General features: G+C 44.5%; 3 protein-coding genes across 9 annotated transcripts in view; all 3 read left to right on the top strand.

Moving 5' to 3' along the window:
• Positions 1–9509, top strand: part of DHDDS (dehydrodolichyl diphosphate synthase subunit) — a 22350-nt gene extending 12841 nt beyond the window's left edge. The window contains exons 7-9 of one of the 2 annotated variants that reach the window (XM_035118610.2): positions 2659–2773; positions 6320–6427; positions 7381–9509. In XM_035118610.2, the coding sequence (XP_034974501.1) occupies positions 2659–2773; positions 6320–6427; positions 7381–7617 (460 nt within the window). In that variant the 3' untranslated portion in view covers positions 7618–9509. The remainder of the gene's footprint in view (positions 1–2658; positions 2774–6319; positions 6428–7380) is intronic. The other variant, XM_035118609.2, reaches the window with a different exon arrangement.
• Positions 9510–13188: 3679 nt separating this feature from the next.
• On the top strand, positions 13189–17885 carry HMGN2 (high mobility group nucleosomal binding domain 2). The gene is made up of 6 exons (XM_035118608.2): positions 13189–13507; positions 15766–15810; positions 16154–16183; positions 16373–16423; positions 16581–16676; positions 16996–17885. The coding sequence occupies exons 1-6, from the start codon at positions 13493–13495 to the stop codon at positions 17029–17031; spliced, it is 273 nt and encodes a 90-aa protein (XP_034974499.1). The 5' UTR covers positions 13189–13492; the 3' UTR covers positions 17032–17885.
• A 42102-nt stretch (positions 17886–59987) lies between these two features.
• Positions 59988–141602, top strand: RPS6KA1 (ribosomal protein S6 kinase A1). Of its 6 annotated transcripts, XM_035121090.2 has the most exons (23): positions 59989–60301; positions 78573–78623; positions 110888–110941; positions 116580–116696; positions 118777–118858; positions 119086–119166; positions 119623–119702; positions 122767–122873; positions 123754–123791; positions 123944–124086; positions 125352–125422; positions 126280–126368; positions 127293–127357; positions 128203–128305; positions 129146–129273; positions 129907–130032; positions 130447–130536; positions 131166–131324; positions 131612–131773; positions 133049–133125; positions 137107–137224; positions 138992–139129; positions 140488–141602. In XM_035121090.2, the coding sequence occupies exons 1-23, from the start codon at positions 60230–60232 to the stop codon at positions 140608–140610; spliced, it is 2274 nt and encodes a 757-aa protein (XP_034976981.2). In that variant the 5' UTR covers positions 59989–60229; the 3' UTR covers positions 140611–141602. The 6 variants fall into 6 exon arrangements, with proteins under 6 accessions (XP_060131765.1, XP_034976981.2, XP_034976983.2 ...); XM_060275782.1 differs by lacking the exon at positions 116580–116696 and having other exon boundaries at positions 59988–60301; XM_035121092.2 differs by lacking the exon at positions 78573–78623.
• Positions 141603–143749: the final 2147 nt, after the last annotated feature.

Here is a 143749-nt window from a genome sequence, read left to right as displayed (position 1 = left end):
ATCTTAAAGCACTAAGCAAACATTGGAGGGCATAAATATGCAAGGCTCTTGGAAATGCAAACAAAGCAGTCATGAAATCCGAAGCCTTGGCGGAAGGGCAAGCTGGCGGTCAGGACTTGAGTTGCAGGGTCTACCTGTGCCACTTAGGGAAAGGTAGGGGAAAGCAAAGCTCATGCTGCAGGAGGAAAGCTCATGCCAGCTACAGTTTTCCAGTCTGTTTGTACACAGCCATAATAATACTTTCGCAAGGCTAGCCTACATGGTGCCCTCCAGATGTTTCTGGACTTCAACTTCCATCAGTCCCTGTCAGCATGGCCAGTGGTCAGGGATAATAGGATTGTAGTCCAGCAGCATCACGTTGACTTACTCCTAGTGTCCTACACCTCTTCCTCGTCTACATTCTCCACTGCAACTGTCTGGGCCTTCCCACAGAAGTCCGATACCATTCTGAAACCCCTTAAATATTCTTAGATCTTGGGTGGTGGATCTTGGGGTCTCAAATTTCAGCGGTGCCCTGGGTGATGCCAAATTTCGGCACCCCTCCACCTCTCACACTCCATTCTGAATCATAGTTGCAGGGGCCTGAGGCCCCGCACCAGTGCGACCAAACCTCTTGAGAGAAGTCACGTGTACTAAAAATTAGAGTGCCACCTTTCCGTCTCAAATACCTGCCCATATAGTTTTTTTAAAACCAAGCAAAACTATTTGAAAAACAAAATAAACACATAGCAAGAAAATGCTACAACAAACAACATGAAACAGACCGTTGGGTACTCAATAGGAGGTTGCAAAGCAGTGCTGGTGACATGTCCCAGGCTGTGCCCCTCCTGAGCCATATATGTCTTGAGAGCTACTAAGAGGCCTGGAGGGGGCTGCGTTTGGCCCATCCTTTCTCTAAACAAAAACTGATTTTCAGCTATTCAAGCCTCAAATCCTCCTAAGAACACTCCTAGCAGCTTCCTAGAGCACATGGGGAACAGAATGGAACTTGGCAGCAGAGTTGCCTTGAGGCCGAGTGAAAGTCCCCCAGTGCTATTTTGTGGAAGTGGTCCTGCAGATAGGAGTGGAACTACCACAATACTGCACCTCTTGACTTCCATCTCACAGAGCCCCTTCAGGAGGATAGCATTGTGGACTGTATTGAAAGCTGCTGACTGATCAGTGTCACCTGGGAATGTCTTGCATTCTACACCCACCACCTGGGCCCAGTCACAAAACTACCATTTTGGGGGTTGGAGGACCATTGGGATGCAGTGGGGGCTTCTCCACATACAAAAGTATTCTGGTCACTGAGACCCATAGGAATTTTTACATCAGTGGATGCATGGAGCAGGACCACCTTAGCAATGGTGCCATTCTTTTGGAATTTGCTTCTCAAGAGGCTCACCACATGCCATCCTCCTGTGCTAGCCTTGTATTTAAGCACGAATCTGGTAGCCATAGGTGATAAGGATTTGCATGTAGGCAAGCACATGGAGTTCCATTTAGGCAAATGAGGACTGGGGAAGGAGGAAGAGCACCTCCACACCTGGCACAGAAACCCAAGAAACCAAATCAGGCTGAAAGAGGATGAGCATAATTCTCAACCCCTCTCTGCCAGCCCCCAGAAAGCTGGTGACACAATCTGCATGCTAGTTGCTATGTGCTAGTGACTCTTATTCACAAGGCTTTTCCATGCACTGAGATGCTTCTTTAGAACTTCCCTGTTCTTTCAAGTCTCTGGAGGGCATGAGGATCAAACACAAGTGGATTGATTTTAGTTTTATGCTCTTACAGATGTCATGGTCTTAAATGCTGGTACTCTTTGTATTGCCTTTTTGTGGTTGTGGTTGTAACTGTGTTGCATTTCTTCTTCACCTACTTGGTGCATTCTTCTCTAGTGGAAAAGTAGTATTGAGATGAAAAAAGAAAATAAGTGCCATAAACAAAGAATGGGGAAATAGGCATAGTGCTAGTATAGATTCAAGAGTTGTTGTTTTGTTTTGTTTTGAGTTTCTAATCTCCCTTGTACCCTTTAGAATCTGCCCCACACTTTAGAAACAATAATAAAATGAGTCTGATCGTATATGAAACATGTTTATCAAATGTATCTTGTGCCAGTTTGCTCCTTACCACCCAAAGCAAGTTCAAACAAAGTCCTCAGTGCTTTCAGAAAAATGCTTGGAATTTGTGTCTTGGGGAAGGCAGTTTCCTAAGTGGGTAGACCATGCTGCTCTCTGTGCCCTCCTTTTTTTCTTTAATGAGATTGGCACTCGGATGGAATAATTTAAAGTTAAGATCCAGAGGTACAGAAATAAGCACATGATGCAATCTTTCTAGTCTTCATGGGTAGGAACCTTACCACTGCCTCCTAGCCATGATGATGAGTATAGGCTACCTATACCAGTTGGAGGAGCGACAGCAGGTGAGGCTTGATACCCGCGTGTACCACTTACGGGTTTTGCCATAGGCATTGGATGGCTACAGTGTGTGAAGGAGGATGCTGGGATAAGTTGGCTTCTTCTTCTTCTTCTTCTTCTTCTTCTTCTTCTTCTTCTTCTTCTTCTTCTTCTTCTTCTTCTTCTTTGCCTGATCCAGATGGTCTTCATGGTCTATCTAATGTGCATTCCACTTTGTGGATAAACATTGCCTCCCTAATTTAAGTTTTGTGTCTCTTAGTGATGTATCTGAGTCGCTGATCGACAAGTGCCTGTATACCTGTAAATCTCCTCATCCAGACATCCTAATAAGGACTTCCGGAGAAGTCAGACTTAGCGATTTCATGCTCTGGCAGGTAACAGTGAACTGAAATTACCCATGAGGTTGGAAGAGTGAGATTCACCTCTCCTGCTCTGCTTGGTCTTGTTTAGAAATAATTTAGTACTTTGGCTCTGGAGATTTTGTTGTAAGGTTTTAGGAAAGATTTTGCGTTTCTGCTTCGGGATGGAATATAAATCTCTCTTCATTAAACCAATGGAATAAAAATACATTCGAAGATATGCAGTCCTGCATCATGTACTGGAATTCCAGTGTGAACAAAGGAGCTGTCAGATCAGGGCTAAATGTTGAGAGTCAATGTCAAGCTTTAAAAACAATAAAGCCACTCCTACGGGCTCCAAAAAAAATCTTGTTCAGATACAAAACTGATGTTGCATAAATGACTGGGTCATGCCTCAAAGAAAGTCTTCTGAAACAAAAATGTACTTAGTAGGCGCCTAGACAGCTTGATGCTGCTGACTGATTTCGGCTGGTAACTGATTCCAGGGAAATGGAACTGCAGAGCCAAAAGTCTGGTTTCTAGTGCAAGTTAAGGCATATGGTACTCTCAACACTATAGCATCTGAGAAGAGCAGTAGCTTGGTATGGCTATATTGGGCAAGGGTCTCCCTTCCAGATCCTAGTCTCAAGTTTTTTAGGCCTTAGAATGCTAAAATTAAAACCTTGAACTGTACCACTAGCTAGTGCAGCTCCCTCAGCAGAGGTGTTATATGGTGGCATCGTGACACCCAGGGCGGCAAACCGCTATGTACGCCGCACATGCGCTGTACATAGCGGTTTGCCAGCAGTGCTGATCCAGTGTGTACGGACAATGCTGGGATCCTCTGTTCATGGCTGTAGCCATGAACGAAGGATCCTCTGCAGCTGTAGTGGCGATGGAGGGATCCCACTGCTGTCCATATGGTGCTTGAGTAGCGCCGGCAGCAAACGATTATGTACAGCGCATGCATGCGATGCCACACATGCACTGTACATAGCGGTTTGCCGCCGGTGCCAGGATCCTCTGCTCGATGGCAGCTTGCACCGCCGTGAGCCCCCACAAGGGTGCCTTGTCACACACCCCAAACATGGCAACCGGGGCGCACCACCACCTCCCCATTGTGATGCTACTGTCAATAGAATACCTCAACAGCCAACCTAGTCCATAGCTGCCAAGTTTTCCCTTTTCTCACGAGGAAGCCTATTCAGCATAAGGGAAAATCCCTTTAAAAAAGGGATAACTTGGCAGCTATGCAACCTACCGGTAGCTGCTGCATTCTGCACTAGCTGCAGCTTCTGAGTTAAGCCAATATGCCATGGATATGCCTCTGAATATCTGTTACTGGGAGGTTTGTGGGCTTCCTGGTTGGCCACTGTCAGAACAAGATGCTAAGCTAGATGGACTTTTGGTCTGATCCAACAGAGCTCTTCTTACCATACTGTTAACATTACAGCAGGAGTGGCCAGCAGGAGTGGCCTATGGCCCTCCAGATGCCATTGAAGTCCAGCTCTCAACAGCCCCGCCTTGAGTGGTCAGTGGTCAAGGACAATGACACTATACCCCAGCAGTGTCTGGAGAGCTGCAGGTTAGCTGCCCCTGAATTACAGCTTTCCGTTTTATGCTAAAGCATGAATTATAAATGGGGAAATTTCCTTTCAGGATTCCCCCTTTGATTCCCATGTCCCGTTGCTAAGGGACCTCTTCACCCCATATAGAATTCTGGGAGTACCACATGCCCCACAGGTGCGCTTAGCCTGTACTAGAACCTGGGCTTTGAGTCTTGCAGCTACGGCCTTCTGGAATCAGTTACCAGCTGAGATTAAACAGGCAGCTATCATTTTGATATTTAGGAGGCTAGTGAATTGTGTAGGTTGAATGTGAAGCAAGTGCAGCTCTCGCCCTGCTTTGCAAATGCCAGGGTCATTCTACCTGCTGGTTTCCTGCAACATGATCCTTTTCCCAGCAGAAAAGGAGGGGGTGCCCTTTGCTACAAAAAGGACTGCAAGAAGCAGGCCTGCAAGAATCTGTGCTCTTTGGCCTGCATTAGAGTTGGCCAACCTTTTCAAGGCAAAGGGCCACGTGGACACGATGGCTGTCCAGGAGGTATGGCCAAAGTGGGAAAATATGCACAACAAGAACTGTAGTTCCTGAGCTGGCGTGGATGGTGAATGTTGGGCATCTAAGTCCAAAGCATGAGAAATAAAATCCCACTAGCAATCTGGATCATCCATCCCTCTGAATAAACAGTGTTATCCCCCACCCCCACCCCCCGCAATAGCTGAAGTCCATATGTTCTTCAACCATCCTGGTTGCAGTTAGCATCCATGCCAAAGGTGGTTTAGAGCAGCAAGCCTTCACGTTAACAGTCAGCCTGTTCAGTAAAGACAATTGTGCGGAAGCCTGTACAGATGATTTAATTATTTTAGATATTTCTTGATAAACTTGAGACTATTCAAAACCATTGTTATAAGTAAGTCATTGTTTTAAAATGGACCGAGTAAGTCATTGTTATAAAATGGATCAATTGAACTGGGGTAGGGGTGGCTTGGAGGGACACAAGCCATTTGGCATCACAATAGTACAGTGAGGGACCTACATGAGCTGTTGGGGTGGGGAGAGGAGAGGATTTTTTAATTTCTTTTTTATGGAGAAATTTGGAGGGAGCCACAAATAGTTTTGGGTATCACAGCAGAGAACCCACTGGAGTGTGTGTGTGTGTGTGTGTGTGTGTGTGTGTGTGTAAGCGAGAGATCTAGAAATGTATGTACAGTAGTACATTTAGAGTAGGCCACAGGTTGTCACCTCAGGCATACATCCTTAGAGCTCAATTCCCTTCTCCTACCCCCAACCTCCACCCAAAAAAACCCAAAAAACTTTTTAGAGGTGTAGTTGAACTGATCATGCTCCCTTCGATGCCAAAAGGATATTGAGGTGGAATGGCAATTGGTATTGGATGTGCACACTCGAGTCCTCACAACCTCAGTCCTTTCTTTCAGCAGCAGTGGGGCACTGGGGAGGACACTTTTCATGACTGCAAAGGTCATAGTGCAAAGCTAAGTAATAATAATAATAATAATAAATTTATTATTTATACCTCGTGGTTTCCCCAGCCACTCTGGACGGCTTCCAACAGAAAAATAAAATAATCAATTAAACATTAAAAGCCTCCCCAAACAGGGCTGCCTTCAGATGTCCTCTAAAAGTCTAGTAGTTATTTTTCTTTTTGACATCTGGTGGGAGGGCGTTCCACAGGGCGGGTGCCAATACCGACAAGGACCTCTGCCTGGTTCCCTGTAACTTGGCTTGGCTTCTCGCAGCGAGGGAACCGCCAGAAGGCCCTCGGCACCTCTCTGCCCTGTTTTCACATTCTTATAGTAGAATTTTGAGGTTACAGGATTCCAGCATGGTCCAAAGTATCTGCACATAACCCATGCAATCAATGAATAGGAATGTATGTAGTGTATGGATGAAAGGCCTTCTGTGGGTTTGTGCTAGAATAATTTCACTGGTAACATAGCTTGATTCTGTGGTGGTCTTCCCTCTGCAGGCTGCCTGTTAAACTCCATGTCTTTCTTTCTGCAGACGTCTCATACATGCTTGGTTTTCCAGTCTGTGTTGTGGCCAGATTACTCCTTCTGGAACTTGTGGGAGGCTGTCCTTCAGTTCCAAATGAACTACAATGCTTTGCAGGTAAGACCCGGAGGGCACAAATCTGAGGCAAATCTGGCAAACCCAGATTTGAGCAAAAATTCATTGCATCTAATGTCATTTATATATTCACAGGCTGAACACAAGATTTAGTAAATAAGAATAATATAATAATAGATCCCAATTTCTGGAGATCAAATTTTGAGTACAATTTGGTGAGGTCCTCCTAGTTTGTTTTATGGGTAGACTGTACAATTAGTTCAAAGCTGGTAAAAATAAGTTTCCTTATACCAAATTGGTTAAATATATGACATCATCATAAAAGGTAACTACCGGTAAGCCCAAATGTGCCTCTAGTGAAAATGGTATTAGGTGATCTAGAAACAGATGTAGACATTGGATGATGTTCGGTATTAGTCATATGCAGAACAGACCTATGGAAATGGTTCTAGTGGCTTTTCCATTGTGGGTAGATTTTAAAGTGGGGCAGATGTCTTCTTCTGTTTCAGTTAAATACTATTGAAAAATCAGAAGTGCAGAAATATTTGATAGTGACCAAATACACTGAATTTTTGCATGTAGCAAGACAAATGCATTGCCGTAGAACGGAATGCAGTTGCTTGGTGGGAGTGTGTATGGAAGAAAAATAATTTTAGGACAAGGTAGCAAACTGTAACTTTGAGAAGCACCAAGGATTGAGTGTTCCTTGTTTTGTTTTTTGGGAGCTGTTGCATGGTGGATGGAGAAGCATTTGCGAACCAAACAGAAGCAAATTTCTCCAGCATTTTTTGCTTCTCTATTCCAGGGAAGCCAGTGAGGTGCTTTCAAGATGTTAAGGCACACCACTCTCAGCAACCTTGACAAGTGGCCTTGCTGGCTGGGGCTGATGGGAGTTGTAGTCCCGCAAACATCTGGACAGCATCACATTGACTATCCCCCATCTACACTATTAGGCTTGCTTCATTTTCACCAACTCATATGCTATTTCTTTTCAGAAAGCCAGGGATTTGTACATGGAAGAAAGGAAGTGGCAGCAGATGGAAAATGACAAGATCTGCGTGCTGGAGAAACTGAAAGAAGAAGGTTCTGCATCCTGTACAGATGCGCAGAGACGGCGGACGCTCCTCCAGGAATGCAGAGCTAAACGGGAAGAGAGAATCCAGAGTTTTTTGCAAGCCCTGGAGAATAAGCAAATGGACCTCCTAGAAAAACTGAGTATGGCATCAGCATGACAAAAAGGAACTTGTAGGGCCAGGAGTCGGGTGCAGGAGAGGAAGGACATTAATCAAGTTACAAACAGTCCAGCTGCTGCCAGTGGTCTTCACTTGTTAATGGGAATGTAAAGTTTTGTTTCCCTGTGTGTTCTCAGTAGACATATACAAGACTTTACCACCTCTGTCTTTCTGCTTGTTATTCAAGCTTTGGTTGTGTCTGAAATAAGTTTATGCTTCCTAAATTCCATGTGGGTTTATAAACGTAACCAAACAAAGAGGTATTTGGTGTGGAATTGGTTAAATAAAGGACAACCTTGAGTAGATGTTCTTGGGAAGGCCTGTCCTTGTTTCACTCCCTCTTTCCAAACTGCAGTGCCTCAGCTAAACAAGTTTCCTTAAGCGTCTTCGAATTCTGAAAAGTTGCTTGCAGTGCAGGGAGAGGTGCAGTTGGGAAAAGTGGACAAGGACCCTGTTTGCATGCACACAGACAAATGGGTGTCTAGTTCTAGATGGGCTTTTTTGATGCCTAATTAGAAGACTGGCTGTCCCGTTAAATAAAAATAAAAATTCTCATCTCAACTTTCTGTGTGTGGCCAGAAACAATAGAATCACCCTAATTTGGTGAACCTGTGTACTTGTGAGGCTCTACAAGGAAACATACATTGCCTGCCCCAAAACTATTTTGGCATTAAGTGGTACATAAATTGGGAGAATGTTCTTTCTGCTTGGCTCTGTATGTGCTACAGAGCTTTGGACACTCCAGCTTGCTGGAGGTGTATCTAATACAGCAGGGTCCCCAAACTAAGGCCTGGTGTTTTTACATGAGTAGAATGTGTCCTTTTATTTAAAATGCATCTCTGGGTTATTTGTGGGGCATAGGAATTCGTTCATTTTTTTTTTCTTCAAAATATAGTCCAGTCCCCCACAAGGTCTGAGGGACAGTGGACTGCTGAAAAATTTTGCTGACCCCTGTAATACAGCATACTTTGCGCGCACTCTCTCTGGGTTTTTTTTTTAAGTGTTTTACTTTCAGATGGCACCAGAAAATGTCATTTTTAAAAAATAAAAAAACTTGCAGATTCAGCATGCTGGATACAGCTGTAAAGAGGCTGATTATGTCATCAAGCCATGAATAAAGCATTTTTTTGGGGGGGGGGAGACAGCTTATTTTAAAAATAAGCTGAAAATTATTAAAAGTTCCTATTCTAAAGCTTTGTGAATCCAAAGAAGAAATGTGCAGTTTAATTATCTTTTTAAAAAATGGTGAGGATGAGCCAATTTTCAGAAAACTGATATTGTAAATCATCAAACCACTTAAGAATTGTGTCCTATTTCAATGCAAGTAGCTAAGGATATATACAGAAATACAATAAATATTGGAACTTTGTTCTCATGCGGTGGCTTTACCTACTGTTGGAAGCTGAATCTTTATAGCTTTATAGCTTTTATGATGCCCGAAACAGCCGTTTTAAGAAAGGCCTTGAATTCTAAAGGGAATGTGTCTCCTGTTTCTTGAACAGGGCATGCACATAATCTCCCAGCCATGTGTTATCTTTTCAGAGGTGGGAAAGAATATTTATTAGTAAATGTTTCTTCTGCATTAAAAACTTACAATCAATAAGTTGAAAAACGTGAATGGTTTGTTCTGTGGGAAACAAGAGGTCCAACATCCTTAATGAAGGTGTTTCTTTGTCTACATGGTTTAGAAGTAGATGTAGGCACACCAGTCCAAACCGCCTCAGGGGTGGGCAACCTCCAGTGCATGGGTCAGTTTTGGTGCTTCAGGGAATCCAATTTGGTTTGTGATGCCATTTCCCCCAAAAATCACAACCACGTGTCCATCAGCTGATGGGCTTTTTTTAAATCCTGCTGGGTGTTACTTCACCAGTGCATTCCCTATGGGGAACATGCTTCCATAGCAGACTCCTGCAGGGAGCCTGACTGAATCCTGAGCAGGTGAGCACAGGGTTCAATCCTACTTGGTGCTTCAACACCACCATCCCATCTCATGGGTCAATTTTTGATAGGGAGTGGGACTGCCTACCAACATATCACTTGCATCATGATGACAGATGGATGGGTGATGCCCACTTACCTGCCAAAGGTTGGCCATTGGGGTGGGGGAGATAATGACCTGACATCTGAAGGCAGCCCTGTTTAGGGAAGGTTTTAATGTTTAATAAATTATTGTATTTTACTATTTCTGTTGGAAGCCGCCCAGAGTGGCTGGGGAAACCCAGCCAGATGGGCGGGGTGTAAATAATGAATTTTTATTTTATTTATTTATTTATTATCACTGGGTGTATACAGAACAGTTTGCATCAATGTAGTTACTGTGGCATCCTATGCTGGCAAGCATGCTAGCTGCCAGTTGCAGCTGTCATGGTCACACATCAAAACTAGATTACTGTTAATGTGCTGGGGGTGGGATGTTGTGTGTCTGAATCTTCTGAAACCTGATAGTACAGGATGCAGCAGCCAGACTACTGCACAGCGTTTTTGGAGCTTATGGCTCTTGATTTAAATAATTTGCACTGGCTCCTGATCTAATTTCAGGAGCAATTGAAAGTGCTGGACACTTGCCTTCATGGTTCTCAACTGTGTGGGACCAGTACAGTATACCTAAAATACAGTCTGCTCCCATATGATCCTTCCCAGTGACCAAAATATTTGGGTGTTTGGGAACTCCTTGGTGGAGCGTACTCAGTTCTGGCAGGCAAGCTTTTGGACTGGATGGTGGGACATTTTGCTGGATTCCGGGTTTTGTACTATCTGCTGCTTGCTTGTTCTGCACGCCCCACCCCCACCCAGCATACATTTGTGCTTTGTGGTTTTAATTCTTTGTATTTTTAAAGCTGCCTTGGGTGGCTCAAATTATGAATGAAAAAGACATTCAACCACCCTCTAGCAGATTTTCAGGGTGTCCAGTAGGTTTTCAGTGGAACTTGCTTCTGTGCTTAATGTCAATGATTTTAATCTGACTAAACAGGCTTATAGTACATGCTTGCCTGTTTAAATGGCTTGTAGATCACACTGAGAACAATTGGAATGAATGGCAGCTGTGTTGCAGTTATGTGGTTCATTGCACCTACTGTTAAGGGGTATTTCTGTTCCTGGAGAATGAGAGTAAGAGGCCAACTTGAGTTATTTTTAAGAGTGTGAAGTTGTTTAGCTCTACTGTAGTAACTGTTCATAGTGAAATATAACTAGAATCCTGATGGAACAAAAGCAAGTTGAAGATTGTTAGATTTGGCAACTGGCATATGAAAAGTTAAATCTTAAAAGTGCTTAGTGTAGTTACTAATATTGCACTTCCAACCTGTTTAAAATTCTAATCTAAAGCAAGGATGGGAAACCTTGAGTCTGGGTACAAAAGTGGCCCTCCATGACTGTTTGTCTGGCCTGGGCTCCTTCAATCTCATGCCCTTCCTAGAGTACTTTTTCCTGGTTAGAATGTGACCTTGAATTGTGATAATACATCTTGCTTGCCTGGTTGGAGGGAAGTACATACATTTTATGAATCTTTGCACCGCTGGAAGGAAGCTTAATGTACAAAAGTAAATCTCTCTCTTTGCTCCACCCACCCTTGTGTCTGGCCACCCATGCAGCCTTGGATGGTTGCCAACAAAGGAATTTTGCCCTAAGACTGAAAAAGATTCCCCATCCCTGAGCTCAGGAGCATATCTAGGAGTTTGTGAAGTTGGCCCTGCCAAGGGTGCAGGCCCAGGAGGGCACAAAAATCACACCTTTCCACTCTGGCTAGGAGCCCACCTGCCCGTCTACATGCTCCCCAGACGGTTGCTCTGCTGCTCTGGACAGTCATGGGGAAGCATGCAGGCTCCTCTGGGTGCCTTGGCAGGAGCACCTCCCAAGTGAAATGCAGTGAAGGATGTCATAAGAAGACAAGCTCTGCTGAATCAGGCCCAATGGTCCATGTAATCCAGCATCCTGTTCTCACAGTGCACGACCAGATGTCTGCTGGAAATCCAATTGGTGTTCTGCTGTGGAGGCAGAGCATAGAATCATAGAATCATAGAATCGTTGAGTTGAGCCATCATGGTTAGTAACCACTGATAGCCTCAACCCCCATGCATTTGTCTAATCCTCTTTTAAAGTCACCCAAGTTGGTAGCCATCACTACATCCTGTGAACATAGTTGTGTCTAGTTCAACATTCTGTTTCCCAAAGTAGCCCATAAGCAAGGTTCCACATACAGCCCCCTCAGCAATTGCCTAGTCAGTGGCATTCTGCCTCTGAACAAAGACGATAAGATCCTCCACCATTAGCAGTGCATGTGCAATTGAAGAATGTGTTCTAATGCTATATAAACTACATGAAATTATTCGTACGAGTGAAGACATCACTGCAACTCTCTCATTTAACTTCACCCTGAATGTAGCCTTTACCAGTTAATAGTGCAAGCTGTAATGATGTTGCATGGTGTGTCCATTGCAAGGCAAGTTATGTTAAGGGAGACACTATATATGATGACAGATCAAATGTGGGCAACATGCCTTATTCTGCAGGTATTCCATATCTGTCCCTGCCTCTTTCTAACTGCTGGGGTTTGGGGTGGGTATTGTACCAGCAGCAGGACAGAATGGTGCTGAAAAGGACAGCTCCTCACCTGGCCCCTGTCAAGAAAGCGTCTTCGGTAAAAGTGTCCCCGCGCCACAAGAATGCTTCCGTTCGCCCTCTTTCTCCCTTTGGAGAGTGGGAAGGCGAGGTGGCTGCTGCACCTGAGGCCCTTTGCTGCTCGCTCTTGAGGGAGACCCTGCCAGTTCGTAGTCAAGGTTGAAAAGGAAGAGGGCGCTGTGGGTTGCGTTCTGCCCTCCTCAGCTAGGCAATGACCGCACCTTCCTTTCCCTTCGAGCGCTAGAAGAGGCCACCATCTTCTTCTACCCAAGCTTCCACCCAGATTTCTTCTTCTTGTTGTTGTTATTGGCTTGGAGGGCCTGGAACAGGGGAAAGGCCTTTCTCGGAAACATTTTCCTCCTGCCTGCGCCTTCGCAGGAGAGGCGCGCCATGGCTTGTGCAGGTGCTCCAGGCAGGTCGGTCTTTCGCCCTCCTGCAGCGAGAGAGAGACACCGCACGGGCTTCTCAGCGGTAACTTTCGACCGCAAGCTTTATATACGCTTACCTGGGCGCAAGTCCAGTCACCGCGCCAGAGGAGTTGTGAAGATTACGCAGAGAGCTCCTTGTCAGCAAATTATTAAATTTTGCAGTGCATTTTTAAGACCTGAGAGATTAGTGTTTCTTTATTATTTTTAATGGAGGGTGGAGGCAGCAAGAGTGGTATAAGAATCTACGAAATGCATTTTCTTTCTTGCGTACATACGTAACGAAAAAGAGGTCCGGGTTATTATTTATTTTTTTAAAAAAAATCTATACGACGCCGAAGGTCGGTCTTCGTATTGCTGTTTATTGTTGTCATTAAAACAAATTCGCGCCGTGGTCGAAAGACCGAGCAACAGCTCTTGCAGGGAGGATTTACTAGTTGCGCGCGCGCCCCCTTAGCTCCTCGCCTCCCCTCGCAGCGCCCGCCCTGGCTGGCCCTTGCCACGTGATGCGCTCTGTCCAATAGGCGACCGGGGCGGTGGGGATCCGGCTGGAACCGGTTGGGCCGCGTCCGGCTCTATATAAAACTTTATAAACACCCGATTCAAATTAGTGGGGTCGTGAGCGACACGAGCGAACCCAACAAACGGAGCCCCCCTTTCTCTCTTTTCCTCTTCTGCTCTTCCTTACTGCGCGGCCTCTCTGCACCCCCTCCTTTTTTTTGTTTTTACAGGCGGTTGAGTTTCTCCCTTCCCTCCTACAGAGACCGCGCTTTAATATTTCCAACCCAGCCTCCTTTTTCTCTTTCTCTCCCCCTCTGTCACGCGCCGCCGACATGCCCAAGAGAAAGGTACGTGGCTGCGGCGAGGGAACCGAATGGCTCGGACGGGAGACGGGGAAGGAGGAAGTGGGGAAGAGACATGGTAGTTTGCAGAAGGAGCGGTGCTTATGCGGGGATGAGATTTAGATCAGCCGCCATTTTCTTTCCTTTCTCCTCCTCTTTCTCCCTCTCCCCCCACCCTCTCTGGTTCTCCTTTCCTTCCTCCACCACGAGCAGTTAACGGTTGTGAGGTAGGGGGAAGCGCGCGCGCGCGAGGCGGCTCGACGGTGCTTCTGAGGACTTAAAAGTGAGGAGGAGTGGGCGGAGCGGAGCGAGAACGACCGTTAACCGCCGCGCATTCTTGATCGCCGGGGGTAGGGAGGGGGGAGCTATAAGGAAGAGGAGAGAGCGAGAGAGATGGAGCGCGCGGGGGCGCGCGCACTCGAATGGGCGCGAGAATATTAATCATTGGCAGTTTCTCGCCCGCGCGCTCACTTATGTCCCCGCCAATAGGGAAGGGGCACGCACCCGCCAGCGGGTGGGCAGAGGAGTAAGATACAGAAGATAAGAGACTAAGCTTAACCGGAGCTAGCTGGCTGTTTTTTTTGGCGGGAGGGTGGTTGGCTGGAGAGAGGCACGTGCGTGGCTGGTTGTAGGTGTTTGGGCGCGCGCGTGCGCGCGCGTGCAAACATAAAGCGGGGTACGTTGGAAAAATGGGCGCGTGCGCGCACTCCCACTCGCGTTCTGTCATCCGCCTCCCCCCCCCTTCACAAATAAATAATAGTGGGGGTGCGCAGGCTTTTCTCCCCCGCCATCCCCCGCGCTTCCGAAAAGGCGGGAAGGCAAAAAAAGCGGTAGTTTTGAAAGCCCTGGGGGAGGGGAAAGATCAGCCCTATTGAGTCCTGGCGAGAGACTTGTCAGTTGTTTGCGCGGGGGATGGAGGTTTCCCCTGTCAGTGAAGATGTTGAAGAGGCCCCGCCTCCCGCCCTACATGCGCTCCTTAGCGAATCTTTCCCTCCCCCTTCCTTCTCTCTAAGGGTGAAAGTGACCATCTTAAGTGTTGGGAGGCGAAGGAGGGTTAGAGTTGCCCACACACGTACACGTTGTGGCTTGCTTCTCTGGAGCCCTTTACGTTGCCAAATCCACGTTTCACTTCAAGAGGCATTCGGGATTGGTTTCCCCAATTGTGTCTTGGGAGGAGGGGGTATGTTGGGCCCAGGGGAGTTCCTTGAGCTCTGAATCTAGGGATGATCCCTTAAGGCTTAAAGCAACAGAGAGTCGGTACAGCCTTAAATGTCGCACAGTTGAGTGGTTTCATAGGTCTGAAGAGGCACTAGGGGTAGGCAGGCAAGCAAGGTTCAAATTGCAAGATCAAAATTCCAGGAATAAGTGAGATCTTGGGTCTGTTACACAGACTCAATAGAGGTCATAGTGTTCTGAAATAAAAGGAGCCATTATGTTGCCTAGAGCTGCAGTGTTAGGGAATAAAGAATAATGCATCAAAATTAGGGGCATCTGGCAATGCTGTTATCCACACAACCCTCCCACAAACACATCTCTCATTGGGAGAACATATGGTCACTAAGGATGCAGAAGTGCATACAATGTAGCCATTTTTTAAAAAATGAGAAGATACTAGTAATAATTATATCAAATTTATTGAAATTTTAATTGTCAAAAACTATGGGAACTTGCATTGAGTAAAACTTGGTTCTGTAGGAACATAAATTGGAATATTGCAATAGTTGATGCTATATGGCTCCAGGGGAGCATCTTCTATGCCACATAATATTTTCTTTATGCAACAAGAAAAATTACTTGATTTTTCACAAGCAATTTATTGGTTTTCCGAGCCTAGGATTTAAAATGCCAACGTCTTGATTTAAAATATAAAAGCCATAGCTTAGTAGTAAAGCATCTGCCTTGCACACATAAGGTTCCAGGTTCAATCCATGCTTCTTCAGATAAGGCTGGGAAAGACTTGTCTGAAACCCTGGGAAGTGCTGCCAGTCAATGTTGACAATACTGAGCTAGATTGAGTAATGGTTTTATTCTATATATGGCAGCTTTCTGTACAGTATACAGGGAGAAAAAATAATATTAAGTAGTTGTGAGAACGTGTGCTAATTTAAAATTTGAGGGAAAAGGAATCTGACAAAGATGAGATTGTCAAATAATTTTCTTTATATATTTAAGTAACAGCTTATCCAAGTTTTTAAAACCTTCGAAGAAATTAGATTGTTGGCGTAGGGTTTCTTCAGCTGTTTCACTTTTTAAATTCCTTATAGGCTGAAGGAGATACCAAGGGTGACAAGGCCAAAGCAAAGGATGAGGTAAGAGCATTACTATATTTTTATGTTATAGACTAAACCTGAAATCCCAAATGTATTCACTTGCCACTAGACACCATTGAATTCAGTTGAGCTTACTTCTGAGTAGAGATGGTTAAGCTTGTACTGTAATTTGCAAATATTTATATGTATGTAGCTTTCTTACCACATTCTCATTTTAACCTTACCTGTCAGATGGAGATACGCTACTAGAAGTATGTTAGCTTTCTGATCTTGAAAATTGTATAGGTAGAATGTAATGTGTGTATTTGAATGCTGGATTGTAGGTCTATTCTAAAAGAAACAACTCATTATTCTAATGGTTAACTTTTCTTTTTTAAAACAGCCACAGCGGAGATCAGCAAGGTTATCTGCTGTAAGTATGCTGTGTGATGGAATGTCCTTTAGGGTTGTTAGCAGTAGTAACTTCTAAAGAACTACTGATAGTCAACTCATTGACACCCTGAAAGGGATTAAGTTGGCTGTTAAGGATGACATCATATACTAAAGTGAACAAATACCTTATTGTTTCAAAACTACTTTTGAATTGTTCTGTCTTTTCTAGAAACCTGCTCCTCCAAAGCCTGAACCTAAACCTAAAAAAACAGCTCCAAAGGTAAAATTCAAATTGTATGCAATTTGAGCTCGAATACATTTTTGTTCCCTGGTCTGAGATACTTATGTTCAAACAATTGCTTTAAATTGTGTGAAGTCCTTTATATCAGCAGATGTTTGTGGTTTGTGAACTATTAATTATTTCCATTGATTGGCAGAAGGCTGAGAAGGTACCTAAGGGGAAGAAGGGGAAAGCTGATGCAGGCAAGGATGGAAACAATCCTGCAGAAAATGGAGATGCCAAAACAGACCAGGTATAATAGCAATATAGTAGTTTATTTACTTTGCTAAACTCCTTTGTTAATTTGTTGTGGAATGATTGTGTATGAATGGAATAGTATGCTCCCAATTGTATATGAGATTGCATTTTTTAAAATTATGTAAGAAATATTTGTCTTTGTTCTTCTGTTCAAGTCTAACATCAATACTTTCTCATAATAGCTTGTATTGTGAAAATGGGTGTGTGTCTGTTTCATACAATTTACATAAGATTCATGCAGACATTGGCCTATATGGGTAGTAAGCTCGCATTAGCATAAAGAACTCTCTGACGGGACTGCCTTTGTCTTTCAGGCACAGAAAGCTGAAGGTGCTGGGGATGCCAAGTGAATTGTGTGAATTTTTGATAACTGTGTACTTCTGGTGACTGTACAGTTTGAAATACTATTTTTTATCAAGTTTTATAACAATGCAGAATTTTGTTTTACTTTTTTTTTAAAAGCTATGTTGTTAGCACACAGAACGCTTCGTTGTTGTGTTTTGGGGGAAGGAGAGGGGACAAATGCCATTGACTCTGTTACTTAGAACCTGGGCTTTTAAAAGCCCCCCAACAATTTTACAAGAGGTGGTCTACATGGACACAAGAAAGGGGGATTCCCTGATATTGTTCATCTTTGGTTTCTGAAATACTTGAGTGAACACTGAAGTTCCCAAAATGCTTGTGTCTGAGGAGAAAGTACATTTAAAACAGTACTTAGACTTCCTCTGTCTGTTCTTTCACATTGTCTTTTGCATTGCATTTACCACTCCTTTGAGTGTGGCATAGGGTCTTTTGATACTTGCTCTCATAAATCAGATTCGTACTCACAGTGTCAGGCAATCCAGACTTCTGGTGTCAAATACTATGGGGTGGGCCACATTTCTTATATTGTGAATCTTCAAATTAAGAATTCTACGGTTTTGTTTTCCTCTAAAAGTCAGGGTAGGCTTGTGAAAAGTTGTTAAACAACATACTAAATGTGAAAGTGTCCACCCTCACTCTAAACTTTCCCTGTTCCAAGTAAGAATTGAAGATTTCATTGGGTTTTATATAGTAACTTTACATTTTGGTAGTCCAAGAAGAAAGGGGAGTTGGAACTTGTTGTAAAACATTGCAGATTGTAGACCATGTCCTGCCTGAATACCATTGATTGATTGTTTTATGAAAAGTACCTTTAATAAAGCTGGATATTGTTTGGCTTGGACTGTTCTTTTTTTTCCTTTTTACTCTGTTCTCTGATTTCTAGTGCTTTTCTTTCAGGGTTACATTGGTGAGCTTAAATGTAAGTATATACGTTTCAAAATGACATTGCTGTCATAGAAACACACTAAGCATTGATCTACATGATCAGAAAAATCACATGGTTCAATTCTCTTGGGAATTTTCCAGTTATAAATGTAGGTGAAGGAATTGCATGACAAAATGCAAAAGTAGCATTTTGGAAAATTATTCTCCCCTCACCCCTGGTGCTATTTTGAATATTTTCTCATGCTTTTCCCCATCTGTTTTCTATAGTGGTATAATCTCAGAAGAGTTCTACCAGCCTTGTATTTAAGAATTACCCCTTAATACCCATAGGTGATAAGGAATTGCATGTGAGTAGACAGATGGAAGCTCACAGCTGCTGTAAAAGGGGGTGTTTTGCCTCTTCTCTGAGCCCCCAGTAGGCTTAGTAAACATTTTTCAAGGCTAGTAACTTTTGTGTGCTTCTTTCGCAATACTGAGTCGTACTGTGTGCCTTTTATCTTAATGTTTAAGGTTCTAGACCAGGCATCCCCAAACTGCGGCCCTCCAGATGTTTTGGCCTACAATTCCCATGATCCCTAGCTAACAGGACCAGTGGTCAGGGATGATGGGAATTGTAGTCCAAAACATCTGGAGGGCCGAAGTTTGGGGATGCCTGTTCTAGACACAGGTGGGGAACCTTTTTCAGCCCAATGGCCTTATTTCCTTGTGAACAAACTTCCAGGGACCAAATGCCAGTGGTAGACAGGCAAAAGAGGGATAAAACAGATTTGACTCTACCTTCAGATTAGGGTTGCCATACGTTCGGAATCTCTCAGACATATCCGGAATAGTGCAGTTGGCAGCAGTGTCCAGGCGGAAATCGACAAAAACGTCTGGAAAAATCCGGACGTATGGCAGCCCATGACGGCAGTGCCGTTTTTGTCAATTTTCCAGAAAAGCACAGTGGTACCTTGGGTTACAGATGCTTCAGGTTACAGACTCCGCTAACCCAGAAATAGTACCTCGGGTTAAGAACTTTGCTTCAGGATGAGAACAGAAATCGCGTGGTGGCAGCTGGAGGCCCCATTAGCTAAAGTGGTACCTCAGGTTAAAAACAGTTTCAGGTTAAGAACAGACCTCCAGAACAAATTAAGTTCTTAACCCGAGGTCCCACTGGAGCTCAGAAACAGCAAATTTTTGTGATTTTGCCAAGAAAGCTCAACAACCTTTCTGTCCAGATTTTCACTGTTTTAAATATGGCAACCCTACCTTTAGACAGGAGGCTACGTTAGAGGTTTCAGCATACATGCATAGCTCTGCATCCAAGTAAGCAAAGAAGCATTGTTACAGTTCAATACATTCCAGCCAGGCAAAACTACTCAAAAACAGTTGGTGAAGGGTGTGCCTTAGAGTTCTCTCTTGGAGGGCCCCATTCAGCTCTGAACCTGAGGCTCCACTCATTCTTTAGACTTTATCTGCTTAGGTAAATTACAGGATTTACCAGTAGTCATCTTGCCTTTATTGTTCATAAATAATAGTGATTGATTACATGTGACTCTTGGTGGCTACGGCAGTATGGAATGGAGTAGGAATTCATGGAGAAGTATAGGGTGGACAACTCCACTTGAATGCTTAACACAAGGTTGAATTGAAGGCCAAGAGTGGTATTACACAATGTGGTTTAGATCTGATCATGTTAAGTTAATCTTAGAATAACCAAAAGCAAACTTCAGGTAGGTAGCCGTGTTGGTCTGACGCAGTCGAAATAAATTTAAAAATTGTCCAGTAGCACCTTAGAGACCAACTAAGTTAGTTCTGGGTATAAGCTTTCGTGTGCATGCACACTTCATTTTTTTTTTCAAAAACAAAGTAACACCATAAAAAAGTGGAAGATTCAAAGGCTCTAGAACGGGTAGGCAACCTAAGGCCCGTGGGCCGGATGTGGCCCAATAGCCTTCTCAATCCGGCCCACAGATGGTCCAGGAATCCGTGTGTTTTTACATTAAAATGCATCTCTGGGTTATTTGTGGGGCCTGCCTGGTGTTTTTACATGAGTAGAATGTGTGCTTTTATTTAAAATGCATCTTTGGGTTATTTGTGGGACATAGGAATTTGTTCTCCCCCCCCCCCAAAAAAAAGAGTCCGGCCCACCACATGGTCTGAGGGACAGTGGACTGGCCCACGGCTGAAAAAGGTTGCTGACCCCTGAATACAGTGGGACTTTCTTTTTTGAAATATGGAATCAAATTGAATCCAGCAGGTTGAACAGAGTTCTGAGACTAAAGTTGGGTGAGACGAAACCTTCCAGTGCATCAGCTCTTTTACAGCACTTTCTATAAGTCCTCATAATGTTTTCGAAATTAGTAACTTAGCATGACCTTCCAAAAGCATATATGTGTAAATTTGCATAATTGGATTTTGTGACAGCAAAAAATAAAATAGGAAAATTAAAGAGTTTTGCAGATGCTTGCTGCTCCTTTCATTAGATTGCTCTTTCCTCATAAGCACACCACACCACTCCCAACTATTCTTTGCATACTATAATGCTCCTGCTATGAGCCTCTTCTCAGATGCATAAATTCAGCTCACAAGGAAACCAAAACTTGCCAATCACTACTAAGGCGGTACTAAATTTCCTTCAGGAAATGATACAAATCTCCAGGTCTAATGTGGGTTATTTGAAACAACTGTCATGTTGCCAATATCCCATTGTAGGGAAGGTGCTTGAGAAGGTGGTGCTGGCTAAGCTCTTATCTGTTCTTGTAGGAAAAGTTTAGACCCTTTCCAGTCTAGATTCAGGCCTGTTTGGGCGCCTGTACCAGCTTTGGTCATGCTGATGGATGGGGAAGGCAACCTTGTTAATTGTGGATCTCTGCAGCTTTTAATACTATTCACCATGGTATCCTGAGCAGCTCTGAGATAGGTCTTGGAAGCACAGTGTTGCAACCATTATCAGGCCTTTGCATTTTGAACTGGGAGTTTACAGGGTTCTGTCCCCAGTGGTGTTGAAACATTAGGTGGTGTCACTGGGGGATTGGAGTGGCATCAGTATGCTCTCTATACAAGCCAGGTGAAGCTATGCAGGTTCCGGACTCATGCCTGAATTTAGTGGTGTGCCAGTGAATCCCAAAAAGATTGAGGTCCTGTGAGTGGATAGTTTCCAGATCCAGAAATCAGGGCAATTGCTTGTTCTAGATGGGGTTGCACTCTGAATGAATGTAGTCCTTTATGGCCTTTGGCTGGTAGGTCAGTATGACAACTGGAAGACTACATTCTAAGTTCACACTCTGGGAAGAGAGTTTGCAAGCCTACACGTGTTAAAACAACTTTTGTTATAAATTATAGACAGAATCATTTCTCTAGTACATAATACCCTTTCAAGGCTATGTCCTTGTACTATGACTCAGCACTGCAGTCCTTTTCCCCAGTTGATTCCTGTATTATACCATGGTGTTGCCTGGCTGTTTCTGTGGAGCGATGTTTTCATGACACTCCTTGGTGTAGACTTCTGGATCCCCCTCCCACACATTCTATCCCTGTTTTCTTCCATATCCACATGCAGCACCTGATTACAGTCTCCCTTTAACCAGATGTACTCCAAAAAATTCATAATCGCACTTCTATCTCATTCTCCCTCTGTTTCTCCCCCCCCTCCTTAACTGCTTCAACTTTCACTTTCCCAACATCCCAAATCCCTTAGTAACAGTTGCCAAGACTGCCTATAACTGTCTCACACTTAACTATGTACATTCAACTTATTCCCAGTTTTCCCAGGTTAACTAGCCTTAGCAAATATATTCAATCTAAAACAGAAATGGTAAACTTGTCAACACAAACATGCATGCATAAAAATACATCTGCCACACCTACGTTACAGCTGTTCCTGAGCAGGAAAATCTTAGCCTGATGGCCCAACTTCTAGAAAGTATTGGTGTAATACCAGTTTTCAATCTGGTCTAGTAGCTATAGATACAAATTGCAACAGTCTCTTGTGGAATATGACCATAAGCACGTAATGCCTCTTCTGAAGTTAGTGCAGTAGCTGCCAATATACTACAAGGCCCACTTCAGGATATTTGTATTGAAAGCCCTATACAACTTGGACCTTGGAGACCTGAGAGGACAACTGCTTCTGTACAGACCTTCTCACTTATTAAGATTTACCAGGGAGGCCCTCTTAGCTGTAGCATCTCAAGCTGGGGCAAACTGAAGTAAAAATGAGAGAGCTTTCTTGGTAATGACACCCCAGCTCTCGAGCTCCCTGCTGAGTTTTGGCGTCCAATTGAAGATTGGCTTTTTTTTTCTGGGATATGCTAAAGTTTGGTGCCAGGATGGATTTACTGTACTGTTGCTGGTTGTAATTAATCTGCTTTTTATGTGAGTTCTATTGCTGTTTTAACAATTTGTAAATTTTAGTATATATATTTTTTGTCACTGATGATGTAAGTCATCTTGTGAAGGTAGATTCTCTGAAAGGTGGGATAAAAATCTATATCAATAAATAGATTTGCTGGCCAAGTTTGTAAAGTGCCCCTTTCTGTATCTGGCTGGTCAAGCTAATTAACATGAATATACAGTCTGAAGCGTAGGCTCAATTTATGCACACACTCTTAATGCAGTAATCAAATGATATATATTTTTTACTACATTGGGGGTTGTGGTAAAACATTTTTCTACATTGTGGTCTTTGATGTTCCACTCATCAAGTTTATCTGTCCCTGATAATTGATTTTTTACTTGAATAATGGAAGGTAAATATGTAGTTAATTCACCACTAGATGTTGGTGAATTCCCAACTCCTGTCAACCCCAGCCAGGTCAGAGATGGCAGAGGTTGTACTCTGGCAACATCTGGAGGTCAACATTAGTTTTATTTATTTAGCAATATGTATACAGTGGGACCCAGGTGGCGCTGTGGTTAAACCACTGAGCCTAGGGCTTGCTGATCAGAAGGTCGGCGGTTCGAATCCCTGTGACGGAGTGAGCTCCCGTTGCTCGGTCCCAGCTCCTGCCAACCTAGCAGTTCGAAAGCACGTCAAAATGCAAGTAGATAAATAGGAACCGCTACAGCGGGAAGGTAAACGGCGTTTCCATGTGCTGCTCTGGTTTGCCAGAAGTGGCTTTGTCATGCTGGCCACATGACCGGAAGCTATACGCCGGCTCCCTCGGCCAATAATGCGAGATGAGCGACTGGACCTAATGGTCAGGGGTCCCTTTACCTTTATGTATACAGTACAGTATACCATTTGATTGTAGTGGAACCTAAGCGGTTTAGAAGACATATTAAAATTATATTTCTCCTTTCTTAGTTAATATTCAGCAGAACTCAAAGATTGTAAGAGTTTACTCAGCTGAAAAGGATTGTGGTAAGTTTTGCCTTTGGTGATTAGTATTTTTATTTTACTTATCCTTTTAAAGGGAAATTGGACATACTGCTATCCACAAATGTGCTTGTAGAAACTTGTTGAGAGCTTCTGATTTCTGCATGACAGTGTGCCTGGTTGCAAGTCTTCAGAGCGTCAGTCATTTTCTTCATACTATAAAATCCCTTGCTTGCCCGTACCTCCCAGGTGTATATACCACTCTTTGGAGAGAGAAATAAGTTTGTATCTACTAGAACTCAACTATGGAATTTAGAAAAAGAAGCAATCAAAATTGAGACAATACATTGGGACTTCAATGCATGTTTATTTGGAAGTAAGTTCCATTGAACTCACGGCTTTTGAGTAGACTTGTCTAGAATTTGTAGCCTAACACCACCATCGTGAGTACATTGGTATTGTTTCCATTGAACACAATGAAATTTGCAAATATAGGATCTGACTGAAAGCAACTATTGTACTTTGGATTACCATAGATATGAATGTTCACATGGCGAAGAAGACTGTAGATTTCATTTTCAATGTTGTTGTTGTTGTTGTTTAGTCGTTTAGTCGTGTCCGACTCTTCGTGACCCCATGGACCATAGCACGCCAGGCACTCCTGTCTTGCACTGCCTCCCGCAATTTGGTCAAACTCATGTTCGTAGCTTCGAGAACACTGTCCAACCATCTTGTCCTCTGTCGTCCCCTTCTCCTAGTGCCCTCAATCTTTCCCAACATCAGGGTCTTTTCCAAGGATTCTTCTCTTCTCATGAGGTGGCCAAAGTATTGGAGCCTCAGCTTCACGATCTGTCCTTCCAGGGAGCACTCAGGGCTGATTTCCTTAAGAATGGATAGGTTTGATCTTCTTGCAGTCCATGGGACTCTCAAGAGTCTCCTCCAGCACCATAATTCAAAAGCATCAATTCTTCGGCGATCAGCCTTCTTTATGGTCCAGCTCTCACTTCCATACATCACTACTGGGAAAACCATAGCTTTAACTATACGGACCTTTGTCGGCAAGGTGATGTCTCTGCTTTTTAAGATGCTGTCTAGGTTTGTCATTGCTTTTCTCCCAAGAAGCAGGCGTCTTTTAATTTCGTGACTGCTGTCACCATCTGCAGTGATCAAGGAGCCCAAGAAAGTAAAATCTCTCACTGCCTCCATTTCTTCCCCTTCTATTTGCCAGGAGGTGATGGGACCAGTGGCCATGATCTTGGTTTTTTTGATGTTGAGCTTCAGACCATATTTTGCGCTCTCCTCTTTCACCCTCATTAAAAGGTTCTTTAATTCCTCCTCGCTTTCTGCCATCAAGGTTGTGTCATCTGCATATCTGAGGTTGTTGATATTTCTTCCGGCAATCTTAATTCCGGCTTGGGATTCATCTAGTCCAGCCTTTCGCATGATGAATTCTGCATATAAGTTAAATAAGCAGGGAGACAATATACAACCTTGTCGTACTCCTTTCCCAATTTTGAACCACTCAGTTGTTCCATATCCAGTTCTAACTGTAGCTTCTTGTCCCACATAGAGATTTCTCAGGAGACAGATGAGGTGATCAGGCACTCCCATTTCTTTAAGAACTTGCCATAGTTTGCTGTGGTCGACACAGTCAAAGGCTTTTGCATAGTCAATGAAGCAGAAGTAGACGTTTTTCTGGAACTCTCTAGCTTTCTCCATAATCCAGCGCATGTTTGCTATTTGGTCTCTGGTTCCTCTGCCCTTTCGAAATCCAGCTTGCACTTCTGGGAGTTCTCGGTCCACATACTGCCTAAGCCTGCCTTGTAGAATTTTAAGCATAACCTTGCTAGCGTGTGAAATGAGCGCAATTGTGCGGTAGTTGGAGCATTCTTTGGCACTGCCCTTCTTTGGAATTGGGATGTAGACTGATCTTCTCCAATCCTCTGGCCATTGCTGAGTTTTCCAAACTTGCTGGCATATTGGGTGTAGCACCTTAACAGCATCATCTTTTAAAATTTTAAATAGTTCAGCTGGAATATCATCACTTCCACTGGCCTTGTTATTAGCAGTGCTTTCTAAGGCCCATTTGACTTCACTCTCCAAGATGGCTGGCTCAAGGTCAGCAACCACACTACCTGGGGTGCTAAAGTGTAATAATGGTGCTAAAGTGTCTACTATAGACCTTGCATGTTCATGCAAACGTGAGCTTTTCATGTTCAAGTAATGGATGATTTGTGCCTTCTCTTCAAATTTTAGTGCAGGAAATTGTGGTTTTCAGTCTCATGATATTTGTGCATGACTGCAAAAAAAGCTTGATTAATGAAAAATATAAATCTTTTAAAGTGGCTGTACATCGCATAGCTTACCTTTACTATATTTTTAGTCCTTTTCTTCTAAGCATACTGTACTTTAGAATGTGTATTTGTACATTTGACTAATTTAGGCAGTTTTCCAAATTAAAACTAATTGTTCATAGAGGCTGAGGAGAGAGGATTCCTGTTTTAATCCAAATATAACAAGACTAATTGCAACAGTGTAGTGCAGGCATCCCCAAACTTCGGCCCTCCAGATGTTTTGGACTACAATTCCCATCTTCCCCAACCACTGGTCCTGTTAGCTAGGGATCATGGGAGTTGTAGGCCAAAACATCTGGAGGGCCGCAGTTTGGGGATGCCTGGTGTAGTGAAAGGGGCCATAGCTCAAGTACTATAGTACTGCAGAAGTACTTAGGGTCAATCCTTGGTATCTGATTAAAAATGAGCTGCTGACAGGTTATGGAAAAAATTCTGTCTAAGATCCTGGAAAGCTCCTGCTGGATCATAGACAATAGTGAGCTAGATAGGCAACAAGAGCTAGAGAGCCACAGGTTAGCTAACCTGATACCGATTTCCTGATAACTTGTATTTCTTTCCAATCCTTTTCCTTAAAAGTCAAACTTTGCACACTTTTAATCACATTTGGAGCCAAATAACTTCAGTCCTCCAGTTGTCCATTTCTGTTTCATATACAGGTGAAACTCGGAAAATTAGAATATCGTCGAAAAGTGCATTTATTTCCGTGATGCAACTTAAAAGGTGAAACCAATATATGAAATAGATGCATGACATGCAAAGCAAGATATGTCAAGCCTTTATTTGTTGTAATTGTAATTATTTGTCGTTAGGCAGGTCAATTATAAATGAAATGTAATAGTGATGTTTATTTTTGTATTATTGTAACTATTTGTTTTTTTGCTGTGGAATTTCCAAAAGAAAGCATTTGTAAAAATTAAAAGAAAAACAAAAAATAATAAGTTGCATTACTGAAATAAATGCACTTTTCGACAATACAGTGGTACATCTAATTATGAATTTAATGCATTCCGATCGCACATTAGTAAGTCGAAAAAAAATTGTAAGTTGAATCCCATAGGAATGCATTGGGAGAAAAAATTCATAAGTCGAAGCAACCCTATCTAAAAATTTGTAAGTAGAAAAAATCCTATATAAACCGCATCCAAGATGGCGGACGGAGCTCCATTCGTAAGTAGAAACATTCGTAAGTAGAGTTATTCGTAAGTAGAGGTACCACTGTATTCTAATTTTCTGAGTTTCACCTGTACTGTCCTAATACACTCTGAGATGCCTTTTAGGGGAGAAAATGCTTTTCATTGTTCCCAAAAAAGTAGATTCTCAAAACCTGTTGGTATAAATGTTTTGACGGGTGTTACAGTGGGTTTTATTCAGTGTTCAGCCATGCTCAGTGACTCAGAGTGGGCCCGATTGAATTAATCAGCACGGCTAACTTGGGTCTATTTAATTTCAATGGATCTACTCTGATTAGAACAGGGGTCCCCAGACTTACGGAGTGGCGGGCCGGTGCCCGCCGCGCCGACCGCGCGGTGGGCCGGACTGCAGGGGAGTGTGCGCGCAGCGGGCCGGAGGGCGGGGGAGTGCTCGCCCGTGCGCATGCGCACACGCACACGGGCGGAAAAAAAATCGGCGAAAATCGCTTGTGCGCATGCGTATGGGCCTCCCCCGACCCGGAAGTGCACCAGAAATGACCTCTTCCGGGTCGGGAGAGGCCCGTACGCATGCGCACAAAGGATTTTCGGCGATTTTTTGCCAATTTTTCAGATCGCCGCTGCGCCGCGCGCCGTGAGAGCGGGCGGCGGCAGCGGGCGGCGGGGGTCGTCGCGGGCCGGATTGGAAGGCCGATTGGGCCGCATCCGGCCCGGGGGCCGTAGTTTGGGGACCCCTGGATTAGAACTTCATTGGCTACAATCCAGTAGCTTTATCGTGTTAAAAATTGAATTATTCCTTGTAATGCCAATACAGTGGTATCTCGGTTTATGAACACAATTGGTTCCGGAAGTCTGTTCATAAACTGAAGCGTTCATAAACCGAAGCAAACTTTCCCATTGAAAGTAATGGAAAGTGAATTAATCCATTCCAGATGGGTCCACGGCGTTCGTAAACTGAAAATTCATAAACCGAGGTGTTCATAAACCGAGGTTCCACTGAAATTATCATTATTGGCAAAGTTTGGGGGTGTTTGATGACCAAAAAGAAATGGTATTTGTTTATGTATTTAATTGGTTCAATTCAGAAATTCCAATATGAAGCTATATCTGCTTTCCTCACACAAAAAGCATTTTTAAAAAGGTACAAGCTTATACGGTAGATGTGCATTGCAGTTGCCTATATATAAGTGATCCAATTCATGAAGTGTTAAATGTGGAAGTGGGTTGCCCAATTTTTTTCTTGTTTGATGGCAAACCCCACGAAGACATTTGATCCAGTGGAAGATACGCCTCGGAGTTTACTAATCTCCAGTCTTGAGAGAAGGGAAATCCTTGATTCCTACAGTAGATGCAAAAGATACAGAGTGATCCTTTTTCAGCTCAAGTGTTTGAGTCTGTCAATTTGTTTATCACTGCAGTGAGTAATTTCCCTTCACACATGCAATATTTGGTTATATTCCAGCACTTTGCATTTTAAAAGCGTCACAGGAAGCCCAGTTTAAGAGCTTTTGAAGATGTCAAGTAAATTGAACTTTCCCTTTGGAAATTCTCTCCTATGACTTGTTGCAGACTTGTGCACACTAGGAACAAAAGTGTTGTGTGTTTTTTTAAAAAGAGAAAAGTTTAAATTTCCTATATATTGGCATAATCTTGCAAAACTATTTAATTGCCCAACAGGGAGGAAGTATTCCCCTTTTCTCTCTCTCTTAAAGTAGAGCAATTGAAGTTAGTGTAACTTGTCTATTAACTTGCCTATTAATAAAAGTGGGATGTTACATATGGAGGAATTTGGCAATGGGTTATTGGCGCCTTCTCTCAAAATGAACTGGAACTGACACATTTTATGCATTTTTGGTCCAGTGAAATGGGGCAGAGTGTATTTTATTCCTATAACAACAACAACTCAAATGAATTCCCAGGTGTTGAATTATTTTATCCTATCACAAGCTAAGGGTCTGTTTTTGAATTCGATGAGTCTGGGCTCAAATTGCAGCTCTTAGGGGAATAATTGCTTTGTATGTTTCTATCTTAATTGCAATTACTTGCAATATGCTACCTCGAATAGCAGGAAGGTCCCTTGGGTAAACCCTTAAAAAGGCATGTAGGAAAAAAGAATGTCGAAAACATAAAAGCTCCATTAATGACAATTCCATAATCTAAAAAAACCTTATTATGATCTGTTGGGACCATTTTATTCAGTTTTAAAATATGCTGCTCTTCAACCAGAGTTAGGCAAATCTGTACATTTTGTTTGGGTTTACATTACTATCTTAAAGCAGAGCTAGTTTGCTCCCCCCCCCCATTTGAATCTAAGCTGGTTTAGCGGGGAATGCATCAAAATGTAGTCTTTTGCAAGGAATGTCAGGATAGATAAGGACTGTGGCTAATGTGTATACTGCTTCCCAAAGCAGCAGTGATAGCTCACTAGATGCATAGTAAACAGGAGTGTGTACACAGCCTCAGTTTCTCGTTTTCCAAATCTTAAGTTCAGTTCTCCACATTCCCATACCAGTTTGTGATTCAGAAAAATGTCCTAGAAATTCATCAGCATTTTAGTGTGAACTTCTCATATAAATTTGTGTATGCCATTATCTTAATATATACATTTTTGCAAAGCAAGGTTCCCTACTTTAAAGCATTTGTGTGTGTTATTTTCATTAATGTATGCCTTTTATGCACCCTGCATTTGCATTTTTATACTCATTGCTTCATTGGAGAACAACATTGCAAATTTTGAAGGCTGGTTGTGCTTTGATTTGCTCATGATCTTGGAAAGTGTGAATTAGGTAGATCCACCTTTAAATGCAAACTGAAATGATGTTCCCCCACAACCCTATTTTCAACCTTTACCTTATTAAGACCAGAATTCTGTGTGCTTAACTGGGAGTAGACCTTATTAAACTCGGTGGAACTTGCTTCTGAGTAGATAGCTTTAAGATTGCCCTGTAAAAATAACACTCTTTCCACAGCAACCGCACAAGATTCAGAAGAGCTGGTTTACACTTTATGCAACAAACATGTTTGGCAAAGCTACAGCAGTGTTGTGCTAGTGTTGCACCAGTATTTCCTGCTGTGAGGACACATTGTGCAAGAAAGACACACACCACCAAACACACAGTTGCTCCAGCTGCTGCACTGGACAGGCCACTGACAAAGAAAATATATTAAATGGCTTTTGCTTATCGAGAAAGCTCAACAATTAAACAAGTCGTTATTTTATTGCAGTGAAATCACATTGCAACTTTAAAAGAGATGGCTTCTTGTCATGTACCTAGTTTGAACTGCTGGAACTCTCTTTTAATAGAATAAAAACAGTTTGTTTCCACAATGAATTGATAGAGACTGCTTGAAATAGCCTAGGTTAAACATCTGCAGTGATGTAATCTATTCCACTGGAGTGGTGTCTTGAACCAAAGTTGGAGGCAAGATACAAACCATCAGACAAATCTCCACATTTAATGTCTACTGTAAACACAGTACTGCCTGGCTTTGGTCCACAAGGTCATTTTGCTCATGCATTTAGATAAGAACCATTTTGTTCTGCAGTTCAGTGTGTGCCAAAAAAATATGTTATTCATCTCACTGTCCACTGTGGGGAAATTTTACATAATTAATTACCTTATTATCATGTTAGGATGGTAAATATCCTGCAGGTGGGGATTAGGCTTGTAGGTGATGTTTATTTTAGCATTTATATTCCACCTTTCCTCTAAGAAGCTCAAAGTAGCATACCGGTACATAGTTCTTCGCTCCATGTTATCCTCACACCAGCCCTTAGAGGTAGGTTGAGTTGAGAGTGAGTGACGAGCCCAACATGTGTTATGAGTTTAATAGGCAATTCCCCTCTTTGCAGATAACAGGGCTCTTTCAGACTGGAAAGAAAAAGTGATCCCTTATCTCTTTCCCACTTCTGGAAACTTCCTACACGTGGTATATGCTACAGCAATAAGCCTCTCAGTTTTGGAGTTGGCAACCAGTCCCCAAGCTGTAATTCTTGATAGCGCAACAGAAGAGGTTTCAACCAGATGAGAAAGGAGGAAATTGTGTTCCTTTTCCATCTCCTGAATCCTGCCCTACTTTGAGCTCCAGCAGAGTGCTCCAAGCTCCTCTACCAAGTGGCCTGGAGCTCTGAACAAGAATACTGCTGTCCAAGGCTGGGGATTCTCACTGCAACATTTTATTGCAGTCCTCCCTTCTCATATCTAGCAGAAGGTTGGCGGTTTGAATCCCCATGACAGGGTGAGCTCCTGTTCGGTCCCAGCTCCTGCCCACCTAGCAGTTCAAAAGCACGTCAAAGTGCAAGTAGATAAATAGGTACAGCAGGAAGGTAAACAGCGTTTCCGTGTGCTGCTCTGGTTCGCCAGAAGCGGCTTAGTCATGCTGGCCTGTTCTTTACGGACTGTAAAGAACTCTAAAATAATATTTGCAAACTTAGAACACTTGGGTTCCATGACTGAATAATCCTTCTCACTCGCCATACATGTAATCAGGGATTGCTTTTAAAACCTACAGTCATACCTCGGTTTAAGTACACCTCGGTTTGAATACTTTCAGTTTAAGTACTCCGCAGACCCATCTGGAACGGATTAATCCACTTTCCATTACTTTCAATGGGAAAGTTCGCTTCAGGTTAAGTACGCTTCAGGTTAAGTACAGACTTCTGGAACCAATTGTGTACTTAAACCAGGTACCACTGTATTTAGTTTTCAGCAACAGTTGTGATGCAATTGTAGAAGAGGGCAGGGAATTTTCACTGTAAGCTTTGATCGTGTCCTATTGTGGTCTATAGGGGGTGTTTCACTCTTGACTTAAGTGGCTCTTATTTCGATCAGGTTTGTAACTCGAATATAAAATCTCCATTCACCAGAATACACACTCAATGTTGCAAATGCCACCCCTCCATTTTCACATAAATAATGGTAAGATAGTAACATATATGTCATCTGGTCGGCCACTGTGAGAAAAGGATGCTGAACTAGATGGGCCATTGGCTTGATCCAGCAGGCTCTTATAATCCTGCGAAAGGTCCTGCTGCTGAGAATTTACAGTTGCCTGAAATTTCTTCAACAGTGGAACTGGGGAATTGGGACTATCCTCTTTGATTGGGAGGAAATCTGTCAGGGATGCTTTAGTTGAGATTTCTGTATTGCGGGGGATTGGACTAGATGACCCTTGGGTTCTCTTCCAACTGTGATTCTATGGTGTGTGCCTGAAGGTTGTGTGAAAAGGCTCCTAGTCTAATCTTTTGCTAGCCTTTTTCTCTGAGGTCATATGCCTATTCTACCACGTGGTGGCGCCAGCAAACTATTAAACCAGTGGCTGAAACGAATCTGGAAGGAATCTGTGGGCTCTAGCACTGGAATTAAAAGACGGAGGCTTAAAATGCAACCATATTCTATAGAATTGTCCTTTTCTTTCCATTCCATACCCCAGACACTCGGTATTCTGTGCTCGCTGAGCATGCTCAGTCCTCACTGAGCTGCTTTTGGTCTCCTGACCCCATCCCCAGCTTTGGTTCTACCCCCCACCCAAAAATGCACTTCTACATCTGCAAACCTTGGGGTTCCTCCAAGCCTGTTCCTGACACCTTCCTCATGTGTGTGGATGGTACTGTTGTCTTTTGTGCGTGTGTATGTGAATGTACTATAGGTATGTGCATTTTTTTGACTTGCCTGGGGTGGGTGTGATGACTACAGGGATTATCAAGATGAATTCCTGCTCTTCAGATTTTACCACTACACCAGTGGTTATCTGTCTCTGAATTTCGGTGAAATATCAGAAGGCATAGAGAGGCATGCCGCCTCAGAATGTGTTGCCCAGACTTTGAGAACCAGTTCTGCTTTTTGCCTGGAGGAAGGTGTTGCTGTTGCCTCACCCTAATTAAATTACTGTGGTGGTGGAACAATTCAAGGCAATGAAATGGTTGTTAACTGAGCAAATGAGGCCTTAGTTCTATCTTTCCTGTTCAGAGCTGCCTAGATGGGTAGAAAACATAGTTTTCTTAGAAATGATGGGGAGGGGAAGAAGAGGAGGAAGAAGACATGGTTTATTTAGTTATGGTAGCTGAGGTTAGTGTGTAGAGGTAAGCAGAAGATCAGCTATTATGGCTCTAGGCTTGCCAGCATTGGGAATTCTGAACTTACCTAGTAGTCCCACAGGACTTTCTTTTAAAATGTGACCTACAAGGAGCTACTCTTTGATTTTAAGTTGTTTTGGGTTGCCCTGGGCAAGATAAAGTGATGGGCAAATTTAATAATAAAGTAAGTAAAAAGAACATCAGTTGGTGTTACTGTCAATGGACTGACACTAGGCAGGCATCCTACGGCATTCCTTTATTTTTATTTTAAATATGTATTATATTGGTTTTCAACAGTAACACCAGGAATACAACATAAAAATGAAAACAGCATATGGAATACATATTATTGGATTGTCTGTTACAAAAAGTAACAGTAAAGAACATACATAATCAGTTCACTGATTAATTAGTGTTCTACATGCGTTATAGTGGGTTGCAATAGCTGTGACTACAGCATTCCTTTAGAGTTAGTGACAAGGCTGGCTCTGATCTTCTTAACAGAGGAAACAAAATTCAAGGGGCCTGCAAACATTCTAGAGGATTGGTCTCAAAATTTAAGGTGACACCAACAAATTGGAGCAGAAACTAATATCAAGCATTGACAGTTAGAAAATACGCCTCTGTATCAGACAGGTTGGGCCTGGGGTGCCTAAGTTGCCTTGCTTCATGTTTGTGATGGGCCACAAGTGCTCACTGGTTTGTTGCCCCCACCTGGCCTGTTAAGCAAGCCCCAATTCACACCACCACACTTCCAGGCACCAACCAGGCAATGGCTCCTGAGGAGTCCAGGGAAGAGTAAATGAATGTGAAGGGTTGAGTATGCCCTCCCAGGTCCAACAGTTTCTGGATACTTAGCAGTGTTTTCTTTTTTTTTCATACAAGTGCTTCTCAGCAGCTGAGAGGACAAAGGCTGCAGTTATCTGCACAGTGTCATTAATTTACATGGCACTAGGAAAAAAGTTGCACAGAGGTCTCCCTCAAAGTGGATGCAAACCAAACTTTATATTTATTTATACGTGCATGCATATAATTTATGTACTGCTCACCATTTTAAAAATCTATTTGATTTGCAAGAAAGAATACAGTCATAGGATCCCAAGCTAAAATCTCCAGGATCCATAGTATCAAAATACAATAAATACTAAATTGCAGCACTTACTGGCACAATTCCCAAAAAAGTTTCAATACTCGTTTCAATAATGACTGTGTGGGAGAGAAGGTCAAGGGAAGGGAAAGAGACATGGGGGAAGCAAGACTGACAACAGAGACAAGCAAGCAAATGGCTTTTGAATGTGCAGGGTGTAAGTTTCATGTGGGGATTTTTAACTCGGCGTTGAAGCAAGAGAGAAAAGTGGCTCCAAAAAGGGAAAGTCTGTCAATTTCAGTTTCAATTTCTCCCATCTTAAATTATCCAAATGCCCACATCAGTTTGCGGTTTTTAAAAAATTAGTCTTAATGAAAATCATCAGCTTTTCAGTGTGAATTCCTCCTAATATACACATTTTTGCAAAGCATTTCTCCTAATATAATGTATTTTTGTATGTTGTTTTCACTCATATGCATTTTTATGCACACACCATCCCAGTACGTGCATTTTTGTACTCATCACTTGGCTGGAGAACTGCACTGCAAAATTAGGAGAAGTGTGAATTTTGAAGGTTGGCTGCATTTCAGGGCTTGTTCACACTTCTGCTTGTCCTGTGTCTATAAAGTGCTTTTCCACTTGACCTATGCTTTCTATGCATGGGTCCTAGCAGTTTTGCCTTTATCCCCTGCTTTCCCCCTGGAAAGACTGCTCTTTAGAGTAAAAGAAAAGGAGCAGCGGCGGCCAGCGGGGTAGGCTGGCCAGCGGCCCTGCTTCTAGGGGGGGGCAACTGCCCCCTCTGCCTACGCCCATGAGATCCAGCACTCCTCATCTGTATATTGCAGACAAATGGCACATTCATTTTCCTCCCCCTATATAGGTGATATACTCAAAACCAGTCATAGCCTACTGTGGATTGTTATTGTTAAACGTTTGGTGTTGGGACACCTTATAGGTGGAGTTGCATCTCTCCATCCTATTCAAACCATCTCATGGAAGAATGCAGACTAATCCTCTCTTACAGCATCATTTAAACATCTCTTTCCACCGTACTGACCTCATTTCTGCTGTCATTTTGCATCTGAACTGCCAAAAGTGGGGTTTTATTTATGTTTGCAGCATTTTGAAATAGGTAGGAAAGAATGCACAGACACCTGGAGGTGTGATAAATGATCTGGAAGCTGTAGCTCTTTTTAAGGGAATTGCAGGCGTCAAGTTTTGAGCAGTTTATTTTATCCCCACCCCACCTGCAAATCTACATCCTTTACGCAATTGCAGCATACATGTGGCTCCCCCAATCAACTAAATGCAATGTGATTAAAAGTGTAGCCAAACAAACACTCACATGGGAAAGTCAATGTCGAGTTCAATGAACTGTGTGAAATGTGGTGTAGCAGTGTTAAGGGTGCTGAGAGTTCTTAGGCAAACTCATTCCCCTCATAGAGCTACAATTTCCAGAGTTCCTTGGGGAGAGGGGTTGACTTTTAAACCACTCTAGATTGAAATGGTAGCTCTATGAAAGGAATATGTGCCGTTCTAACAACTCTCCGCACCATTAACAAACTATAGCTTGCAGCTTTATTCTGGGGAAGCTATGTCTGCTTGAAGTGGTGTGTAGAGCAGGTGGGGTTTATGACCTGGTGGTGAGTCAGTGTCAATCTGTAGTGTAGTGAAGAGGGAATGCACCTCCGAATTTTAATTATTTTTCTGGAGCAAGAGCATCCAATAACAGAGGGACCCAACTTCTTTTGCCAAGCAAATGAGACTCAGAGGAAGTCAGAGAATGAGGATAAGAAGCAGACACTGCATACACAAACCTGATCTTTCATTCCTTTTCTTTGTTGGGGTTCACACTTTAAGTAGGAACATTTCTTTGCAAGACTGTTTGTATTTTAATTGAAAGCTAAAGGCTGCAGTTGAGGTAGTTGAACATACTTTGGGTAAAGCTCACGATGTTTTACAAGTCGATCCTATGCAGTCTGAAATAAAAAGTGGTGACTGGTGCCCTTTGGGACTGGTGAGGCGGAAGACAGGATGGCCAGCAGTAGGTGGAGCCACAGCTAATGAGAGGCAAAGCCAATTACCGTAATTCTAGTTTTGTCACCATCCTTCTCCCTGCTGAGTTCTACAAGGGCAACACTGAGCCTAAGCTCACAGACCTTGCGCTCTGAACTGGATGTAAGAAAGAAGGCAGGAAGGTGGGGGCACAATGAAGTTGCTGGACAGAGCCGGATTACGAAATAGGCAGAGTAGGCCTTGGCTTACGGCCCCGTGACAATGGATCAAAATAAGATTGATTTGATCTTGAAATAGAATTGCAAGCAAGCTTTCTTAGTTCAATGCTATCCCACTAGAGCACACGCACAAGAAACCTCCAGATACAAAGTTTTCTGTGAATTAGATGCTGGTAGAATATTCACGAGTAGCCGAGTAGAAGCTTTGAGATAATTTGCAAGCCCCACCCCCACAAGATTTTGACCACCTGGGACCTCCACAGGGTTTAATTCAGCACAGTTGCTAGGGCAGTATCCTATCCAACCTAACAGGCCAGCCTCCCCTGGAAGTAAGCACACCTCAATGAGTTAAATGGAGCTTATTTGCATGCAGTAAAAAAAATGCATAGAATTGCAGTCATGCTGATCCTAATAAACTGGGTGTTATGCTATATACTGTGACTATATATATATACACACACACACACACACATACACATATACATATGCACACGCATGCATACCCCACACTCCAGCACCACTATGCTTCTGGTATCAATAATAGGTGGTAGGTCATGTGATCAGAGGCAGATATAGGGCAGGGCACACAGGGCACAGAGTCGAGGGGGCGTCTTCCTGCCTCCTTCCCAAATAGGATTGCCAGACTCAATAGAGGACAGGACTTCTGTGCCTTTAATTGCCCTGCTCTCTTTTGAGTCTGGAAACCTTAAAGAGAAACCAGCAGACCCTTTGCTTGGAAATTAAACAAAGGGTCTGCTGGTTTCTCTTTAAGGTTTCCAGACTCAAAAGAGAGCAGGGCAATTAAAGGCACAGAAGTCCTGTCCTCTATTGAGTCTGACAACCCTATTCCCAAAGCATAGTATGCTCTTGCTTCGGGAAGGAGGCATGAGGGCTCTGGCAGGGTCCTAGAGTCAGTGGTGGATCTTGGCATCTCAAATTTTAGTGGTTCCCTGTGTGATGCCAAAATCGGGCACCCCCCGCCTCTCACCTTCCACTGGATGTCATAGTTGCGGTGCCTGCTGCAGCGCCCCATGCATTCTGCGCCCGGTGCAACCGCCTTTGCTAGAGCCCTCCATAGCCCTTCCCAAAGCTGAACAAGCACCAACTAGGCTTTGGGAAGGAAGCAGGAGAACTGTAGGACCCTGCCAGAGCCTTACGTCTCCTTCCCAAAGTCTGCTTAGGCAGGGGGCGTCAAATTTTAGCCACACACATTACCAAATTCCACGCCTGATGGGATGTGGTGTGCCTTCTCTTTGTGTAGCAGTTGATAGTGGAGACACCCATTTAACAGTTATGTAGAAGCCAGGGATTTTTAGCACATTCATCATCTCTCACCCCTGCACCTTGCAATGGCAAGCTGCTTCAGCTAAAATTCCATCCTTCTTTGCCACTTTCAACATCAGGACTTGCCCTCCCATTAGGCAGAGCGTGGTGACTCCCGCACACAGCAGTTGCTGAGTGTGGCTGTGGCAGTCCCCTGCCTTTTTCTACCATTCCCCCACAATCTCCCCACCATTGCCACCATTTTAGGATAGAGCTGTGTGTGCTAAACAGTCCGTCCCACACATCCTAAACTTGAGCTGAAGGACGCTTTCCTGTTGCCAGGGTGGAAGCCAGTTCAATTGGCTTCTGAATGTGGACTGGAGCGGGGTGGGGGTGGGGGCGGTGTTTAGCCATCTTGGCCTCAGGTGGCCAAAACGTCTTGGCTGAGCCCTGATTAAAAGTGCAACAGCATTTGCACTTGCCACTCAGTGGCATTTTGTCACCATAGTAACAGAGGGTTGACCTAATTCATAAGAATGTGTGAAGCCACATTACACTGAAGCAGGTCATAATTTCATCAATGTACCTTCTTAACTGGAGAAGCCGGCGACTGGGACCTTCTGCTCTGCCTGTGAATTGAGTTGTGTGCGGTTGGTCTCTCCAAATTCTCCACCATAACTGTGGGCTGAGAAATTAGGGGACGGGGATCATTTCACTGAATTTCTTCCAAGGAAGGGGGAATTCTCCAACAGCTTCTCAAGGGCAGGGCTCACCATTGGCAGTGGCACAGACCTTATTCTTTTAAGGCTGCAGGTGGCAGCAGCCACCATGTTGGCAACCTGGACAACATTTTCTACTCTTCTCCATTCAACATTTTCTACTCTTCACCAGGCTACATACACACTATACATTCAAAGCACATCTCCCTCCCCCAAGAATTATGGGAATTGATTCTAGTTTACACCCTCGGCTATAATTCCCAGCACCCTTAACAAACTACAGTTCCCCAAATTATTGGGAAAGTGCTTTGAATGTAAGGGGTGTGTGCAGCCATAGTGTTGATTCAGGACACTGTATGTTGGGGAATGGTGACTGCCACAAAAAATGGTGAAGAATATAGGAGGGTGGGATCTGTGAAGTGCCCACCCAAAAGAAATATCAGAAATTTTGTCAGAAAAATGTCTTTTGAGAAATCTTGACCCAATTGGTTCAGCATTAATTTACCCCTTTCCTGAAACTGCCTTCACTGCATAAATTTTTGAGAGAGATGCCTGAAGGCACATTTTTATCCCATAAAAAATAAATTCCAGCCTAGATATTGCTTCCTGACTTGACCCCTGAGGTTAGAAAGAGCAGCATTTTATCAGCTTTGAACTTTCTCCTACCACTTCCACAACTACCTGTTTGTAGTGGGGAGGAAGAAAGAAGACATGGAGGGCTTAATAAAAACAGAGAGAAATGAAAAATGCTTTTTGTAAGCGAGTAGACAGTGTTCTCATTTTTCTTTATGGTGATGCACAAGAGACATATATGCTAACAGTGTTTCACAACAAAAATTTAGAAAGAAAGTGTTCTAAATATGTCTCTATCATTTCTATATCTAATATATGGGTCCTCCCAACACTATGATTCTATGATATTAATACAAATTTGCAAACCTATACAAATCCAAATAACAATGAATACAGTGGTACCTCGGTTTTAGAACAGCCCTGTTTATGAACTATTCAGTTTACAAACTCCGCAAAACTGGAAGTAGTGTCCCAGTCTGCGAACTTTACATCGGTCTAAGAATGGAAGCCGAACGGTGGCAGGGCACTGACGGCGGGAGGCCTCATTAGGGAAAGTGTGCCTCGATTTAAGAACGGTTTCGGTTTAAGAACGGATTTCTGGAATGGATTAAGTTTGTAAATCGAGGTATTATAAAACCACAACAATTATGGATCACGGGCAAGGTGTCCATTGCAATGATGAATCTTTCTTGAGTTATTTATTGGTAGCTTCAGATTTAATGATTCATGCTGGAATTTGACAAAGAACATTTCCCTAAAAAATCAGAAGCTATCAATGACTTGAAAAAGGCTCGTACATGAAATGGACTTTTTACCAATGATCTAGCCAGCACGCACCAGCTACGGTAGTTAGCATAACTTCTCCTGGTGGTGAAATGCTGTGTATTTGAGCATCTGTTTATGTTTTGCGCTTTGTATATCTGTGAACTCTGTTGATTTTAGAGGATGGCTGTCAAAGTTCAAGGCCTTGTGCTGTTCCTATGTTGCAGGCCTGTTTAGAAGTAGCAGCTTGGCAGCAGATTCTGGAACAAGACTTCTATTTCAGTGTATCTGAAGAAGTGTGCATGCACACGAAAGCTCGTACCAACATAAAAAACTTAGTTGGTCTTTAAGGTGCTGCTGGAAGGAATTTTTTTATTTTGTTGAAACAAGAGGGAGACTGTGTTATGCTGAATACCTTCAAAGCACATTGTTTCCCTCAAAAAAATCTGGGCCCTGTAGTTTACCCCCTCACAGTTACAATTCCCATAATCCCTTAACCAACTACAGTACCCAGAATTCCTTGAAGGAAAGAATGTGCTTCCAATATGTTTTAAAGGTATAATCAGGGCTTTTTTCCCAGCTGGAACTGGTCAGAACTGAGTTCTGGCACCTCTCAGGTAGGTGCCGTGGCCATTAATAGAGTTCATGGTAAGTTCCGGCACCCCTTTTCCTAGGGAAAAAAAAGCACTGGGTATAGTGTGTACACAAGCATATAGGAAGGGGAGGAGAATGAGAATGGCTTTTTAATATTTATAGAAGGTATCTGGGTCAGGTAAATTCATTTTGATTGGTCAGGGGACTAACAAACTGATTGGTTGGAGGGTCCAGTCAGTGAAGAAAGGGTAGCTAACTGCCTGTTGAGAGAAATGATGGCAGCTGGAAATGTTGGCTGAAGATGGAAGTGTGAGGCACAGGCCAGGAGAGGCTGAGGTGAGGGTGGGTAGCCTAGCCTTCAGTATTAAGCTCTTCTTCCTGGTGTGATAACTGTAGTTTTCTGGCAAATATCAGAGGAAGGGAGCCAGTGGCTGCGTTGTGCTATGAAGGTGACACAAATGTTTTGGTTAAATAAATAAAAAACCAGCTGAAGCATTTGGAAATTCAGCTGGAAGAAATTTGGGGTTAGAGGCAGACTATTCCCCATAGCTGGATGGGGTTGTGAGTGAATTTGCCTTGGTGTAAAAGCTACTTGCCCACCTAGCAGTTCAAAAGCACATCAAAGTGCAAGTAGATAAATAGGGACCGCTCCGGTGGGAAGGTAAACGGCATTTCCGTGCGCTGCTCTGGTTCGCCAGAAGCAGCTTTGTCATGCTGGCCACATGACCCGGAAGCTGTCTGCGGACAAACGCTGGCTCCCTCGGCCTATAGAGCGAGATGAGCACCACAACCCCAGAGTCGGACAGCTAGCGTCAGGTTCAGTGTCTCTGCCTTAGCATGGACCAACACCAGAGGGTCTAATAATTCACTCTCAGGGAGTACCTTCACAAAAAACCCTACATTTTATTTTATTTATTAAATTTAAATCCCGTTCTTCAACAGAACATGCCCTAGGCAGCTTTATTGATTCTATGCAGCCATAGGTTCCCGCAGTGAATTACAGGGAAGTGTTATTTTGGCAAGGGTTCTGAGAATTTGCCACCAGATATTCCCCTCCTCCTCTCTTTTGTAGAAGTATAATTCTCACTGACTTCCCTGGGGGGGAAAACAGCTGTCACAGAGGCAGTGTGGTGCAGTGGTTAGACTGCCTGGGACTGTTATGACTCAAATTCCAACCGGATTCAAGTCTCCTCAACCCACGCCACCAAACTCCCTCAGCAACCTTGGACCTTGGACATTCTCTCTCAGCCTAGCCAACCTCACAGTGTTGTTGAGAGAATAATTGGGGTGGGGAGAGGTAGAATCATGTCCGCTGCCTTGAAATCATTGGGAGAAAAGTTGCATAAAAAAGTAATAAATAAATTGGCTTGAACTGTAAATACAATCTGAGAACTAATTCATATACCATTGTTTTCTCCACCTCTCATCTTGTTTTTATTTTCTGTGTTTTTGTATGCGGATGAGATGATGTATCACTTTGTCTGAGCAGTGCATACGTCTCCATTACTATTTTATTTTTCCTTTGCTGGGTGTGAATGTCATACTTTGAAAGAGAACAGAAGCTCCAGATGTGAGATATTTTGGCCAGCGCCCTTGAACATCACATTTAATAGATTTTTCATTTTGTGATGGGTTTCTTTCCAACTTAAAAAAAAGAATGCATTTTATTTGCTGCTACATGTGATCACAGCTGCCCAAAATGCCACAGCCTTCTGAGGCAAGTCCGGGCAGCAACCCGAGTGTGGAAAATGCTTCACAGCAGCAGACACCCTGCAAAATTAATGCCTGGGGGATGGCAAGGCAGGGAGAATGTGGATCTCCACTTCCCCTGAAAGAGGTGGCCGCAAGCATCTGATGAGTCTTGCACTTCTCTTTAATGATCAGGAGGTCATTCAGTTAAAAATGCAGTTACATAAGAGAAAATGTATTCCGTAATAAGTAGCCCTACCATTAGATGGAGTGAAGTGGCTGCCTCAGGCAACAGATTTGGGATGTCACGAAAAAGCAGCAAATGGTTCTTGTGTGATTTCTGAATGAAATACCTAAAGAACATGACTAGCTTTGGGTACTGTTCACCTTGACTAAAGGTCATTTGCTGCTCTGCCTTGGACGGGAATCATTTTGAAACAAACCTAGGAGGGTGGAAGATAATTTCAGATTGGGGGAGGGTGAAGCATCTAAGTAAGGTTTAAAAGGCCTAGTTTTATTTACAGTATTTATAACCAAGGTTAAATCACAGGAAAAGGATAGCATTGTATTTTATGAGCTTCTGTTATGGTTACTATATTGCTTGTTATCAAAAGTAAAACAATGTTATCCACACAAGTCAGCTTCTTCTATATAAAGACATCTGTGCCTTTGGCACAAAGAGGTAGCACATAGGTCAACTCATTTAAACACATATTATTTAGTGTGTAGAACAGCCTTCCCCCAAATTGGTACCCTCCAGATGTCTTGAATTACAACTCCCATCAGCCCCAACTAGAACATTGCAGTTGTGGAGACCCAATCTGGATGGTGACCACATCACTGGAAGGTGCAATGTACCTTTTCCCAAATTGAAATCTCCCCTAGGGAGCTACAGTATTTGCAAAACATTACAAGGGTAAGCAGCAGCCTTGGAGGATGGAAAGTAATTTTAAAGAGGGAAACTGCGAAAGAAGGGATTTCATCCACACACATGCACCAATCCTGATCTCACCCAATAGGCTTCACTTTGCTCTGTCAATAAGGAGTAGAGATCAAATTCTGTGCTTGTGTCATACACCCATGATGATTGTATTTAGAATTAGTTTATTGATATTTTTCATATATCATCTAACAACATTACTCCTCCAACTTCCAGCCCAATGTATTCCCAACCAACCAAATGTAATAGACCCCACTTGATAATTTAAACATTTTGTTACAAGTGATTGACAGGGCTGAGTAGAATGTTGGACAGAGCTAGAGGAAGTGACTGGTATATTGTCATTTAGGAAAATGGCAAACTGACAGCTGGAGACAGGCAGGGGGGATGGGATTAGAAAGAGATGTCAGTAAATATGTAAACAGAGTAAGGATAGCAGCTAGGGATAGATGTAGTCTTTTTAGGATAAAACATTTAAACTTTGGAAAGTGTTATATTAGCAAAATAGAATTTGACATGTGGTCTGGGGGATTTCAAAAGCAGATATATGTATGAAGCAGATCCCATGTATGAAGTGACTAGCCTCAGTGCCTATACTTGCCTTCCACTGCCAGAGGCAGTATGCCTCTGAGTTGCTGAGAATTGCAAGTGAAGAAAGGGCTATTTCAGTCATGTTCTGCTTGTGGGCTTCCTATAGGCATCTGGATGACCACTGTGAGAACGGGACACTAGACTAAATGTCTGATCTAGTAGGGCTCTTCTTTTATTCTTAAGTGGGACTGGGTCCAAGTCAGATTTCCAAGGGAGATTTCCAAGGGAGATTCCTACTGCTCCAAATCAGTAGGTTGGTGGCAGCTGGTATCCAAGGAATGTTTGGACTTAATTGGATTGATGGAAGAGACTAATCTTAGGGACAACCTGGTGACAGAGCCTTTCAAAGGGTCCCAGGAACATCACAATGATATATCATAATTCCTATCAAACATCAAATTAGGTGCTGTGCATTCCTAACTTGATTTATTCCTTGTGTCTGCTTGCACATTCTACTAGTGCAGGGAGTAGGAAAAGACTGGAAACAGATGTCCCTTGGAATGCCCACATGTTCAAAGCCCAATCAAGTGGTACAATCATGAAGCAGCTTTTTAAAAAGGGTTAACCAGGCTCAAGAAACAATGTTCCTTCCAACCACATCCTGTCTGATCTTCCTACGTTGAGAATTCTCTACTTCAGCTCCATAAATCTGCTCGAAGGAGCTTTCACTTGTCATAGAAACTTGCAAAAATATGGCAACCGAGCCAGAGGTAATATATACCCACAAAGCAGAAAGAGACCCATCTCGCTTGAGAGCTTAGCCAATCAAATGAGAGGAGCCCAGGCAGTAGAGGTCATCTCTGCTGGTTGCCATGACTACAATCTCACCATCATCCTCCCCTCACCTCCCTACACCACAAATTTCCCGTTTCCTGGATGGAAAGAAATGAGCAATGAGGGTCTCGACTTATTTCCAAACATTGCAGAGTGCTTGACATTTCAAACAGGAAAAGAGGCTGCCTGTCTTTTCCTTGCACTAACTGAGCATGGTGGATGATGGCCAGCATATTTGAAATTCCAGCTGCACAGAACTCCAAACACTCTGGGTACCTCACCGTGGCCCCTTAGGACTGCAGACTTGCCTGCCCAATGCATTGCTTGAGCAAAGCAGATATGGTTTAAGGGTGATTCCCCCCCCCCAAATCTTCTCTTTTAATGCTCTTGGATCCAATCTATTCACTCGTAACTTTGCTTTAATATGTAGTCAGGTGCCACAGCCTGCTGTGATGCTGGCCTTGATCTCAGAGCCAGTCATGTCTGGGGCTGCTATACCACTTTCTGGGAACCAGGTTCCTGGTGCTAACTGATAACTGATTCAGAGCCCACAGAGCCTGAAGCTGGTGGTTCTGAGCCCATAGAACCTAGGCTATGTTAGCAGAGTCACTTAAAACAATGCCGGTAGAGTCCAGAGAGAAATGAACATGATAATGCTTTACTGGGTAAACTTAAGAAAACAGTACATGATATGAGGAGAAATAGAGAGGTTTTGTATTTCTTAATTCAGGGCTTGTTGGTAGTAGCATGATATTCAGCTAAACCAGGCATAGGCAAACTCGGCCCTCCAGATGTTTTGAGACTACAATTCCCATAATCCCTGACCACTGGTCCTGTTAGCTAGGGATGGTGGTAGTTGTAGGCCAAAAACATCTGGAGAGCCGAGTTTGCCTATGCCTGAGCTAAACATACAGGGGGGAAACTCCCTAAGAACTGCACAGCCAATTAGCACATTAGTTACCTCAGCAAGGATCATACCATTCAGACTGGTTGCTAGGCAACACCTCCACCAACTTCTCTTGATTGGCTGCCAACAGAATAAACCATTAGGTGAAGGGTTCCTACAGTTGTAATTCCATCAAACTGATGGTCTAGCACCCGGGCCAGGACACCCACAGAAGGGTCCCCTGGGCCTGACTCACCTGAGTGCTGCCCACACTGCCGCACCTGCAGAGCACCACAGCAAGTGCTCCGTCTGGATAGAAGATGACATCAAAGCAAATAAATACTAAAGCCAGGGGATTAGCCTTTTAAGATCCAGTTTTCAGGCCAGAGGGGTGGAGCTTGGGAAAGATGGACTGGGGGAAAGGGTTCATTAAGATTTACTTCAGCTCTAGCCTTTGTTGAAACAAATTTAATGAAAGCTTTATTTAGTGTTGCAGCCACCTTGGTTACCTGATAGGGATGGGTCAGTGCACAGCTTGGAGGGGTCCCTTACTACATGTTGTGGCTGCTAGGACCTCTCAAGCGAAGGAACTGGAGTCCTGGACATTTGCAAAATTGGGGTTTTGCTGGTGTGGTGGGGAGGCCAAGTCATTGAACTGGGCAGGGGGAGAGAAAAATGTGGCTAGAGAAAGAGAATAGGTTCCAAAAGTTAGACACAAAGAGAGCAGAAGGGCGAAGGAAGAAGGGAAACACTTGCAGGGCTAGGTGCAGGTGGAATGAGCAACTTGTACCGGTAGTAACATTAGATAAATTCCCCTCTGGCAGTTTGAACAACCTGCCCTCGGGAGCCTCCACCAGCACCTTATGGGAGGGGGAGTCAGGGGGAGGGGGAGGGGGAGACACCCAAGCCTGAAGCTTACTGTGCCTTGTTACTAGTCACCTGGAAGGTGATTCTCCAAACCAGTCTAAAGTCTGCTAATGGAAGAACTTGATGTTAGGTTGTATGTATCATTAATGCCTCTGTAAACAGTTTAAACTGCAGGCACCCCCAAACTGCGGCCCTCCAGATGTTTTGGCCTACAACTCCCATGATCCCTAGCTAACAGGACCAGTGGTCGGGGAAGATGGGAATTGTAGTCCAAAACATCTGGAGGGCCGAAGTTTGGGGGTGCCTGGTTTAAGGAGTACATTATTGTTGTTGTTTAGTCATTTAGTCGTGTCCGACTCTTCGTGACCCCATGGACCATAGCACGCCAGGCACTCCTGTCTTCCACTGCCTCCCGCAGTTTGGTCAAACTCATGTTCGTAGCTTCGAGAACACTGTCCAACCATCTCGTCCTCTGTCGTCCCCTTCTCCTAGTGCCCTCCATCTTTCCCAACATCAAGGTCTTTTCCAAGGATTCTTCTCTTCTCATGAGGTGGCCAAAGTATTGGAGCCTCAGCTTCACGATCTGTCCTTCCAGTGAGCACTCAGGGCTGATTTCCTTAAGAATGGATAGGTTTGATCTTCTTGCAGTCCATGGGACTCTCAAGAGTCTCCTCCAGCACCAAAATTCAAAAGCATCAATTCTTTGGCGATCAATCTTCTTTATGGTCCAGCTCTCACTTCCATACATCACTACTGGGAAAACCATAGCTTTAACTATACGGACCTTTGTAGGCAAGGTGATGTCTCTGCTTTTTAAGATGCTGTACATTAGTACCATGCTAACTCTTACTCAAGAGCAGAGGTGTCACAGAAAACTCTGACATCCAGGTCATCATAACAGTCCCTTAACCAAACCCCCAGGTAAAGGTAAAGGTAAAGGGACCCCTGACCATTAGGTCCAGTCATGACCGACTTTGGGGTTGCGTGCTCATCTCGCATTATTGGCCGAGGGAGCCGGCGTATAGCTTCCAGGTCATGTGGCCAGCATGACAAAGGCGCTTCTGGCAAACCAGAGCAGCACATGGAAAAGTTTACCTTCCTGCTGTAGTGGTTCCTATTTATCTACTTGGCTTTTGACGTGCTTTCGAAATGCTAGGTTGGCAGGAGCTGGGACCAAGCAACGGGAGCTCACCCCGTCACAGGGATTCGAACCGCCGACCTTCTGATCAGCAAGCCCTAGGCTCAGTGGTTTAACCACAGCGCCACCTGGGTCCCTAACCAAACCCCCAAGAATGGTCCAAAGATGCAAGCAGCTGCACTGATCCATTATATGCACACATCAAAGAGCAGAAGCAGCACATATCCAAATACCCAACTTTATTAAACAGCTGACAGTCACAGAATAGTAAACTGGCCTCATCTTCTGATGGCCTCTTTGTAACCCACTATGATGATTAAAACAGCAGCAGCAACCTGAAAGTCTCCTTGGGGTCTATTAATTACCCTGGTGCTCCAGCAGATGACGTCTTTGCTCCTGTTCTGAAAAAAGACCAGGAACTGCATTCTCCCTCTACTATACCACTGATCAGGAGCTGGGTGAGATAGGAGAGAGAGGCAAGAGAGCAAGAGTGGAGTTGTAAGTATTTATTTAGGCTAAACATTTGCCCTTCATATTCCTAAGTTGGTTTACAAAAATAATAATCAAACAATCAGAACATGTATGCGCCATTCAGTTGTGCAAAGGATTGGATGGGATCATCAGGAAGCTCCTGGAATGGTAAATAAAGTGAGGTTTTCATGCTCTGCTCCTAGCCAACCTGAACTAAGGGAGTGCCTCTGACCCCTCCCTCTTGTGCCTTTTTCATGTGATCCTGCCCAAGTGGTGAGATGTATTATCTGCAGTAGAAAGTTGTTGTTGTTTAGTCGTTTAGTCGTGTCCGACTCTTCGTGACCCCATGGACCATAGCACGCCAGGCACTCCTGTCTTGCACTGCCTCCCGCAGTTTGGTCAAACTCATGTTCGTAGCTTTGAGAACACTGTCCACCCATCTTGTCCTCTGTCGTCCCCTTCTCCTAGTGCCCTCAATCTTTCCCAACATCAGGGTCTTTTCCAAGGATTCTTCTCTTCTCATGAGGTGGCCAAAGTATTGGAGCCTCAGCTTCACGATCTGTCCTTCCAGGGAGCACTCAGGGCTGATTTCCTTAAGAATGGATAGGTTTGATCTTCTTGCAGTCCATGGGACTCTCAAGAGTCTCCTCCAGCACCATAATTCAAAAGCATCAATTCTTCGGCGATCAGCCTTCTTTATGGTCCAGCTCTCACTTCCATACATCACTACTGGGAAAACCATAGCTTTAACTATACGGACCTTTGTCGGCAAGGTGATGTCTCTGCTTTTTAAGATGCTGTCTAGGTTTGTCATTGCTTTTCTCCCAAGAAGCAGGCGTCTTTTAATTTCGTGACTGCTGTCACCATCTGCAGTGATCAAGGAGCCCAAGAAAGTAAAATCTCTCACTGCCTCCATTTCTTCCCCTTCTATTTGCCAGGAGGTGATGGGACCAGTGGCCATGATCTTGGTTTTTTTGATGTTGAGCTTCAGACCATATTTTGCGCTCTCCTCTTTCACCCTCATTAAAAGGTTCTTTAATTCCTCCTCGCTTTCTGCCATCAAGGTTGTGTCATCTGCATATCTGAGGTTGTTGATATTTCTTCCGGCAATCTTAATTCCGGCTTGGGATTCATCTAGTCCAGCCTTTCGCATGATGAATTCTGCATATAAGTTAAATAAGCAGGGAGACAATATACAACCTTGTCGTACTCCTTTCCCAATTTTGAACCAATCAGTTGTTCCATATCCAGTTCTAACTGTAGCTTCTTGTCCCACATAGAGATTTCTCAGGAGACAGATGAGGTGATCAGGCACTCCCATTTCTTTAAGAACTTGCCATAGTTTGCTGTGGTCGACACAGTCAAAGGCTTTTGCATAGTCAATGAAGCAGAAGTAGACGTTTTTCTGGAACTCTCTAGCTTTCTCCATAATCCAGCGCATGTTTGCTATTTGGTCTCTGGTTCCTCTGCCCTTTCGAAATCCAGCTTGCACTTCTGGGAGTTCTCGGTCCACATACTGCCTAAGCCTGCCTTGTAGAATTTTAAGCATGACCTTGCTAGCATGTGAAATGAGCGCAATTGTGCGGTAGTTGGAGCATTCTTTGGCACTGCCCTTCTTTGGAATTGGGACGTAGACTGATCTTCTCCAATCCTCTGGCCATTGCTGAGTTTTCCAAACTTGCTGGCATATTGGGTGTAGCACCTTAACAGCATCATCTTTTAAAATTTTAAATAGTTCAGCTGGAATATCATCACTTCCACTGGCTTTGTTATTAGCAGTGCTTTCTAAGGCCCATTTGACTTCACTCTCCAAGATGTCTGGCTCAAGGTCAGCAAACACACTACCTGGGGTGTACGAGACCTCCATATCTTTCTGGTATAATTCCTCTGTGTATTCTTGCCACCTCTTCTTGATGTCTTCTGCTTCTGTTAGGTCCTTGCCACTTTTGTCCTTGATTATGGTAATCTTTGTACGAAAGTATCCAGGGCCAAACATGAACAACACCTTAGCCCTGATACCTCTGTACTGCTCAAGGTAGTACAGCTCAATCTTTTCAAACCCAGGACCAGCTTTGGGATCCACTTTTAATTTTGTAACCACCCGTAGCCATCTTTTATGGAAGTTGTTTTATGCCAACATTCCAAAACCTGGTGCACTCCAGATATTTTGGATTACAACTCCCATCAACCTCAGCAAGTATCACCAATGACCAGGGATTTTGGGAGTTGCAGTCCAACAACATCTGGATGCTGTTGGGAATACAACTACCATAATCTCTGAACCTTGACAATGCTGGCTGGGAGTTGGAGTCCAACAACACTTGGTTTCCCATCCCTTGCCTTCCACTTTCAAATCATTTGCTGTGCAAGGCAAGTGCTTTCTGGGTTACAAATATGTTAGCACTAATTGGCAGAAAAGAAGAACTATTTATTTAGAAAATTCACATTTGCATTCTCATGATTCAGATAACCTTCTTGAGTTGATAGCTGCTATAAGAGTTTTCTGAGCCATGCCTTATCATGTTTTAAGAATGAGTAAGATTCCCTCTTTGATAAATATTTAACATATCAAAATGCTTTGGGAATAAAAACAATCCATGCAGTTGTTTGTTTGGCATTACATTTGGGGAGATCCATGTGTGGTCCAGAGGGTGGCGGTATACAAATAATAATAATAATAATAATAATAATAATAATAATAATAATATTTATACGCCGCCCATCTGGGCAGCTTATACAGTAGTGCATATTAAAACATATTAAAACATCAGACATTAAAAACTTTCTGTAACAGGGCTGGTCTTCAAAAAGTTGTGTAGTTCTTTATCTCATTGAAATCTGATGGGAGGGTGTTCCACAGGGAGGGTACCACTGCTGAGAAGGCCTTGTGCCTCACTTCTTGCAGTGAACTAACAGCTAGGAGACCCTCAAAGGAGACACTCCTTCAGGTCTGCTGTTTGGACAAGCTACCAATGATACGCAACCATGGATCAAACACAGCTGAAAACATTTCCCAGCACAGAAGAAACCACCACATCCCTTAAGAATTCTGTCTCTGAGTATGATTTTAAGCAAGAGATACAATAATGGACTTATGGAAAGGGAACAAACCTCCCTGAAATAACCATGTTGTAGTAGATTCTGGTGTAATAATTTCTGCAAGAAGCTGCACCATGGAATCTATGACAGGTCAAGAAATAAATTGGTGCTGTTTAAATCTGCAGCCTCAGGCTGCTGAATAGATTGCCTTAAGCTGGAGACATCACTGGGGATGTCATACTTCCTTTCTTTTTAAAACCAGGCACAACATTTTCCCACAAGGGTTTTTGCAGCTGGCTTTGTACAATTTATTCTTTTGCACAGGATTTGTACATCTGATAAATTATGTGATCCATGGCAATGTTTTTGGTACACGTGTACAGCCATGCCTGTGCCATAGAATTGGAAAATGAAAAAAAGAACCAGTTATTTGTTAGCAGGGGAGTATGTATATTAAGAGTCTGGGAACTATTCTCTCTGCATTTTGACAAATGAAGTTGTGGAATAACAACAAGGAATGTGCACAAAACCAGGAATAATTACACAAATTTGTAATTTTTCTCATTAAGCAACTCTTGAGTTTTCCCACAATTCAGAATATTTAGGCAGAACCATATGCCAGTACAGGAGTAGAAGTTGGTAGAAAGGGCCTGGGAAGTAAAGCTTCAACTTATGAGAGACTGAAGTCTTTTATAGAATTTCCTGGGAGTCTTTACCATTTGAACCTATGACGGAACTTTTGAGTAACCATGAATAGACTGTATGTGGAAGAACATGTAGTCTGCATAGATCCCTGGTATGACTCAGGAAAGGGCACTTTCATGTGTTCAGTTTAGGGGTTTCTTTTCCCAGTTCTTGGACCCATTTCCTCCCCAGGTTTTGGCATCTCTTGCTCTGCCCACTTTTGCTTCTGGTTCTGCTGATAAACTGATATTTTAAAAGTGATATATTACATGAAACACATTAAAAGAGTGTTATTCCACTTGTGTAAGCACCTTATTTGCTTGTCAAAGTGGTGTACCTATTTTCAGTGGTGAAGTGCCAAAGGCCTGTAAACAAGAACCCCATTGTTGGATGTCTTCCGGCATTAAATATTGCTTGCTGATAGCGTCAATCACATGCAGTGGGAATGCATTCTTGAATGTTTCAAAGGATTTCAGTAATTATTATCAGGGCTGGAAGATAAGCTAGGAAACTGACTCTGCCCTCCCCAGGAAGAGAGGCCATTTCTTCAGCATTGCCACTTAAATTTCTTAGACTCTCTCCTCTGATACCGAGACTGTGAATGTGAAACTTCATTTGCTTTAGAAACTTGTGGTTTGGGAAGTATAACTTGGTCAGGTTTTGCCATTTCAAAGCCAGCCTCACCAACTTTGCCTCCCTATTGTAAGAGCCAATCAATCTTCCCATTTCTCTAGGAATAAGAGTTGGGAATGCACAGAAATATCTGATCTGCATATATAATGCTGCCCTCTCATCCTCTCTGTCAGGCCCTTCGCTCCAGGCTCTGCTCTACTCCTTTACTGAATGTGTTTCCCTGGCTGGAATGTGTCCTTGAACTCTGATAATACTTGCCTGGATTGAGAGATGTTTGCAAATGGAATGTAGCCTGCTCCTGCACCTGGAGACAATCGGTCAGGTCGTGTATCCACAGCAGTGACTAGGGGAGGAATGACTGCTGGGAGAAGCAAAGAAAGAAGAATTGCCATGGTACACCTGCATGAGCACAACTGGACGCCTTCATTTGCCCCAGCTGCAACAAAACATGTCTCTCCTGTATCAGTCTCTATAGCTACAGCAGGCAATACAACTCCAATGGTTTGACTTTACCTCCAAAGGCATACTCCTCCATTGTCCCCTGAGACAGATGGATGCCAACAACAAAGCTTGCTCTACAAAGGTAATAGTCACATCTTTGTTCTGCCCACTTTTGCTCTCGTTCCTACCTATTCTTGGCTTTGGCCTCACCCACTACTGGCATGTGGTACCTGGAAAGTTGTTCATGAGGGAATGTGCCCCTTGGACTGAAAAGGGTTCTCTGCCTTTGCTTTAGAACAGGCTTCCTCAAACTCGGCCCTCCAAATGTTTTGAGACTACAATTCCCATCATCTCTGACCACTGGTCCTGCTAGCTAGGGATCATGGGAGTTGTAGGCCAAAAACATCTGGAGGGCCGAGTTTGAGGAAGCCTGCTTTAGAATGTGATGTATTGAGTACAAAAGGGGTAATCATGTGGGATATGTTAGGCATCTGTTTGGTCACTGTGAGAACTGGATGCTGGACTAGATGGGCTATTGGCTTGATTCAGCAGGCTGTTCTTATGTTCCTACATCTTTTGATGGCTATTAGTCACCAATTTTAAGCTCTCCGGGTACAAAAGAAGACAGGGCTCCTGCACCTTTAATAATTATGTAGAAGAGGGGATTATAGCAGGTGCTACTTGTCAGGCAAACACCACCTATTGAAATTCCCTTTTCTACACTATAATTAAAGGTGCATGAGCCCTATCCTCTTTTGCACCAGGCCATCACGTTCACCATGGCTAAACAGAGAACCTCTGCGATGAATACCAGTTGCTGAGGGAGTCAACATTTGGAGAGGACTACTGCTTTCCTGTCTAGGTGGTAGTATTCCTGGAAGCAATCTGGTGGGCCACTGCGAGTGGTATGATGCTGTACTTAAATTGACTTTTGGCATGATCCAGCAGGGCTCTTTGAACAGTGCTAACGTGTCTCATTCAGGATTTTCTGAATGGTGGAATATGTACAAGTAGGTAGGTTGCTTCTTCCTTCCTTTATAATCACACACATCATCACTACATCATGCAAGAGAAATGTCTTAAAATAAAAATGGGAGACTACATAAGAGGTGATTTCTCATCCATCCTCAATGAGGCCTTTACAGGGGTGATACACCACTGAAATCTACTCTTCTACACAGCTAATAAAGGTGCACAAACTCCTGTCCTCTTTTTCACTCTGCTTTATATGCTAGAGGAGTGGGAAATTGGAAGAGAACTGAAAAGCAGGAGATGAAATGATTGTTGTTAACTCACCACCATGAGTTTATCAACTGTCATTTTCACATCAACAATTTACAAGGCATTCACTCTTTGCATTTTTGTTTAAAGTCATACCATCCTGGAATTTCATTTACTTTGCTCCAGAGGCAGCAGCTGGTGTCACTTGTTGTTTTATTTTTTTAATTTCATTCATTGATGTCTCCAAGTGCCGTTCTTTCCTTTCTGTTCACATCAAAGGAGCAGACGTGCCTGTGAATGGCAGCACTGTTCCTGTTGTGTTCCCTCTCTTTTTTTTGTTAGTTATTGCTGTAGTTGGTTCATTTTAGTCTCCATGAAAAGCAAACACAAGCTCCTCTACAAGAGGTTCTTTGCATATCATCATTTCATTACAGGGAAGGTGCTACTGAAGAGGCACCCCCCCCCAGTAGCATTATTCCTCTTTTCTCTGCATGCCATGATGTAGCTATCCAAACTGGCATCGTTCTGCTCATATCAGTATTTTACACATTCAGAAGCAACAATGGAAACACAAGTAAAACATTTGTAACCTGCAAAGCTCACAGTAACAGGTTGCTTTGAGAGGGGATAGTCTGTTACAGCAAACACATCAAAGCATTTTGCGACACCTTAAAGATGAACAGAAGCTTTCGTGGACTAGTGCCAACTTTGCCAGGTGCATGAAGTGTTATCCTTAGTTAGCAGACAGATACACAGATACACATTAATATGAAGAAGAAAGTGGGGCCAAATGGCAATGAAATGAAACGCAGCACAATCTGTGACAACTCACTCTCTTAAGAGCTAATCCTTATGTAACCAACACAACACCATCCATGCAAAAGAGAGAGGGATTGGCAGGCTTAGGAGAACCTCAAGGTTTGCAGAAGTACAATAACACTTGAGAAAAAGAACTGAAGCAGCAGTGGGAGAGTTCCAGAAACAGCCTAAGGAGGCCTGAATGCTCAGTGGGCAGACAACAGCAAGCATCTTTCGGTGGGAGAGATGGAAGCCCTTAGGGGAACGGCATGGAGTACTGTGGGAAAGGGCATGGCTAGCTGGAATCTTGAACAGGAACACTCCACAATGTTGCTTCTCCCCTCCTTCTTTTGCAGACCTCAACTCCTCTTCGTAAAACTTGCACTTATCGGTGGCTATTTGCTACTCACTACTTGCAAGAGGAAAGGCACAAATTCTATTCTGATCTGCCAAGGTTTCCTACCTGATTCCCTGGAACTAACCCTCAGTAGTCACCACAGGTAACTTGACAATTGGATTATTTCCACTTTTGTATAATGCTATAGTGTAAATGTATCACCCTTTTGCTTGGTCTTTCTAGCATTGTTCAGAATACAGTATTAGACTTACAGATTTAAGCCAGGTGGCTCTGTGGGGGACCCAGGTGGCTCTGTGGGCTAAACCACTGAGCCTAGGGCTTGCTGATCAGAAGGTCGGCGGTTCGAATCCCTGTGACGGGGTGAGCTCCCGTTGCTTGGTCCCAGCTCCTGCCAACCTAGCAGTTCGAAAGCACATCAAAATGCAAGTAGATAAATAGGAACCGCTACAGCGGGAAGGTAAACGGCATTTCCATGTGCTGCTCTGGTTTGCCAGAAGCGGCTTTGTCATGCTGGCCACATGACCTGGAAGCTATACGCCGGCTCCCTCGGCCAATAATGCGAGATGAGCGCGCAACCCCAGAGTCGGTCACGACTGGACCTAATGGTCAGGGGTCCCTTTACCTTTACCTATAGTGTAAATGTATCACCCTTTTGCTTGGTCTTTCTAGCATTGTTCAGAATACAGTATTAGACTTACAGATTTAATACTATTGGTTGTGGTGGGGAGGCTTTTCGGAGGGTAATGTGTGTATTGCTTCAGAACTGTGATAAGCTAGCCCTGCAACATTTTTTGGGGGGCCCTCCAGCTCATTCTGCTGAGTGGGGCCCTAGTCTTCTGCCCCTAAGTCCTGCTCTGATGGCTCCAATGCCGTTCTGATGTGCCAGAACAAGGGTGTCATACTTCACTTGCAATTTAAATTAAGATATTTAAAACTACTGATATTTTAATTTCCCATTACCGTTGTCAGGTATGCTGTCAATATGCCAATTTTCTTGGGATGAAATACTTGCGGCAAGTCTGTTAATGAGGGGGTGGAGAAGGAACAGCAGAGATTTTCCTCCAGTTTTTAAATTGTATTGGGCATGCTTTGCCATGCTGCACACATGATCCCTGTGGATGTTGGCCATTAACCTCGCACTGTGACCTTGACATTGCAGTGGTGCAATTCCTTCTGGTTACTGTGCACCTACCTATCTGGTGACTTTTGAATAAATAGAAAGGAAACTGTTTTATTTTTAACATATTTCCCACATTTACAGTGGGCAGTCCTGACCTCTGGGTCAGAGATTTCCTAGCAATTAAATAACCAAACCAAAGAGATTTTGGCAACTTCTGTTGGCTAGAAATATTGATGAAGGTCCAGGCCTTGCAAAGCTTTGGCATTGCATCCCTCTTTAAAAATAAGTCAGCATTTCACATTCCAAGAATCTGAAGGGCCCTAACTTGTGGGAAATACTTTTCATATAAAGACTGCTTGCTGCTCAAACGCAGTGGTGGTCATTCAGTTTCATTATGACTTGGGAAAGCTAGCGTATGACTGCAATAAGATGGCTAGATACAGGGTAACCCCTTCCACAAGACCTACCATGCTACTAGTCCTTAACTTCTGCCACCTCCCAAGCAAATTCTTAATAGCCCCCAAAGTTCCCACCAGGTTTGGTGCAGCAGAAAAAAGAATACATAAATAAATTAGATGTTCTGCTTTGATGGAGAAAGAGGTTTAAGCATCAACCCAGCACCCTGGTGGGAATGCAAATTTAACCTACGGTCATCAGATTGATAAAGTGATGTGTGGTGGGGGAGGGGCAAAAAATGCCCTCTTGAACTGATCTTCATGCCTCTGCTACAGAGGGTATATGTGTGTGGGATGGTCTCATTTGCTACTGGTGTGCATGCTCCAGATAGTTGGCCAAGAGTGAGTGTGGCCCTCAAGTCAAAGAGGATTAACCACCCCTGTGTTAGGATTTCAGAGGAAAATCGGGGGGGGGGTGGTACTTAGGGTTAGGGAACCTTTTTCAGCCTGAGACCCACATATCCTTGTATGACACCTTTCGGGATCCACATGCCAGTGGTGGTCAGAACAAGGATGTGACTTCTACTTTTGTACCGTGGGCTACACTGCAGCCATGCAAAAGTTGATGATTTGCGCGCGCGCGCACACACACACACACGTAAGCAATGAAGCATCTGCACAATTTAAAAACACATTCAGCCAGGCAAAACCACAAAGAGGGCATGCAGCAGGGCAAATACGGCATTCTGGGGACAGTCCTGAGGCTAGATAGCAAGCAATGAGGCATTATCAGGGTTCAAGAACATTCAGCCAGGGAAATGGTAAGATTTATGGCTGATTTCCTTCTCATTTCATTTTTACAATAACCCTCTGAGGCAGGTTAAGACGAGATACATTGATTGGCCCATGATCACTCCATGAGCTTCATGATTGAGCAGGGATTCAGATCCTGTTTTACTTGATCCTAGCCCAAGAATCCTGCCAACCTAGCAGTTCGAAAGCACGTCAAAGTGCAAGTAGATAAATAGGAACCGCTACAGCGGGAAGGTAAACGGCGTTTCCATGTGCTGCTCTGGTTTGCCAGAAGCGGCTTTGTCATGCTGGCCACATGACCTGGAAGCTATACGCCGGCTCCCTCAGCCAATAATGCGAGATGAGCGCGCAACCCCAGAGTCGGTCACGACTGGACCTAATGGTCAGGGGTCCCTTTTCCTTTTAGCCCAAGAATGGGGAACCTCAGGTTCCAGGACCCCAATGTGGTCTGATGGGCTCTCTGGACTCTTCACAGGCTGCACCCTCTCTGAAGCCACACCCCTCACCAGCCCTGCTTTGCATGCTCATTGAGTGTTTTCACGTAGCCAAAATATTTCCTTGATTTCTGATAATGCCTATTTCTTGCCTGGATAGAGGAGAGAGAGGTGTGTTTGTAGAAACTAGCACACAGATAAAATTTGTATTCATTTTGTCCACTTTTGCCACTGGCCACACACACCCATTGTCATGTGGCCCATTGTCATGTGGCTGCAAAAAGTTCATCCCCACTCTCCTAGCTCTACATCAGCCTTCCCCAACCTGGTGCCCTCCAGGTGCTTTGGACTACAGCGCTCATAAACTCCAGCTGCAGTAGTGTGCTAGAAAGGCTGCCCTACAGGAATAGTGCAATCCTATTCAGGTCTATTTTAAAGCCCCATGTGAATGGATTCCCAGGTAAATCTGTACAGGACTGCATGTTAGTCATTAAAAAGAAGCGTGTTAGTTAACAGGAAATGAATGCTGGTAATTGGTTCTACGAGGTTATCAAACCTACGCGATTCTCAAGCTAAGATTCTTTACTTGAGAGTAACACCCAGTGTCTCCCCCCACCCAGGGGCGTAGCCAGGATCAAAACTAGGGGGGGGCAAGCCATGGTCGTTCAGGGGCGGGGCCAAGGCACGGGAGGGGAGGGGCCACAAAGTGGGAATGTGGGTGGGGCTACAGGGCCAACGGGCCCGATGACATTGTGGCGGCGGCGGCAGCGGCCACCTTGTGCTTCTGGGGCTGGCAGCGTTGGCGGCTACCCTGCTTGGCTGGAGAGGACGGGAGGGTCGGGCAGGCGAGAGGGGGTGGCAGGGCGGGCGAGGGCGAGGCAAGGCATGGCCGCAGCCACAACGGCTCCGAGGCGTTGCTGCATATCAGCATAATATTTCAACCATCATTCTGCTTTCTTGAATTGTCCTACTCCTAGACATAGCAGCCAACTCCTAGAGGCCTAGGTGCCTCCCCCCCCCCAATTACTGGTAAATACCGTATTTGAAAGAGTCATTCCCCCCATGTTGATGGGCTTTCTATGTGGGGCTTATCTGCCCCCCCCCCGGATTTTATTAAGGATGGAAGAGGGAGGGAAGGAAGGAAGAAATAGAGAGAGGGATAACTCATATTTGTGGGTGCCTCTGGGTGACGCTGTGATGCTGGAACTCTGCATGTACAGGAGCCTTGTAAGCAGCTTTCTCTCTGCTTGATTTACAGCAGGCACGTCCAACAGGTAGATTGTGATCTACCAGTAGATCACTGGATGTCTGTGGTAGATCACTGGTAGGTCACTGGCACCCCTAAAAAAAAGCTCACCCATAATTTTCCTCCTCCCTAAAAAAAGTTGAACTATGACCTGAAGCCCTAAACAAAAATGGGCCTCCCTCCCTCCTAAAAGAAGCTCAACAAGTTTGACCTAAACCCCCCAAAACAGGGCTTCCCTTCCTTAAAAAAACTCAACAGCTTTGACCTGAACCCCCCAAAAGGGGGTAGATCACCCCCAGTTTTAAACTCTGTGAGTAGATCAGAGTCTCTTGAGAGGTGGCCACCCCTGATTTACAGTAGATGCAGGAGGAGGGGCAGACTGGAACACCACTGCTTTTTATAAACATCACTGTGTCTGTCAAAGCTACAGCCCCCCCTTTCTTATTCACTTCCTTTTAGCCTTGCAGAGCCACCTTAGTCAAATTGAATCCTCTGAGTCTGCACCCTCATTAAATCGCCAATAGAACTCTTAATGCTCCTGAATGCTCCCACTTAAGAACAATAGGGTGAAATGGTCAGCTATCAAATCTTGCCTGGGGATATATGCTCCATTGTCTTAACTGCTTAACTACTGGTAGCTACTTTGCTTTATTTATTTGATGTTTTTTTTGTTACAGCTGTGCCCCCCCCCAGCAAGCGGAGACTTAGCTGCTCTTGCTAAAGCAAAGCCCTTTCCACTTCAGTTTTTGGAGGGGAAAAGTGCTGGTTATGGTCTGTAAAATACATTAATTTTTTGCTTCTAGGGGGGGGCAACTGCCCCCTCCTGCCCCCCTTGCCTACGCCCATGCCCCCACCCCTGAATTCAACAGGACTTGCTTTCCTGCAAACACGGTTTAGCTAGGATCGAACTGCCACTAACAGCGCACTGCTTCGCCCTTTTACACGGAAGAACGACTGGACCTAATGGTCAGGGGTCCCTTTACCTTTACCTTTAAGTCCCATGATATCTAATATGGATGGGCGGGCAGGAGGCAGGCAACGGACTTTCTACCAAGCATGTTTAGGATCGCACGCAGCAGGATGAAGACGCCAGAGCGGCGGCCGCGATTGCGGATGGATGACTTAATCGGGAATTTACGACGGCGGGAGCATTTTGAGGGGACGGAGGAGGGACTGCGGGGAAGCGAGAGGTACTACTACCTGGAGCAGCTGCGAGGAGGTGGGCTTTCTCACTCCTCCCCGCCCTTCCCCGGAGCGAGCGGGCCCCGGGCTGGGCCGGAGATTCAGCCAGAGTCGAGGAGTAGCCGCCCTCTTCTTCCCCGCTAGGCCGAGCAGCCAATAAGGCGCCAGGGGCCGGCATTCAGCTCCTCCTTCCCGGGGAGAGCGGAGCCCGACGCTGAGTGTGCTGGTGGAGCGGGGGAAACAAGCGGCGGCGCAGAAAGTCTTCGGGCACCCGAGTAGCCCGCAGCGCCGAGAGGCGAAGGGTGGCTGTGGTCGAGCGCGGCGCCTGGCTGCCCGGCCACCCTACTCACAGCTCCGCCGCAGCGCGCGTAAAGAAGCCTGAAGCGCGGCTGGAGGCGGAATAAGGAGAGATCGAGATCCCCTATTAGCCGGACTTGCAGGATTTCTCGGGGCTCCGAGGAAGCAGCCGCAATGCCGCTTGCCCAGCTGGGAGCGGAACCTTGGCCCGACATGGAGCTGGTGGACATGGAGCTGGACGCGGAGGTGAGAGGTGGCGGCGGTGGGGCTCCGGAGGAGGGAGGGAGAGGGACGATAGGTGAGTCGAAGGAGGCGGCGGTGGGGCATGGCCTGCCTGCCTTTCCTCGGAGGGCGAAGGTCTCCTGGTGACTTTTCCCCAGGATTGCCTGCAAAGGAGTGGCGTCTACGCCTGTCGCCTCGTTGCGCCTCCGCGCAAAGGACCGAGAGCACGCGTGTTCCAGCTCTCTTATTTGCAGGCTGGGATTGGGTCGTCGGGCTGCTGTGAGTTGGGGAGCGGGTGGCAGTGTGTTGAGCGCTCCCCCCCCCCTTCATTGCAAAAGTCACTGCATAGGTTGACACACAATCGGATTCTCTTTGATTGTATGTATAAGTTTCGTTATCGTTGTCATTTGGCCCAATGAAAGCGGTTGCTTGCCTCTCCTGGAAAACTGCATAAAAAGCTCTTTCCTGCAATTAAAAAGTAACCCAACCCTCATCATTGGGCCGATCAATGTGTAGCTTTATATGTTACGTCGGAGACCTGCAGCTAATGGTTAGGTCCTTCCTTCCTTCCTTCCCCGGTTGGAAAAGAGTTGAAGGGGGGGGGAGGAAGAGAGAGGATTGCTTTTCCTGATCATCGGTTGAACATGCCCACAAGCAGACTTCCAGTTGTCCTGACACGATTGAGTTATTCTCTTTAAGCAGAGCAGGAGGAGTCTGAACATTATGAATCCTGGAGGGGATTTTATTTATTCTGCCGTGAGGTTGAGGCATTAATGCACTGCATTGATCTTACCTTGGCACACCAAGGTTGTTGTAACTTTGCCCCCTTGAGGAATGGCATCCTTGTGGATTTGCATCTGGGCCTTAGAAGGGTGTTTAAAAAGAAGAAATCTCAAAACTTCTGGCTCAAACTATTTTAAAAGACAACTTCCAGCTTTGCTCCAAAGGTATGAATAATAGGGGCTTCCAGGCCTGACTAGGGTAGAATTTATTTAATGCTTGCCTGAAACAGCTGTGTGGTAAGATCTGGTGTAAATAGAAAGGCAGGTGGAAAGTGGGGAGGGGGATTGGATTGCGTCTCTCTGAAGCAGCAGGTTAGCAGTCTAAACACACTGGAGTGTTCCCCACCCACCCCAAAGTGGTAATGTTTTAACATCTAAGGCAAGGAACCCACATAACTCTCAATCCATATATTTAGAATTCATTTTCTATCATAGGAATGCAAATACAAGCTTTTACAGCTTTGTGAGGAGGGTGAGCCAGGCTGAGAAGGGCTCAGTGATTCATCCAAAGTAATGAAATTGTGTCCTGAGTATTTATGTGCGACACTTTTATCCCACTCTTCAACTAAAGGGATCAGGATAGCCCGTTTTAGCCTCACAACAACCATGTTAGGTGGGTTAATTTGTGAGAAGGTGAATTGCCAAAGATCACCCAAGATCACCCAGTGAATTTCATGGCTGAATGGGCATTTGTACCTCCCTCTCGGACCTTAGTCAAACATTCTAAACTTAGTAACCCACATTTGCTCTTGAGACTATGAACTTGTGTTCTTGTCTGTCATGGTGTGGCTTGTCACCTAGGAAGGGTCTGGGTGACAGTCCTGCAAACCAGGATTGGTAGGGTGCCAACCCCTGCATTTTTTACTTTGTTATAGAAAGGTGTTTTGTCAAATGATCAGGCATCTTCATCAGGCATCTGGTCTGCACATGCAAGTAGTTGTTGGCATCTGTCTCTAGAGACAATGGAGTGCACTTCTGAGGGTGAAGTCAAACAGCTGCATTAGCAGCACCAAAGTGACCTCTCTAGGGTGTATGTATGCAGTGGTAGAGGCCTGTGGTGGAAAGATGGGCTATATTAGAGAGTGCCCAAGGGAAGTCTACTTCCTCCCCTACAAAACCATCTTGGGTGTTAAGATTGGCTTGCTCCACTTGGTTGCTCCACTGCCTTCAGAGGTTTGGGGGTGGCAGTGACCCAGGATAGTGAATTATCTGTGGCAGCCTCTAAGTTGTGGAACCCCCTCAGCACAGAGGTGCTTCTGGTATCTTCATTATACTGTACAGCTTTTAGCGAAGCATCTCTTTATGCTGGCTTTTGACACTTGAGTGGTATATTTTTAAGGACCCACCTTATTTCTGTGACTGTAAGTTGTTATAAACTGTTTTTAATATTGTGTTTTTGTTTTGCCCTGGAATCTTACAGTGAAGGGTGAGTAATTATTATTATTATTATTATTATTATTATTATTATTATTATTATTATTATGAGAATAAGAATAATCATAGCCTGCTGCCCCCTGGCTCACTGGATGGCATTGTCGGTGTTGAATAAAAATTCAACAGCAAATCAAGTTGGCTTCTTATGAAGAATGAGAGGGTGCTATCTTGCCCTTTACCTCAGGCAGGAAAATGTATTGGGCTGCTGGCCCTGGACTTACACCACTTTCAACTGCAGGCAGAATGCACTTCTGAATTCTCCCACTCTGCAATGTGGCAGCAGGGGGGACTTTATGCAAGTAGGACATTATAAAATGGTAATGCTCTGCAGAGCCTTGCTTCCCTTTGACCTGTAGGGAATGGTTGTGCCATTCCTATATGAAGGTAGGGACAAAGTGCTTTAAGTGGCACAGTTCAGGATTCTCATTCTGCTGTAACTGCAGACCAGGTCCACATCTGTATATTATATTTGTCTTATACCACATTAACAGTCATGGCTTCCAACAAACATCCTAGGAGCTGTAGTTAAGGGTGTTGAGAGTTGTTAGAAGACCCCCTTTTCCCCATCACAGAGCTACCATTCCCAGAGTGGCCAGGCAGGGCATTGTGAGAATGGCAGCTCTGTGAGGGAACAACTCTCTTTCTTAACAACTCTCAGCACCCTTAACAAGCTACAATTTCCCAACATTATTGGTATAAGAGTGATTTAAATGTATGGTGAAGATGTGTCCCAGGTCTCTCAATCTTTCCCCCATGCTAGGATACCAAGGTAGCTCTGCAGGCCTTTTGTAATGCACAAGAATGAGCTAGTGCAGTATCTTGGTCCAAAGGGGAAACATGAGCATATGAAGAATTCAGACTATCCATCCTTCAAGTTTAGCATTTTCCATACTGGCTGCCAGTGGTTCTCCAGGGTCTTGGGTAGGGAGAGGCTTTCCTCATATCCTGCTCTCTGAACCTTTTAAATGAAGATGTCTGGGGTTGAATTTGGGACCTTCTGCTTGCCCTAACTTCCTTCTGAATCAAATGTGCATAGGATTGGGCTGATTAATGGCTGACTGTGCCAAATGGCATACTGGTGCTCTGGTTGCAAGGAACCCTGACAGTTCTCCTTTAATGCTTTGCAGTGTGCTTGATGCCATGCAGAATCTGGAGGCAATGCTGTAAGCTTCCAGTCTCAGTCTCACTTAGGACAGAGATAAGGCAAATTTTGATCAGGGCTTTATGTGGGTGGTGTGTTGGGTGTGTGTGTGTTGTTCTGTTAAGGTGAACCTTAGGGTGGAGCACTGAAAGGCATAGCAGTAGTGTTATTTTGAAGAGGTTGTATTTAAAATTCTAGCCTGAGGCAGCTGCCTTTCTCTGCCTAATGATAAAGCCGGCCTGCTAATAAAGCTTATCACAGGTTAACCAGGTTAACAATTTACAGAGGGGTAGCCCAAATACGGTAGGTGTGTTGTAGCAAGACTATTTCATTTTTTCCCTGGTTAGTAAGGTTTGTGAGCTTATTTGCAAGACTGCTCTAACCTTTTCAGACCTGGACCCACCAGGCATTTTATTTTAACCACATATTTTTAGCTTGGTACTGCTGTTGCTGCAGCCCACCTTAGATCAGACTGTGACTCAGTAGTGGGTCCTGACCCACCAGTTGCATGCCAGTGCCCTAGGCTGTGTGTCCAGGGGTTCCTAGGTTGTTGGTTCAGGAGTATTAAACACACTCGGGAATTTGAGACTATTGCCTGGAAAGTGGGAATATCTCCTTACTTACTGTGAAGACTAGAAGAAGCTAGCAGGGCTGATTATGTGGCCCATACTGGCTACGGCCAGCCATGTCTGTTAGCAGGAACCTAACATGAGCATTCTGCTGCTTTTATAAATTTTAAGAATTAGAAGCCTACACTGAGAGTGGGAAAACCTTTTCAGCTCAGGTGCCACATTCCCATCTGGGAGATCTTGCTGGGGCCACATACCAGTGGTGGGTGGGGCCAGAGGAAAACATGGGTGAAGCAAGCAACAAATGACATTCCAGCCAAGCAATAACTCGAGGTAGGAAGGTATGGTTGGTGAGGGGTGTGGCTTAGGAGAAGGTGTGGCCTTGAGAAGGGCCAGATAGAGTAGTTTAAAGGGCTGCATTTGGCCCCCAGGCTTGGAGAGCCCCATCCCTGTCCTAAACAGTGCTTCGATTTATGTTAATTAAGGCACCCAGGGTGCTTCTTGAATGAGAAAGAGGAAATGGCTCATGAGAGGGAAGGAAGGAAGGAAGGAAGGAAGGAAGGAAGGAAGGAAGGAAGGAAGGAAGGAAGGAAGGAAAGACATTTCACTAAGTTAAAGAACAATGGATTTTTTAAATTGCGTACAAAATGTACAAGGGTGTGTAATACTCATAATCATGTAGCACACCATTTCCCTATCCACCCAGCCTAGAAGCACTAATGTGGGGTGGCATTATTTGTAGATTTGAGTGTTGTCTTATAGTTATTCCTTGTATTGGAAGGAAAGGATACAAAGGAGGGTGAATGTCACATTTTATTCTCTTTGTTGACTACTGTATCTAGTTTACCCTATTGATTGGCAAAAATGCCAATACATTTTTGGTTGTTTGAGATACTGCTAGACTTATGAGAACTGCAGTTTTATTGTAAGACTTTTCTGCAGACCTTTGATGTGCAAAATACACAATTCATTTTCAGGTGGACTGACTTGACACACACACAACTGGAACAGCCATTCATCTGTTCAAACCTGGTTTTGCCAGCATGTGCTTGTTTAAAAGCATCACTACTTTCTCTGTCTATTACTATTTATTCTTAACCATTTGGCTCAATGCAATAACCAAATGAGTGGTTAAACTTTACATTAGGTAAAGGAAAAAGGAAGAAATGCACCCTGCTGTGTTTGTCTCAGACTGCCCTGTGGGGGTAGGTGGGTTTCCTCCAATTCTTTTCTTTGCTTCAAAAGAATAATGTTGCCTCATTAAATAAATAATTCAGTTCCTTCAAATACTGTGACATTTAAAGTAAAGGCTGGCAGTCTTTTCTGTCACAAACAACAGTAGCCCTAAGGGCTGAGTTGACCCTTAGGTTAACTAAGCTTTTGGAGTAGGATCCTTTACACCAGGGGTGGCCAACTCCCAAGAAACTGCAATCTACTCACGGAGTTAAAAACTGGCAGTAATCTACCCCCTTTTGGGGGGTTGAGGTCAAAGTTGTTGAGTTTTTTTTTTTAGGAAGGAAGAAGGCCCATTTTGGGGGGATTCAGGTGAAAGGGAGGAGGTAAAAAATTGTTTAGGGGAGTCAGCTTCTTTGGGGGGAGCCAATGATCTACCAGTGACCTATCGCAGACGTCCGGTGATCTACCTGTTGGACATGCCTGCGTTTACGCAATCCAAAGGGCACCACTCCATACAGATTGGGACTTTGCCACTCTGGACTTGGGGTCCTCTTTATTGTCCTTACTGCTGAAAGAGAGTTTGTTTGTTTGTTTGCTCACCACATAACAGGGGAATGATATCTATATTCTCAGTTTGGGAGAAGCTGGAAACTCTGGCTGCCTGCCTGGTGTGAGATGAGTATGAGGAGGGGAAATGATTGTGCTCTGTGTAAGTGTGGCAGATGACAGGTGTGGGGATTAGCATGACAGTAAAAGGGTGCCTGCCTGTGAGAACCATTCAAGGGAAAGGTATGGGGGGATTCTGGACTGTGCTACTTTAGACTGCAGGTGAGGAACTGCATGTTGCAAGAGGGCAATGCAAAACCTTTTCTCTCTGATGTGCTAGTTTTCTGTACAGAGGGTTTTTTTTAAAGTGCAAAGCATTCATAAGCTTCCATCACCACCACCATAGCACCAAGTGGCACAGCCCCGAAACCTTGTGAACACACACTCCCACATCATTCTGGATATCTAGGGAACTTTTTAAGTTTATACAATCCACAGAATTCAGTGCTGATGTCTTTCCCAGAGAGCGCTACTTCAAGCAGTAAGTGCAGGGTTGCATGTTTAGGGAGGATCGTAGGGAGTTGCCTTGTAGAGTCAGAATCCCAGTCCATCCAGCTGAGTACTGTCCACACTGACTGGCAGGGGCTGTCCAGGTTTTCAGGCATGGGGCATTGCCAGCCCTACTCAGAGATACCAGGAATTGAACCTGAGGCCTCTGCATGCAAAGCAAATCCTCTACCACTGAGCTCCAGCCGTTCCTCTTAAATTCCCATGCATTTTTTTTTAAAAAAAACCTTTCCTGCAAATAGGGTGATCGCGTGATAGGCAAATGGGTGAAGTCTACTTTTCACATAAACATCCAAAATGTGGTATTTTTCCTATGTGAAAAGAGGAATCTGTGCACACAACATTCAAACATGGAATCCCCACTATCTGCAGCTGCAGGTGGTATAATCTCACTTTGATTTTGCTGACCCTATAAACTGGCCATAGAACAGCTCTCACATTATCAGTTCTTCTTTGTGCAGGCATTGTTTGGAGTGTAGCTGAGAGCAGCAACTCCCATGATTGGGTTCCACCAACAATTCCCCCAATTCCAGCTTCACGAATTACAGTTCAGTGTAACTCATGCTGCTAAATGTCATGGGAAATGTTCTAGGGTAGTTCAAAATAGCAGTGAGCTCTTCCTTATGACATGTGGGCATGGAGGCAGATTTACTAGCTTACAAAAAAATTAAGACATCTCTGTGCAGCGGGGGGAGGACTGCGTCTTGGTGGCACCTTGGTGTGGGGAGCAGAGACATTATTACGTCATTTTTAAAAAAGGGCATGAACCCATAGGGGGAGAAATGCATAAAACATGCAAGTGCTAATTTATATGCATGGATGCAGGTTGAGCCTTTAAATGTCACAGAAGGCAAGCCAAATAATTTCATGTCCAAATCACCCCAGGTATGCTTTTAATTTTTGCCCCACCTCGTATCAGTTCATCTTCGGTTCATTTTCTCCCAATTTCCTAAGCGGATCCTGTTCCAAATCGGTTCAACCCTCCTTCAATTACTCCTATTCATTTTCCTCCAATCTCTGGATAACATCCTAAATTGATTGATTTCCCCAGATTAATATCCTACCCAGTATTCAAGATCAACACTTGTTCAGTTTTCCCCTAAAGTGTATTACCTGCTTGATAATGCTTGGAGTGCTCAGATAAAGATTCGGGGCACACATTTCCCAGGCCCACAGCTAACAACGCCCAAGTGGGGAACCACCTTTGCCACACAAGGCTGGAAAATGTAGGTCTTTGCCTGTCTAAACTCTTGGGAAGCTATTTGCTTTTCCAGCTTGGTGACCCTTTCAACTCTTCATTCTTGTCTCTGTTTCAGAACATCACTCCGCAGTTGTTTAATTGCCTCCCCTAGTGTTATGTCAGGCTTTGTGTTCAGCTTGTCCCTCGTTCCCTGCGTGCTACCCATGCTATATGGAAAAGGCCAGAGCATCAAGTAACAAGTTGTGGCAGGGGGACCGGGGGGGGGGGGATGGTCACAGAAAGAATCCTCTTATTGTTTCTGTCAAATCGGGCAGAGTGCTGTCAGGAAACATGGAAACTGCTCTGGGCCTTCCTTGGGATGGTCTTCTGGATAGCTCATTCCCCCCAGAGAGCTACAATTCCCATAGTTCCCTGGGAAAGAGGGACTGACTGTTATTTAGAGCACTCTGGGAATGATAGCTCTGTGAAGGGAATAGGGGTCCCCTATCAACCCTCAGCATCCATAACAAGCTACAGTTCCCAGGATTCTTTGGGGGAAGGCATAACTGTTCAAAGTGGCAGGATAGTGGGTCTACTTAGACCCCATCTGTGCTATACAATATGGTACCAACAGCCTGACCTGATACGGAGAGTAGCAATCTGTGATGGCTATTGAGTTGGCGGAGTGGTTGCTTTCTTCTTCCAGTGCAAAGGGTTTTTTTTATTAAAAAAAACTTTAGGTATCAGGAATCTTACTCCAGTAACCAGGAGAAAGGTTAGTGCCAGCCTCTGTGACATGCAAGATTTTTGTCATGCTTGGGATTTATTCATTAATCCTGCTGGACAGGCAGCCGTGCATTTTTTCCTGACTCGGGTCTGCAAACAACGCAGCTTGGCTGCCTTCTGGGTGGGGGTGTTTAATGGGGCTTGCATTTAATGCAAAGTGATAGTTGGGTTTTTTTTGTTCATTTGTTACAAACAACTTGGCATTTAAGTTGTTTGAATCCTCCTGCCCTTTAGTCATAGGGATCCAGAATTTCTATCAGTGCCAAAAGCAAGCAGGAGATAGTAGGTTTTCTCTTTTTTCTTGATAAGTTGACACCAAACAAAAGTTGAGAAGCTTGGTAAAAAAAATGGGGGGGGGGGGAATGATGGGAGTACTACTCCTCCCAGGCTACATCTTTATTGCTACTTTCAAGAAAATAGAATAAGTGAAATTTCTTCACAACTGCTGTGTAGCTGAATGCACATCCCTTTACCTATCGCTTAATAGTTCAAGAAAACAAAGCACTTTGGCTTTCATCATCCCTTGCCCTTTGTCACTGCCGCTTCCTTAGTGTCATTTTCACACATACTAAGAAGCATTGTTGATCTTAGTACATATGTATTTTACATCCTCTGTCTTGTTTCATACTGTTTTTAATAATCTTGGCTTCTCCCACTGAACCCCACCCTGAAGAATTCTGGGCATTGTTTGTGGATATTAAAAATCATTCATCAGAGGTCCATAGTAGCTCCTACTTTTTTTTTAGAATTACAATTCCGAGGGGAGATGGAATGAATTTCATTTCCCCCACCCACTGTGCATTTCATGGTTTGGAGTGACATTTCACAAATGGTTTTCGCTAGGTTTTTATTTATTTATTTTTTAAAAATTTATGCAAGAATCAACAATCAACATTCAACCATCCCCCACACCTACCTCCAGAAGCAATATTTAAATCATATTTAAATGTTAAATAAATATTAGATCATATTTATTAAAGATATTTGCATGTTGCCCCATAACACAACAGTTTTCGGGCAGTATACAAGAAATAAAGTTTTGATGTTGTTTCTCCCCTCCCCCCCCCAGCTGCAGATATACCTTCTGTCTGAACTCTCTTAACCCCCCCCCCTGCAAAACCATTTAAGGACAAAAGGGATTGTGCCCTGTGCGTGCCAGAAATACTGAGCCATATTGCCACGTCACAGAGGGAATTTGAATATAAGTTGTTCCCTCTGGCTCTCTGTATGCGGTATGTTGTGTGATCAGGATTACTGGAGTTAACTTGGTTTGTGTGGGCAGGGCTGATAGATGGATAATCCTGCTTTAAGAGTGGGTGTTAGTGACCTTCTGATCCCTTCCAGCCATAAAATCCTAGGATTGGCCCAGGCGGGGAGCTGTTCACTTGCCCTGGGACTTGCAGTGATTTTATTCCTACAAACTTTTTGCGTTGATGCAAGAAGATATGTAGGAATTGGGAGAGGCACAGTCCATAATGTGAAACTGCCCAAAAGCAGAGCTTGGACAGGAATGATATTTTTCAGCATAGGTAGTTGCATTCTAGCAAATAGTTGTGCATGAAGCAGGGATGCCTGCAAGGCCAGAAATGTTACTATTTATGAGGTTATGATGTTTTGGGGGGGACCCCTAAATGTGTTATAACAATGAACAAATCAGTGCCTGGTGTATTAAGGGAAGCTGGCAGGTGCTGAATCTAGCAGTGTCAAAAAGACAGGCCAAACCAGTTTTCTGTGCTCAGAAAGTGACCTGAAAGGAAATGGGCCATTGGCAAGAAACAAAGAGAGCAGAGTACTGGACCATTAAGAACAGTCTGGGGATGCAAATACTGCTGCCCAGCAGAGAAGTGGAGCCCTCCCCCTCCCCCTTTGAGTAGCAGAGGCAAAGGCCAATGGTAGCAGACAAAGGCCAGGTTGGGGTTTCAGCTGTGAGCGGGGAGCTCCTTGGAGTCGGTTAGGGAGAAGGAGGGGCAGAACTCCCATGTGATTTGGGGATGATAGGCTGGAACTAAGAAATCCAGAGGATGGCTTTTTGCTGTCCTTTGAATCCAATGCTGTCCTTAAGGAGGAAGCCAGACCCTCATAGGATGTGAGTGCTTTGCAATCCCTCCATCTAGGTCAGGCATCCCCAAACTTCGGCCCTCCAGATGTTTTGGACTACAATTCCCATCATCCCTGACCACTGGTCCTCTTAGCTAGGGATCATGGGAGTTGTAGGTCAAACCATCTGGAGGGCCGAAGTTTGGGGATGCCTGATCTAGGTGTAGGTTGTATATACAACTGTATAGGTTGTATATACAGTGGTACCTTGGTTTACAATCATAATCCGTTCTGGAGGTCCGTTGTAAGCCAAAACAGGTTGTAACCCAAGGCGCGCTTTTGCCAATGGAGCCTCCAAATTTTTTTTGTTCGTAATCCAAAAAAAGGGTTGTAATCCATAAAAAGGTTGCAAACTGGGACATGCACTTCTGGGTTTAACATGTTTGTAACCCAAAACGTAGGCAAACCAAGACGTATGCAAACCAAGGTACCACTGTATGTGCAAATAAAAGCACATGTCATAAAGACACTACAAGTCACTCTTGTGTTTCATTGTCCCCGAAGGGAACATGGATCCTGGTAAGCGCACCTGCAACCCCTGGGCTCTTGGACTGCTTGTGGAAATTGGGCTGGCATGTATTCCTGGTGTTAGAAGTGGGATCTGTGTTTCCTGCAGGGGAAGCTGAGAACTAGGTGTACCTGAGCCCAAATGGAGGGAGGAGTAGTGACACCCCTTGAGCAGCTGGGCCAAATCCAACAGCAAATCCAGCAGCAAATCAAACAACAGATAAAGCAGTGGAACCAGTGGTTCAGTGAAATGAAACAACTTCAAGCAGAGTATGTGAGAAGTCTTTGTGGAAAGGAAAGTGTGAGCCCTGCTTGGTGAGATGCTACAAGGTTTCAGGAGTGACCCAGGAGCTCAGCTGCAAGGCACTCAAAAGGAAGAAGTAGCTAGAGAGATCCAGAGCAGGGGTTGGCAGGGGAAGGGCTTAAACTAAGAAGAGATGCAGTCTGTAGCTGAAGGTGTGGGGGGAGGCATGTTGGCTGGAGCTGAGAGGCTGCTGATTGATTTTTCTACCCCCTGGGTTGCCTGCTGTAGAAGAAGGTGCAAAAGGAGAAAGGCAGGCAGGCAATTTGAACTACTTCAAATTGATTTCTCCACCCCTGGGGTGCCTGTTGTGGAAAAGGGGGTGCAAGAAGAACAGTGGCTGCAGAGATGCCAGGAAAAAAAGAGAGCAGGTGGTTCCTGCTGAATTGGTGAACTTACTCAGTTTCTGAGGGTGATCAAATAGTGGACTGCTTCGTGCACATGCCATTCTCCACTGCAGATTTATTAAACTGGAGAGCCACCACCCCTGGAAGGTTGTCAAGAGAGGAATGTGGCCCTCGGGCTGAAAAATGTTTTCCCAAGGCTGGGGCCCAGGAGACCGCGGATCACTGCCTGACCCCAGAGTGACAGAGGGTGCCCTTGCCATCCACCCCTAATTAATTAAACAAGTATTTGTTCCTGCACTTATAACTTCTGCATGGCAGGGAGAAATCCAATGGGTACAGCATTCCTGATCAATGCTGGATAAGGCATTACCTGCTGAATTTCTGCTAAATATGCTGCTGAGAGAGGCAGGGGAGCTCTGCCCACCCCACAAAAGGTAGCAACCCTGGACCAGAATGTCAGTTATGTAAATTGCTCTGGGATCCTTGCCATGAAGGTCTTAACAAGGTTTTCTTAAACCTTTGGGTGTCAGTGAGTCACAAGGCAGGGGTGTTATCACAGTTGCGCTGGGGGGGGGTGTTATACAGTATTTGCAATTCCCAGGCTATTCAAGTATTTATGATTCAATTTTAGAGACTAGTTACGTGTTTGTGCATGTGTTTTGTGTCCATCTCAAGGGTTAGAGCTCTTGATTCAACTTGCAGGGTGGGGCTGTTGGGAGTTGTAGTCCAAAGCACCTGGAGGATGCCAGCTTGGTGAAGGTGGCTTTAGCATTTGGTAGCCTGACTCCTGTGGTCCATGTGTTAGGCACCTTGAGGCTGAATTACTGCAACACTGCCCTTGGGTCTGGTTTGGAAGCTCCAGCTAGTAGAGAATGTGGTGGCCAGATTGCTAATGGGGGCATCTAGCTGGCTGCAGTGGCTGCCCATCTAACTATTGAGCCAGGTTCAAGGTTGAGCTGCACTATGTGATTCTTCTGGTCATCAGTTTTGGCCTGCTGTCCAGATGCTTAATATTTCAGACCATGCATAATCAATCTGTGGATTCATTACCAGAAGTTGTAGCAATGCTCGTCATGAGTTTCATCTGAGTTTGGCACAAATGCAGTCAGTAAAGTACTGGATCAATGGCAGGGAACCTCAGGCCCAAGGGCCATATGTGGCCCTCCAGGCCTGTCTGTTCGGCCCCGGGAACTCTCCCCAGGGCACACCCCTCACTGACCTTGTTTCTCTTCCTCTTTGAGTGTTTTTCCCTGGCTTGGATGTTGTCCTTGAACTCTTGCTTATATGTAGGATGGAGGGAGCTGTGTATAAAAGCTAGCCTTCTTTACAAAGGTAAAATTCATAGTTGCTCCACCCTCCATTACTTCTTGGCCCACTTGCCACCAGCATGTGGTCTCCTGAAAGTTGCCCAGAAGAGAATGTGGTCTTTGGGCTGTAAAATTTTCCCCATATATGGACTGGAAGAATCTTCATCTTCTGACCTGAGAAGGCAGCTTTTCTGTGTTTTGGGAGACATAAAGGAATTGTCTCCACTAGTGGAAGGAAGTTCTTCCCCTGGGGTTCTTCAAAGGAGTGTGCTAGTACTAGTAAATTATGATTAATGCTACAAGTTGCACTGAAGTTTGGGTCTTGCTATTGGTAACAGCAGTAGTGGCAAACTGTAGTGTGGCAAGCCAGGTGAGCTTTGGTACAGCTGTGCTTTTCTAAACCATTCAAAGGGGTGTACCTTTGCAGGGCTAATTTTCTGTAAGGAAACAGTACGTAGTTGAGGGATTTATTGAACCTTATTTATTTCCTAGTGTCTCATTGTATGGTACATTTGAATGCTTCAACCTCGCTAAGGCTCGGTGTTTTGTTTTGTTTTTGTTTTGTGTTTTTTTAAACCTATTGATAACTGACTGGGAAGCAATGGGGAAAAAGGGAATCAAATGAGTTTGTCCCCAAATCTGCTTAACAGCCTTAAAACCATGCTGACGCTTTATTATGCTAATATAACAGCAGTGTAGCTGATGTAAAATTACACAACCAACCCCAGGTGATTTCAAGCTGGAATGAATTTGCTTTTCATGAAATACACAACCCTCACACTTGAAAAAATAAATAAAAATTAATTAAAACTTCTTCAATTCTCCAATATTAAGTGGCTTAGTTGGACACATTCTTACTACAGAAAGTGGATTCCCTCATGCCCCCATAGGCAGTTTTGCATTTTAACCCACATTCAGGGGGTCTTAAGGCAAAGCTCTCTGTGTTAATTGGGAGCCTGTTTTCTCTCTTCCCCCCCTTCTGAGAAACACATGTGGCTTTTGAAAAAGCAACAACCCACCCTGCTGCACACCTGTAAATAGAGCCCAGCCCCTGAACATTTTGGCTCCCAAAGTGGGAAACCCAAATTCCCCACCTTTGCATGCACACGCTCTGATTAGCAGAGGACACAATCCACTGGAAGTTCTTATTTGTGTGCCTCATTTTAAATGAACATAAAATGAGTTTCTGGTAATTTTTAAATACCAAACAGGTTTATTGCAGCATAACTCCACTGGGTAGCCACCTTTGCCTCTAGCATAGGAAGCTGCCTTATACAGAGGCAGACTGTTGGACCACCTACCGGTAGCTCAGTACAGTACTGTCGATACTGTTAGCAACTCTTCAGGGTCTCAGGCCCAGGGACATTTCCAGCCCTGTCTGGAGATGCTGAGGATTGAACCAGGGACCTTCTGCATGCCAGGCAGATGCTATACCACTGAGCTGTGGCCCTCTTTTAATAGCAACTGGTGGAAAAGGAGATATAATTTTGTGGCTACAATAAATTTGCTCTTTAAGGTTTTGGGAGTAGGAACAGAAAACAATGGGGTTGACAGAAATTTAGGGACATGTGTGGCGCTGTGGTCTAAACCAGTGGTTCTCAACCCCCTGGCCACGGACCGGTACCGGTCCGTGGATCAATTGGTACCGGGCCGCCCAAGGAACATTTAAATACAATTAAATTAAAATTATTAAATCAAAACAATCTAAATAAAATATAAACAATCAACGTCCCCCCTCAGCGGGCCGCGGTAAAATTATCAAACGTTGACTGGTCCACGGCGATAAAAAGGTTGGGGAGCACTGGTCTAAACCACTCAGCCTCTTGGGTTTGTTGATCAGAAGGTCGGCAGTTCGAATCCACGCAATGGGGTGAGCTCGTGTTGCTCTGTCCCAGCTTCTGCCAACCTAGCAGTTCGAAAGCATACTGGTGCGAGTAGATAAATAGGTACTGCTGTGGCGGGAAGGTAAATGGCATTTCCATGCGCTCTGGTTTCCGTCACAGTGTTCTGTTGGTTGCACCAGAAGTGGTTTAGTCATGCTGGCCACATGGCCTGGAAAGCTGTCTGTGGACAGACACCAGCTCCCTCGGTCTGAAAGCGAGATGAGCGCCACACCCCATAGTTGCCTTTGACTGGACTTAACCGTCCAGGGGTCCTTTACCTATTGATGCAATGCCTTTTGGACCCTACTAGTCCTTGAAGAAAAGGAATTAATTCTTCAGGGAACTTCTGAGAATCAAACATTAAGATCTGCTGCCTCTTTTCATTGGATGTGTCTACAGTACACCATTGCTTTTTTCTCCTATTACCAATTCAGTTTTGGAGTTCCCATTTGTGTTGCATTTCTTCTTAGGTGTCACAAAATTTGTGTGTGTGTATGTGCATGTTTGCTGTAACAGACTAACACACCTACCCCATAAATTGAATGTTCAGGATCTCTTGTGAGACTTGCATGGAAAAGGCCAAAGACTTAGGCCACATGCACACCATATATATTTTAAAGCACATAGCTTCCTCCCCCCCCCAAAAAAAAAATCCTGGGAACTGTACTTTACCTTTCACAGAGCTACCATACATATCTCAACACAAATTGCAGTTCCTGGGATTCTTTAGTTTAGGGGAAGCCATGTGCTTTAAATCATGCTGTTGGTAGGACCTTGTGCTTTGTCCTACAATGGACTATCCTTGATCATCATGCATTTAAAGCAGTTCCCAGTTAAGGGTGCTAGGCATTATAGCTTTGAGGGATAAGCTTCAGTTCCCAAGGTTCTTTGTTGGAGGAAAAAGTGTTTTAAATGTATAGTGTGTACACAGCTTTAATGGGCCTAAATTACAGTAAATTAATTTTGTTGTTGCTGCTGAATTGGGTGGATGGGCTCTTTCCATCACTGGAGGTGTTCAAGCATAGACCAGCCAAGCCATCTGTTGGTGATGTTCTAGCTCTGGATTTCCTCCATTGGGGCACAGGTTGGACTAGGTGACCTAAAAGGCCCCCCTCCAAGTCTGTGATTTAATCAACTTCCTGGAAGAAGTTGGGAGAAAGGTTTATTCCTTAGCCTCCTGCAGATCATCCCGTGGTTGGGATCTCCTCTGGCTATCAGGCTCCCATTTCTCCCCTTTCCCCAGTGGTCTGAGGCTTGACCAGTGCTCCATGGCTGATGCCACAGCTATTCTTAATGGCAACAGCAGCAGCAGTCTGGTTTCATATTTCCTGTGTTGAATCCCTACGGATCCCCTTTGCTTGGCTTTAGAACTTTCTTTGGCTTCCAGGATCCAGTTCAGCAGATTGCTTTCTGTCTGCATGGAGGATTATGTGGAATTAAAGAGCTTTAACCAGCAGTTGTCCCCAGATCTTCTCCAAATTCAGCAGCCTCAGGTGGGAAGTTATGTAACCCACCTGGGCTTGGTTGGGTAACTGAGTTTGTTTTATTGGTGGGAGGGATACCTTTTTTGCGATAATTGGTTTTCTCTGGTATGGTTTGTGGGGTGAATCTTTCTTGGCAAAACTGCTTTCTTAAATTGCAGGTGAAATAAAGCGTAGTCAATGGTTAAGAGACTAAGCCAGGCATCCCCAACCTGTGATCCTCCAGATGTTTTGGCCTACAACCCCCACAATCCCTAGCTAACAGGACCAGTGGTCAGGGATGATGGGAATTGTAGTCCAAAACATCTGGAGGGCCAAAGGTTGGGGATGCCTGGACTAAGCTACAGACTTGGCAAGTCTGCAGTTTGAATTTCACCTCATATTATGAGCTTGGGTCACACCCAAACCATACATTTGAAGTACTGTACATATCACTTTAACGAAGTTGGAGAATCCTAGGGTGTTGTTAAGGGTGCTGGGAATCGTAGGTCTAGTGAGGTCAGCACCCTTAACACACCACAGCCCATGACTGTTAAAATGGTATAATAGTATGTTAATGTACGGTGTGGATGTGGCCATTGTTACCAGTTCTGCTCCTGGATTGGATGGGGGGGGGTGCTTCTAGGGAGGGCAAGACAACCAGAGCCACCACTGAAAATTGGTGAGAATTCTTCTACGCAGCAAGAAGCGACATAGATAGAACTATATATTTGAATTGTAACTTCAAGAATTTATACCAGAGTTGCCTTTCCACTTCCAGATTTGGTTAAGGTGTTTGTTCATGTAAACTAGAAGTGCAAATGTATGTTTGGGATTTTTGGAGTAAAAAATAAAGGACCGTATAAGAGGGCTCCATTTGGTTATAAATATATTTGTTTCCTTAACGAGTTGCTGTTGGAATCAAGGCTTTATAAGTGTTGAAATAAAATGGGGTAAGAGCTAGGATTTGCAATGAGTCTCTGGTTAAAACCCAGGATGTGAGAAGCCACTGCCCACTTTGGCAGTATCGGTTCTCCTTGGTTGACTTTGTTCTTGCCTGGCGCCTGGGGAGGAAGTGTTGATAAAAGGGGCTTCCGGCAGCTGCCTTGGCTACCTATGGCACACCTACCCAGATTACTTTCTGCTGAGTCATCCTTAAGATGTTGAACTACGGTACGTTTAACTCTTTCTTCTCAACAGCAAGGAAAGGATTTGCTTAGTGCACTGAAAAGAGTATCATAACATACCCATGGGAGTGGGTGGCGCTGTGGTCTAAACCACTCCGCCTCTTGTGCTTACTGATCAGAAGGTTGGCGGTTCGAATCTGCGTGACAGGGGGAGCTTGCGTTGCTCTGTCCCAGCTTCTGCCAACCTAGCAGTTCGAAAGCATACCAGTGTGAGTAGAGAAATAGGTACCACTGTGGCAGGAAGGTAAACGGTGTTTCTGTGCGCCTCTGGCACTCGTCATGGTGTTCTGCTGCGCCAGAAGCGGTTTAGTCATGCTGGCCACATGACCCAGAAAACTGTCTGTGGACAAACATCGGCTCCCTCGGCCTGAAAGCAAGATGAGCGCCGCACCCCATAATCACTTCTGACTGGACTTAACCTTCCAGAGGTCCTTTACCTTTACCTTACCATAACACACTACTGTTGTACAATATCACTTTGGGTTAAAACTGTGTTCTTCACATTTGTGTATTTTGTTACATGGTCCTGGTCTCTTGGGAATAGCTGTATAGAGAGAGTGGGCATTGTTAAAAGTACCACATGATACTCATTCCACATTTGTAAGAAATCAGTATATTAGCGTGGCAGCACGCATGCTTTGGAACTCCTTGCATATTGACATCAGGCAAGACACCTTTCCTGTGCTCCTTTTGGTGCCTGTTGAAAACGTTTTTGCTTAGGCATGCCTATCCAGGCATGTAGAATGTTGGCATGTGTTTTAATCCAGTTTTTAGCTTATTGTCAAACCTAGTTATTTTAAATAACATTTTAAATAATTGTTTTTAACTATTTGTTTACTTATAATGTTACTGCTTTATTTGTTTTGTAAACTGCTTTGAAGAAAGATGCTAAGGCTTGTAGTAGGCTTGGAGCTTGTTAAGATCACCAAGCAGTGTTTACCGTAGATCATTGCTGTTTTTGTTCAGCAAGGGATGGTGCCACTGGACACATGACTAATGGGAAGTTTGGCTTTTTTGCTTTGCAGAATGGACAAGCTGCTCCAGAAGGAAAAAAGGGAGCTCTGCCTCTGCCGAAGGTAAAACCACACATATGAATCTTTTCCTGCTTTTATTACACAGTGCTGGTTTGAATGTTTCACTATGGCGTAGTTTCCAGACTCTTCCTCTATGCGACTTTGGTGTCTGGTGTGATTTTTCCAGCAGAGCTGAGAGTGAAATTAGTGATAGATTAGTCTGTGGCTTTAATTAATCTGCTGCTTCTCCCCCTGCCTCCCCAAAAGGTGTGTTGACAGAGATGGTATTTGCCTTTTCAAATCATAAAAAATTTTTACTACCTGATTCAATCTTTCTTTTTTAACCAACTAAGGATCTCCACCATTCCCACTGAATTGCCTTGCCTTTGTCAAGGAGAAGTTTTGAACTACTTGTGTGTGACTTCACTCACGGAGGGTGGTGGGCTTGCTAAGATATCCAGCACCTGGAAAATGCACTCTGCCTGCAACGGAAGCACAACTTTGGGGAAAGGTTCTGGACTGGTTGCAGAAAGCTAGTACTGTAACAACTGCAGTCATGAGTGATGATGAGAAATCAGGAAAGATTTTTCAGTTTTGATGTGGGCGGGTGGTCAAGATTCACAGCAAGGTTCAAAAATCCACTCACAAATTTATTCAGTATTCAGGAGGCTGTGTTGGGAAGGGGGGGGGAGCAATCCTTCATTTATTTAACAAAATTTATATACCACTTGTTTGTAACAAAATCTTTAAGCTGTTTATGAGAGAGATTCAAATCAAATCAAAACCGTTAAAAGCAAATAACTAAAACATGTTTTAAAACAATTAGAGTCAGCAGTAAATGAAAAAGAGATTAAAACACATACAAATCCCCATATGTTACATATCAATAATAAACTCATTCTCTGAGTAAAGGTAAAGGGACCATTAGGTCCAGCCGCAGACGACTCTGGGGTTGCAGCACTCATGTCGCTTTACTGGCCGAGGGAGCCGGCGTACAGCTTCCAGGTCATGTGGCCAGCATGACTAAGCCGCTTCTGGTAAACCAGAGCAGTGCACAGAAATGCCGTTTACCTTCCCGTCAGAGTGGTACCTATTTATCTACTTTCACTTTGACATGATTTTGTACTACTAGGTTGGCAGGAGCAGGGACTGAACAACAGGAGCTCACACCATCACGGGGATTCGAACCACTGACCTTCTGATCAGCAAGCCCTAGGCTCTGTGGTTTAACCCACAGTGCCACCCGCATCCCATTCTCTGAGTACTAGTCCTTTATATTGGCTGCCACAGTGCTGATTCTGCTTCGGAATCCAGTGGTTCTGTAGCTGCTTATTGTCAGTTTTTTTGGGCTTGATAGTCTGAAAGTAATTCCCATAACAGCCTGGTGAAATGAATGTGAATTAAGTTCGTTTTGGGATAGAACTTCTAGTTCAATCTCTTGCATTTTTTTTGTTTTACTCTTTGGGTCTTTAACCTTAAAGGTCATTATTGTTGGGGAATGTAAATTAAACAATTCACATTCCACTGTGTTTGTGTTTTGACGTTTTCTTAATCTTCTGTATATTTTATCCTTCAGCAAAGCAGCTTGTAATGTTCTGAATGCTGAACTTTTTTGCTGAGGTTCATTTGGATGAACTTGAATTGATCTGTGAACTGAACATGAACCCAAACTAGTTTGTTTTATAAAGAGATGAATGGGAATGGGAACCAGTTCCTTTTGGGACATGTCAAACTAAAACTAGTTCTTTCGAAAAATGAACTTTTAAAGTTCTGGTAGCATGTTTTCCTACTTCCTGGCCTGAATTTAACTTTTTATTTTAAATTCCGCACAAATGTCTCTATCTGGTTAGTAGTTTTTCCAGGCAGCATTCTTTAGCTTGGCACCCTTTCTTTTCTTTCTTTTTAGGAATAGTAGCTTCTGACTTTGTTTTTTTTTCTTTTCATAAAAAGCAAGGAAGATGGTGGATCCAATCCTCGAAACAGTCTTCATGTACAGTACTAGCTATAGACTGTTCTTTCTCTGAGCTTTGAGTTCTGCGTGTCCACAGTGCTTGGGCTTCAAATCCTCTGTATGTTTCTGAACTTGCAGAGTTAAAAAAAATTGTAGTCTTTTAATCTCTCAGATAGCTGACTTGAACTTTAAAATTGAATATGTCTTCTTCATATTTTGGAGACTTCTTAGTGGGGAAAACTGCCTAATAAAATTTTTTTTTATTTAATTGAAACCCAAATAACATCCCCTTTCCTGCTAATTTTAACAAGGAGACCAATATATTGGCATGTTTTCTTCCTGCACAAGGTCCAATGAAATGAGTCAGAACAAAGTCTTCCTGTAGCTCAAGCTCCAATTCACTTCATACACTGCAAAACCTCTCATTTTGCATTGAGTTCAGTGGGTCAGATCTGTTTGCTTTCAAAGTTTGTTGCCCTTATTGGCCCCCAGGATCTACCACCAAAGGTAGCCATACTTCCCTGCCATGTTGCAGGACTGCCTCTAAAGATGCTTAGCTTACTGGTTCATTAATTTTATTATTTCCATTTAGAGACTACCTGAAGGACTTGAAACAGTTTGCAATATACGTAGGAACACTGCAAAGGAAGGTCTTGTAAGATGCTCACCCCATTTCTTCACACCCACTACTAGACCATCTAACATTCCTCCATCTCTCATCTGGGAGATGCCCAGTTTAATACCAGAGCAGGCTCTCAATCTGGAGAATGTAAAACTATTTCCATCCACTCAATCGTAACCTCCATGGTTCAACACAACCTTAACTCCTGATAAATAACCAGTCAGCACTGGTAGCAGACACAAACATCAACATCACACCTAAAGGGGCCCTGAAGGCCACTGTAAACTGAAAGGTTGTTGTAGGGTCCAGGAACCATATTACAATGGTGGAGCAAAATTTTTGCATCCAGGAGGTCACGGGATCAATCCCCAACATCTCTCGTTAAAAGCAGCATAACATGGGAAAGACCTTTGCTTTCAGCCCTGAAGAGCTGCTGGCAGTCAGAGTACACACTACTGCAGGGGTCAGCAACCTTTTTCAGCCGAATTCCTATGCCCCACAAATAACCCAGAGATGCATTTTAAATAAAAGCACACATTCTACTTATGTAAAAACACCAGGCAGGCCCCACAAATAACCCAGAGATGCATTTTAAATAAAAGGACACATGCTACTCATGTAAAAACACGCTGATTCCCAGACTGTCCGTGGGCCGGATTGAGAAGGCGATTGGGCCGCATCCGGCCCATGGGCCTTAGGTTGTCTACCCCTGCACTACTGGGCCAGATGCTCTGACCTGGTACAACTGGCAGCTTCCAATGTTGGCTGGTCAGGTCAGGGAGGTCCCATTTACATGCCAGGCCTACCTTCCAGTGGGAAAGGGTGCCTGTCTCTCTTTAATTGCAGACATAGCATATATTCTGGTGACAGAAGGGCTAGAAGTTCCCAGCAATCCAATCACTTACTGGTATCAAATGCTCTAATCTTAAAAAAACCTTTTTTGTTTTTAAGCAGCCGAATTGGGCAGACGGCTTTCCTTGAAAACAGCTGGCTAGATCTTGCCAGTGCAATGTTATCCATGATGCGGTGGAGCAGGATGGGTAGAGCTATAGGCTTGTAATCTAGCTAAATTGGTTTCCTCTCTAGTGCTTATGAACTGGCAAATCTGCTAGCTTGCCTGCATCCCATGATTCCTCTAGAGTCTGTGTAGTCGATTAGCAAAATATTAAGACCTCTATTGCTTTCTGTTGCTCCAGCTTTTCCTCTTTCCCATTTTTGTTTTTTGAAAAAAGGGCTAGCCCACCTTATTCCTTAGGCTCAGGGTAAGTAACAAACTGCTTTAAAATACCAGCCTAAAGATCTGATCTCAGGCAAGCCTGTTCCCCAGTTTATGTTAAGTCTTGCATTGCTGCTTCAAAGTGCCCTTGGGGAAGCATTCCTAGAACAAAGGGAGTGCCAGGCTGCGTTGCATTGCCCCATAGAACTAAGAAAAAGTCCGTGGCACGCAGCCCTGTTGGGACTCCTTGTCCCAGGTTGAAGGGCTTCCATTTGCAATTGCAAGGTTTCAGCTCCGTATGGATGAGGGAGCCACTGAGCTCTGGTGTTTGAACAGTGCTGAAGTTCTTTGATAAGCATTTTTAACTCTTCACAGCTATTGTGATGTACTGCCTATATTGCTTGGACACCAGTGTTGCCTAGATCAGGGATGGAAAATCTGTGTGCCCTCCTTGATATTGCTGGACTACAACTCACATCATCCCTGACCATTAGCAAGGCAAGGTGGGGTTGAGGGGAGTTGAAGTCAAGCAACAATTAGCAGGCCACACATTCCTCATTCCTGGCCTAGACAGCATGGCCCTGTCTGCAAGCCCCAACTAGCAAAGCAAGGGGATCTGGGCCACTCAACGTCTTTCAGCCTAATCTACCTTGCAGGGTTGCTGTGAGTATAAAATAGGGGCGAGCCATATACTGTATGCTGTCCTGGGCTCCTTGAAGGAAGTGTAGGATAAAAACATATATGCAATACTGTGTTTTCAAATGTCCAATCTGCAGGGAACCATTTCTGCATGGACTTGTCTGCTGAAGATCTTGCCATGGAACGATTGCATCTTCCACAAGATTCTTGGGAGAGCACACAGTCTACATATAAATAAAATTGTTGTTGTTAGGGTTCTGTGTGAGTTGTTCTTGGCTTATCAGTGCAGTTTGGAAGTTTGCTGTCCTGCTTAGATAGGAAGCCACTTCCCCAAGGTAGAGGGCTTTCCAAGCTGTGCCATCTGAGCCTCTTGTTAACCAGAGGTACCAGGGATCTTTCTGCATGTAGAACTCATGTCTTCCAACTGAGCTATCCTCAGCCCCCAAGGTCACTCAATCTACCCAACAGGCTAAATACGGCACACCCATGATATCTTCAGTACACACCCTTGGAAACATTGTGGTCGAGAAGGGCACATGGTGATCCTTTTGGGTCACTGTCACCTACCTCCACCCCATATTACAGGGTGAGTATGGCAGAAGGGGTGACAGCAGTCACGAAATTAAAAGACATCTGCTTCTTGGGAGAAAAGCAATGACAAACCTAGACAACATCTTAAAAAGTAGAGACATCACCTTGCCAACAAAGTTCCGTATAGTTAAAGCTATGGTTTTCCCAGTAGTGATGTATGGAAGTGAGAGCTGGACCATAAAGAAGGCTGATCGCCGAAGAATTGATGCTTTTGAATTATGGTGCTGGAGGAGACTCTTGAGAGTCCCATGGACTGCAAGAAGATCAAACCTATCCATTCTGAAGGAAATTAGCCCTGAGTGCTCACTGGAAGGAGCTGAGTCTACAATACTTTGGCCACCTCATGAGAGGAGAAGACTCCCTGGAAAAGACCCTGATGTTGGGAAAGATGGAGGGCACTAGGAGAAGGGGACGACAGAGGACGAGATGGTTGGACAGTGTTCTCGAAGCTACGAACATGAGTTTGACCAAACTGCGGGAGGCAGTGCAAGACAGGAGTGCCTGGCGTGCTCTGGTCCATGGGGTCACGAAGAGTCGGACACGACTAAACGACTAACAACAACAACAATGATGATGATTGTCTGCATGCGGACATACAAATAAATGTAAATCAATAAATAAACCCAGCCAGATGGGCGGGGAATAAATAATATATTTATCGAAGCTACGAACATGAGTTTGACCAAACTGTGGGAGGCGGTGGAAGACAGGAGTGCCTGGCGTGCTCTAGCCCATGGAGTCAGACACGACTAAACGACTAAACAACAACATGGCAGAAGGAAAATTATACGACAAAGATTGTAGATTTGCTGTTTGTGTGTGTGTGTGTGTTTTGCACAGCCACTGTCTCTTTATGTTACTATGCTCTCAGACACATGTATCTGTTCCTCCCAGAACTCTTGACTGTCCCGTGCCAAGAATGGGCTCCAGCTAATGGCAAACTCTTTGGTGCCATTAAACAAATATAGCAATCCTTCTCTCTCTCTCTCTCTCTCTCTGCCTCTCTGCCTCTCTGCCGTAGGCTTCAATTAATAATTGAATAAGGATCAGCTTTCAGAGCCCTGCATTCCTCATAACCAGCTAGCTTTTTCTAGCACTGTGGAAATAGCTTAGTTGCACAGCCAGGGGTGGGCTGGGGGGTGGATGTCTTGAAAGCACTCCAAACTTCTTCTCTTGCTGTTTGTAACAATGCATTTAGCTGCCACAGGTTCTTGGTGTCCTGAAAATCCTATAAGAGTCTCCTAAAATTTTAGGAGCAGTCTAGTGGTGTATTGCTTAAATTAATAATTTGTTGTCTAATGATCTTTTGGGGAGAGAAGTTTGGTTGTTGTTTTTAAGTGGGTGATACAAGGAAGGAAGAAATATTTTCAGTTTACAAGCAAATGATGACCTTTTTGCAAAGAATGCCAGCCAATCTTCTTATTTATTTGTCTACTCAATTTATCAGATTTATATATCCTGTCTTTCCTCCAGGGATCTTAAAGCAGCATACATAGGCTCCCCCCCCCACCTGCCTGTTGGTATCCTTAAAACAACTTTGTAAGGTAGGTATGAGACTGAGAGAATTATTGGTCCAAGGTCACCCAGTGAACTACAATGGTTGCGTGTGCATTTGAATTTGGGCCTCCTGGGTCCTAGTTTGACACCCTGAACCAGAGGTTCAAAGTGCACGGTGGGGCTATTTATAAAAGGACTTTTAAACAGTCCCATGCTGCACTTTGTAGGCCTGGCAGCTGGGTCTTCAAAGCGTATCGTCATTCGCCGTCATCTATTCCCCTTGCATAGCTACAATTCCCATAATGGTGTAACAATCCTTCCTCCCAAGAAACTCAGAATTGTAGTTTTGTGTGGGGAATAGGGGTGTCCTAACAAGTCTCAGTGCCCTTACATAACAGTTCCAGAATTCTTAGGGGGAAACCATGGCTGCTTGAAGTGGTTTAATGCTCCTTATTGTGCAGATGGGGGCCTAGGTTGAACATGAAGCCCACAGGGTGATGTTGGTCCAGTCACGATCTCACAGACTGACCTGCCTCACAGGGCTGTTGTGAGGATAAAAGGTGGGGGGACTCCAACACTGTATGCTAGCTGGTGATCGTTAAGAGGAAAGGTACGGTAGAACCTAACTCTAATAATGTCTCATGCCATTTTCAATTCTTAATTGATTGCGTATTTCATAAATTGTTTTATGTATTATATACCAAAATAATTGAATTAATCAGGGGGGAAAGCCTACTACTGGTGGATTAAAAGAGCACTTCAACTTCCAATTCCTACTGTTGGATCAAAGGTCTATTCCAAAAGAAAATAAAACCCCCACAATTATCTTGTAATTAGTTACCAATTAAGAATATGAGGTTAGTGAGTCTGTCCATATCTCCTATGGCAGAAATAAATGACTTGGGTTTCAGTCAGTGATGCATTTCAAGTGTGGAGAATTTGCAATGTGCACATATAAATATTGCAGAGATTTCAGACTTCTTTATATGAAAAGATCAAGCTTCAGACGGGCAATAAGAAACCACGTTGGTTTGAATTCTTGAAGTTAAGATCTCAATGTTACAAGACAGCACTTTCAATACCATGGTCTAATTTGGACTTGAGAGAGAGAGAGAGAGGTTATGTGTGAAAACACTTTGGCCCCAATCCAGCAGAAATTGCACCTGCTTTAAGCCCCAGTGAAATCAACCGTTTTGCAGATGATGTGCAGCATGGAATGAATGCACACATGTTGAGGGGAGGGAGCAAGGTTGCAGTCGTAGTCTCAATCTCCTACTTACGCACATAGATTTATAAACATGTACAGCTCAGGATTCCCGGTTGTACAAAGAGGTGTGTTCAGCTGTATGCAAATCTTCAAATGAACATGTATAGGTCAGGGGTGCAACTTAGCACGACAATTCTGCTTCTTTTGCCAGCCCCCAGCCCCCCCCCCTGCACACACACACACACACCGTTGCATGTTGTCTGGCCTAACAGGACAAACTAATAATCACAATTTCATGTGTGTGTTTTTGATTTTAATTCAACTTAAGCCTCACTTAAGTCTTTGTTTGGGGCACAAGGACCCTGATGCACAAGTTTTTGTTTTTTTACATTATCTGCAGAGTTGGAAGGTACCATGGAGGAGAGGGCTATTGGTAGCCATTATGGCTATGTTCCACTACTGCCTCTACAGTGGAGGCAGTAATGCTTCTGAATACCAGCTGTGGAAATTTCAGGAGGAGTGAATGCCCATCCTGCTCATAGGCTTCCCACAGTCATCTGGTTGGTCACTGTGAGAACAGGATGCTGGACTAGATGGGTCATTGGCCTGATCCAGCGGGCTCTTCTTACATTCTTTATAGTGGCTGCTACTTTGCAAGTAAGTGCTATAGCTTTGTCCTTCTATATACTCATTTTAAATAAAAGCAACTATTATTGCAAAACCTGTTCTGGTTTTGGCTGATGGTGCATCTAATGAAGAACCTGTTCTCCCACAGTTTCTAACTCTGGACTCCTTTTGGCTGTTGCTACTACATAAACTTTCCCTGAGCATAGTTGCTTTGGAGGCAAGCTGTATCTCCTGCCTGAGGTTGGCTTGTTCCTTCCCAAATGTTTTGGCAGTTATTACATCATGCTTGTGTGTCAACCAAGGGATGAGATGTAATATATTCTTGCAGAATTACAGGGTAGTATTAGAACATGCTGTTTCCTGTTGTGTTTTCTTGAGCCGTTTCAAGTTCAGCAACAGCCTCAAGCATGAGAGGGAAATGTACCAGGCCTTAATGCTTTTTGTTTTCAGTAATCCTGTTTTTATTTATAGAGTTTTTAGTTATAAAGCTTTAGGAAGGTTAAGCATGCATACACCTCGTAACCGTGAGTTCCACAGATGCTATCTGTGCTATGTGAAAAATTATGGTCATGGCTTGGCATAGTTGGACACGCTTAAGCTTGCAAGCGTTGGTGAAGTCTAAAATATGATGAACATTGCAGTGGATTGCGGCCTGCTTATTTCGTGTTGAACATAATGCAGGTTAGTATAAGAATTGGCTGCTTTTGGCGAACCCTTACTACCATCTTTCGGGCTCCATCCTCAGTGAGGCAGCAATCCTAGACATGTTTGCTAGGGGGTAAGCCCCACTGAACACCCTAAGACTTGCTTCCAAGTAGACATGTATAGGTTTGTGCTGTGATTATTATTTTTATGAGATAGGTAACAATAAACTGTTAACATAATTCTGTCACCTAGGTTCAGTCACCAGTAGAAGGTGATAGTGATGATAGATTTTGACAGAAGCAAATGTGGCTGCTGTGAGGAGTCTTTTGCCCTCAAAAATCTGGCTTAATTGGTGCTGTGTATACAGGGCGGTGGCTGAACAAAAATATTGACCTTTGCATCTGTTTGCTTTCTTGCACTGCTTTTTTTTTTTAAGTGCGGCTGCAGCATGGATTATGTGTTAAAGGTTCTTTACATCTGCAAGGAAGGATCTTCTTGCTTGGAATGGTGTCCCCTTCCTTCTTGGAAAGGTGACTCCTTCCTTCACCATTCAGTGTTGAGTGTCTCCTTTTCCCCTTGTGTTGTGCCTCTCTTCCAACCCCGCCCCACTTGCTGGGTTGTTGTGGGCAATGAAGCTTTCTTAGTTTGGCATCGTAGAGCTGAAATAACATTAGCGCCAGAAGTCAGGAAGACTCTCCTTTAGATTATTTCCCTAACCAAAACTCATTAGGTGGCTTTAGGCAAACTTCTGTGTCTTAACCTCAGTGCTCCTCCAGTCTCTGACATGGGAATAATACTGGCCTACCTTCCAAGATTGTTGTATGGATTACTGAAATGAAGTTCAGGAATATTGAACTGGAAGCCTGGGACTCCTACACTTTGACCCTATTTAAAACACCATCATATCACTTCAAGGCTTCCCTCCCAAAATCATGGGAATTGTAGTTCTTTCAAAGGTGCTGAGAGGAGATCCCTATTGCCCTCACAGAGCTACAATTTTCAGAGTAGTTCAACAAACCATTCTTCTTCCCATGGAACTCTTGGAATTGAAGCTCTGTGCAAGGAATAGGATCTCCTAACAGCTCTCAGCACCCTTAACAAACTACAGGTCCCAGGACCTGGGTTCTTTGGGGAAGCCATGACAATTTTTTAAAGTGGTGTGATAATGCTTTAAATGTATATTGTAGATGGGGCCTGTGTGTGCTTTAAATTGAAGGATCACCAACCTGACGACATAAGTGCCTTCACTGTTACATTTCTTTACATGTGAAATTCATAAACGTGCTGCGAGCATAAAGTTTCTCTTTGATGTGCTGGTTTACATGTTTCATTTTACTGTATTGCATTACAGGTACATGCACTGCTATATGACAAAATGAGTTTAAAAAGCAAATGTGGATAAAAGAGGACAGAACAAAAACAATTGGAGCCATAGCCCCAAAGAATAATAAGTGGTGATGTGGCAACCTGCAACAGAAAATTTTCAGTTTGCATGGGAAAATTTTCTGTCCTAGGGCATGATATAATTTTAGCATGATTATTTTACTTGTATTTAGTAAATGAAGCTAAAACATTGACTTTGTTAAGCCTGCCTAATATTTGTTTGTAGTTGTCACTAATAGATTTATGCAATGGCCATTTTTCCTTGGATAAACAAAGCACAGGGTGGGATTTGGGTCTATTTGGGGGGGGGGGATTATACTTGATGTCCCTGCTTATAAAGTTAGATTATAATAGAAATACTTTCAAAAGTGTGATATATCTTTCCAAAAGGGTCATGGAAATGGTGGTGGAGGATGAATCCCTGACACCCCTCTCTTTATGGAGAAGATGTAGGAGAACTACATTTCAAAGAAAGAAACAGATTTTAGGTGCATGAGTTAACTTTTCAAACCAAATCAGAGTCGTCGTCTCCCCCCCCCCCCCAGTATCTAGCTGCCTCCATTCTAGCATCTGTAAATGTGTGTGTGTGTGTGTGTGTGTGTGTAAAATAGGATGTGGCCTGTCCTTGTGCAGAAGCTGCTGTTGGTCATGCATGGCTTGTCTCTCATGCTTAACACCGACAAGGCCTCCCTATATGTCTGCCTCTGCACTTAAAGCTTGCTTAAGTTTATGGATGTCTAAGGTCAAGCTGTAGGGTTATTTTGCCCTGAAAAACAAAATGTGCCAATGGTTGGGCCACTCTCCAAACTCATCCTGCTTCTCCCCTGCCCAAAAGGGAAAAAAATCAGTTAGTGTAGTGCCATCTTCATTTACCTTTTGCACCTGCCACATCTCTCTGCTGTTCTGGCGCTGCCTGTTTTAAATCTTGTATATCAGTGAGATGAGCTTATGGGGCTTGGGGAGATACCATAGCTTAGCCTGAGAGAGAGAGAGAGAGAGAGAGAGAGAGAGAGAGAGAGAGAGAGAGAGAGAGAGAGAGAGAGAGAGAGCACACCTGCCTTATATGGACAAGGTCCCAGTTCAGCCCCCAGCATCTCCAGTCTTTTTTCTTTCTTTCTTCAAGGAGCAGAAAAAAAACTTCTGCCTGAGACCCTCTGCCAGTCAGAGGAGACAAATAGTCTGCTCCGATGGAAGGCAACTTCCTAAGCTTTTAGCATCTAAATTGCATGGTGACTGTGTTTGCCCCCTGGTCTCTAATTCTTAGACATGCTGCCGTCAGGTTTTCAAGCTTGTCTGTTCAGTGATGAGCACAATTAAAAAGTACTACCAGAAACCTTTTAGTGCATGGTTTCTCAATATGTGGTGGCCAGCCACTTTTGTTGCAGCCATCAAGGCACCAGATTTCTTTTATCGGCTGGAATATGACTCTGCTGTCACATTCCATATCTACATACATGCACATGATTCCGTAATCCCGTCTGTGACCACAGCTGCATACCAGTTTGAGAATCCTTGCTGTAGCTCAGGTGTGGGTCGAAGGAAGGCTGAGAGGTGGCCCAGCATCTGCTGGCTTTAGGGCTCCTTGCAAAGAGTTCTGGACTAGCATGAACTATGCTGGTCTAATCCAGCAAAGCCCAACTTGCCCTTAAGCAAAGGGATAAAGGGTTTGGAGTTCTTGCTTTTCGTGTGCAGTTGAACACAAAATAAGGAGTTGGAAAAAATTGTGTGCAGTTGGAAAGCTGATAGTGTGCAATTTGTAAAATGGGCATGGGGGGTAGATTTCACATGTTTGACATACAGTATGTGCTTATGAAGCACTTAACATGTCGGGAATAGCATGTATGCAAATTATATAAGGGTAGAATGCACTCAGTTAACTGTCCAAACCATATTAAAACATTTTCTTCTTTTTGGCCAGAATCTCTCCTTGCTGCACGTTTGGGCAGTTAATGCTTCATCACATCCTTGCATATATCTTAAAGGACTCCTTTTTTGTGTGCCTGTTAGTTACTGGGTTATGGCAGATTAATCAATGAATCGCTGCTGTATAGTAGATATTGCAGAGGACCCTTGGGAGTTGCTTCCAACTCTATGATTCTGTGATTCTTCTTACTCGTAGCTGAGTAAGATTGTCTTCCATAAACATGATTTTAACAATGGGTCCGTAAGTGACTGTGGAGGCCAATTGTGGATCCACACGTCCTTCCACAGTGGGGCCAACATTGATGCCGAAATCCAGCATCGCCTGATTCTGTGATAAGAACTACCGACTCCTGTGGAGAAACCACCACTGATGCAGGGTGTAAACAAGGAGCAAAGTACGCTTTGTGTTCATTCAGCTGTGCATCTGTTGGGGAATCTTTGCAGCTGGAAAGTCTGCTTTTAAAACCCTGCTTGGGATCACAGAGCACAAGACGACATATGGCTTTATTGCTAAGAGATCCTGCATTACCATGTTTCTCCAAAAATAAGACACCGTCTTATATTTATTTTTCCTCAAAAAACAACAACACGGTGGCTTATTTTCAGGGGATGTCTTATTTTTTTATTAAGTATGGTACAGTTTAACCTACAAGGTTAAACTATGGCTTATTTTCGGGGTATAGCTTATTTTTTGGGTTATGGCTTATTTTCGGGGTGTGGCTTATTTTGGGGGTATGGCTTATTTTCGGAGAAACACGGTATCTGTTTAAAAACACATCAGTGGAACACTGGGAATTCTAGTTTTAAAAAGCAAAGTGTCCCCCATAAGCCTAAGGATCCATTTCAGTCCGGCTTTTGCCCTGGTCATGGGACCGAGACGGCTCTGGTCGCCTTAACAGATTATCTCCGTAGACAGCTGGATCGAGGTGGGTTGGGACAGCTGATTCTTTTAGATTTGTCAGCAGCTTTCAATATGGTTGATCACGAATTTTTAGACCACCGCCTTGCTGACGGGATTCAGGGCACAGTCCAACAATGGCTGCGCTCCTTTATCTTAGGTCGGGGACAGAGGGTGGCGCTAGGGAGGGAGTTGTCGCTGCGGCACTCCTTGGTGTGTGGAGTCCCGCAAGGCGCAATCCTTTCCCCGATGCTTTTTAATATCTTTATGCACCCCCTTGCCCAGATTGTCTGGAGATTTGGGCTGGGTTGTCATCAATATGCTGATGACACCCAGATCTATCTGTTGATGGATGGCCACCCTGCCTTGGCCCCGGACACACTGACCAAGTGCTTGGAAGCTGTGGCTGGATGGCTACGTGGGAGCTGGTTGAAGCTAAATCCTTCAAAGACAGAGGTTCTCTGGCTGGGTCTGGACGACATGGGTTTGTGGGGCCAACTCCCATTTCTTGCAGGGGCTCAATTAGTGCCAGCGCCTTCTGTCAAGAGTTTGGGTGTAACCTTCGACGCCTCCCTTTCTATGGAGGTGCAGGTTGCAGCCACAGCTAAGGTGGCATTTTTCCATCTCCGCCGTATCAAGCAGTTGGTCCCTTACCTCTCTCGCCCTGATCTGGCCAGTGATCCATGCGACTGTCACCTCCAGGCTTGATTTTTGTAACTCGCTCTATGCGGGGCTGCCCTTGAAGCTGACCCAGAAACTCCAGCGGGTGCAGAATGCCGCGGCGAGGCTCCTAACGGGGTCCCGGCCACGGGATCACATTCATCCAGTGCTTTACCAGTTGCACTGGCTCCCGGTGGAATACAGGATCAGGTTTAAGGTGCTGGTTTTGACATTTAAAGCCCCATGCGGCTTGGGACCCTCGTACCTACGGGACTGCCTCTCCTGGTATGCCCCGCGGAGGACCTTAAGGTCCACAAACAATATTTTGGAGATCCCGAGCCATAAGGTGGCTAGATTGGCCTCTACTAGGGCCAGGGCCTTTTCAGTATTGGCCCCAACTTGGTGGAATGCTCTTTCACAGGAGACCAGGGCCTGCGGGATTTGTCATTTTTCCGCAGGGCTTGCAAGACAGAGCTGATCCGCGTGGCCTTTGGGTTGGATTCAGTCTGACCCCTGTGTTTTCCTCCCTCGTGGTTTGGATTTATGGACTACTTAAAATGAGGCTGCATTTTAAATTTTAATATTGTATTTTAATCTGTATTTTAAATAATTGTTTTCTTTTTTAATGTCTTATTGTAATTTTATTGGTGTTAGCCGCCCTGAGTCCGGTTTTGACTGGGGAGGGCGGGGTATAAATAAAAATTTATTATTTATTATTATTATTAAAGATAGCCTATCCTTCCTGTTGTCCTCTGCAAACAAAAACTCTTGGATAATGCTTTTTAGTGAAATATTTATCCTTCCTGCTTCTTTCTTTGGAACGAGAACTTTCTCTGTGAAAACCCCTCAGCTATGTAATTTCATGCCCACAGAGGTGCATCTGGCACCTTCACTGTGTACTTTTTGTTGTACTGTATTCTGAAAATCACCCTTTTACCCTGACCTTCGAGATACATATTTTGGACCCACCCTGTTCTCTTAAGTGTCAGTTGCTTTAACGATTTAATATTGTATTTTAAAATGCTTGTAGAAATCTACTACCGTAATTAATAATAATAGGTTGTCTCCAACTAAGTTCTACCCAGAGTAGACTGACTGAAATTAATTGATGTACACCAGTCATACCCATTCATTTCAGTGGGTTTAATCTGAATATAAGTAATGTTGAATACAACCTAATAATAATAATAATAGCAGCAGCAGCAGCAACCTGATTCATGCAGGTGAATTACTCCAGGATTCAAGAGGGCTGCCCATCACTTAAATCGTTATATAGTCAGTGGGATATTCCTAATGGTATATTTCAGTTCCTTGGGGAGAAAATAAAGAGTCTCAGTCTTGCATTGTACATGCCTGACAGGCCTCTATCTGAAATAGGATGCTGCTGTGGCTCTAGGTTGGGCTTGGAGAATACTTCTGGTCACGGATGGAGAAACAGGCAGGGCTTTGTTTTAAAGCAGGTACTGTACCTTGGCTGTTTCAGTGACCTCACTGGGAGAGACTGCGGCAGCGGTACTCCTTTTTATTTTTCCCTTACAGCTTTTGTTTCATTGGGGTTGGCATACATAGCTTTCCTCAGGCAGCAGTTTTGGGAGTTATCATTAGGGCTGCAAATTGTCAATTATTTAGCTTATTAAATGTTTTAACCACTCGGGCTTCCTCCCTCCGGCATCAAAACACCTTTGAAGATCTTTGAGCGCTTCTACATCTGCTATTTTCTAACATACAGTACACCATCTGTTAACTAGCAAAAAAAGAGGAAAATCCTGGAGACATTGCTGTCCAGTTGTTGCATTCTGGTTTTTCCTGTGTTTAGTCCTTCTGTCTCTTAAGATTATTCTTAGTACTGTAGGTATTAACTGATTTATACCACACCTTTTCCCCTGATAGGGCTCAAGGCAACTTACAGATAAAACAAGAATGGCTAAAAACATGGGTGGAAGGGCAATCATTAAAAAAAAAAAACCCCACCTGCTTTGTGGTATATTTAAGGGCAATTAATGTCAGCTTTTTGCACAACTGACTGGGCTGGCAAAGCCTAATTCACTCCGTTCTGCATTGCATGTCCAGCATTTTCTATTGCATGTCCAGCATTTTCTGGCTGCTGCTCTGCTTTTTACTTGTCCAGAATTCATAGGGCTCTTGTTAAAAGTTAAAAAGCAGAGGTAGGGTACATTTTTCTGCCTGAGGGCAGCACCAGACGCAGAACTGGGGGGAGCAATAGGGGTGTCTCCTACCCCTATTGTAGAATCGGCTACACTCCTGCCATGCGAAAGGGAACCGTTTCTAGTCCTTCTCTCTGTCTCTGTCTCTCTCCCTTGCACATGGACAAATACACTTTTTTCCCTCCATCCTGGAAAACAAAGCATTATCACAGTTCAAGGACACATTCCAACCAAGCAAAAGCACTCAGGAGTGGACCAGTGAGGGGTGTTGCCTGGGGAGACTACTAAGGCTGGACAGAAAGAGCTGGAGGCTGCATTTGGCCCCCCAGTCTTGAGGTTGACCACAACTGCTTAAAGGAAGCGGGAGGTTCAGTTCAGCCCACTTCCATTTCCTGTCCATGAACAGAGTGTTTACCTGCATTGGTCTCTGGCACCTCTCCTATCATATGTTCTGCGGTACAGTCCCTCCCCCCCCTTCTTTTTTCAACAGCTACCTCTTTTGTCAGCTTTTAATTCTTGCACTGAAGTGCAACTGTGCAAAAAAAACGAGAGAGAAAAGAAAAAGACAAGTAAAGGTTCAAATGCATTTGTTTGGGATTGATATAATAATTAATAATTTATTATTTTTACCCTGCCCATCCGGCTGGGTTTCCCCAGCCACTCTGGGCAGCTTCCAACAAGGATTAAAATACATTAAAATGTCACACATTAAAAACTTCCCTAAACAGGGCTGCCTTCAGATGTTTTCTAAATGTCAGGTAGTTGTTTATCTCTTTGACCTCTGATGGGAGGGCATTTCATAGGGCGGGTGCCACTACCGAGAAGGCCCTCTGCCTGGTTCCCTGTAGTTTTGCTTCTCACAGTGAGGGAACTGCCAGAAGGCCCTCTGAGCTGGACCTCAGTGTCCGGGCAGAACAATGGGGGTGGAGGCGCTCCTTCAGGATATTGTTGGAGCATTGATGGTACCACCCAGTTTTTCCTCTGGTGTTGGGGTGGCCTCTGCAAGACTGTAATGGGCACCAGTTCAAGCATATTGTGTAACCAAAATGAAATACCATCTTTTTGGGGAGTGCAGTGTAGACCATGTTAACTGCTCCTAAAATCCACACTCTTTGCACGAAGCTGACTTAGTCAACCTATCTCTTTTGTGCTTCCTGTGAGTGTCAGATCACTCCTTTTCTTGCCGCCGCTGCTGCTGTCGTCTCTGGCTTCTGTCCTTTCAACGTCAAACACCCATGGCTGTTTAAACAGAGAATAATGGAGGACTGTTGGGACTGGCATTGGAAAGCCTATCCCGCCCCCCCCGCCCCCAACCTGCCTTTGTTCCACAGAGTTATCATGCCCCCTTGAGGCTTGTGCAGTTAGTACAACTTGCGTGGAAAGCACACGGGGAATTTGTTTGTTGTTTGCTGGGATCCTAACCTACAGAGAAGCCGTCCCTCACAAGTGGGGAACTTGTGGCCCTCCGGATTTCATTGGGCTCCAGCTCCCATCAACCCCAGCCAGCATGGCCAGTCATTGGGCATGATGGGAGCTGTGTCCAACAACATCTGGAGGACCAAAAGTCTCCCCCCAGCCCTGATCTGAATTCAAACTCATGTTTCTAGGCATAGGAAAGCATCTGTCCTTGACAGTTTTTGAGCATTGCTTGGAAATATAGGAATCTGCCAAATACCACTTCAGACCATTTGTCCATATTGTCTACATTGATTGGCAGTGACTCCTCAGGGTCTCAGGCAAAGGGTCTTTCCTAGAACCTGCTTACCTCATCTTTCTGTGTTGGGGATTGAACTTCAGGCTTCCTATATGAACAGCAGGTGTTTTGCCTCCGATATGTGGCCCCCATGATTCAGTAGGGCAGCCCCATGGGCAAGATGCTGCTGCTTCCTGTCGGCTCTCCTAGCAGAAAGTACCTGAGCACTGCGTTTGTAACTCTTAGCGCCCAAAAGTGCCAGAGTCAGTCCCAGCAAATGGGAAGTGCAAATGCAAATTATGTGTCTCTTGTTGGAAGAGGCACAAGGAATTTTACAACCCTTAAAATTCATTCCATATTAAACCACAAAAGTACTTTGCTTAATCCTACCAGCAAGTACAGACACTGCCCTGAGCTGTAGATGCAGGAGAATGAGGTAGGACTGAGGTGATAGAATGGGCTGCGCCACTTCAGCTTGTAGCTTCTATGGTGGGTTCCTGTGAATGCTCTTTCTTTAAAAACAAAACAAACAAAGCTTTACTGAAAATAGAAAAGCAGCACAATAGGGAGGAAAAGAGCTGGGATGAATTTCTGCTTAAAGGGGAGCATGTGCAAATATGACCATCCCACTACAGTGTGAAGTAGTACAGTCTCTTCTGCCACCTTATTCTGTTGCATATATAATGAAGCTGGTTGAGGTTTCTGACCTTTCTTCTTTTCTTTTCTTTTTTTGCACACCCTAGAAATACATCAGAGGTGTGGAATGTGAAGGAGTCTGGAATCTAAATGTTTAAAATGAAACACAAGAGCAAGAGTGTGGTTGGGGCAGAGGGCGTTCTTATTTCCTGCTGCAGTTATTTGCTAACCTGAAACTCTGTTTTGTGGCTTTACCATCCCTTAACTTACTGGATTTGTCTCCTGTGGCGGGGGGATGGGTAGGACTTACAAACCCCATTCCTATGTCATACAGCAGAAAATTAAGCTGTGGGATTTGCTCACGTGAGATGTAGTAATGGCCACCAGCTTGGTTGGCTTTTAGCAGGGTTTAGATAATTTCATGAAAGATAAGACTATCATGGTGACTAGTCATTATGCCTATGTCCTACCTCCAGCGTCGGAGGCAGCCTACCTCTGAACAGAAATGGCTGGGGAGCACCAGCAGGAAGCATGCTAATATGCTCATGTCCCGCCTACAGGATTCCCATAGGACATGAGCACATTAGCTTGCAGGGAGACAAGCACTTGCTGGAGCCAGAGGCAATGACTGGCAGAGCCACCCGCGGACTGGTTGTAAGTAGGCACGCAGTGGATAGAACAGTGCCCCATTTGCCCTAATGGTCCAGCTTCTGCTTGTGTGTTACTATGGATCATGGAAGTTATCAGCCAAATTTAGGAGGAGGAAGGGACAAATTTAATGTGTCTTTGTAAAATTCCTGCCTTTGTCAGTTAACTTGAGGTTCAAGGCGAAAGACCCAGTGCACTTCCATGGAACGTATCCTGGCGTTCCAGAGCCCTGCTTTCCCTTAGCTCGGGTCGGCAACTTCCACCCCTAAATTGATTTTCTCATTTTTATGAGGCATCCACACACTGTCAGATTCCTCTTTAGCAACTGGCAGTGTCTATTTGCAGCCTCCTGGACTTCACACCTTCCGGAAGAGGGTTTCCTTCCTGTGACAACTTTATCTTCCTTGTAATGAGAGATTGAGACATAAATAACCACCTTTTGTTCATTTGTGAACCTGTGTTGTGTGGTTGTCTGTAGGGTGGCTTTACTGTTGGGCAGAACAATTCAAACCCTCTCCACACCCACCCAACCTGTTCATGGCCAGAGTTTTGGCTCATCTAAGGCAGAGATGGGGAAGCTGTGGCCCTCCAGCTGTTCTTGGACTCCCAACCACATCAGCCCCATCCAGCTGCATCTACAGAGCCTCCACTCCTCATCCCTGCTGAAAGAATTTGAGATTAAGAGATTGTCTTGCTCATTTTGTATCTCTTGTTGTCCAACCAGTGTTAGTGTAAGAAGAGGTGGGGAAGAGGTCTGGCCCTCAGACTTCTTTAATGAAACATGTCACCTGCCCCATACCTGATGCTCCCCGCAGTGAGCAGGTAAAGGAGTCCAAGATCCTCTGCCTGCTCATGGGCAAGCGGGGAGAGCACTGGGGGCTGTATCAGCTGGAGAGGGGGAACCTTCCCAATCCCCAGCTGAGCTGCGCAAACAAGTTGCCTTGTCCCAGCCCGCAAACGCCTGGGTGAAACTGCCTCAGCGTCTTGTTTTTTCAACATCGCGGTATATCACCAAACCGCCATGTGATACACCGCCATGTTGAAAAGCTGATATCGCCCTTCCCTAGTAGATGGTCCCACCCACCTGTCAAAGCTGACCTGCCACAGGGGTGAAGAGAGAATGATGTTGCCCACCGGGCCAAAAAGCCGCCCAGTTGCAATAATTTTCTACACCTTTCCTTATTAATAAGCAATTAGGTAAGTAATCATGGCAGGTGTTTAAATATTTACTTGTACATGCAATACAAAATAAATTAGGCATAAGTAGGGTACTTCAATCTCTGATTTCTTTTGTAGTTTGAAAAGAAAGAATGAAAGAGAAAGAAAGAAAGAAATCTAGGTTCTACTAACACACACTTCTGCAAAAATAGAAATAAAAGGCTTTAAATGCGCAGAGGGTGTGAGAATCTGAGGCTAATTTTTAAATTCAGATTCTTCAACACAGTTTTCTAAGGCATCTCCCAAACTGGCTATCTATCCTGGTTTTTGCCACCACCCCACCTTCTTTGGGTTATTTCCTTGGGTGGTTTCCCCCCCCCCATTATTCTTTCAGCCTACTGATTTTAAAAAACTGTTCCGGGGAACCTTGAGATTTCTTGGTGTCTTATCAACCGTTTCCTCTTCGGTCAAAATGTTTAAATAACAGCGGGCAACATTCTCTGAAAGAGAACTTGTTTATCTTTGCTGATCTTCCTCTGCAGTGCTCTGATGCCAGAGACTTGTTTTGAGGGTACAAGGAAATTTTGGCCAAAGAACTATTTGTGCTTCAGTGCTCTGAGCCCTCTTCTGAGGAACCCCAGTGTGTTGCAATAACTGACAGTGTTCCCTGAAGGCTGAAAGTTTGAAAGCTACTGCTACGAACTGTGCCAAGTGTGCTGGTTGCGCCTAAACACAGCTCTTATCATTTTCCAGAAGAAAAGAGGGTGTCAGCACAAGTCTGTGCATGCAGAACTTGCTTATGTACACAGTAAAAGTGTATCAAAGCACGCAAGGGAGCCAGATGTGTGTGTCCTCTGCATGTAAGCATCTTCTCACAACTTCTTAAGTTCTCCTTCAAACTTTTATTGACCCCCTCACAATACAGCAGTAATTCTGTCTCACTGAGCAGTTTCATATTGTCTGGAGACTTGCCTTGCCCATCCGTCCCCTAAATATGAAATGATAATTGTCCAAATCGTTTACAAATGAGATGTCACATTTTTGCTCGCTCCCCACGTTTTAATGGCTATAACTCTGAATGCAGCTCTGGGTACAGCTTCATGCTATTCATTTTCCAGGGTTGTGAGCCATAAAAAATGCCTGTGTAGGGAACAGTAGGGTGTGCCTGGAGTAACTGTGCATGTTTGGCTCTTGTGGTTTCCCTACATGTGCGTGCATGCACACACATGTATATCTCTACACATCAGTGTTTGGCATAGCCACATATTGAGGCTGTAGTGGCCAACCTCTTCCCAGAACCTAGGAGGAGGTAGCCTCAGTGCACACATCAGAAGGTGGAAGTGCATCTCTGACTATCCACAGCAAGGCTTACATTCTCCATACTGTACTGGGAATGCCATACTTTGCCATCCATGTTACAAAACAGCAGTGGGGGATGGGGCTCTGGCTCAAAGACTGCCCGTGGCCCTTGGCCTAATTTTCATGTGAGGAGCCTGGGCCCCTGGCCAGAGCCACCTGTTTCTCCCCAAGCAGCCCACTGGACAGGATGCTAAAAAAGAAGAGTTGTTGGAGAGTGAGTGAAGGGGGCAGGCAAAAGGTTCCTGGTTCAGTCCCTAGCATCTGTGGGTAGGGCTGCAAAGTCTTCCATCTGAAACACTTGATTGCTGCTGCCAGTTAGTGCAGACAGTACTGAGCTAGATGGACCCAAAGGTCTGACCTTGTCTGTCCTGTGCAGACATTTTGCAGGCATTTTGTGGGGAAGGACTATAGCTCAATGACAAAGTACATGCTTTGCTCGCTAAAGTTTTTAGGTACATGAAGTTATGGTCTGAGTCTGACATAAGGCAGCTTCATTTGTTTAAAACACCCTGGAGAATACAATATTATATTATATTCTAGCCTGAATATGGGTGCCAGGGGAATCTCCTTGGGGAGGGCATTCCATAACCAGGATCCTGTGGTGTCATTCTGTGGTTTCTAGATGTCAAGGAAGCCCTAAGAGGCCTCAGCAAATGTGAGCATGTTGGTATGGAAGGAGGCACTCCATTTGGGTTAACACCACAATGAGACCAACATTTATTTGATTCTATTATTTGTGTGTGTTATGATCTGCACGTGCAGGCTTTTTATACATAGCCTTCAGAGTGAGGCCAGAAGCCCACTTCTAGTGCATAGTGCAAGAGACAGCTGCTGTTTTGGAGCAGCTTTTATCACACCGGCAGCTTCCTGTTTATGAAATTCTGATCCGTGCTCTGGTTGTAACCAATACTGATTTAGCCACCTTCTACAGGATGCATTTGATTTCTGTACAGGAGAATGGCTGGCTTGCCTCTCTCTCTCTCTCTCTGCAGATCCACAACTCTGCTGGGAGATCAGAATATCTCCCAACCAACTGGTGCATGTGTGTGTTAGCCTGGCAGCTGCTAAGGTAGCACAAGAGCTATTTTACACAACCTGCAAAGGTGTGGGGGAGGGAGAGGAGAGTGAATTTGGACAGTGTTTGTAGCTTGCAGAGAAGCAGTTGGGCATCTGGGCTGTCTAGGGCTGAAGCCAAAATTCTTTTTCCATGCTGGTATTGTATTACTGCAGAGAGTTTATCAGTAAGCAGTAGCAAAGCAACTGCAGTCAAAGCACTCAAGTGGGATTTTCTGTTATACACTCATGTCAATTTCCATTCCTATACAACAATTCTTTTCTTTTGGAAAAGAAAACCTATAAATAAAATTCACATACAAAAAAGCACTCAAGTGGGAGTCCAGAACATAAAGGGGGGGAGAATGAAAAATTTCAAAGGATGGCTGTGTTTTGGTTTGCATATTGTTTTGACAAGTGCAAATTAGGTAAGTTTTGCCATTTAAAGCAAACTTAAAAAATACATCTTCCATTCCTACTCCTGTGCAGGTCTGCCTAGATTTTGGAATTCTGCTCTGTTGTAGCCACAGTGAAAATGAAAGTCAGGGTGACCTTTCTTCCCAATTTGTTAATCCACAACACTTCCCCTGCCTCTAGTTCCACCCATCATCCTTTCTGGCTCTGCCCAGCACCAGCACACGGCCCCTGCCCTCAACAGATTATAGACCCTCCAAGTGTTCCTATTTCCCAGGGACAGTTCCACTTTTACAGAAGCTGTCCTGGTTTCTGATTTGATCCTGAAATGTCCCGCTTTTCCTTACGACGTCCCTATTTTTATCAGAAATGCTGGAGGGTATGGAATTATCCAACCCCTGAGCCATCTGATGGTAGCCCTAAATAGGGAAACAAAATTTTAAAAATCCTTCCAGTAGCACCTTAGAGACCAACTAAGTTTGTCATTGGTATGAGCTTTCATGTGCATGCACACTTCTTCAGATACCTCATACCATGCACACGAAAACTCATACCAATGACAAACTTAGTTGGTCTCTAAGGTGCTACTGGAAGGATTTTTTTTATTTTGTTTCAACTACGTCAGACCAACACGGCTACCTACCTGTAACTAAATAGGGAATTTTCCCTAATGTTTAATGTTTTATTACGTTTTTATATATATCAGAAGCCGCCCAGAGTGGCTGGGGCAACCCAGTCAGATGGTTGGGGTATAAATAGTAATATTATTATTATGGTATATGATGCCCCTATATTCATTGGAGAAAAGTTGGAGGGTATGAGATTCCCCATTAGGGCAGGGATTTGCTGGGCTCCATGTCGCAGCCAGCATGGCCAGTGGTCAGGGATGATGAGAGTTTTAGCTAAGCAACATCTGGAGGGCCACGGGTTCACTCCAACTGCTTTCAAATTCATGATGGGCATACTGCACTTGGATCCCACCCTGCCTCCTAGAAGCTCAGTGAGGTAAGCATTTGTCCTGAGTGTAACCTTCACAACAAGCTTGTGAGGTAGCTTAGGCTGGAAGAAAGTAAGGGACCTGTGGTTGTCTGTACCTTGAAGGAATCCTCTTCCCCTTGACGGACTTCTGTTCATGCTTATACAGTACAGTAAAGGATTCTTGGACTTAGAGTGCATATGAAGTCCCATGTGGCCCCATACAGGCCTTTTCAAGGGATCCTAATAACTGCCTTGCACCAGATCAGAATTACTTATTCATCTAGCCCACTATGCTTCAACACTCACTGACAGTGGCTTTCCGAGCTATCGGGCAAAGGATTCCTGCCACCTGCTTACTGATCCTTCTAACAGAAGGTACTAGGTATTGAACCTGAGATCTTCACACGAAGCAGATGCATGCATGAGATACCTTGCAATCACTATGGATGAACTCTGTGTTCTCTAGAATACACCCAGCACTTCAGTGCCTTTATATTGTGGAGGAAGTTCAGCCATGGTGGGCAAGGTGTCTGCTGTTAACTTCTCGTTTAAGGAGCCCTTGCTAAGCTTTTGCAGAACAGAAGAGTTCCTTGGAACACAATTGAGATCCCCTGCATAGTTTGAAGTCCAGCTTCAGGGTGATTCTCAAGAAGATGACCAAATCTTAACTTTCTCTGGAAAGTTCTCTGCACCCCTTGTTTGCTGCCATATGTATATGTATATGTATATGTATATGTATATGTATATGTATATGTAACCATCTCATCTCTATGTAAGGCAGGGATGGGGAACCTGTGACATTGTCAGCCTGGGCGATGGTCAAAGAAAGTAGGAATTCTAGTGCAGCAACACCTGGACCTCACCATGTTGGCTTCCTCTGCTGTAAAGCATGTAACCTGTACTTGTCTCTGATCATAATGTTATTGCGAAGAAGGCTGCTTCAAAATGGCGGTTGTTGTTGTTTAGTCGTTTAGTCGTGTCCGACCCTTAGTGACCCCATGGACCATAGCACGCCAGGCACTCCTGTCTTCCACTGCCTCCCGCAGTTTGGTCAAACTCATGTTGGTAGCTTCGAGAACACTATCCAACCATCTCGTCCTCTGTCGTCCCCTTCTCCTAGTGCCCTCCATCTTTCCCAACATCAGGGTCTTTTCCAGGGAGTTTTCTCATGAGGTGGCCAAAGTATTGGAGCCTCAGCTTCAGGATCTGTCCTTCCAGTGAGCACTCAGGGCTGATTTCCTTCAGAATGGATAGGTTTGATCTTCTTGCAGTCCATGGGACTCTCAAGAGTCTCCTCCAGCACCATAATTCAAAAGCATCAATTCTTCGGCGATCAGCCTTCTTTATGGTCCAGCTCTCACTTCCATACATCACTACTGGGAAAACCATAGCTTTAACTATACAGACCTTTGTAGGCAAGGTGATGTCTCTGCTTTTTAAGATGCTGTCTAGGTTTGTCATTGCTTTTCTCCCAAGAAGCAGGCGTCTTTTAATTTCGTGACTGCTGTCACCATCTGTCACCATCTGCAGTGATCAAGGAGCCCAAGAAAGTAAAATGGCGGTAACTTTCTGCAAATGGTACATGCCTCCTTTCACACTTTTCCTACATATACACCTTACAGGGTACTGTGTGGGAGTTATCATCTCTCCATGTTTCCACATCATTTTGCATTTTTTAAAAAAAAGTCCTCATGAAAATTCATCAGCAATTCAGTTCAAACATCTCTTAATGGATACATCTTTGTATGCAAGCTTGCCAAATGTACATATTTTTTGCATTACAATTTCCCCTTATATAGTGCATCCTTCTTTGCAATTCTCAATAATATATGAATTCTTTATGCACAATTTACCCTAGTATATGCACTTTTTGAATGCAGAGAAGTGTGAATTTTATAGGCCAATATTTTAAAGCTGTGTTTTGGCTCACATACTGTATATTGTTTGGAAATGTGCAAATTAGGTAGATTCACATTTCTGCCTTATCCCTATCTACGAAGCACATTAGGGATCACACCCGAGGTCATTTGCCCTTTTAGTACCTTTCTGATTCATCAGCTGGGCTGCATGCTAGAAGCACTCTGTGGTTTATCTGTGGGGAAATTACAGTTTCCTCTAGGCGGAAAGTTCCAAAATATGCCCAGATGACATAGTGCTGCTGCCCAGAGCAACCCTGCTGGCGTCCATGCTCAGAGAAGGTGGCTAGCAGGCGATGGGAGAACAACTTCCTAGAGCTACGGAGATGATGATGAGGCTTCTCTTCCGCACCAAGGCAAGTGCTATGATCCCTTGTGGTTGTTTTGGCTGGACTGGGCTGTTTACAACACAACTGGCCCCCTGCTGGTTTGTCTGCTTGGAGCAGGGGGCAGAAGGCCTGAGAGATTACCAGGGATGTGTGATGAGAACTGAGGGCCTGTGGGCAACTATTAAGTGGAGATTGTTGCTAGATTGTTGTAGAGTTTGCTGCTAAATTTTGGACAGCCTAGAATTTTAGGGAGGCCCTCTAAACTAAAGGGATGGGGGACATTGCCTTATTCCAGCTGACATTGTTTTGTCCATCTAGCTACATGTTGTCTCCTCTTAGTGGCAGTGTGTGTCCAGGGTCTTTCGCAGGGAGAAGATTTCCACCTTTGCCTGCACTTCACACTTTTCAAATGAATTCATGCGTTTCCACTGGCCATCACTAAGTACTTTTTGTTGCTGCTGTTGTCCCAGCCGCTGGATGGGGTTTGGAATATTGTTGTTGGAGTTGTGAATCTGTTTTAGTTTTTTGTAATACTGACGTTTGTTTATACTGGGTATTTTAATGGTTACAAGCTGCTTTGAGTGGACAATTTTAATTTTAAAAATTATGAGATGTTTTTTGCAGCCAGGATTGAACATGTCCCGTCTGAATGCAGTGTTTTTGCTCTGCCACTCAGCCATGTTAATTCCTTTTATTATTGTTATTATTATTGTTGTGGTTATTATTATTATTATTATTATTATTATTATTATTATTATTATATTTGTTGTTGTTGTCTGAAAAATATATTCTGGAGACTGATTTCCACAGTCAAAATTACACTTTCTCTTGTTGTAAAAAGTGGAAAATATTTTTGAATATATTTTTGGCTTTGATTGCAGGCGCTTTGGTTAGAATGGAGGCACTGAGGAATACCTTTGTGTGAGTGAATGAGAGAGAAGAAGTGGGTATTTGTAGGTGTCAACTGGTCTAGTAGCCAGACTCAAGGGTCAGCTGCCTAGGCTGCTTCTTGTGGTGGCACCTTGACTTTTGGAAACTTCCCTTCCCATTTGCCTGGCACCAAATTTAATTTCTCCTCAGCACTGAATAAAAGCATTTCTTTTTTGCTGGGGCTGTGGGCTTTTCATGGCGTATAGATCAGTCTTGCTACCTGCCTTAAGTATCTGCTGCTGCTTTAATAGTGCTATCTTAAACATTGTTTTAATCTAATGAAATGTTCATTAGTTGCCTTGATTGAGGACACTGTTCTGAATGGCAGAACAAAATCATCTTAAAAGCATTTTAAGTAGCCTGTATTTGGTCTAATGGTAATTACACTGGGTGATATTGAGCTAAATCATATTCAAGAGTAGATCTGTTGAAATCAATAGACTCTGGGCTATTTATTCCAGTGGATCTCCTCTGAGTTTGATTTAGTTGCATTTAACTCTAGGCTAGCCTTTCCCAACCTGATGCTCTCCAAATATTATCTAGTTGAAATGCCTCTCATTCCTGACTGTTAGCTGTGCTTGCTGGGGTTGATGGGATTTGTAGTCCTAAGTGTCTAGAGGACACAAGTTTTTTGGGGGGGGGTATCTCCAAGGCAACAAAACAAAAGCCCAAAGTTTTGACTATTTGCACAGATTTAAAAGAAGAGTTAAAAGGGTCAGGAGGTGGAAGTGTGTTTCAGCTGACTGACGTTTTGGCTTGGCACTTTTAAATGGCACCTGGCTTTGCCTGCTTATAGCTGTTATTCTGCAGGGTAAGGTGCCATGTGTCTGGCGCCACCATGAAGACAGAGGGGATAAGTTAAGGGCGGGGAAACTTTTTGGCCTGGCAGACCAGATCTTTTACCTCCCCATCTCCACACCACAGATCAACTATTGACACCAGGGGACTGATAAGTAGGTCCCCATGCACTTGTCACAGTCCAAGGGGGGAGGGGAAGGGTCTGCTGATTGGAGTACACCAAACTGAGGCCAATTCCTTTCCTTCGTGAAAGTGAATCGCACTAAAATGTAGGTGTTTAGTGGTGTGGATGCACAAAGTATTTTACAAGAAACAATAACATGTATCTTGATTTATGCAGGGTACACTTTTTTCTTTTCTTTTAGAGGGGTCAGTGGAAGGAGGAACATCAATTCAAAGCTGTCATTGTTGCCTCTAGTTCAGTACTGTCTACCCCGGGCATGTCCAAAGTCCATTTCAAGGGCCTAATCCGGCCCGCTGGTCGGTTTAATCGAGCCCCTGTGGCAGTTTATTTTCTGGGGTAAAATCCTTAAAAAAAACTCGACAACTTCAATCCTAAAAAAAGGTCAGCAACTTTGGTCGGCCCTTGCGGCCCTTCACTTCATCAAATCTGGGCCTCTGATTGGCAGCAACTCTCCAGGTTTTTAGCCCTACCAGGAGAAGCCGGAGATTGACTCTCCCCCCCCCCCATCACACAAAGCATGTGCTGTACCATTGAACTGCACTTACCTCTGTCTGTCAATTTGGCTCCCGTTTCCGATAAGCCTAGCAAGTATTTCATAAATGAGTTGCCAGGGAATTTTGCCCATACTGTTCCTTCCACCTTAAAAAAACAAACCCCAAACCTAAACCATCTAAATAAGCTGTGAATAAGCTAGTTCCTCTTTATCTTGGAATACAAATGAACATCCTGTTTCCAAAACCACCTGCAAGATACGGAAGCGGGTGAAATGGCAAGAAAAGACGGGTGCTTCCCCCGCACCCGTATGCACCCACCCACCCACCTTTTCTTGTCTTAAAGGAAGGGGGATGTGCAGGATACATATCTCCTGAAAGCTTCTTGAGAGCAGGGCTGCTGCCTGCCAGAGGAAGCACAGCAAATCAGTTAACCAGCCTTGCCCAACCTGGTGCCCTCCATATGCAACTCCCATCACCCCTAGCTAGAGTGGCCACACGAGCTGGGTCTTATGGGAGTTATCCAGATCATCCAATGGGCACCTGGCTGGCAGACACTGCAACTGACTGTGTGTGAGGTTGTCACTGGCTCCTTTTGCTTCAGCCTTGGTGCTTGTCAAAATATTTGCCTGGTTGTTGTATAGAGGGAAAATTCTGCCTGTGGAGAGGGGGAAGTTAGCAGGATTCGGAGTGCTGCACAGTTTGCATGCTTTGGCGGACAATGCATGTGTGGATTTTCATTGGATCTAGCCTTGGTTGGTACCATTCAGCAACTACTTGGCTAAGGCCCGACTTTGGCCTTGTGGTTGCTGTTGTTTATCCCTTTTTTTCACTAGAATCCCTTTGGATTCAAACTACACCCAGGTTTTCCTAACAGAGGCAAAGCTTTAGATCAAGGGTTATTATGGTTACGACAGAGGAACTCATTATTTGGGCTTGCTCATCACAACAACCCTGTGAAGTAGATAGCAAGTGAGAGCCTTCATGACTGAGTGGGAATTAGAACCTGACTCTCCTCAGTCAGCGCTACATTATTATCCTAGTCTTAGAAATTGGAGTGCGGGGAGCTGTTGAGCAATGCATTTTCAGCAAGATACCCCTTTAAACCTGCAAGAGGCAGTTTGTGCACCTCACCACGGATACCCTTCTTGGATGGGCTCCACGCTGCGTGAGGATAGCAGCACCAGCACTGGATTAGTGTTTGCCCTTTCTTCTTCAGATTTTAAATGGTCAGATACTTCCTGGTTACAAGTTTGCGGCTTCTCTTTTCAGCCTGGGCTCAGAGAAACCCAATTGTTCCGGAAATGGTTCCCTCTTCTTCCTGCCAGCTGTAGAGACTTTGCTGCAGATTGAGATAAGTGGAAGTAAGAACAGCTTTTGCAAGGGACTCTTTATGGTTCATGTAGAGAGTCCTGCTTGCAGGAGGCTTGCGGTTTGAACATTTATTTGGTTCATTTCCTCTGCTGTGTTTTTGTGTTTGTTTTTAAAATTTGTTAAAGAGCTTATCCTCATCTCTGCACATTTAAATGTCCCCCCCTTCCTCGCACTATGCAGGTGAAAGACAGGTGTCCTTTAAATGCCAACGGGCAGAGGCCTTTTACCTATATGCAACATTATAATAATTACTCCACTCACCATCATTATTTTTTTTAATTTGTTTATTATGCCATCAATGCACATGGTACTTTGGAGTTACACAGGGCCAGTCTGGTGGAGTGGTTGGGTTGAGACTAGGGAGGTGAGGAGTTCGAATCCCTTTTCAGCCAGGAAGCTTACTGGCTGGCACTGGATCTGTTGCTGTCTGGGCCGGCCCTACCATTTGTTAAAATGAGTCAGGAAGATGAAAGATTCACATCCTTACTCCATTGGCAGCAGTGCCCTGCCAACCTCATTCTGCCCATGCCAGCCCTCACCTGTTTGCCTTCTTACATGCATCCAGTTTGGGGGGTGCTTAGCTTCCTCCTCCTTAGTCTCAGTGTTTCCCCTTGTAGAACTCAGTACAGTGGTACCTCTGGTTAAGAACTTAATTCGTTCTGGAGGTCTGTTCTTAACCTGAAACTGTTCTTAACCTGAGGTACCACTTTAGCTAATGTGGCCTCCCGCTGCCGCGGTGCCACTGCAGCACGATTTCTATTCTCATCCTGAAGCAAAGTTCTTAACCCGAGGTACTATTTCTGGGTTAGCGGAGTCTGTATCCTGAAGCGTCTGTAACCTGAAGCATCTGTAACCTGAGGTACCACTGTACGTAGGGGCAAAACTAGAATGAATAGGTTCTGCTTGTCATTGGTTCTGGCTCTTCCAGCTACTGTCAGGCTGACTGCCTTCTGTCCCACCAGCCTTAAAGGGCAGGTTATTTGTTCTTGCAACATTCAGCTTCATTGGATGCCCACGGGTTCTCATGTTGTTCTCCCTCTTTCATAACTTTTCAGTGTCCACTTTCTCCATGCCATGCATAATTTTTTTAAATGGAAATCATTATCCCAGTCTGAATTTGCATTGGAACTATTTTAACTGTTTTTTAAAAGTGAAATTGGGCTGAAATGTTACTACTGTACTGTTTTTATTCCTGGAAGTGTTTTTGATTGTTTCATATATGAAACTGTTTTGGATTGGTTTTTACACTTGTTTCATGATTGTAGTTGTTTTACTTGGTTGATAATTTTTTCCAAAGTTTTTCTAAAGTTCAAAGAAAACAGAGAATGGATTAATGACCTTTTATTGTATTGATAGTTTTGCTTTCTCATTTGGTGAACTGACAAGAAATTGTATGTTAGGAACAAAATCGGATGAGATTAGGACAATGGAACTTACGCTGGTTGAGCATGTTGTGTTGGTCAGAAAATGTTACCCATCCAAGTTCCAAATGAATTCTTGAGGTTGCAAAACTGTTACATTGGTCACATCTTTTAAAAACACAATGAAGGCATTTAAGCTACCTGTAGCATTCTTGTTGATTATTTTTGTAGAGTTAATCATGCCAGTTAACAGACGAATAATTTATTGTTAAATGGAGTTCAAATGTAAAGAAACTTACATTGGTCACTAAGGAATTACTCCATGACTTGTCCGCCACTATTCTGTAAAGAGCATATAAACCTGTTGACCCCTACCCAATGCCAAGAAGTATCCAAATTCTGCTGTGTCACACAAATATGTATGTAAAACTTTCTTGTGGCATATCAGCATTGCTCGCTGCCTGCTGCTTCCATGATTCACAAAGATTTTGTCACAAAGAAGAAAATGTCAAAGAAAGATTCACCTTCTTTCTTCCATTCTCTTGCTGCTGCCAATGCTGCTGCTACTATTACCATATATCAATATGAACTGGGAATTTTACCAGGAAAAATTGAAACCTAAGGTTCAATAGATAATTGTATTCTGTGTTGAAGTGCGTGGAAGTCACAACCTTTTGTTTGTGCTGTACTTTTGACACTTTAGAGCAGTGTTTCTCAACCTTGGGTCCCCAGATGTTTTTGGCCTACAACTCCCATGATCCCTACCTCACAGGACCAGTGGTCAGGGATGATGGGAGTTGTAGGCCAAAAACACCTGGGGACCCAAGGTTGAGAAAGGCTGCTTTAGAGGGACAGCGGCAATTTGGCTATGTCCACAATTTGATATCCATGCTTCAGATGAACATTTTTAGAAAGTGTTGCTGTTGTTTCAGGTTCCATAGACCTCCTGCTCAGACACTATTTTCTCATTTTGTTTTGCAGGCAAAACGGAACACCACTTGGATAGAGAAAGACAATGTGAACACATCAGATAAGGTAAAAATCGCATGCTTGCGGAACAGCTGTTTGGAAGAGATGTCTTAATTTGTGTTCTCACCTTACTTCACAAGCAGATAGTGAGAGATGGGATGATTATTTCTGTACTAGACTTGAGTTGAGTTAATGTAAGCTGTCTTTCTCATTCTTTCCTTTTGAGGTCATACTGTCTTTATGCTTTTAACTCTGCGTGAACCGAAGTTTGGAAGGGTGGAAATAGGTTGTCTAAGCAGGGAAGATACGGCAGCATTGTTAATCACATACCAACAAATTCACCAACGTGACCCAATCCCCAAAATCAAAGATGGTGGACTTTTCAGTCTCTTGCAGAGTGAAGGGCTACAGTTAACATCCAGACTGAAGGGTTACAGCGAACATCAGCTGCCTGTTACGAACAATTCATATTTCCATTTTCATGAATGAAGCAGGAAGCAAAAACCAGCAATTGGGGGCTGTTCTACAGTTCTGCATCTTGATATTACAGTATTACAAATATGGATTTAGCCCTTGAAATTTTTTGATGTGGACCAAAACTGAGATTTTAGTGAACAATTTATTTTGGCTTTTATTATTTGTAAAATTATTTTCATGCGCTTAGAAAAAACAAAAGAGGGAAAGTGGATTTTTAAATTATATTCACTTCAGTATTACGGGCTAATGACTTGATAAGGTGTGTATATGTAATATGTTACAGGTGCCACATAAAACTTGTTCCACATTGTAAGAAATTGATATTTTAGTGTGGGAGCACCTACACACTGGAATTTCCTGCCTACTGACATCAGGCAGGTGCCTGCTAAAAATATTTTTCATTTAGGAAGGCCTATCCAGGTAAGTTGAATGTTGAGGTGTGTTTAAAAACTGGTTTCAGCTGATTGCTGATTTTGACTATTATTATATTGTTTTAAAAAGTTGTTTTTTTACTCTTTTTATTGATAATTTTCATTGTTTTACTCTTTTGTAAACTACCTTGAGTGTTTTTTGAGAACCAAGTGGCAAATATTTTTTGTGAAATGAATAGATATGGATAAACACATGCAAATATAGCTACACACATACAGAGAAAAACAACCTGACCTTTCCCTGCCTAGACTGTAGCCTACTGATAAAGGTCAGATTCCTATCCATTGTCCCACCTACTTCTGCCTCCGGCCCCACCTGCCATCACCATGCAGCCCCCAGAAGTCTGTTCATGAAATAATATGGTCCTCGTGATGAAAAAAGGCTCCCCACGCCCCCTGCCAAAAGAATTAAGGGCAGAGGCTTCCATTTGAACAGAAAAAGTGAAACTGGAACATGAAAGAAGCTTGAAGGTGTTTAAAGTGAACTAACCACAAGTGTTTTGGTTTGAGGGAGGGCCAGAAGTGCTGTTTTTAACCTGCTTTGCTTCTTAAGGCAGCCCTACCTCCCTGCTTCCGCTTGGCTTGGCTTTGGGTACATGTATCAGCAGCTGGTCCCCTGTGAGACCCAGAGTGCACCCCAGCTGATGGTCTGCCTGCAGCCACCAGTCATGCTCCCTTAGGGGACCTTGGGGACCTTGTCATGAGAGATGTGCCGCTCTCGCCAGGGTGGGACGATGAGTGTGGCTAAGGAACCCAGGCTCCCTCGCATCCTTGCCCTCCTCGCGCTATGGATCAACGGGAAGCGCCGCCCTGAGCCTTGCAGCCTCCCGCTGCCTCCCGCGAGCAACCTCAGCAACCCGGTCAGTACTTTGGCTTGGCCTGGCGGACAGTCTGTTCTAGCTGTGCTTATTTGCTTTTGTAAGCTGTAGCAGTGAGGCAGCTTCATCGATGGTGGCTTTTTCTTCTCCTTTGGGTGTACTCTCATCATCTGACTATTCCAAATGCCAGCTTGTTGGGAAAAAGCAGGTCTGGGTGTGGTTGGTGCCAGGAATGGGAACTGTACATATGAGTCCTGTTGAAGAAAGGAGGGGTTCAGGAAGCAGCCTTCTACCGAGTCAGACCACGAGTCCCTCTAGCTCAGTGTTGTCCACACTGACTGACAGTGACTCTACGGCATTTCAGACAGGAGACAGGAATCCCTCCCAACCTTATCCAGAGATGCCACGGATCGAACCTGGGATTTTTCTCAATGCAAATCAGGTGCTCTCTACCGCTACAAATGGAAATTTCGGTTCTCCATTTCGGTTCTCTCGGTTTCTTATTTGTTCCGGTCTTAAATTCAGCACTTTACATATCTGCAGCAATTTGTTAGTTGTTGTTGTTTTAAAAAAAGTTTGTTCATCTTCTTTAAAGATTCATCACCGTGACTTTGCAACTTTCTCCTAACAAACACATACTATATGAAGTTTTGACTAATGTACACATTTTTGCAAGCAATTTCCCTAGATATACAGCATTTTTAAAAAGACTTTGGATGTTTGGAGAGCTGCATTGCAAAATTTGGAAAAATGTGGACTTCGGAGTTTAGCTGCGTTTCAGTTCTCGTATTGTTTTGGAAAGTGCAGATTTGATAGATTTGCCTTTGAATACAAACTGAGTCAAATGTCTCCCCATCTACACTGAGCTACACAAATATAAATAATGAACGAGGTGGAGAGCTTATGGCCCTCCTAATGTCCCTGGACTACGATTCCCATCATCTGCAGCTATGCTGGCTGGGGGTGTGGGAGTCTATTCAGGGTAGGACTATACTGAGTACCTTTACCTTTTTTATACTGAGTACCACCCACAATTTTTCCTTTTTGTAAGCGAGACATAGGAAGCTGCTTAAAGTGATTCAGATCTATGTTCCATCTAGCTCAATATTGCCCACACTGACTGGTAGTGGCTTTTCAGGGTTTCAGGACAGGGGACATTCCCAGCTCTACCTGGAGTAGCCAGGGATTGAGCCTAAGACCATCTGCATGTGGAACATGTGCTCTCTTCCTATGAGCTTATGGCCCTTCCCCTTAAAATAAAGTTAAGATTCTAGTCCTCATAATTCTGCATAAAGAAACTGCATTAAATAGAAACATAGCCCTCTATGGGGCCGGACTATATTTTGGAAAAAAATATGAACGAATTCCTATGCCCCACAAATAACCCAGAGATACATTTTAAATAAAAGGACACGTTCTACTCATGTAAAAACACCAGGCAGGTCCCACAAATAACCCAGAGATGCATTTTAAATAAAAGGACACATTCTACTTATGTAAAAACACGCTGATTCCCGGACTGTCTGCGGGCTGGATTGAGAAGGTGATTGGGCCGCATTATGTAAAAACACGCTGATTCCCGGACCGTCTGCGGGTCGGATTGAGAAGGTGATTGGGCCACATCCGGCCCCCGGGCCTTAGTTTGGGGATCCCTGGTATAGACTACACTGCCAGATTCTCCTCAGAGTTTCAGATGGGAGTGTTTCCCAGCTGTGCCTTGAGAAGCTGAAGATTTAACCTGGGTTCTTTTAAATGCAGTGCATGTGCTCTACCACTGAGACATAGGCAAGGCAAATCAGTTACCATGCCTTGGTTACAAGCCCTCTGTAATTGTGACTTCTGAGTTTGCTTGCTCAGTCTTCTTGATTCTGATACAAAGTCTGTCTCTGGTTTGATATTTCTGTCTCAAGACCGTGCCAGTTTCAAGCGTTGGCATTTCTTCAGTCTCCCCCTGAAGTGAAGAGGAAAGTTGTGGGGGGAGGGCAAGGCTGCCAAGAGGCAGGCAGACTCCTTGGTTGTTGTTTTTTCCAGAACTGCTCTCATGTAGCTAAGCAGATGGCTTTGGGGTTGGGGATCTGCTTCCTCCATGTGCCAGCCACACTGACTCTGTTTTGCAACAAACAAGCATGTTTGCTGTAGGGTGGTGGGTAATTCTGGTGGCGCAAACATTCGCACTCGTTGCCACCCGCCAAAAAGCGACGGGAGTAGATGGCAAAATGTACTGCAGTGCTTAATACTGTGGGAGGGGAAGGAGAGAGAGTGTGTGTGCATATGTTAATTGTGGGGAAACAGCAAATGTTTGCAAGCCACCAAGCTGCTGACTTGAAAGCTGTCCTGCAGACAGAAGCATGGCACTGAGGCAAAAGCCAGAATCTGGTGGCTTCTTTAGATCAGAGACAGGGGAACTTCAAGTCCCAGGGACCCAATATGGCCTTTTAAGCCTCTGTCTGGGCCTCTTGTCTCTCCCCAAGCCACAACCCCTACATAGCCATACCCCTGACAGGCCATGTTGTGCATCCTCCTTGAGTGTTTTTGCCTAGCTGGATTGCATCCTTGGACTCGGATAATGCCTCTTCCCCTTCCCTTCAATCTGATTTCTCCCAGCAGTTTCTCCAAAGCTGCTGTCTTTTGGCAGCTGCTAGGGTCCAGTGCCCTGGCAAGGTTCCCTCCAACCTGGAGCCATCCCTAGGTATCTCACAAGATATCTGTGCATGCAACTGCTGCTGACCCTTCTCTCTCCACCCACACCATCCTTAGTAATCTGCTTAACTGATGCCAAATGTTTGGACAGCTTTACTTTGCCCCTGCAGTAAAGCTGTCTAAACATTGCCCCTCCTGCACTTGTGCCCAGATCCTGGAGCTAAGGCCCTTTGCTCCTGTTCACTGTAAACTGTGGTCATGCTTGGGGTGGGGCAATGTCCATGTAATGTATGAGTTGACAGATCCCACAGTGTCCTGACATTGCTTATGAAACGCTGGATTTCTCAGGGCTGTGAGTGACTCAGACTCATGTGCTGTCGAATCTCACTTTGCAGCTACCTGCATTTGCGTAAAGGATGTGCAGCTAGCTGGTCTCCTCAACTGCAGGAAGTGAGATAAATGCTAAGCATTGCAGCCCTCCAGATGTTGTTGTACTCCAGCTCCCATCAGCCCTGACAATTGGCCACGCTGACAGGGGCTGATGGGAGTTGGAGTCCAACTGCACCTGGAGGCAGCTAAATGAGAGCTCCTTTCAAAGACCGCCACTCTCCATTGTGTTGCTGTTCACCAAAGGAATGCATGTTGCAGCTGCCAGCACCTTGTCCACCTGAATGTCTTCTACATATTATAAATATAATGTGGCCTTGGCATGTCCCTTGATTATAATAGGAAAAGCTCTATACAAACACTGTAAGAGTTTATAGCACTTCATACACTTGCATTGCTTGCTCAGTGCTGGCAATTCAGTACAAATGCACAAAGATGGGTTTTGTGCACAGCCACCATCATCTCGTTGGCTTGAGCTTGCATGATGGGCTCAAGCATATTTCTGTGCTTGGAATCAGTGGAGCAGTTAAGTAATTTTAGACTCTGAACTTAATGGTTTTACTGAGAAGGGGGAGCAGGTGCTTTTAAAGATGGTTAATGTGTATTACTTGATTTAACTTCAACCAGCCCTGCTGTGCATTCTACTAAATCCGCCAGGTTTCTTGGCCCAAAGTCCTGCCTTGACGGTACTGTTGCTTGGAACCAAGCAAGCAGTTAACAGACAGACTGGTCACAGGGGCAAGGATTCTGACCCTTGACTATTGTGGTATTCAGTGGCAGCAAAACATAAAGAGATTCTGACATTGGTGAGAGAATTAGGCTGTTTTCTGCATGCTCAAAAGCATTGTATCATCTCTAATTGTCTTATTGTTCTTTTTAAAGCAAGGGGTCTTCTGGTCTGTGGGACCAGCTAACCTCTTTTTCTTTTTTCTTCTTCCTCTTTAATTTTAGAATGACGGCTCTGTCCAAGAATATACCATCACATATCTTGTGAAAGAGGGGTCTGAGAAGGCTGATCCATCTCAGTTTGAGCTTCTTAAAGTCCTGGGACAGGGTTCGTTTGGCAAAGTGAGTTCACCTTTTTGGCATCCGTTAGCTGAGCTGATGAAGAGTAAAATGGATGTCTCGTACTCTCAAGAGAACTCCAACACTGTGCATGAAAAAGATACGTGCTCCACAGTATTGTGCAAACTTCTTTTTTTTTTATAGTCTGGATGAAGTACAGTGAGGAAAAAAAGTATTTGATCCCCTGCTAAATTTGCCAGTTTGTCCTCTGATGAAGAAATGACCAGTCCATAATTTTAATGATAGGTTTATTGTAGCTGTGAGAGGCAGAATAACAACAGGAAAACCCACAGAAACCCAGAAGACAAAAGTCAGAGGTTGATTTGCATTATAATGAGTGAAATAAGTATTTGATCCCTTTGCAAAAGATGACTTAGTAAAGGGACCCCTGACCATTAAATCCAGTTGCGGACGACTCTGGGGTTGCGGCGCTCATCTCACTTTACTGGCCGAGGGAGCCGACGATTGTCCGCAGACAGCTTCTGAGTCATGTGGTCAGCATGACTAAGCCGCTCCTGGTGAACCAGAGTAGCACACGGAAACGGCCTAGGAGTAACAGGGTCCCAGATTAGACCTGCATGTTACATTTGCCAACACAAAAATGACTGTTGTGGTGAGTCCATCATTTAATGCTTTATTATGGCCTTCTATAAGCTGGTACACCCCAGATGCTGTTGGACTCCAACTCCCACCAGGCCCATACAGTGTGATCAATTGTCAAGGGTGGTTATTGTTGTAAGAGAGCACCTGGTTGGGGAAGGCTGCTCTACAAAGTCTTCAGCAGTATGTTTGTTCCCAGAAGTAAGCTACATTCGGTTCAGTGGACTTACTCCCATGTAATATATCTAGTAACCTTCTCTGAGCTAGTGCCTTCCAGATGTAGAACTCCAGCTCCCATTATCACTTGCCATTGGCCATGTTAGCAGGAGCTGATGGGGGTTGTATCCCAACACACCTAAAGAGCACCAGGTTGGGAATGGATGTTGTATAGAATTATAGCTCTTGGCCATGTAGCTTCATTTATTTCAATGTTGGTTGCCAGTGGTGGCAGAAATACTCAATATTTCTTGATTCTGAAAAAACAGAGGGGTGTGTGAATTTTCCTGCAAGTAGTATTGATCTGGGACTTGTATGCACACCCTCTTCCTTTTTAACTATGTGCACAAAGCCACACACCTCTACTTTTAAAGAAAAAAAGTAAAGCCATAATACCTCTGGTCATGTACACAGCATCTTGCCACTCAGCTGCTGCTACACACACACACACACACACACACACACGCGCGCACACACACACACACAGAGAGAGAGAGAGAGAGAGAGAGAGAGAGAGAGAGAGAGAGAGAGAGAAGCAGTGCTTCCTTTCAGGGCAGACAGCTGTGTTCCCAGTCAGGCCTGAGGCCATTTTGTTCTTATAAAGGAGTACTTAACCTTCTATTGCAGCATTCAGAGAACACAGTCCAAAAGTGTGGAGCAAACACAGAGATGGCATTGCTTCAAGCTACTCATCCACACCCAAATTCAGTGGCAAACTGTCACATTCTGCACTGGCTGCAGCTTCCATAAAGCACCCAGGCTCTGTTGATCAGCTGATTGTCAGGGCTTGCGCATAGCTCTGCCCCACCTGTCAAATGTGTCCCATAGGCAACGGAGGAGGTAAGGACCCAGCCCAGTTCTCCACTCCTGTGTAAAGGCCTTCGAATCTGAGGAAAGGCTTGTCACACTCAACTTATCCTATCTCTATGCATAGACAGCTAGAGACATTTTGGGGTTTTACGGAAAGGGTGCAGAGTGGCAAAATGCAGAGGACAGACCTATTGGGTTCTGTTTTTGTTTGTTTGTTTTGTTTTGTTTTTTGTTTTTAAGATGAGAGCAGCCCCATCCAGTGTTGGAATTGGCAGTTGCAGTCAACTTACTTTATTGGCTTGAAAATCACTAGGGAACAGTTACAAGTTGCCTTCTCCCTACCTCTGAACTTCAAGGTGCTCTTTTCACTGAATTTTTACTGAGTGTGACTCTCTCTCTCTCTCTCTCTCTCTCTCTCTCTCTCTCTCTCTCTCTGTCCTGGCCTTTCTCTGTGCAGGTATTCCTCGTAAGAAAAGTCACCCCACCGGACAGTGGCCACCTTTATGCCATGAAGGTCCTAAAGAAAGCCACCCTGAAAGGTAACGAGCCCCACTTTGTGCTAGGAACCTGAATGAACCAGGAAGTTGTGGTGCAGGGGATACATTTCAGGCGCACATCATCCTTGGCAATAATTATCCTCGTGCTCACGTCAGATTGATGTGGACCTAGACTAGTTTTGGGTTGAAACTCAGTCTTCAGAGTTGATGCTGGGTGCTTCCCCCCCCCCCATTGTGATATGTCTGAATTGAGCTTTCTGTGTTGACAGTGCGTGATCGTGTAAGAACAAAAATGGAAAGAGACATTTTAGTAGAAGTCAACCACCCATTCATCGTGAAACTCCACTATGGTGAGTGTGAAACTTCAACTTTCTTGTGGCGTCTCTGTCTCTTTCCATCTCCTCCCTCCCCACCCTTTGAAATTCTACCAATTTCAGGACCGAATCTCTGTTATCCCCTCCTATTAAACAATTTGTTAGTTGGCACTGATTCTATCTAATTCCCCTTAACTTGCGATCAGAAGCCCACTTCAACCCCCTGTTTGAAACCTGGTTAAATGGTTCATGTGGGGCACTTTGTTTCTGGGGGAGGGCCAGAGGAACAGCCGCCTTCCCCTATCTAGTGCCCTCTAGAAGTTTTGGACTACAACTCCCATCAGCCCACAGTCAACATGGGATTGCCCTTGTGCATGCCTAAGGCTCCTTTAAACACTTGAGACATCTCTCAGGCTTGGCTGGCCAGGTTCTCCTCCAGCCACTGGCAAGCTCTGGGGATGCTGATTGTCTGTTCTGTATCCCACACCTCAGCTTTCCAAACTGAAGGGAAGCTCTACCTCATCCTTGACTTCCTCAGAGGAGGAGACCTCTTCATGCGCCTTTCCAAAGAGGTGAGTACATGCATGCACCATGTGGCTCATGGGCAGTTTGGCTGTATCTGATTAGGTGCTGGGGTATTGAAAAACTGTGCAATGCAGGTATTGTGCAGTGGTGTGGGGATGCGTGGCTCACCTTCTAGGTTAGAGTGTTGGACTGGGACTGGCGAGATCCTAGCCATGAAGCGCAATGGGTGGCCAGTAACTGTCTCTCAGCCTAACCTACCTCATAGAGTGGTTGTGAGACTAAAATAGGGGTAACCATGAAAGCGACTTTGAGCTCCTTGGAGTAATGCATGCATATATAATGGAGATGGGCTGTAATGAAGTAATGAGCAAACATAAGCCCTCTTTAGAACAGCACATACATTCTGCCACTTGTTGCAGGGAAGTATGCTGGCATCTTCAGGAGGGGAGACCGCGCATAGATCTGTACATGTGCAAAGATACCAACCTCTGCAGATGTTCGCACTGTACTTGTGGACAACAAGGGCGGGGGCAATGGCAGCGGTGGGGTGTCTCAGCATGCGGCCCTGTTCCTGCTCCCATGTACAGGAACATTAATGCCAGAATAGGGCTTTCAATAGGGTAGTGTGCAAGTGGTTATGAGAGTCTCCACTGCTGTCATTGATGTATGTTGCCCATCTATGCAGTAGGGCTAATGCTGATCCCAGTAAGTCTGCCAGATCTTCTCTTGGCACTGTAAAATGCTGAAGAAATATAATTGAGCCCATGCAGCAACCCTCATTTTGCCTTTCATCTTTGAACGCAAAACAACCTGCAAGTTTCTAACCCTCAAGATGGCAAAAGATGGAAAATACATTTTGCTGCCTCAAGGCAGCTCTGTGAAATCAGAGATCCAGAATCGCTTGCAGACTGCATTGAGTTGAACTTTTCAGATAGTCTGCTACTTTATTACCATCTCTAAAAATAGTTTTGCCGTAAGCAAATACTTGCCATGCCTGTCCTGCCACATGAAAACATGTGGGCAGTGCTGGTGAAATCTCCCCAAGGCCTTGCAGGGGATGTTGCAGACTATAATGTTAGAGGGTCATACCACTCTGACAGTCATTACTTCCTCCTATGAATCCTGGGAACTGTAGTTTATTGGTGCTGTGAGGGGTCTCATAACAATTCTCGGCACCCTTAGCAAATGACAGTTTCCAAGATTCTTTGGAGGAAGGAAGCCATGACAGTTTAAAGTGGCATAGAGGTGTTTTAAATGTAGGGGGTGGGCAGGCAGAGATGCAGCGGACTGGCTGCATGACCCACGTGGGAGACTTGATCACATAGCAGATCCCTGCAGAAAGCAGGCCTGAAGCCATTGCCCATCAGCTCATACCGGTAGGCAGTGGTTTCACGGCTCCTGATCAGCAGTGATCAATTTAGATTCCAAACTCACAAAGTGGAGAGACTATAGAGGGAAGAGTAAGGAGAAGGTACAGCAATTCTGTTTCCGGACGAGTTAGGCTGCCTCAAAATATGCAGATTGTTACGTTTTTAAGACCTGTAGGAGGAAGATTGCGAGACTCTACGTCAGCATTGGGAGGCAATGCAGTAGGGGGAAGGAGAGAGCAACGGATTAGACAATATTGTTTCGGTTTAATTTGTTCCCTGGTTTCCAACTGTCTTCAGAGCTTATATGGCGGTGGGTCCATTTGCCATTTCCTCTGCACTAAACTTGGCAAAAAAAAGTGGGGCGCAGGGCTTGGAATTCCAAAAGCCAGTTTCTTGGAGAGGATGGATGCTGTAAGTTTTGGCATTTGAAGAAGCAGGCTTTTGGAAGAAGACAAGAAGCCTAGCCCCCCCTTTTTTCTTCTTTGTCAAGCAGAGTAAAAAAGGATTGCAAAACAGTAACACATTCTTTCCTGTTACACCATAGCTGCTTGAGCAAAGCTATTGGTTACCTTGGAGTAGGAGGGGGAAAGGCTGGCAGGAAGTGTGGGGAAGAAGAGGCCCCGATGGGGTAACAGGAAACTGCTCTGAGAACAAGGAAGCATGTGACACCAGGAGGACAACAGCTAGATGATCTTCAAACAAAGATTCCAAATCTGTTTCCCCCCCCCCTCCCCACCCACTGCTGCTCAGCAACTTCTAAATGTGCTTTTAAAATTTATGCATTTACTAGAATGTGCTTGTAGAATTGAAGCAAGGAAGTATATTTTTAATACGGTGGGAAAGGAATGGGGAAGAATCATTGACAGAGCCGTATGTGCTCAGCACATTCACACTGTGAGTGGCTCCTGGGGCTTAAAAAGCTGTGCAGGAATGGAACCCAGGTTCTGCTGCAATAATAAATTATATCTTTCTGTCCAGATTCAGAGATGCTGCTTCAAAGAGCTTAATAGCCTCATCCCTCCAAAAAAATAAATTGGGATAGTTTAGCACAATTACTTCTTTGAAACCTGGCCTGCCCTCTTTTGAGATTTACCGACATCTATGCATTTTTAAGCCATTTCTCTACATGAGTAGTGAGGTCTAGAAACTTGCAATTCTTTTTCTTTATTTAAGAGGGAAAGGTTATTATTATTGATATTTATTAGTCACTTTTTCCAGAAAAAATGAAACTCAAAGCTGCTTTGAACATTAAGAACAAGGATAAACAACCTAAAACACACAAGTAATATATGTAAGAAACTGATCTAACACAACCCCACTAAAGGAAAAGCATAAAATTAAGGTCCAGATGCCTGGGATAATGAGGATATTTTTACCTGGCATCTGCAGATAGTGATGGGGCCAGGCATGCCTCCCTGGGGAAAGCATTCCATACATGGGGAGCCACCACTAAGAAGGCCCGTTCTCATGTCACCCCTCCACCTCTCCCTCAGGGGGCACAAGGCAAAGGGCCTCAGATGAAGACTGCAGAGTCTAGGTTGCTTCATGTGGAGAGAGGTGGCCCTTGAGGTATTGGGGTCATGAGCCTCATAAGGCTTTATAGGTTACAGAATTTGACATGGAATATCAATAGTACTTGCTTGCCCAACAGTCTTAACAGACACATGAGGCATACTCAGACCTTTGCTGCTGCGTTAGTTCTACATTTCCTGACCTCAGCTGACTTCTCTGTTCCTCCAAGGTAATGTTCACAGAGGAAGACGTGAAATTCTACCTTGCAGAGCTGGCGCTTGGCCTCGGCCACTTGCACCGTTTGGGAATCGTCTACCGGGACCTTAAACCAGAGAAGTATGCCCCTATCCCTTCCTGGCTCTCAGGCGGACCCTGATTCCCCTTTCCCTGAATGTTCAGCTGGTCAGGCACTTCACCAGAAACCCTGTAACTCAGACCTGACTCACCACCACCACCTCTGCTCCAGGGGGTGATGGGTGGAATCTGAGAGCTATTCAGAAACCCTAGCAACTGCTGGTGTGGAGACACCTGGATCCTGCTTTTCCTCTTCAATTGAGACTCCAAATTCTAGGTTTGGGCAGAGATGAACCCTGCCACACCAGGCTTCAGGGGCCACCAACTGTTCCTAAGTAGACCATCATTCTGCCAAGAGCACTTTGAGGGGGGGGGCAACAGGATGAAATGTCATGTACTACGTGATTTTTTGGCCTTCCCCTCTATCACAACTTGCCCCAGTGCTCTGTCTTCTGTAGAGCCAAGAAGGCAGCTGGGACTAATTCCAGGGCGAGAGGGCCAAGCTTGTTTCTAGCTTGACTTGTGAACATAAAATGGTGCTGAGCTGTAGAAGAACTTAAGAGCATTAACCAGCCAGCACCTAGCTAATGGGCCATGTGGGAGATGGAATGCAGTTGAATTCTGTTTTGCAAACTGTTTTGCAATGAGGCTTGCATCCAGTGTTGCACTAAAGAACCATCCTGTCAGTGCAAGTATTACCCCCCTTCCCCCTGCATGCCCCCTATATCTGCTCTGGATCCCCCCAATCCCTCCAAAGCAGATTTGGGGAGAGCCCAGGAGGAGTGGGGGGGGTCCTATTGCACAAGCAGAAATCCTTGCACTGACAGGATGGTTACATAGGCTTGTATCTAATGTAGTGTTTTGTGTTCTGCTGATTCTATTTGTTTCTTCACCTTTTGTTCTTTCCTTCTTTTCCTCGCAGTATTCTCCTGGATGATGAAGGCCATATCAAACTCACAGGTACAGCCTGCCCTAAAAAGTTGATTGATTCCTGGATGTAATGATAAACTGCTTCTCTCTGTCTTGTCAAGCAAGCAGCTCATTTATTTTACTTTTTGCCCTCTCTATCCCTAATCCTCCCTACCGCCCCCAACTTCTTGCCCCTTTTGCAGACTTTGGTCTGAGCAAGGAAGCCATTGACCATGAGAAGAAAGCCTACTCTTTCTGTGGGACAGTGGAATACATGGCACCAGAAGTGGTGAATCGCCAAGGCCACACCCAGAGCGCTGACTGGTGGTCGTACGGGATTTTAATGGTAGTGTTTTCTTCCTTCCTTCCTTCCTTCCTTCCTTCCGCCCTGAAGCTGTCATGGGAGCTAACACTGCCTTCCCCAACCTGGTGCCTTTGAGATGTTTTGGACTGCAACTCCCATTGAGACCCAGCCTGTACGGCCAATGGCCAGGGATGATGGGAGTTGTAGTCCCAACAACATCGGAAGGGACGCAAGCTAGGAAAGGCGACTCTTAGTGAACAAGGCATAGCGGGCCTCTGAAGATTCTTTCGTCATCTGCTTGCTTGCTAAGTTGAAGAAGGCCACATACCACTTGGAAAGAGTTCTCATGGCAGGCATTGCAAGGATGCAGTGGTGGAAAGAAAGTGTTGCTGATAGTCTTTATTGAAACCTTCAGCAACCTACAGATGTTTAGGACTACGGCCCCCATTGGTCTCAGCCAGCACCTAGTTTTGGTCTGAAACATCTGGAGCCCCCCCCCCCCCCAGTTGAGGAAGGTTGCTGTATAGAATGACCCTGGCCTATGTATTAATTTTATGCTGCAGTTTTGCCACTGTTTGGGGGTTGTTTTTTGATAATATTATTTTATATTTTATATTAGCTACCTTGAAAGAGCTTTGCCCTTTAAAGCAGCTTCATAAACACTTATATAAATAAATAGTCAGGAGAGGAATGTTCCACATCCAGATTGCCAGCCTTCTTGATGAGAACTTCAGATCCACTAGTATTGGGCCCATGAAAAGGCGTTGTGGGTGCCCCCAAGAAGATAGCCTTAGCATCGACCTTGTTGTCCAGTAGGACAATCGTCCTAAGGACCCTCAATACCACACCCAAGACCTCTTCCATCAGCTCAGGAATGGAGGCTGTAGGAAAGCATTTTGAAACTCTGTGTTTGGCTGTGGAAGCTGCTAGTGGGGGTGGCTGTTAGCTGAAGAAGTGCCGCCATCTTGTGGCAATTACATGTAAAAACTGGCCTTGCTAAGGTTTTTTTAAAAAATGGGTGAAAACAGCACAGGTCTTGTGGAACAGGTTTATTTGGTCTAAGCTGTCATGGAGGAGAGGAGGTCACTTTATCAAATGCATTCTTTGTTCATCTTCAGACTGGCTGAAGAAACCCAGCCGGATGAGCGGGGTACAAATAAATTATTATTATTATTATTATTATTATTATTATTATTATTATTATTATTATTTCAGTTGGCAGAGTTATTTCAGTTAAGCACACTGAAAGTTGTCCCCAGGGCCCCCTGGTTCATGAGTGTGTTACTTTTGCTTGCTCTCCTTTGCAGTTTGAGATGCTCACGGGGGCTCTGCCATTCCAGGGGAAGGACCGGAAGGAGACAATGACTCTCATTCTCAAGTAAGACCACACAACTGTAGAGGGTTTGCCTTGTGCTATAGACCCAGCCAGCAACTTGTTTACAAGGAGGGCCTTCCTTTGCCCAATACCACCAAATGATTCATAGTGCCACAGAGGCTGACCCTTGGTCTTTCCTGGAGTGGATCATGGGGTGGGCCAAATAGCATCGCTTGGAGTGCAGTGGGTAGTTTGGACCCAGGGTCTGCCAGTTGCCGATCTCTGCTGTATGCGCTTGGAAGCCATGCCATTGGAACAAGGATGGAGAACCTTTCTCTAGCCTGAGGGCCGGATTCCTTCATGGCCAGCCTTCCAGGGTCTGCATGCCAGTGGTAGACAGGGTCAGAGGCATAAGCAGGCAGAATCTCAGGTATGACTTTTAGCTTTCGTACAACAGGCTGAATTCCAGCCATGAAAAGTCTGCCGTTTCTACAGCCCTTTATAGACCTCTCTCCATTCAGGGAAAAAAAGAGGCAATGTCACAGTTGAAGGGTACGTTCCAGGCAAGGGGAAAAGACTCGAGGAGGATTTGGGGCAGGGCCATGATGGAGTGTGTGGCTTCTGAAGAGACTTGAGAGCCAAATATGGAGATTTGGGGGCCCGCATTCAATCCACGGACTGGAGGCTCCCCACCCTTGCATTGGAAGCATGGTTCTGTGTCCCCTCTGCCATTTCAAGAGCCCAGGTTTGTGATGTAGAAATGACAGAGCACACTGTATCCTTTGGCTCTGTGCTGTGAGAGGAAAGACAGCAGAGGGCGGTGCCGTGTTGGGGAGATGGAGATGCTACGGTCTGTTTGCTGCCTTCTCTTTCTCTCTGTGACTCATGGTTGGTTGCACAATTCTTTGCCTTTTGTTTAGAGCAAAGCTGGGCATGCCCCAGTTTCTGAGCTCTGAAGCGCAGAGTCTCCTGCGAGCCCTTTTCAAGAGGAACCCAGCCAATAGGTTAGGTAAGACTTGCTTTGTATCCAGCCACATCCCCGACACAAAAAAGTCCGCCACAGATTGGTAGTCAGATGCACATTGAGTTTTTTTCAGCAACATGGCACAATGCTGCTGGAACTCACTGACACAAAAAGTTTAAATCCTCCTGTGAAATTAAAACTTTATTAGGGTTCAGAGGAGGTTGTTTGTTTGTTTTGCAGATTTATAAGGTGCTTGGCAGCAAGAAGCTATCAAAGCAGTGTACAATAATGTAATGATACAGACCCTAAAAACAATGAAACAGTTTCTTCAGTTGTACAGTTAAAGTTCCATAAAATGAGTGGGTCACACACCAGGGAATGCCTTCTTAAACAAAAATGTATTCAGTATCTGCCTAAACAGCAAGACGCTAGGACGATTCCAGAGGGCTGCAACCACAACACTAAAAGCCTGGTTTCTAGTCCAAAGTGCACCTCTGGGGCATGCAGCACTCCCAGCAGTGCCCCATCCGTGAAGCACAGTTGCCGGGCAGGGATATATGTGGGAAAATAGCACATTAGCTACCCTGGCATCCGCAGTACGATGGAAATCAAAGGGTGGGTGGATCCTTCCCCCATTCCTATTTCACGCTTTAGCTCAAAACAGAGAGCTACAGTGCCTGTGACCCTCCAGATAGATATTGCTGGACTACCAACTCCATTGTCATTGGCTGTTCTGGCGGGAGCTGGGCTTCAACAACATCTGGACAGCCACAGATTATCCCTTCCTGCTGTGATAATGTTAGCAATACAGTCAGGAGACCCCTATTGAATCAGATCAAATGCCCATGTAGTCAAGCCACCAAGATACTCTGTTTACTTTTTTATTTAGAAATTTATGGACAACCCTTTGCCAGAAAGTCACAGGACAGTTTGCAGCATAATAAACAAAATGGTGTCTTTCTGTTTCAGGTTCTGGTTCAGATGGTGTTGAGGAAATAAAGCGCCACCCTTTCTATTCCACTATTGACTGGAATGTGAGTACCAGTCTTTTCCTCTGTTTTTCTCTTCGGCCATGCAAGTTCTTTAAAATTCACATCTGTAACTGGTAAACAGTACAACTGTGGCTTTTGATTTGCTGTGATAGGTGCTAGTTTGGACATGCTGGCTGTTCCGGAGAAGGGAACCAGAATTCTGGGTCCGGAAAGCAACTTCTGTGGCTCCCCAAAATTATGCAAATGGCTGAAGAGCAGCTGCGGGTGATGGTCTCCTTTCAGTTTAAAAAGCCAACCAATTGCTATCCTGACTCTGGTCTATGCAGTTCTCTGTATACAAAATGGCAGCCAACTTCAGTCCACGTTGTCCCGTGATGCCATTCCCCCAAACCGTGCCCATGGGCAGGGTTCAATCCTGCTGGGTGCTGCTTTGCGAGCACATATCCTGCAGGGAACACACTGGCAAAGACCCATCCCCACAGGTCAACTTTGACAGGTCGGTGAGACCACCTGCTTATCAGTCATTTGCTATCATCATGATGTGAGGTAATTGCCAAATGGGCAGGACTTCCTGGCTGTCACAGTTGACCCGGCAGTGGGATGGGATAATGATTTGGCCCATGAAGCCAGAAAGGTTCCCCACACCTGCTTCACATAAAGATAATGTTTTTGCATGAAGGAGCATTTCGTCATGTGATCCCACCTTTCCAAAGGGACGTGCTCAAGGTTCAGGTTAGCACCTGGGGGAGAACAAAGCCTCTAATCAGAATTTTGCTTTCCTCTTCCTCCTTTTGGCTTTCTTGGTGCATCTGTGTCTCAGTTTTTGGAATGACTTGTTTGGTGAAATGGATTCAGCTGCCCCTTGTGTATACCTTTTCACTCTGCAGAAACTCTTTCGCCGAGAAATCAAGCCACCTTTCAAACCTGCCGTTGGCCAACCAGATGATACCTTTTATTTTGACAAAGAGTTTACCTCACGAACACCAAAAGGTTTGTATTTTGGACTTTGGCACAATAAGAGATGTGTCTCATGATGCTGCATTAAGCCTGAATTGGGAATGGGAAATACAGTGCCCTCCAGATGTTGCTGAACTACAACTCCCATCTTCTCCGTCCACTAGCCATGCTGGCTAGGGATGTTGGGAGCTGTAGTCCAGCATCATCTGGAGGGCCACACATTCCCCATCCCCGGCCTTTTAAACCCTGATGTCTGGACATATTGGGTTATACCTAACTAAGTTCTACTCAGTGTAGATCCATCAAAATTACCATTTGATACAACTGCTTGTTAATAGGACACAAAAGAAGCCCTGAATTTGGTTTTAAGATCATGCATTAATGCCCAAGTTCAGTTTGGGATGTTGTTTGCAGTGAACTTTGCATATTTTCTCCCTTGGAAGCCTGATGGATGGGTTTTGCTTGATGTTTCATGCCCATCTGCAGGATCAGAAGTTCCCCATTTGCTTTTCCAGTATGAAAATCTTCCTTGTGTGCTAATGAAAGTCTAATAAAATTAGTATCCTGGGATGTACAGAGAGACCTTATTTAAAAGGGAGCATTCTGTCATTTAGCTCTCTCCTCTGCCTCTCCCCAAATGATACAGCCCAGCAAAAGTGGAACCATGTGAAATGCCCTTCTCATTTGTTTCTGTTCCAACATCATGGGTGGAATCAAGGAAAACCTTATTGTCCCTGGATTGCTCTCGCTTGATGGTCCTTACCTTGGGGCCGCCTTGATTGTACAGAGGGGACATAAAACAGCCACCTGCCAACATGCTGCTGTTTCAATACAGTTAGTTTTCTTCTTTCCTCCCTCCCTCCCCTTTTCTAGACTCCCCTGGGATTCCACCTAGCGCAGGGGCCCATCAGCTCTTCCGAGGGTTCAGCTTTGTGGCCACTGGGCTGAATGAGGATGAGAAGGCCAAATCCCCACCAGTGCCTGTGCATTCTATGGTACAGGTAAGAAGAGGTGGGGAGGGTCGCAGACAAGCATTGTGAGAGCTGGTGGGGTGGGCCTGCAGCATGTTGAAGTAGAGCTGGGCTTAATTGAAGCTGCCTTCCCAAAATTATAGCTTTGGGTCTCTCCCACCCCCCACCCCATTTCCAAAGCAAATGACATTACAAAATAGCATGCATTTCAAAAGATAAGATAGACATTTCACAGCCTAGAGGCAGGTTTCGTCAGACGCAAATGGTCTCTTCAAAACTGCCTTATACGGAGTCACCACACGGAGTTTAGTACTGTCCACACTGACTGGCAGTGTGGCTCTCCAGGATTTTAGGCAGGCTCTTTTCCCAGCCCTGTTGAACCAGGGACTTTCAGAGGAAAGTAGCATTTTGGGGGAAGGATGTTCATGGGGGAAATCATTCTGGAGAGCAAAGCTTAAACCTCCCCCCCCCCAAAAAAAAGAAAACAACCTCACTTGGAGGCCCAGTCTGGTGCACACCCACAGCCTACAGCCTCCTTTTGAAGTATATAAATTAAAGAGACAATAGCCCTTTGTGTGCCTCAGTCAGCATAGGAAGCTTGGCCCACTGAAGCAGCCTAAATTCTCGCCCTCCTCTTCTCTTTGTACTCAATCTGACTTCCAGCAACTGCATGGTAAGAATCACCAGTTTAGTGACGGCTACGTGGTGAAGGAGGCCATTGGCGTAGGTTCCTACTCGGTGTGCAAGCGCTGCATTCACAAGGCAACGGGCACAGAATATGCTGTCAAGGTCAGAGCCTTTTTTAAAAAGAATCTCATGACATAGTTGAAGGGGATTTTTATTTGCAGGTGTTTTTTTAGCGGGGGGGAGCCAAGGCTGGCAACCAGCACTTAAATCCTAAGCCTTGTGGCATCAGACTCCAGAGTCCCAACCTTTGCCAGCCTTCTCTTTGCACAGCAAGACCTTGGACCCGAGTTGGTGCAGCTTAGTAGTTTAAGTGAATTCAGATTTCAAATCTCAGTACCACCATGGATTTGCCAGGTGGCTTTGGGCATTTGTGCTGCTGCTGCCCTCTCTGTCTCTGTCTTATGTCTTCAGCCTCAGTCTGCAGTATGGGGATAATGCTAGGGCTGTTTTGAACACTCATGTGATATAAATGCTAAATTGGTGTGGCTTTGTAATAAGTGAGGTACCTTCTTGCAGGTGATTGACAAGAGTAAGCAGGATCCCTCGGAGGAGATTGAGATACTCCTACGGTATGGACAGCACCCCAATATCATCACTCTGAAGGATGTGAGTGTAATAGTAGAATAGGGTTGATTGGAAACTCAGGGCCTTGCTTGCTGGTGGGTTGCATGTGTCTCAGGAACTAAAATTGTAGTTCTTCCATAAGAAAATGTAGATTTGTGTCCCTTCTCTCCCTCTGTTCCATCCAGTTTGGATCCACAGCTGACCTTTTGCAAAGCAATAGCCTTGCAGGTTGCATAGTCTCTGCGTAGCTGTGTGCAAGTGAATTCTGATGTTTCACTCCAATATAGCTTTGACTCTCCTTCGTTCCAGCACAGAACTTGCCCTTGGAATGGCAATGTGTTTCTGGATGCCTGGGAACAAGCATGCTCTCATGCAGGCTGTCTTTTTTTCCAGCTGTGCTTTGCTGGATCAGATGCAGCAGTTTCTCTAGTTTCATGGATTTGGCATCACAAGCCCATCACAAAGCCAAATTTTGTCCCCATTTCTAATTTTTTTGTGCATCATGGAGCAAATGTGTGCAGGGCACACTTTGCCCTGTGCAGTCTCCTACCCTATAATGGACTCTTATGCGAAGCAGGATAACTTGGTCATAAATGCCATTCTGTATGCTTATAAAAGGTTTCAGGAGTGTAGTTAAATAGTAACTTCTTTAAAACATGTCCATCTGATAGGTGTATGACGATGGCAAGCATGTTTACCTGGTCACGGACTTAATGAGAGGAGGGGAGCTGCTGGATCGGATCCTCAAGCAGAAGTGCTTCTCTGAAAGGGAGGCCAGCTCTGTCCTGCACACGATCTGCAAGACTGTGGAATATCTTCACTCGCAAGGCGTAAGTTGGAGATATGGAGAAGCCTGCCAATGCTGCAGAGATCTCTCCTTCTCTCATCCAGTTGCAAAGAAGCAAGTGTGTCAATTGGGGAGAAGCAACATAACCAATTAGGGCCTTAAATCACCTGGTAGATATTAAGGTATTTGCCTAGTGTCAGAAGGATGAAACTTTGAGTGTATTTGAACAGAAAAACCAGGGTATAAGTGAATGCATAGCTATTGTTTGTAACTTGGAAGACAGCCATGACCGGAGGGAATAACCTGTGGTTTCCACTGTTGCCTTCACAGGTGGTCCACAGAGACTTGAAACCTAGCAACATCCTCTATGTAGATGAATCTGGCAACCCAGAGTCTATTCGCATTTGTGACTTCGGCTTCGCCAAGCAGCTGAGGGCAGACAATGGGCTCCTCATGACCCCTTGCTATACTGCCAATTTTGTGGCTCCAGAGGTGAGTAGCTCATGAGCTTTGCTGCATCGGTTGCTGCCATAGTCTACAAAATACTCATTCTACTGTTCTCAACCATTTCAGCATACAGGTGCAAACAAGCAGATTTCCACTGTGCCTGGCTGGAATGTGTCCTTGTTCTGATGGTGCCTCTTGCTAGCTATTGTAGAAATATGACATTTACATTGATTGACCTGGACACTTTCATTTTGACCTGCTAGCCGTCCCTTCCCTGCTTGGCTTAACTGTTGCTAAACAGGTTCACACCTAGTTTGATCGCTGAACACAGACCAGAATTGCCTTTCCAGTAAACAGCCAGTTTCACCAAATCATCTTAGGCCTAGAACAAACCAGATGATATCAAGATGTCTGTGCTGCAGATTATAATATGACAGAATTATATTCAGTAGATTAATAGACCCCTGGTGGTTGTATGCTCTGCTTGGCAGATGCATCAGGCAGGCAGTCAAATTTATCTGCTAAAAACATTGGCCATCACAAAAAATCCAAACAGTATTGAGGTACAATATAGCACCAGTAGTGTCCAGCACACTGGACCCCATGTTGTTCAATGAAATTTTGTCTAATCCATTGAGCTGCTAAAGCAGATACAGAAACCTAATATGCAGAGTATTTATCTTCACCCATCATCAAATAATCGATTATCTCTCTACTATTCCAGAAAAAAATCTTCTTGTTCTTTATACAGCAGTTACGGTGGCCAGTTGTTGGCTTTGCCATAGCTTCTTTTAAACTTTTGGCAGGCAAAATTTGGTTTTCTCAGATCCACCTATGCCGTATGGCAAAAATGTGTTCTGAGACTCAGCTGTGAGACACCATACACACATGTCCCTAAACATCTCTGAGTTTGGGCTTTTGTGTGTTTGACGCATTGCCTTTTTAGTTCATGATGCTACAGGCCTAAAAACAGATAAAGTCCACTTGTGTTCTTCTCTTCACTACTTTCTTTTTAGAACCAAAGGAACACGGAAGAGGCTACCAGCTCAAGTTGTCCCCACTTCTTATTGCATTCATTCTCATTCTTATTGGGGAGATAAAGCACTCCTGTACCACTTGGCTTTCTCCCAAGAATCCTGGGAAATGTAGCTTGTTAATGACGCTGGAAGTGTGGCTTTGTAAGGGGTCTCCTAAGAATGCTCAGCATCCTTAACAAGCGACAGGTACCAGCATTCTAAGTAGTATAATAGTGCTTTCAGTGTGTGGTATGGATGTGACCTGATGTTCTCTCTCATTTTTCTTGGTTCTTATCTCATTTAGGTATTGAAGCGACAAGGTTATGATGAAGCCTGTGATATCTGGAGCTTAGGGATCCTCCTCTACACAATGTTGGCAGGGTAGGTGCCAGCATCCATTGTGCTTGGTTAACAGTAGGCTTTCAGCCCTATTTATTTATTACAGTTTTATCCCACCCTTCCACCAAGGAGCTGAAGGAAGGACATACATGGTTGCCCTCTCTCTGGCTTTTATCTTCACAACACCCCTGTGAGGTAGGTTGAGCTAGAAGAAAATGAAGGGCCCATGATCACCCAGTGTACCTAATGGCTGAGCAAGAGATTCGAGTCCTTCCTATTTCTAATCCATCACTCTTAAACACTACACCACGCTAGCTCCCTGCAAAAATTTAATTGCTTAATTGTATGATTATTATTTTTTACACCACACATATGCACATGTGCGCACATGCACACACATTTCTATATAATATTTGCACTAGGCCATCATCACAATGTTTCCATTGGCTGCTTACCAAGGTTCTCAAGGCAGGGGCAGGGCAGGGTGAGGTCACCCTGCGAAAACAACATGTTGACAGGGGAAGAGAAGCAAGAAGCAAGTGGGGGCAGGTTAATATCAGGGCAGGGAGAAGCAGGTGGGAGACAGCCAGGCACCATGACAGAAGGTGGAAGACCGAGAAGAGTAAGCAGCCATGCTGGGATCCCATCTGTTTAGAGAAGCTCCCTGGCAGAGCAAGGACAGCATCACCCATGGTGGTGGAGGTCAGGAAGGAGGAGAAGGGGAGGCACAGGAAGGAAATGGAAAAAGGAGGGAGTCAGGTCCGTGGTGGTGAATGACTGTGGGGTGGCGGCAAAAGAAGGCCTGGGCAGAGGTTGAGACAGGTGGAACTGGCATGGGGCAACGTGTTGTTTGGAGGGGGAATATGAGGGGGAGGGGTGAAGGTGTGTGTGAGAGAGAATTGTAGGGCTCTAGTGATGGGGGGAAGAAAGCTGGAGAGGAGGAGGAATTGGGGAGAGGGCAGGTGGCAGTGCCTGGGGTTGAAGAGGGCATTTCTAGCTAGAGGAGCATTTGGAGGAATAAGGGGGAATATGGCAAGGAGGGAAGAAGGTAGGTCCAGGAGGAGGGTTGATAGGCAATATAGGGCTGCTGGAAGGGGGCAGGGTAGGGTTGAAGGAGACTGGGGGAGGCAAATATTAGTCTTTGTTTGTATGTGAGGGGAAGAGGGGGGAGAGATCAATGTGATAACAGAGGTGGCTGGTGAAAGTGGTGGTGGGGAGCAAGGATTACACTGGGTTCCTTGAAGGGCCGGGGAAAACAACAGGAGGCGGCATGGGAATGGGGCTGAAGGTGAAAAATGGAGGTACTGTACAATAATTGAGAGAAGCACCTTCAAAATAGTGCTGGGTAAGTGAAAAGGGGGATTAGCAGTTGCATTGGGTGGAAGGAGGAAGGCTGAAAAGGTTACCCTGGGGAAAGTGACCGGGGGGGGGGGGGGTCAGTGGCTAAGCATTAAAGATTTAGGTAAAAACAGTATTTCCAAAGCAAGAAGCATATACTCTTCATTTTTACATTATACACACGTGTGTAGCTGGCATCATTTGAATAAGAGTCGTTCTGTCCTCTATAAGACAATAAAATGCCTATTTTAGGGTGGCGCTTGCCATCTGCAGTTTTCATGAATGATTTTTTTAAAAGATGCTACTTAGTTTTAATCAGATGCACATTTTCAGATGATTAAAGAGTTTCTAATCAAATCGATCCATTAAACATTGCAGCCCCAAGTTTCTTATTGGTTCTAGATGGATGCCTATTAAGTCTGTCCTGGATCTCCAGCAAAAAGCACAGACTACTACACTGAGCACATGCCAGTCTTACAGAGTAAGACATTAGGTGGAGAGAGGCAGCTGCCTTGGGGAACAGAGGCTGGGTATGGGGTGTGGACAGTAGTGGCACACACACACACACACACACACACACACACACCAACCATTCATCCTGGTCCACCTGGCAGCCAGCTGCCTTCAAATGTGGATATGTGGGTTGCTATCTTTGTCACCTGTGTTGCAGTTAGAATCAGTTACCAGTCTGGTCAGCTTCTGTGCATGGAACTAGGGTGTGGGGACTCCATCTTGTTTTCACTTCCAGCAACAAAATGTCTTTTTGCAGAGTGAGGTGTTCCCCCCAAATAATAATAATAATAATAATAATAATAATAATAATAATAATAATCAGGTGTCATGAAATGGCAGCAAACTGTTTAGTTATTTAATTTATTGTTGCATTTTTACCACCCAGGAGGGAGAGGAGCATGTGAGATTTTCTGCTTCAGGTGCCAAACAACTTGATCAGTGTTGGGTATGACATACCTTGACTGGAGTGGGGGGAAGAGAATGTCATTTGCTACTCCACCTGAGGTAGTGAAATGTCCTTGGCTGGCCCTAACCTTACAACTAGATACATGTCAACAACTGTATCCTACCTCTCTTGAGAGGGACTTGGTGTCGTAGATAGGGCTCAGGGCACTTACCACTCTGATCTGTTTAGCCCTAGTGAGGCTGCTACATCAGGTGACTTTCGATGATAGCCCTTGGAATAGTATCCTCTTGTGTTTGTAAAAGTAATGGAAGGTGTGCCACACCCTTAGCTTGGGTGTCCCAGAACTGGTCTTAACCACTAGGTGTCAGCGTTTTCCTTGAATCCACAAAATAGACTTCTCTTCTGGTGTTTCTCAGGAGCCCCAGTGGTTGAAGGAAGAATGTAGGGCCTGATGGGAATCCTAATGATTCTGGGAAGAGGCAAAGAGCATGGGGCTTGGGGGAGCGATGCACTAAATGAGGGGGGGGGGTGAGGAATCCCAAATCATGAAGACCCTTTTACCCAGGGTTCACTGAATGGAGGAAATGAGATAATGGTTCAGTAGCTGCAACTGGATGCAGCTATGGAAATTGGGCAGTGTTCAATGGAGATCCACAGTGTGCCATCCTTTTAATGAGGCAATATGAAGCAGTCTGTTTCTAAGGCAAGTTGCATGGGGGCGGCAGATCTGACCCCCGTCCCACAACAGATCACCCGCCTCCAGCAGCAGAGAAACACCATCAGCAGCAGTTTCCGGGTTCCAGTGAGATCTTGTGAGCTTCCATGAGTGCCCCACCACCAGTGCAGGAAGGGGTTGTTTAGTAACATAATACAGTAAATAGGTTGAACTGCATAGGATCATAGGAAAGTGCCTTAAAGCAGGTAGGAGTATAGGCCAAACTAGCTCAGTACTGACTGGCTTCTGGCAAAGAATCAGGAACTGAACTGGGACCTTCTGCATTCCAAGCATGTACACTTCCACTCAGCCTTGGCTTCACTGCTCCCATCACCTGGTGCAGAACTGGGCCTATCGGAACTGTTTTTGAGGCACCCCCATTAAAAGATTATTCTTTGTTTCCAGCTTTCGGGTACCTCTTAAAACAGTTTTATATGGTGCCACCCGTTCTTTTTCAATACATCCAAGCAGGGATTCCAAGCTTTAGAAAAACTGCTGTGGGTATAGTGTTGTTGTTGTTGTTGTTACTACTACTACTACTACTACTACGAATTGTACATTTAAAAACTGGTGTGAACATATTATTAACCATTTTAGAGCAATAATGAACCTGAAGGTCGGTCTGGTCAACCCTTTGCAATATTCTACACCCAGCCAATCATTGACAGACTAGCGCACATAATTCATCTTATAATAAGGCACTCTTGACTTATTGCACGGTCATAATTATAATGATTTATGACATCTTCTAGTGTGGAGACTGTGTCTGTCTATCTGTCTCTCCTGATAATCCCAGCTTTCATGGAGGTATTTTTTTACCCCCTTTGCAAAAAAAAAAAAAAAGCAACTTGTGCAGAAAAGCTTTATGTCTGTTGAAGTCTGCTAGGAGTTTAGCACCTCTTCTTTGTTCCTAGGTAGTCCCACCCCCCACCCCCAACCTTACCTCCTTCCTCCCACTGTTCCAGGCTTACCACCCCTCCTTTCCATCTGCTACCATAGTGTTGCAGTTTTTTTAAAAAAAATAAAAAATACTATTTTTCCTCTCTTGCAGGTACACCCCATTTGCAAATGGGCCCGGTGACACCCCTGAGGAGATCCTCATGCGAATAGGTGGGGGAAAGTTCTCCCTTAAAGGGGGGAATTGGGACACAGTTTCAGACGCAGCCAAGGTAAGACTGAGTGCTGATGTTCGAAGTGGAGTTTGGGTGTTGTCATCCTTCTTCTGGCTTGGGGCAGGGGCTTGCTATATCCCTGGACTTCCTGTCCTGCAGAGAAGTGACCCCTGCACCTTGCTCTTGTCATTAGCATGGTATCTGGAGAGCTATTGGTCCCTTTCAGTTCTCTGCAGAATTTTTATATGGAGCAACACTTGGATTCCTGAGAACATCTCCTTGCTCACTTTTGTTTTCTAGTTTCAAACTCTGTGGTTAGGAAGGTTTTCAGGCAATATTTGCAAGGCTGTGATGCCTGTTCCCTGAATGCTGTCTGTGGCTTCTGCTTCTCTTGCCCCCATCCTATAACACATCCTGACCTCGTTCCTGCATCTTCTGCTCCATCTTTTTCTACCTGCCCTTCAGAATAAAACACACGGATCTTAAATGGGCAGAGATGTGTGTGAGATGTTGATACTGAGCACTTTTATATAAAATGGGCAGGTCTGCCAAAATGGCATTGGATGTTCAATCCTGGTTGCAGAGTTTCTCGATCTCATTACCCAGACCTTAGGGTGTAGTATTCAATGCTAGTCTTACTTGGAGCAGTTCATTCATTTCAATGAGTCTTGTGTAGAACTTAGTTGACTATCCCTCAATTATTATAATTTGACTTGGAGCATGAACACCTCCACCAACACCCATAATGGCAAGAATTTTCTACATGTTCAGTGTGTTATATAAGAGAAGTTTAGACTTCTGGTATTTCCCCAAATATTGGGCCTGGTGACTGCCATGTTTCGTTGTGGGGGCGGCAGACATTTTTTTCCTTCACAACACCCCAGAATAATTGAACATCCAGGACATTGAAAGGTGAAGTGAGATGGTGGCTGGAATCTAGTCAGCACTGAAGTTCTAGAGGTATGAAAAAGGATGACATAATTTGGCTTTTAAAATTATTTGTTTAATCAACAGGATTTATAAACCATTTAATCACCCATAACTGCTTAATGTTTATTAAGAAAAACTCACAAAATCAAAAGTTTAAAGCAAGTTCACTTGAAATTGATAAAAATATATGTAAAATCAGCCATTATTTTAAAATACATATAATAAAATAAAATTACATGTCAAGATAGGCTTGCCTAAACATAGAAAGGCCTTTTTTTGCTGCAGGCACTGAAATCAATACAGCAAAGGCAATATCAATGGGGGCAGGAAGTTAAGAGGTCCTAGGGCAGGTGTCATCTGTGTCCACCCTCAAAAATGTTGCTGGGCTGTTGCCAGCTGCGTAATTGAATCAAAGCAGCACACACACTTCAGGAAGTTCTTACCTATTCCTACAATGGACTGGGATCTTGTTATCAGCCTTTTTTGGAATGCAGAAATTTCCCCTATTGGTTGATGGTAATCTATGCAGTCCTCTTGCCACCAGTGGGTACTTGGAATAGTAAAGGAGTGTAGATTAAATAGAAGAGCTATTACAGTAAGAAGGGTAGGAGGAAAAAGAGAGCTTCTTGGCGGGGGGGGGGATCCCTAAGTAATTTAAAAAGTTGTCAGATGCACAAGGAAGAAACAAAGTGATCTACACCTGGATATCAAGGGTGCGCTTTCTTCTATAAGACAACCAAAGTCAGATTCTGGGAACAAGCGTCAAATAAATATAGCCAGGAACTTGAGAAATAGAAGTGCTGGCCTTATAAGCCAGTCAAAAATCTGTGAATTTGTAGGTCACCCAGGTGAAAAAGGCATACAGCAGCTATATTCTCTGAATGCTTGTTGCAGGACCTGGTATCGAAGATGCTCCACGTTGATCCTCATCAGCGCCTGACAGCCAAACAAGTCCTCCAGCACTTATGGATAACCCAGAAGGACAAGTTGCCCCAGAGCCAGTTAAATCACCAGGATGTACAGCTTGTAAAGGTACAAATCTGGGTGGGAGGTGGTGGCAGAGGGAGAGGGATTTGTGTGCTTCCTGCATTGTCACCTTACATATAACACATTGGCCATGTTGATATTTATTTATTCATTTAAAATACTGGTAGGGTGTTTCTCTGCTCTTTAGCTGAAAATGTCCCCACAGCTGCTTAATATCAATAAAAACAAAGCAGTCCCTACAATCTAAAAGACATGTCACAAAAGGAAAAAAGGTGATGAGGGAAAAGGAAACCACGCAAACTCAGGCACCAATTCCTGTAGGTACATATTAGTTCTTAATGACCAGCTGGAATGGAAACAGGAAGAGGATAAGCCAAATGGAGCTGCTCTCTCAGCTTCCATCTTTGTCTGCTGCAGGCTGTTGGAATGGCGGCTGCTAGATGTCAGCTGAGGAATAGAGGTAACCAATACAGTAGAGCCAAAAAGCTGCTAGACATGAAAAAGCATTGAAAATATGCTACATTAAAAGCAGCATCATAAATAGGAATGGCAACAGTCACTATTATCTCTATTGAGCAGCTCTCAATTCTCTCCAAATCCTCCAGGAAATAAGACAAGGAGGAAGTCAGTCCACATTGTTATGGCAACTGCGAGCAGGTCCTGCTAGTAGATACACTAAGGGATGGGACACTGGGCAGTGACTCCCTGGCAGATTTCAAAATTTGGGGGAGAAGGAATGCAAATTCACATGGGAGACGATGTTCCCTGAGGCATTCCAGACCCAGATCATTTAAGTGAAGGTTAGCCAATGTGATGCCCTTCACATGATGTTGGACCACAACTCCCATCAGCCCCAAGCAACATAGCCAGTGGCCAAAACTGATGAAAGTTGTAATGACATTGGGAGAGCCATAGGTCCACTGTCCCTGCTTTATAAGTCAAATCCCAGCACCTAGAACTGGGGGTGGAAACACACTGGGTACAGTACAAGGGGAATACATTGTAATTGGCATAGCCAGTCTCTCTTGGCAGAAGCAGACAGCTAAGCAGAGCAAGGATTCATGCATATTGGTGGTAGGTTGCACCTCCAAGGAGCTCATTCACAAAAACAGGCACTGTGGACTACTCTTGCAGAAACAACAACAGCAACCCCTTTGCATGAGGCTGTTTCACACATTGCATGGGCTTGCTTCAAATGTATGTTTAACATGGAGACTGCAGCCAATTCCAGCTGCCAAGGAAGTCTACCTGGTACGATGCATGTGTCTGCAAGCATATCGGGCGCATTCATACTTTACTGAAGTAGCACTGGCTTGGCTTTGTTTCAGGCTCTTGGTCAGGTATCAGGAAGGGTTTATGTGTGTGTGTAACTTGAGCAAACACCTGTGGCTCTTCTCTCCTAGGGCGCTATGGCTGCCACGTACTCCGCACTGAATAACTCAAAGCCAGGACCCCAGCTGAAACCCATCGAGTTTTCCTTCTTGGCTCAGAGGCGGGTCAAGAAGCTCCCGTCAACCACACTGTGACATGGGAATGTTGGGCGCTCTCTCTCTCTCTCTCTCTCTCTCACACACACACACACACACACAGCCCGTGCTGCTTCCTGACTCTGCACAAGCTGCTCTGGACATCCAGAGGAGCCGAAAAATATCACCCACCCTAGAAGTCCACTTTGAAGCACTTCCTCAAATGCAAATCAGGGCCAAGTGCCTTCAGGAAGACTAGCTCTTGCTATTCCTGTGGATTTCTTTTTTGTTGTTGTTTTAAGTGTACAGAGAGACTATTTGTAAAGGGATCTATATAGGTGAATGACAGAATTTGAACTTGCAGCAGTCCGTGGTGTGATGCTAGTGACACAGGCAATCTCCTCCACTTGCACAAAAAAAAAAGGCGCCTTGGGCAAGTTGATAGCCCTGCAACTCAAACCTGGTACAGCTGGAACAGCATTTGCTCCTCCCCTCTCACCAAGGTCACTCTAATGGGGTGGCTTGTTTGTTCTTAGAATCCCCTCTGTTTGTGCAGACTCTCTCCCTCTCTTTTACATAATCTATGAGTTATTGTGTGCATGAGCTTCTTGAATTTCATGCTTCCTATCCTCCAGGCCACGTGGCTGCTATCCAAGAAGATTTCAAACTGTCCTCTCTTCTTCTGTTCCCCCCCCCTCCCCATTTGGACATCACAATGTCATGAACACCCTCCCACTTGCAGGGTTCCGGGATTACTCCTTTTTCTATATCCTTGAATCCAGTTGACTCCTAGACCTCTGCCGGATTATATCTAGCTTTTGAACGTGCAATGGGCTTGTAAGAAAACTTTTCCCACTGTGAAAATTCCATTATTTTTTAGGTGGGGGGGTTGTCTTTGGTTTTTAAAAACTCTCTATCAAATAGCACAATCCAGAGCCTCATGATGCAAAGCGCAAAAAATCAGCTTCTTTTTTTATTATTTAACTGATTCTGTGGCTGGTAACTCAGGGTTTCTGTCCGAATTTTCAAATAAAACATACCATGCAGTTGAAGTTTTTTTACTGGTTGACTTCATACTCCCCTGTCCATCCTTGTTGTGCTGTAGGGTTTCTTCTACATTGCACATAGTGTGAAGACGAACTAGTTAATTCCTTATTGGTAATGTTCTTGTAATCACAGTTTTTTGTTCCTGTGCATGGTTTGCATACTCTGGATCCTAATGTGTTAGAGAATGCCTGAAAAGGTAGTGTGTTCATGTTGATGTGCCTACCTAGAATTTCTTGGAGAATGTTTCAAAGATCTCTTGCAGTATGGTCTAAACTAAACATGGAGCAGGTTGCCATGGGTGGCTGTTCCATTCACTTTCATTAAAAGGGCTGGAAAGGAGAGCTTGAACCCTCCCATACCTTGCCTCCCTGTGCTTGGTTGTGCTTTTCCCAGCCTGGGTTCACTTCTCACATCAGAGTTCCACAATATAGGTGAAGACCCTCTCCCATGTTCCAAATACTCATGCCTCCAAAACCAATAGAAACATGGAGCCCCTATCCCCACATCTTTAAGAGGAAGGAGGTTCATATCCATGATCCTGGATGCAAACCATTTAGAGCAGGAATGGGGAACCTCAGTCCCAGAGGCCAAAAACGGTCCTCCCTTTCCAGATCTCTGGACTCTTCCCCAAGCTGTAGCCCAGGCATCCCCAAACTGCGGCCCTCCAGATGTTTTGGCCTACAACTGCCATGATCCCTAGCTAAGAGGACCTGTGGTCAGGGATGATGGGAATTGTAGTCCAAAACATCTGGAGGGACGAAGCTTGGGGATGCCTGCTGTAGCCCCTCACTGGGCCTGCTCTTCACACTCCTCAGTTGCTTTTGCCTAACTGGAATGTGTCCTTGAACTCTGCCTGGACAGAGATGGTGTGTGTGTGTGTGTGTGTCTATTTGACTCCTGCATAGCTGGAATATAGCCGCCTATACACTGGTAAGAATCTCATCTATTTTCCCCAGCCACCATTGCCTCTGGCCACACTGACAACTGTCATGTGGTCCCTGGGCTGGAAAAGGTTCCTTATCTTGACTTGAAGCTTTCAAGGGAAGCACCAGCACCTTGAACAAACTGGTACCCAGCAGAGCTTTTTGGTCAAATAAGAATTGAATGCTTCCACTTGTTGCTTTCTCTTCACCTCTGGGGCTAATATATAACATGCCGCTGCTGCTCCTTGCATCTTTTCTTGGCAGCTCTTCCTCGTAAATACCGGTAACAGTATTAGGAGGACCCCACTCTTGTCCCTGATTAACTCCCCATAGAACAGACTGGTGAGCTCATCTAAATAATAAAACAATGCCGTGTCTAGGAGCTTCCAGACTCGAGTTTGTACTTTGAAGATGGCCTGTGCAGAACTCGATCTGAGATCACCCTACTAAATCAGCTTCATGTACTGGAGAGTGTTAACATCCTTCCCCCCGACCCTACCCCAAGTTTCCTGTATTTTTACCAGCTGTCAGAGCAGAAATTCAACAGATGGAGCTTTAACTGGGATGCAGCAAGGAAACAACACCTGCTCAAATTTTGCCTGTGTCAGTCATTTAAAAGCGTAGGAGTCCCTGCCAGCAACAACTGAGCAGCAGATGGAGGACCTTTCATGTCAGTCCATGAGTTCAGTATCTCAACCTGCATTTGATAATTGTATAGATCCTTTAACCACATTACCAGTCTACCCTGGAACAACTGTGGATGGAGAAGCAGACTTCAGTGACATCAAACTCAAGCAGGGCTGGTATTAGGAAATGGGTGAGGATTCGTTAATTAGTCAGAAGACTTTAAAAGATGTCTGAATATTTTTGGTAGGGGTAGAGAGGTTTTATTATGATTTTTAGTTCTGAACACCCTGTAACTAAAAGAAACCTCTAACCCTGAGGTCCTAACTGAGGTCATATAATAAAAATGTACTGTATGTATGCTGTTATATGCCACTGTGGCAGCTAGCACTGCTTCATTATAGATGCTGAGTATTAGGCAGTGTACACACAATGCACATGACTTGCCCCAAATAATCCTGGAAACTGTAGCTCTCTGAGGGGTAAACTAAAGTTCCCAGGATTCCTTGTATACATACTTCCTTAGAAAAGAAGTCAAATAGAGGTGCAATTACTAATACATACCTGCCAAGTTGCTGTCAGAGAAATAAGGGACGGGGCCAGAA

Source organism: Zootoca vivipara, chromosome 6, assembly GCF_963506605.1.
Source record: "Zootoca vivipara chromosome 6, rZooViv1.1, whole genome shotgun sequence".
NCBI classification, from domain to species: domain Eukaryota; kingdom Metazoa; phylum Chordata; class Lepidosauria; order Squamata; family Lacertidae; genus Zootoca; species Zootoca vivipara.
The sequence above is the reverse complement of the archived record's forward strand: the minus strand, read 5'-3'. Positions and strand labels throughout refer to the sequence as shown.

Coding starts and splice junctions, on each gene's coding strand:
- HMGN2 (XM_035118608.2), top strand. Junction 16,184..16,372: donor GATCAGCAAGGTTATCTGCT/GTAAGTATGCTG, acceptor TGTCTTTTCTAG/AAACCTGCTCCTCCAAAGCC. Junction 16,677..16,995: donor GAGATGCCAAAACAGACCAG/GTATAATAGCAA, acceptor TTTGTCTTTCAG/GCACAGAAAGCTGAAGGTGC.
- RPS6KA1 (XM_035121090.2), top strand. CDS start 60,230: ATGCCGCTTGCCCAGCTGGGAGCGGAACCTTGGCCCGACATGGAGCTG. Junction 78,624..110,887: donor GAGCTCTGCCTCTGCCGAAG/GTAAAACCACAC, acceptor TTTGTTTTGCAG/GCAAAACGGAACACCACTTG. Junction 139,130..140,487: donor AGGATGTACAGCTTGTAAAG/GTACAAATCTGG, acceptor CTTCTCTCCTAG/GGCGCTATGGCTGCCACGTA.